General features: G+C 46.6%; 1 protein-coding gene and 2 pseudogenes across 1 annotated transcript; 1 reads left to right on the top strand and 2 right to left on the bottom strand.

Annotated features, from left to right (window-relative positions):
* Nucleotides 1–59,743: 59,743 nt before the first annotated feature.
* On the bottom strand, nucleotides 59,744–114,562 carry TMEM260 (transmembrane protein 260). Its single transcript, XM_040968492.1, has 16 exons — nucleotides 114,328–114,562; nucleotides 110,009–110,040; nucleotides 109,147–109,298; nucleotides 88,839–89,016; nucleotides 87,167–87,280; nucleotides 83,483–83,662; nucleotides 82,631–82,671; nucleotides 79,784–79,867; nucleotides 77,479–77,593; nucleotides 76,374–76,543; nucleotides 74,323–74,494; nucleotides 72,086–72,234; nucleotides 67,938–68,114; nucleotides 65,712–65,765; nucleotides 63,814–63,904; nucleotides 59,744–60,724 (listed from the first exon to the last, which is right to left on the bottom strand). Exons 1-16 carry the CDS (start codon nucleotides 114,485–114,487, stop codon nucleotides 60,455–60,457), a joined length of 2,139 nt encoding a protein of 712 aa, XP_040824426.1. The 5' UTR covers nucleotides 114,488–114,562; the 3' UTR covers nucleotides 59,744–60,454.
* Nucleotides 62,285–62,385, top strand: LOC121149556 (annotated as a pseudogene).
* On the bottom strand, nucleotides 93,969–94,956 carry LOC121148454 (annotated as a pseudogene).
* Nucleotides 114,563–144,179: the final 29,617 nt, after the last annotated feature.

A 144,179-nucleotide genomic window follows, 5' to 3' on the forward strand; every position in this document is an offset into this window, starting at 1 on the left:
GGGGCCCAAGGACTTGGGTCATCCTTTGCTAATTTCCAAGGTCATTTGCAGAGAGCTGGACAGGCAGTGGAGCAACTGAGACATGAACCCCTTGCCCATATGAGATGCAACACCACAGGAGGAAGATTCACTTGCTATGCCTCTGTACTGGCATCATCAAATACTCTCTTGACCACTAGACCAAATGCCTACCCCAAATGCTCCCCTTTTAAACGCCAAGCTGACCATGAATTTTGCACAGCTCAGAAAAATATCGTCATCTCATCATCAGGAAGGTAGCCTCTCTTCTTATGCCTGGATCTGTTCGGCTAAGTCCTCTGCACCCTAAGGAACCCAGGGCTGAGGACAAGACCCTCCAGTGTTCCTGGAGAAGCATTTGTTTTCAACTTTAGCTGCAGACTTGCTTCAGGAACCTTGTCTGCCTGCAGGGGAGCCTGGCTCGCAGCAGCCACGCCAGAGCTGCAAGGGCCCCCCCAGCCTCGATTTCCCCGGGATGTTAAGCTTGCTGTGTTCCTCTACTCCGCCAAAGGCTCAGGCTTAGATCAGGAAGGTTCCTGACTTGGACCTACGTACAACAGGCTTCAGAGGCCTGGGTCCAAAGGTTAACACTTGCATAGGCTGGCACAGGTGTCTGTAAGCGACGGGCTCAGGGGTCCTCACGGTTCTAACCCCCCATGGTGAACACTGGGTGTCTCAGGGTAGGGGGCACCCATCCCATCTTGCAAAGGAGCCCTTTGAGGAGCCAGCTATGGCCTCCCGGAAGTTAGGCCTGACTTTATCTCACTTCCAAGTTCTTATCACTGAGTCCTAGATGCTGGTATTTGCCTGTAAGTAAACTCTTTGTCTCCACTATCGCACCCCTACCCTGAGTACCCGGGTTTTTTGTTTTGTTTTGTTTTGTTTTTAATTGAGATAATACCTTAACAGTTCCTGTCCAGGGCCGTGTCTGATGTTTGGTGCTGATAATAGTCAAGGCCTCATGAATTCCTTCAGTCATACATCCTGGAGACTCAGGCTGTCTGGGTTCACCCTGAGAGCTGCCAGGTACTAGCAGTGCCCTTGGGGGAGTAAATGTCCCCACATTGCACCTGAAAAGCAAAGCTGATCCCATGATGTTGCCTACTTCTCACTTTATGAAGCCAACAAGATGAACCGCTTAGTTCAGTGCTGGGCACACTGGATGCAAGGATCAATGAATGGCCAGAGACATTCATGCCACAAAGGCTTATCAAGGATGCCCTGGTGAGAGACCTGGTGCTCCTGGTTGAGAGGAAGGCTGACCCAGTAGCAGACCGGCTTGCTTTGTTCTTGCGCCCAGAATCTTCCCAGTGAAAACCTGTTATCTTCAGCAGGACAAGATCAAGTGTACCAGCAGCATTTATTTAACGCCTCTTGTGCTTTTCTTCGGTTCTTCTACCAGGACTCAGAGGAGAGCACTCTGCACGAGGCAGACAGAGCAATGGAGAGGCTAGCTGCCAGTTCTGGGCAGGATCTATCCAGCAGATACACATGTGTGGAAAGAGGGCAACGGAGCATCCGGCCGTGGGCATTTAAAGAGAAAACCAACACAGGAGTCTGTTTTCCATTCCGCTCCATCTGTTTGTCTTTCTTTTCTTTTCTTTTTTTTTTTTTTTAAGATTTATTTTTTATTGGAAAGGCGGATATAGAGAGAGGAGAGACAGAGAGGAAGATCTTCCGTCCGATGATTCACTCCCCAAGTGAGCGCTGCGGCCGATGCTATGCCAGTCCGAAGCCAGGAGCCTCTTCCGGGTCTCCCACGGGGGTGCAGGGTCCCAAAGCTTTGGGCCGTCCTCAACTGCTTTCCCGGGCCACAGGCAGGGAGCTGGATGGGAAGAGGGGCCGCCGGGATTAGAACCGGTGCCCATATGGGATCCCGGGCGTGCAAGGCGAGGACCTTAACCACTGCGCCATTACGCTGGGCCCGTCTGTTTGTCTTTCAAATAAATAAATATTTTAAAGTAAGAATAATTATAATAAAATACTTTTTAAAAGACTACAGAGCTGGCATGACAGCTTACAGCTTTTCCTCCATCTGTGACACCAGCATCTTCTATGGGTGCTGGCTCAAATCCTGCCCACTCCACTTTCCATCCAGCTCCCTACTTATGGCCTGAGAAAGCAGCAGAGGATGCCTCAAGTCCCTGGGCCTCTCACCCACACGGGAGACCATGAGACAGCTTCTGGTTCCCAGCTCTGGATCGGCCCAACCCTAGCTATTGCAGCCACTTGGGGAGTGAAGCAGCGCATGCTTTTTCCCTTTTCCCCTGCCCCCCCGATTCTGAGTCTCAAGTTAGAAGGATAAATCTTTAGATAAGTAGATGAAGGAGAGCTGCAGGCACAGGCAGGCAGGATTCCCAGATGCCAGTTGTTGTGTTCAGGATGCCACACTTGTAGGCTGGCTTAGTCCTCACAATATCTCCTTAAGGTAGGAACTATGATTCCATTTTACAGATGAATAAATTGAAACACAAGAAGGGAGAATAACTTGTCCAAGATCATACAGAAGTTTTACACACACACACACACACACACACACACAGAACTGTCTGCTGGTTCACTCCCCAAATTCCTGCTACAGCCACAGCCAGGAACAAAGCCAGGAACCAGGAGTTCCATTCCTTCCCAGCTTGTGGGTAAAAATCATGCACAGAGCTCAAAAAGCTGACAACCCGGGCGGCAAAAGATACCAGAACCTAGCTTCCGGGTCAGCTACCCAGCAGCGTGCAGAGCATGAGGATGACCCAGACTGTGCAGGACTTGCTTCAGCCGGAGAAGTCAGGGAGGACTTCCTGCAGGAAGGGGTACTTTAGGGAGACCGAAAGACAAGCGGCACCTCCTGAAGAGGCTCTGCACAAGGCGGGAGATGCTTGGGAGAGGCGCAGGAGGCACAGGCGGAGCAGGAGCATGTTGTTGCCCAGTTACAGGGTCACAGGTTCATGCAAGGCCTGCCGGGGCAGGTTTGTGCTGAGCCCATTGCAGTGTGCGTATATCCAAAGAACAAGTAAGCTGTGGATGGCGCTTCACAGGGGAGACAGAGGCAGCTGGCCAGGGAGGGTGGTGCTGAAGAGAAACTGCAGGTGGATCAGGTGGATATCAGGAGGTAACCCGCATAGGATTCAGTGATTGGGGAAGAGCTGACAAGAGCCATTGCCCAGGAGCCCTTTTATGTTCCTGGTGCCCCTCTAAGTGTTTCTCAGGGAGCAGCACCCAATAGCTCGATGCGGCAGGAAATTCTGTTGCAGAGTGCCGGGAACTTCCCGAGTAATTTCCACGCTGTCAGTTGTTCTGAATGGTGCTGAAGGAGGAGCGGGGTGCACATTTCCCGCCTTCTCTTAAGTTGAATGGCAGGAGGGGATGTAGGAAGGGCGGGTGCGCAAACTCCGTTTCTGTGCCCTGTCCACTGACAATGAACATGCCAAGCAGGTGCATGCCATCAATGGCATTACAATCCACTATCCTCAGTGTGTTAACAGGAAGATCAGGGTGCAGGCCAGGCAGTGAGAGCACAGCTGAGCTGGGAGTGACGCCCAAGCAGGGAGCTCACAGCCCACCCGTCGCTCACGCACATGCCCCCACGGGGCTCACCTGTCCGTCCCCTCGTGCTTCATGCCGCCATGGTCCCAATGAGTGGAAGCAGGAACAGAGAGAGGTGGGCGAAGGAAGAGAGTGACCTGAGGAAGGCTTGGGTCGCGTTGGGTTAGAGTTCACATCCATGAGAAAGCCACGTGAGCCTAGCACCTGCCTCATTTCTATGAGGCTTTTGGCCAGGTGTTGCCTCCTCAATGTCCACCCCACCGCTCTGTCCACACCTGTCCCCTGAACCCCTCACTTTCCTCCAGCCCCACCACCACCCTGTCATTCAACATCTGCCACCATTTCAAGTTCCACTGGCCACCCCTGTCAGACTGCCACCCTTCACTGCTTCTTCCCAAAGGCCTTGAACGGTGCCCGGCCCACGACAGACCCTAATCATAATCATTCAAATATTTGTTGAATGGATGAACGGAAATTATGTTTTAGCAAGATCGTATGTAGACTCCTGGGTTTGTCCAGAAGATTAGGATCCGTGCTTACTTTTCACTATTATTACGGTGATTAACCAGAATAGCTCCATGAATCACTTTTCCTGGTTTATGGACCGAGGGGTTGCTGTAGCATGGGGGTGATTAGACCTATCTGCCCTTTGTTTTCAGTGTTGCAGGGAACGGCAATGATTGGTAAGATTTGTGGAGCTGGTCCAAATGAAAACTTGTGATCAAGTTTTCTGTCTTGTTTCCTATTTTATCCCGTTTGTTTATCCTCATGGTATCAGTGTACTAAGTCCTTAAGAAATTCTACTACAGACACTAGTGCCCTGGCAGAGTAGGCTAAGCCTCCACCCGCTGCGCCAGCATTCCACATGGGCTCCGGCTCCAGTCCTGGCTGCTCCACTTCCGATGCAGCTCCCAGTTGATTCATCTGGAAAAGCAGCGAAGGGTGGCCCATGTGTTTGGGTCTCTGCACCCATGAGGGAGACCTGGAAGAAACTTCAGGCTCCCAGCTTCGAAATGGCCCAGTTCCAGCCACTATGGCCATTTGGGGAGTGAACCAGCAGATGGAAAATGTGTGTGTGTGTCCTTTTCTATTACCCTGGTGAGCTGTGCAGGGTGGGCAGCTTTCTTCTGTCCTGCTCTGACATTGAGTGAAGCCAGTGGCTCCCTGTGTAAGGACAAACTTCAGGCCTTGTCACCCCCGAACGGTCCTGACAGCGACTGGCAGCCTGGGAAGCCCAGAGGGTATGTTCACCAGCCACGCTCTTGCATCCCTCACATCCCCTCAGGCTGTGAAGTAAAACCAAACTGCTTCCTACATGATCTCCTCCGAGGCTGCTCCCTGCATCCCCTCTGCCAGCCCCGAAAACCTGTCACTTAGCCAGGAGCCCAGTGAAAGGTGGGGGTGGGGAATGGGGGAAAGAATCCCCCTGAACATTGGAGCCATTACTCTGGGACCTTAAGTCCTGTGCTTGACAAATCGCACCGTTGCAATCCTTTTGGTCAAGTGTGCGCACGCGTGTCTCCACGTGGCCCTGGACGGCCGGGCGGAAGCCAGCCTTTTCCCCCCTCGCCTTAGTTACCTAGAGGTGCAAAGCCGAAATCAATCCCCCGCAGCACCAATTAACTCCTCTTAGCGAGTTCCTGGAAGACCGGCTTCCTCTGCCTCCCACCCGTTCTCTGCCCTCCTTCTGATGCTGCTTTTCACCCGGAGTCCTTTCTCTTCTAGGTCTGTGTGGTCTGAATAGCAGGATACGATCAGTTCTTCCTATCCTGGTTCACATTTCTGGGGTGGGAATTTGAGACCCTGGAGGTGACAACCGCAGGAAAAGTGAATGTTTGCTTCCTGGTGTTTCCAAGTCAAGAGCCCTCCATGACTGCTTCATTTTCTCCACGCAAATTTCTGTTCACAGCACACAAAGTATCGGGTCGGGATGCCAAGCCTGTGTAGCTGGGAACGTGGCGTGGACGGCACATCTGGTGGTCTGGGCCACGTTGTCTCAGGCTCTGCAGCACGCGTAGCGCCTTCCGTTGTCTTGCTGAGAAGGCAGGGCGCGGGCTTGGGGCCAAGCGCTTGCCGTGGCAGCGAAGGTGAAAACGAAGGTGAAAAGCACCCTGCTTCAGGGCGAAGGCCGCCCTGGGGTGCTGCGGCTTCGTCCTCCAGCCTTGCCAGGCCCTGGGGGACTTGCCGGGCTCCAGGACTGACGGCAGCAACTACAGTCATAGCCCTTGGCGGGCAGGGCTGGGTTTCCCTTTGCAATTCTGTCTTGCATTTTTGCTTGAACATTCAGTAGAGCAGACCCTGGGACCAGCGGCCTCCAAATGCCTGCCTCTCTCCCCACTCAGCCCACCACCTTGGTTTAAATTTTCCCTTGGCTGTGTGTGTGTGTGTGTGTATGTCTAAATCAGTTTATTTCAAAGACAGAGGGGAGGCAGGGACAGATTGACAGAAAGATCTTACATCTTCTGGTTCTCACCCCGATGCCTGGGGTAGCCAGAGCTGAGCCAGGCTGAGGCCAGGAGTCCAGAACTTGAGCCAGGCGTCCTATGCCTGCTTCCCGTGGTGTATACTAGCAGGAGGCTGGGACTGGCTGCCAGGGCCTCTCAATGAACTATGGGCACTCCAAGTACCATGTTAATGGCTGTGGCACATGCCAAATGCCTACCTTTCTTGGCTGGGTTTTTAACTCACATTGTCCTCGGGAGTGCTGTAGGCGGGCCTTGAACGGGAGTGGTGTAGGCGGGCCTTGAACCGTTGTTCAGCTAGGGGATGCCAGTGTCGCAAGGCACAGCTCAACATGCTAATCCACGAGGTGGACCCCTCTGTTGTTCTTCCCATTCCTCTGGATGATGCCATGTTTTGCCAAGCCTCCCATCTCATCCTTCTGGTATTAAGTTGTTGGCACTATTACACAGTGGGCTTTGATTCGTGTCAGTTAGAACTAATAGCGATTTTCAGGAAAAATGAACCAAACTCACACAGAAGGCGCTCGCCTGGCTCCAGCCTCTCCAGCACCAGAATTCATATTTGCACTTTGCCTCACTCTAACGTTTCCCATGCTTCACTCCCAAGGAAAAAAAAGAACACTAAATTCCTTTTTTAAGAAAGATTTTATTTATTTTTATGGGAAAGTCAGATCCACAGAGAGGAGAGACTGAAAGATCTTCCATTCGCTGATTCACTCCTCATGGGGCCACAATGGGCCAGAGCTGAGCCAATCCAAAGCCAGAGGCCAGCAGAGTCCTCCGGGTCTCCCACATGGGTACAAGACCCCCAGGCTTTGGGCCATCCTCTACTGCTTTCCCAGGCCAGATGCAAGGAGCAGGAAGGGAAGCGGATTAGCTGGGATACAAACCAGCACCCACACGGGATCCCAGCACATGTGAGGGCCTGGGTGGAGTGCGATGGGTGGAGGGGGTCGGTGGGCATTTGAGGAGTTCTGCCCCATCTCAATCGGGCATCCCCAATCCGGGGAGTTTTCAAGAGGAGCCAGAAATCTGCCCAAAGACCTTGATCTGATTGTTTATAAAGGATTCACTTTTCTGATGAAATACCATGTAACTCAAAGCAAACACCAGGCCCGGCCGGATCCAGCCAGCGAGTGTTCGGTCAGTTCATTGTATTTACAACACATCACGGAGAGGAATCGGAGGACTCGGCTTTCGGTTTTATAAAGCAACTGCTGCTGAACAATAAGCATTCGAGAACGGCATGGTTGGGTTCCATTTGTGTGTCTGTTTTATTAACTTGTCTACTTGGGTTTTTTTTTTTTTTAACTCTACTATCTAGCTGAGAAAATAAATAAAAAGCAAGCGAAGTTATTAACCAATGACCAATCCTGTTTTATTCTGAAGCAAATGTTAAATATCATTTTTTTCATACAGATTTAAACGTAATACAATTAAACACCCAAATTAATAAATGTGTTATACTGTTAGATATTCAGTGTTAAAATTCCAATCATCTCAAACATTCCTAATTAAAAAAAAAAAACAAAATTAGTTCATCGGAATCAACACTGCAATAGATGGACGTGATTGTATTTGCTTGTGATACGGTTTTTACAGACATTGATTTTGGCCAAAATGGCTATTACTAATCTGTTTATACGTAACCTTCCACTGAAAGATTTGTTAAAATTGTAATGAAGGCTTGCAATGGCAAACTCTGTGATTGTATTAGAAGTTCGTTTGATACAGTAAGTCTTACAACCAGCTGAATTCTGTCAAAGAAAAAAAAATCCACTTTTAATGCATGATTGAATATTGATAATTAATGGGAACTATGAGGAAGTCGTATGCAAAGATTAATTACCAACTGAGCTCCAAGAACGTTTTCCTTTGGTTTCTAATCTTACCTCCTGAGAGAAATAGTCTGGATTGGTCCTAGAGTGAATTGACAGATACGTCCAGAAAGAAAAGCCATAGACATTAATCTTTATTGGTCATGCTTAATTGGATGTACTATTATTTTTTGATTTGCAGAGACACGATTTCGCAGCTAATTCCTTCTGTACTGCTGGGGAGGAGGGCGGGGAGGCCGGGACCTTCCCTCCAGTCCTGGACGGGGTGAGATGGAGGACTGGCGTTCTCAGTATGAGTGACAAAACAGGAATCCGGCCTCACGTGTGGTTTGATTTTTGGTGATTTCAGCTAACCTTGGTCAAGGGTGGTCTCAAGATGAGTGCATGGAAAATTCCAGAAATAAACAGAAGTTGGAATTTCTGCATGGATCCCAACAGTAAGATGAACTCTGACTCAGTCTCCCTGCAGGATGTGACTCGTCCTTTTGTCCTGTGTGTCCCGTGTGTCCTTGCTGCAAACACCCACCAGCTGTTAGCCACTTGGTAGCTCTCTAGGTTATCTGAAGGACTATTGCAGTACTGAAGTGCTTGCGTTCAGGTACCCCTGCATGGCACCTAAGAGTGGTGATGCTGGCATTTCAGCTATGCCAACAGAGAAGCAGCCGAGTCCTTTGTGCATGGTTACAAGGAGGATGAATACAGCACGGCAGGATTTTTTGAGAGAAAGAGAGAGAAATCAAGAGATCACGTTCACATTGCTTTTATAGTTTATTACACTTGCTCTATTTGATTTATTGTTGTGTTGTTGTTACTGACTGTGCCTGACCGATAAGTCAAGCTTTGTTACAGGTGTGTGTGTGGAGGATAACCCATAGTGTAGATGGGACACACTGTATCCTCTTCACCTGGGGGTCCCTCGCAGATAAGGAGGGGCTCCTGTACTTCAAATCATCTCTTTACTGCCTCTTGCTTCAGAATCTAACTTGGGTGGCACTTGTCCCTGAAATCAGAGTTCTTTCAATGGTAGGATGCATGCCCCTAGCATCGCTGAGAGATGCCTGCACATCCACTTGACGTCCTGTGTAGAATAGTTTCTGGCTAAGAGTCCACTGGTCGAGCCATGAATGACAGCAGCCCAGCCGCAGTTTGCAAAGGTGACTGGTGGCTGGTGGCTAATTACATGTTTGATGAACTTGTTGTTAAGACAATACCCCACGTGTCCTCCCCCTGGCTGCAAATCGCCAGCTCACTGGTGACTTTCCTGTATGCATGCTAATTACACCTAATTTGGCCTGTAATTTCTGCATTCGTTTTTCTGTCACAAAGTTTGTGATACTGGAGGGCCCCGTGGATGGGGAGCAGCCGGCGACATGTGATGGCTCACGTGTGAGAAGGCCCATTGGGAGCCTGGCAGTGATCAGCCGTTTTCCCAAAATACCACCATTTTAACATTCCTAAGTAAGCTTGCTCTCTTCCCATGTATGTTTTCATTAAGAACCAATTCATTGCAAAACACTGATAGAGCTTCCGAAGGGGCTGAGGTGAGAAAGAAACTGCCCCGTGATACCCTGTAAAGGGCAGAGGTGGGGGACAATCCCGCTCGGTGGAGGAGAGGCCAAAGGGGCCCAGTTACCCCTGCAGAAGAGGTCTTAGCAGGGCTGAAGGCAGTGGCTCGGCAGGCTCATTCTCTGCCTGTACTGCTGCTATTCCATAGTTTGAGTCCCAACTGCTCCACTTCCAATCCAGCCCTCTGCTTTTGGACTGGAATAGCAGTGGAGGATGGCCCAAGTCCTTGGACCCCTGCATCCACATGGGAGACTAGGGAAGGAATTCCTGGTTCCTGGCTTCAGATCAGATCAGCTCCAGCTGTTAAACCATTCGGGGAGTGACCCAGAGGATGCAGGGTCTGTCTCTCCTCTCTGTAAGTCTGCCTTTCAAATAAAAATAAATCCTGGACCTGGCGCAGCGTGGCCTAGCAGCTAAAGTCCTGACCTTGAACGTGCCAGGATCCCATATGGGAGCTGGTTCTAATCCCAGCAGCTTCACTTCCCATTCAGCTCCCTGCTTGTGGCCTTGGAAAGCAGTCAAGGACGGCCCAAAGCTTTGGGACCCTGCACCCGTGTGGGAGACCTGGAGGAGGTTTCTGGTTCCTGGCTTTGGATCGGCATAGCCCCGGCTGTGGTGGTCACTTGAGGAGTGAACCAACGGATGGAAGATCTTCCTCTCTGTCTCTCTTCCTCTCTGTATATCTGACTTTGCAATAAAAATAAATAACTCTTAAAAAAAAATCCTGAAAGAAGAAGAGGCCCTGGTCTGAACTCCATTGACCAGCACCCTCACTGCCATGGCATCCAGGGCTCTTTTGTGGACCAGGGTCTGGCTGTGGCGTTCTCCTGACTTTTTGAGCTCACTTTTGCAGGTAGTTAAGACACCAGTTCTCAAGCAGGCTGGTGTGGTGCAGCCATGGGCACAGGGTCGGTCCAGGAAGGTGAGGCTTGGAACGGAGGTGACCAGACTTGATTTGGGTGCTGGGAGTGTGCAGGTCTCTAGTGGGAACCACGGGACGTAGTTGCACTGGGGCAGGAATTGGGGAGTGGAGGACGACGGCAGCCAGCCTGTGTCCTGTGTTCGAGCTGAGCCTTCCCTTTGCAGGCTGCAACCACACTTGAGTGAGCTACAGGTATCTGAAGTCTGCAGCTCCGCTGTGCAGATGTGCCAGGCTTGTTTGCTGTCAGCAGGTATTTGGGGAGACGGAGTGAAAAAACTCACTGTTAAATTGCCCTGAAGTGGTTTGATTTGGATGCACAGGATGGTCTGATCACACAGACACCGAAGCTGGCTACCTTTTACTTTGCATCCCAAACTCTTCTGCATGACTGCGAGACTCCCACTGACATGATGAGAGTGTTGCAAATGCAATGCAGGCTGATTTGAGCAAGTGGCATTTAGTGGCACCATTTAGCAAAGCCTTCACTCTTTGACGACATGGTCGCTGGTCGTGCTGTGTCTTCACTAGTCTCTTCTTGCAGAAAGGCTATCATGTGCAATGCTGTCCTTTAGGAAATGTGCTTCCCGGTTCCATCCTGGGATTCTCCATTCATTCTCTGCTACTTATGACTCCTTTCTTTGGAGGACTCCAGAGGAGCTAGAGAGAACCAACCAGGCTTGAAATGAATCTGTGTTACTAAACCCGTACCTGAAACTCCCTGTCCTGCCAGCACCTTCCTGCCCTGTGCTGCTCCAGATCAAAGTCAGAGAAAGGGTCAGGAGAAAGCCTTGCTGGTAAGCCTGGGCCATGGTGCAGCAAAACTAAGCTGCTATTTGTGGTGCCAGCACCTTGTGTCTAAGCACTGGTTTGTGTCTCAGCTGCTTTGCATTTGATCCAGCTCCCTGGCAGTGGAAGGTGGTGCAAGTACTTGGACCCCTGACATCTGGGTGCGAGACCGGATGGAGTGCTGGTTCCTGGCTTCAGCCTGGAGCGGGTCTGGTTGCAGTCATTTGAGGAGTGGAAGGAAGATCTCTCTCCACCACCTCCCTCTTCCTCTCTCTCTCTCTCTCCCCCAACTCTACCCCTCATTTCTGCCTTTCAAACAAACCAATCAATCTTTTTAAAAATTTCATTGAGAAGTGTGCTCTGCCAGCACTAGGAAAGGAAGAACATTTTTTGGAAACCAAACAAAAACGAAGACATTCCTGGGATGCCCGATGCTTTTCAGAAATCACTTTGCAATTCTCACCCGTCACTGAGGCTGAAGTTGATGTGGGTGAGGCAGGGACACAGTGAAAAACAAACAAAAGGCAGGAGCTGAGGATGGATGGCCAGCACCCAGGCCATGTGCACTGCCCAGACCCCGTCACACTCCACGCCCATTCAACACGGCGGGAAGATTTGGCACACCTGCTCCTCACCATGCAGCTCAGCCTATTTTCCAACACATTCTAGAACACATTCCAACACATCCCTGGCAGCCCCCTGGGGACCACTCCATGCACAGCAGCCTCACTCCCACTCTGGTCTCTGCACCACCCCACCCTATAACAGGGTTCCCCCTTCCCACAACCCCTGACCTGGGCGGGGGCAAGTATGGAGAAGTCATCCACACTTATGAGTGAGTGTGTTCCATCCCTTGGCCTTCCAGTCAATCCTATTTTTTGGCTCACCCTTTTCACGTCTCCTGGTTGTATTTTTAAAATTATTATTATTTATTTAATATGGCAGAACTATACAGAGAAAGAGATGGCAAAAAGACAGAGAAAAGTCTTCCATCCACTGAACTGCATTTGGGTCTCCCATGCGAGTGACAGAGATCCAAGCACTTAGGTTTTCTTCCAATGCTTTTCCCATTAGCAGGCAGTTGGATCTGCAGTGGAGTAGCTGGGACATGAACTGGTGCACTTATGGGATGCCAGGGTAGGCAGGTGATGGCTTAACCCATTCTGCCACAACACCCTCCGCCTTCCACTGGTGTTGTCACTCATGGGGAAGACGAGGATCTGAATCCAGTCTAGTTGTGGATTTCTGAAGTCCAGCCAGGGTAATTTCTATTTTGTGGTATAAAAAAAATGGAGACTGAGGCAAATGATGAAAACTTGTAGACAGTCACTAGATAGTGGGTGTTAATATCACAAACCCTTCCTGCATTTCAGCACATCATCTGTTCCACGCCAGGGCCTAAGGACACAATAGCAAACAAAGCCATTGAGATGCGTTCTCCTCCTGTTGCTAAGGAAGGCAATGAGCAGACACAGGATGGGCAGTGGTGAGAGATGGGTTCAAAGGAAGCAAGATGAGCAGAGGAGAATGAAAGCGTGGCTGGCTGCTCCCCTGGGTGGGAAAAGTGGTGGTGTGGTGGTGGAGTGGTGGTGGTGGTGGTTGTAGTGGTGGTGGTGGTGGTTGTAGTGGTGGTGGTGTGTGTGTGTGTGTAACTGCATTGCATGGGGGGCAGTAACCTAGACAGGGAGTAGAGAAAAGAATGGAGGAAGAGTCAACATGGTGAAGCAGATGTTTCTAGGCCAGTGGGCTAGCCTGTCTTTTTGTTCTCTTCCGGCACTCTCTGACCACCCAGCATGCTGACCTGACACCCTGTCTCTTCCTGTCCACCCCCCCTCCACACCACCATTTGCCCGGGACCTTGTCTGGGCTCCTTCCGAAGCCATACAGTGGGTGTTGCAGTTTTCCAGAGCCTATTCAAGGCACAGGATGGCGGGAGATAGGTTTTATCCTGTACAAAATGATCTGATTCCACACTATATTGACATTTTGATAGGCTACAAATGTATCTTAATGTCCCAGGGCTCGACAAAGGCTTATCTCTACTTTCTCTTTGTTGATGAGCTCATCCAGCCTTGGGGCTTCACCACACCTGTAACTGGCTAACACCACCTTGCTATTCTATTGTAAAGAGATAACTTGGAATGAATTGCTGTTTTCCTCCTTTGAGTAAATGGTGACTTTTTTCCCCAGCCATTCAGTTCAACAAATTTGGGGACCTTACTCATTCATTAAAAAAAAAAAAATGTATTTATTTTCATTTGAAAGATTTACAGAGAGGAGGAGAGACAGAAAGAAAGATCTTCCATCTGCTGGTTCACTCCACAAGTGGCTTCAACAGCCAGAGCTGATCCGATCTAAAGCCCAGAGCCAGGTGCTTCTTCTGGGTCTCCCCTTCAGGCACAGGGTCCCAAGCATTTGGGCCATCCTCCACTGCTTTTCTGGGCCATAAGTAGGGAGCTGGATGAAAAGTGTAGCAGCTGGCACACAAGGTGCCTATATGGGATGCTGGCACTTGGAGGTGAAGAATCAAACAGTTGGACATTGTGCTGGTCTCTACTCCTCATTCTCCCACTCAGAAAAGGTTGGCTTGCCTCCAAACAAAAACAAAAAGTAGAATTATGATCTTTTATCACCTTTTTACAAAAGAATAAATTGAACTTTTAATCTCCTTTTCCCCATGAGCTGTTTAATGTTTATCCTTTCAACCACTGGAAAAGCAGAGCAAGAGTGAGAGCAAGAAAGATGGAGAGAAAGAGAGAAAAAGAGAGAGGGAGATAGAGAGGGAGGCTTCCACGTTGCTTCACTCCTTAGATGGCCATAACAGCCATGAGCTGGGCAGGTTGAAAGCAAGGACTCCATCCAGGTCTCCCTCGTGAATGGAAGGGACCCACATACTTTCTTCTGCTACTGCTCTGGTTCAAGCCTCCGTCATCTCTTGCATTGATTATTCCAACCTTTTTAAAAGGATTTTATTTGAAAGAGTTACAGAAGCAAAGAGCAAGACATCTTCGCTGTGCTGGTTCATTCCCCAGCTGGCTGCAATGCTTGGAGCTGAACTGGTTTGGAAGCCAGGAGCTTCTTCTGGTTCCCTCGTGTGGGTGCTGGGGCCCAAACTATCAGTCCATCTTGCGCTATTTTCCCAGGCGCACTAGCAGGGAGCTGGATTGGAAGTGGAGCAGCTGGGACTGTCCAGGGAAAATTTTGAAATCCATCATGAAATGGGGCCTTTAAAAATTAGTGGAAGGTGTGGATTATGGAAACACTATGTGTAGATTTCCAAATTGAGGGCACCAAAATATTAACCTTTTATCTCCATTTTTCTGAAAAAAAGATTCTTTCAAAAGAGGTTTTCTTAAAATTTTTTTTTTTGTTTCATTCAGTTGGAAGGCAGCGTAATAGACATGGAAAGATAGAGGAAGATGTGCCAATTCTTGGTTCTTTCCCCACATGGCCAGGAGCCTGGAGCTGCATCCTGGTCTCCCATGTGGGCAGGGGATGGGGCGAGCACTTGGGGGCATCTTCTGCTGTTCTGCCAGGTGCTTAGCAGGGAGCAGCGTCAGGAGCAGAGCCGCCAGGACTCCAGCCGGTACTCTAATCCAACAGGTCAGTGGCACTGTGTCACACAGAGTCACTTTACTGCAGAGGCAGAGAGAATGCTTCATCCACTAGTCGGCTTTCCCAGGATCCCTGAAGTGTGGTGGCAGTGCTGAAGGTGAGAGCCAGAAGCTGCGCTCAGGTGCAGGTGGCAGGAAGCCACGGACCTGAAGCACTACAGTCACCTCACGAGTTGGCCTGCAGTTGACAAGAAGTTGGAGTCAGTAGGCACTTCCATCCAAAGCAACTTGAAAGTGTCCCAATGTGCATTCATCTATTTTAAAAAAGACTTGTTGATTCGTTTATTTTAAAGAACAAATGAGACAGAGGAGAGAGAGAGGATCTTTCATCTGCTGCCGGTTCACTCTCCAAGCAGAGCTGGACCGGGCCAAAGCCAGGAGTGAGACACCACACATGCATCTGAAGTCATTGAGCCGCCCCCAGGGACGGCTGCGTCCACTCCGCCCACTCCAAGCAGCACTCTGCCATGGGATGCTGACACTGCTGGTGACAACGCCTTAGAAAGAAGGAAATCACATCATGTCACTCCTTGGGGTCTAGTCCCAAGGGACTGCCACCTCGCTCTTAGGAATCAAGCTTGAAACTCAACCCTGCTCTCTGCTGCTCTAAATTAAATAAATAAACAAACAAATAAACCGGAGAAACTAACCCCAAACCTTGTCTTCCCTAGATGGCTCCTTAGAGTAGCCCTCTAAACCTGGGTCCCCTGACCCCCTGTTGCGGTTCAGGCCACACCCCTGACTGCCTCTAGAGCTGATTTCCAGTGCAAGCCCCAGGAACAATTTTGAAGTGGTTGGGGCAGATTTTCTAAGAAGTGCATCCCCTCCACATCTTTCCCCTCAGATCCCAGAACTCTCTGTCAGCCCTGTTCCCACCCACAAGGGAGACACAGATCTGTCTATAGCCCCCACCCGCAGCCCCTGGCCCCCAGCCCCCTAACCCACACCGATAGGCAAAGCCTGTTTCAAGTCACGTTGCACCCAGCAGCTTTCCCCCACTTGGCTCTCTCATCACTTATGCACTTCTTTTCTCCCCTTTAAGAAGACCAAGTCCGTTTTCATTTTATGGGCTTGACAGAATTAGGACAACAGGACAAATGTTTGCTTGGATCTTTTTCTTTTTTGGGGGGGGAAGTGAATTTTTTGGGCAGAATCGGTGTTTGCAAGAAGCAGATAAAACTTGACTGCTGGAGAACCCTGCTGTAGCCAGCAGCTGCCTGCCAGCAAATCTCCAGTGAACAGAGCGGAGGAGTCATTGTTAGCCAGGTAGTGGAGATGGAGGGGGAAGTCAGGGCTGGAGCGCTTCCTAGTTAGACTCTAAATGCACCGGTTGTTTAACAATTACCGCAAAGACAGCGGATCTGGGTACATGAGCTCTCTAAGATAGCATCTCATCCCTGGTACCCTCCATCCTCAACGCGGGCGGACGTGGACGCCGTGGGGAGGCCCCACTGGCCCCCGTGATAATTTTATTCGCCTCACACTCCCAGGAGTTCACTGACTAGAATTCAATAGGAACTGTTCTCTGTGTGAAAGTAATTTCAGAAAGTAATCTAGTTTATGGAAATGAAAGGCATCAAAACACAAAAAAACACTGTTTCTCTACAAGTGCTTTGCCTCAAATATTTGACATGGAAATTTGTATAATCCCTCTGGGGGCACGTGGGTTTCACCAGTGTTAACATCTTTGGAAATGAATTTCACAAATGTTTATTTGCCGTGCCGGGCTGACAAATAATTTCAAATATCAAGGCATCTTTCTGGAATCAGATTTAATGATACGGATCTCCGGTGGCAGTAGGAAGTTAAGAGGTGAGAATTTTAATTGGGCATCAGGTGGTGATGTTATTTACAAATACTACAGCTCCACAGCTCCCCTTCCCCTCCCCCACCCCCGGGGGGAGATGCAGAGGTATCCCTTAGCTGTCTGGGCCCCCAGATTTGCTTCTGCATAGGTAATGCACTTGAAGCAATGACAATGGCTTGTCCACTGCCAGGGCTCAGCTTTGTCCCCCAAGCAAGCAACAGGTCTCCCTGTAGCACCTGCAGGGAGGGAGGGGGAAGGGATTGAGGCAACAGATGTCTGATGGGGGTGACGATGCTGCAGCTACCTGCTTCCTACAGCAAAGAAGGCGCACGAGGAGCCCTCCATAGAATGGGCCTAAGGGGAGACTCAACAAAGATGGAAAGAGGAAAGCAGGCATTTCCATCACCTGGGGAGTCAGACAGCCCAAGCAACCCCCTTTTTTTTCTGGGGGACATGCTGACTTGCCACCTTATTATTATTATTCTTATTTTTAAAAAATATATTTATGTGTTTGAAAGGTAGAGTTATAAGGGGCAGAGGGAGGGTGAGAAAGAGAGAGAGATACCTTGCATCCATTTGTTTACTCCACAAACGGCCGCAATGGCTGCAGCAGGGCCTGTACAGGCCAAAGGGTGGAGTCTAGGACTCCATCTCGGTCTCCCACCGTGGTGGCAGGATCCCACCATACACGGACTGTCTTCTGCTGCTTTCCCAAGCATGTTAGCAGGGAGCCGGATTAGAGTGGAGCAGCTGGGACTCAAATCAATGCTTACATGGGCTGCTGGCTCACTCTACTGCACCACAAGGACAGTCCCTCACTTGTTGATTTAGAAAACTCCACATGGTCCTACAAGGTCCCTTTCCATCATGTGCACTTGTCACTCAGCCCCAGTGACAAGGGCCCTCCCTTGGAGCCAGGGCTCCGATCAGAGATGTAACATGCAAACCATCCTGAGAGCTCAGCCACTGATTCCATGGGGGTAGTTGTAACAGGTAATTGATAATAAAATAATTGAGTGGGTTTTTTTTTATTTTGTTATCTTTCCATTTTAAAATGATGCTTTATTTCTTGAACATTTTTAAAAATTTTTATTAAGATCTACTTATTGATTTGTTTGAAAGGCAGAGTGACAGAAGGAGGGAGTGACAGAGAGAGAGGGACGAAAGAGGGACTCTTCCTCTGCTGGATCACTCCCCGGATGTCCTCTAGGGCATGGCCAGGCTGCAGCCAGGAGCTTGCCACTGCATCCAGGTCTCCAATGTGGGTGCCAGGGACCCAAGCACTTGAGCCATCAACCATTGCTTTTTCCAGTGTGTTAGCAGGGAACTGGATCCAAAGTGGGGTAACCAGGCAACAGCCAGGGCTGGGACAGAACAAAACCATATCTTAGTGCAGAGTAATAGGAACCCAAATACTTAAGCCTTCCCCTGCTGCCTCCTGGGGCGAGCATCACTGGGAAGCTGCGTCAGAATTGGAGTTAGAGAATCAAACCTGATGTGATGTCTCAAGTGGCACCTTAGCTGCGGTGTCAGGTGGCCGCCCCTACACTCCTTTTTGAAGGAAGCTTTCAAAATCCCAAACCAGGGTGGACATTTGCCCTAGGCAAACGAAGGAACTGGTTAAGACATCTGTTCCCAATTCGGAATGCCTCGGTTTGATCCCTGGCTCCCGCTCCTGAATTTAGCTTCCTGCTGATGCACCTGCCCTGAGAGACAGTGGTGGTGTCAGGTTGCTGGCAGCCGCAGGAGAGATTTGAGTTCCCAGCTCCTGACTGTGGGCAGTTGGAGAGCGAACCTACGGGTGCGATTGGGCTCCGTCTGCCTCTTAGCTTCTCCAATCTAGAGCAAAAGCATAATTTGAAGCATATTGTTTGTATATGGAGCTTCTCGGGTGAGCACAGGAGCGGCAGGTGCCCCACCTCCAAGATCCCCTTACGTGATCAGCATGAAGGCATCGTCGAAGGGGAGGCGCCTGGGTGAGGTATCCCACAGAATGAAAAGCCCTTGCTTGCAGCTTGGCGGATGGAGAAGGGGGATGGAGATCCATGTGACAGGCCCTGGCGCCTTCCTCGGTGTTGAGGTGGACTCAGTCCATCTCCCTAAAGCAACATATGCTGCCAAAGCCCCTGTTGGTGAAGGCGCATGGGGGGGCCATTCAATTTAAATAAGAGCCTGCTTTCCGGAAGAATCAGCTTCAGGATTGCTTAACCCGGAGCATTCCTCCTGCGTGTGTCTAAAAATAAATCCATTTATTTTCGAAAGATTTAATCACCTTGCATCGACATCTCTGGAAGGTAATACAGCATCCCTGCCATGCAAAATGCTTCCTGGAAGTTGGGATGGGGGAGGGACGGGAGCTTACAGTGGAAATCCTTGCAGACCAGGGCAGGGAGAGAGTTGTGAGTTCAGACTGCAGTGTGGGCATGGTAAACACCAACACGTGAGCCTCCTGGGGGTGGTGCCCACCCCTTCAAAAATCCCCCCGGTCTAGTGAGGCCCTAGGCATCAGCTCCATGGCACCTGGAGGCAGATGCTCCCAGAAGGCTTGCCTACCAGCCTGGCTCTGGTCGCTTTTCACCACTGACCTGCAACTCATCATGGGGTCCTACCTTCTGCAGTTGATTGGTTGAGACTGGGAACTCAACAAGCTTGGCAGGGAGACCTCCCTTCCACCCCTACTCTGGGTTTTGTTGGATTTTGTTTGTTTTTGTATGAAGGAAACCAAGTCAATGAGTGACAGTGGAGGCTGGAAGTTGCCTGGGCTGTTCCATCATCAGAGCAGGGCTGGAGCTAGAGGAGGGAGAAGTGGAGGGGCAGGGAGGGCTTCCCCAGGTGTGGAGTCCCTTGTTCCAAATGAGCATTCTGTATACCAGAGCACCCTTGCAGAAAATACCTACCTGCTAAAGGTGGTGACTTGGCTTCCCTTGCTTGTCAAGCCTGTGGGTGCAAGGGAATAGAGACCCACCCCCTTGGGCCTGGAAGCCATTGAGTTCAGCGAGACCCTCATGCTCAGTGGGGCATGGTGCTAGGTTTATTAGCTCAGCTGTTGTCCTGGATGACCAGACATGTATGGAATCTGTGGTCCTGTTCTTCTGTCTTGCCCTGAGCCCTACCCAGGATGGAGTCCATTCTATGCATTTGCCTTTATTCTCTGAGGCCATCAGTGGAACCAGCACTGTGGCATATCATGTTAAGCTTCCACCTGTGGTGTCTACATCCTATATGGGAGCCGGTTCAAGTCCCAGCTACTCCACTTCCAATTTAGCTCTCTGCTAATGTGCCTGGGAAAGCAGAAAATGGCTTAGGTGCTTGGGCCCATGCCTTCATATGGGAAACCAAGAAAAAGATCCAGGCTCCGGGCTCCTGACTTCATATCAACCCAGCTTTGGCCATGGCAACCATTTGGGGAGCGAATTAGTGGATGGAAGATCTCTGTGTCTCTCTTTCTCTCTGTGTAACTCTTTCAAGTAAAAATAGATAACATTTTAAAGAGAGCGGGACCATTGGGACGGAGAGGAGGTTGGTAACTCAATCAAAGCCGCAGAGCAGCTGAGCTCCAGTCTGAGAATCCATCTCCAGCCAGACTGCCCCAAGCAGGGGTCGACAGACTGAGCACGCGAGGGCTCTGCCAGGAGAGGGTCATCCTATTTGTGCGTCTCACGTGACCGGAAGCTCCCTAACACGGCACCTTTACCAGCCGCTGTTCCACTTCACCCTTTTCCCATCAGGGAACAGAAGTAGGGGTAGGTGGGAACAGAGCGACTGGTGTCACAGAGCAACTGTTCTGAGGGAAGGAAATGTTGATCTCCTTGCCAAAGCTGACCTCATCCCCCAATTTCCCCAGCTGCTTTGTTGACATAGCAACAGCGATTTCTGCAAAGGGCTGTTATGATATTAATATGTATTTCATAGTGGGTTTACCCTGTGTTCTTCTCTAACCTCACCATCCGTGTCTGAAAAAAAGGGGGGGTTTTGGGCTGCTGGCCACAGCGAGTCCGGTGCGGAGTCAGTGAGGAGCAGGTGCCGCGGTCAGCACATTCCCGCAACGCGGTGGAGCCCAACCCCAGCGTTCCCTGGTTGCGCCACCTTCCCTGGAGAGGAGGAGCTGGCGAGCTAGATATTTTAAGTAATAGCTGCACCTTAGGATACATTTCCATCCTCCTACTACTCAGAGCGCACCGCAGCACCTGGGAGCCATTGTGTAGGAAATCAATTATACCTTGGGCCCAGTGATAAGAATTTCTCCCCCTGAGCTCAATTCTCAAAAGGCTTCAAAAGGCCTCCCACCTCTTTCCCTTTTTCCAATGCAAATGAGCAACACTTGGGAAATTTGCATGCCAAATTTCAGCATGGGTTTCAAGCGAGTAAATGGTCATATTTATTAGTAATAGCAGTAGTAGATGAGTAAGAGGTATTTAATAAATGTATGTGGAATGTGTTAGCATTTCTCTAGCACTTAACATTTTCCAAAGCCTTTCCCTCCCCCCCGCCCCTCCCCCCCCCCGCCCGCCGCCTGAACAACATTTATTTGATCCTTAAACAAGCAAACAAACCCCCAAAACCAGGAGGATAAAGAGGAATTACTGTCATCTTTTTTTTTTTTTCTTATGGGGAAGGGGGAGGGTACTCGGAGAGGGAAAACCCCAGAAAGACTTCATTTTGCCCAGGGTCGCAACCGACAGCTAAGGGTCAGAATTAGCATGCAGAGTTTGAGTTCATTTCTTGGTGCCGTGTTGCCTTGTGGTATTCTAGAAGGGATGGTGTGGTGAGGGCGGCACTTGGTACAGGGATGAGGACGCTGCGAAGGACACTTACATCCCAGAGCTGAATGCCTGCTTTTGAACCCAGCCTCCGGAGAAAGCACACTCGGAGTGGCAACAGGTACGGACTCAAGGATGTGGGGAGGCCTGGATTGAGTAGCAAGCCCCTAACCTGGGCCTGGCCCAGCCCTGGCTGTTGTGGTATTTGGGGAGTGAGTGAAGCAGTGGAAAGTAGAAGAAAATTCTCTGGCTCTCTGCTCTATCTCCACCTTTCTACATTTCAAGCAAATGAAACCAAGTAAACTTAAAAAAGAAAAAAAAGCAATCATAAAAAGAGGGTCAGAGAGACAAAACAGTTTACTCTGATTGCCAGAAAGTGGAATCAATAGCTAACTTTGCTAAAGGTTTTCTGTATGCCTATCATAGATAATATCTCATTCACTCTTTACATTTGTTAAAGACTTTTTTTAAGATTTATTTTTTTAATCTTTATGGCAAAGTCAGATATAGAGAGGAGGAAAAACAGAGAGGAAGATATTCCATCTGTTGACTCACTCCCCAAGTGGCTGCAATGGCCAGAGCTGCGCCAATCCGAAGCCAGGAGCCAGGAGCCTCTTTTGGATCTCCCACGTGGGTGCAGGATCCTAAGGCTTTGGGCCGTCCTTGACTGCCTTCTCAGGCCACAAGCAGGGAGCTGGAAGGGAAGTAGAGCAGCTGGGACACAAACTGACACCCCTATGGGATGCCAGCATGTGCGAGGTGAGGACTTTACCTCCTAGGCTACTGCTCCATGCCTAGCCCCTCGTCTCTTTTTAAATATAAGATTTATTTATTTGCAAAGCAGAATGGCAGAGGAGACACATACAGAGAGAGATCTCCTGTCTGCTGGGTCACTCCTCAGATTTCTACAACAGCCAGGGCTGGGGCAGATCAGAGACAGGAGCCGGAAATCCCATCCTGGTCCTCCAGGTGATTGGCAGAAACCCACGCCTGGGCCGTCAGCTGCTGCATTCCAGGCACATTAGCAGGAAGTTGCTTCAGAACAGTAGAGTCACCTGGATGCAAAGCAGGCTCTGATAAGGGTTTCAGGTGTGCCAAGCAGAGGTGTATCTGCTATGCCACCTGCTCCTGCAGGCTTGGTTTCTTTGATTTTTTTTAAATTTTATTTTTGATGATGTTTACATAATTGATTAGGGTGGGAAAGGTGGAAGATTAGGGGAAAGTGGGTAAGACATTGTTTCCAAATTTTCTTTTTCTTCCTGTGTAGCTGGGTGGGAGGGAGGAGCGGGGAGATAAGGGAAGAAGGCACACCCAGTCTCCCAAGCGACTGAATACCTGGGGATGGGGAGCATCCACCCAGTGTCTTCCCAGGGCCCCCCATGTGGAGCCTGCTCTGAGGGTTCTGCTCAAGTGGTTTCAATAGTTCTAAAATGCTGTCAATCTCACCAGTCCAAGGACGAGCAAATCCTTCCAAGGCCCATTGGCAGACACAGTCCACCTTAGAGTCTCCCTTCACCCACATATTTGCCGTCAACCCTTGACTGGGGCAGTTGACCGATTTGTACTGTGCTCCTTCCTCTGCTTTGGCACCAGATGTCCTCTGCAGGTTCTAACGGACTGCCATGTCCTCCACGCACATCTGGGTATGCCGTCCGCTGCTCCATGCACATCTGGGTATGCCGTCTGCTGCTCCGTCTAAGCCTGCAAGCGCAGCTCCCTGAGCCTCTGCCTAATTGTCCTAGTTTCCCCAGCCACCGTGAGCACCCCGTTTCTCTACTTCCTCATCAGCATTCAGCACCGTCACTAGCTTAGTCCTTCGGATAGGTTTGTGCTGCTCTTCACTTAGACGTTATCTTTCCCTAGTGGCTCGTGACGTTGAGCATCTCTTCATGAGTCCCGTTATTTATAACCTCATCAATGAAATGCTTCTTTCTGTGCTCATTTTCCATCGGATTGTTGGGTGGTTCCCTTTTTGGAATGTGTGTTACTGTGGAGTTCTAAGAGGTGTTTTTTTTGGGGGGGGTATTCTAAATACTATTCCTTGATAGGAGATATGTGATATATTTTCTCTCCCTCCATTACCTTTTTCTTGTAGCTTTTTTTCCCTAATCTTAGCAAGCTTTTGTTGAAAATCAAAATCAATCATCTTTACTTTTAGGAACCATGCTGGGGTTGTCAGATGCAAGAACCTCACACGTAGCCCTAGTTCCTAAACTTTCCTCTCCGCTTGCTTCTAAAAGTTTTATAGTTGTGCTTCTTGCACGTAGGACTCTGATCCTTTCTGTGTTCATGTGCCTGTCAGGAGCAAGCTCAAGGTCAAGGCTTGCCCTGTTTTGTTTGGCATCTTTGCCACGGGTGTCATTTGCCATTTGTTGAAGTCTGTCCTTTCTTATGTTGGTTTCCTCTTTTGCAACTTTGTCCAAATTCAGTCGGGCTTATTTGGGTGGGTTTAGTTCCAGGTGCTTTTTTTTTTTTTTTTGGAAAGGCGGATATACAGAGAGGAGAGACAGAGAGGAAGATCTTCCATCCGATGATTCACTCCCCAAGTGAGCGCAATGGCTGATGCTGTGCCGATCCGAAGCCTGGAGCCTCCTCCGGGTCTCCCACGCGGGTGCAGGTTCCCAAAGCTTTGGGCCATCCTCGACTGCTTTCCCAGGCCACAGGCAGGGAGCTGGAAGGGAAGCGGGGCTGCAGGGATAGAACCGGTGTCCATATGGGATCCCGGGTGTGGACCTTAACCACTGCGCCACTGCGCCGGGCCCCCAGGTACTTTCTTGAAGCGTTAGTTTTCACAGTCCTTAGAGATAAGCGCCTTTGCCGTCTGTGCTCTACTCCACTCAGGCGTAAAGAGCCCATGTTTTATCACCCAGTGTTTGCAGTGGAGGAAGACACGTTAGTCAACCCTCCGGCTGATCAGGAGAAAACGTTACTTTAAGGACAGCCCCGGCCACATTAGAATCCAACCCGAGAAGGGTTCAATCAGGAGGATTTTACAGACAGCGTCATACCTCTCATCAGAAAAACGTAAAAGCACAAAATAACTAGAGTTGGCTCTGGTAAGTGACTAGACTTATCACCCTGTCAGGTGCCATAAAGATCACTTGGTTGTCTAATCACCTGATGACAACCATCACCTGTTAAATAAACCATCAAGTGAAGAGACAAGCTGTCAGTGGGAGGTCCTTTACCTGTTGACAGAGCCCAGAGGTGGGGAAGCTGCAAGGCAGTGGGATGACACTGAGAGGAATTCTTTTAGACCCAGCTTCCTAAGCCTTATGCATTAGCTAGAGCTTCTTTTATTTCTATTTATTAATGAGAGCATCTTCCAAAAACGCAGATTATGAAAAAACTGTAGGCCGATTCCAGAAAATATTTTTTTGTTGTTTGTTTTTTCTTTGTTTTCATGTGCCAAAGTGAACTTCTCATTCCATTTTCCCAGGAGCTGTTGGAATCCCTGCCTGCCTCCCCTTTCTGTAGGGAGTGCAGGGGTGACCATCTCCAGGGAATTTTCATGCAGCTGGGCACTGCATGAAAATGCATTAATTTATTTGAAAGGCAGAGTTGGAGAGAGAGAGAGAGAAAACATCTTCTAGTTTACTTCCCAAATGGCTGTAATATCCAGGACTAGGTAGATACAAAGTCAGGAGCCAGGAGCTTCTTCTAGATCTCCCCTGCGGGTACAGGGGACCTAGCCCTTGAGCCATTCTCCATTGCTTTCCCAGGCTCATCAGCAGGGAGCTGGATCAAGAGGGGAACATCCAGGATTTGAACAGGCACCCATATGGGACACCCATATTGCAGGCAGTGGCTGTGCCCACCATGTCCTAGTGCAGGCCCCAGGGCAGGGCTTTTAAAACTGTGGTGTGTTTAGGAAAGATTCAAGTACAGGTACCCACATTGGCTTTAAACCATTTCCTGATGAGCAAATTCCGGAGGCTGAGTAATATGGCCTTTCAAATAAATAAGTAAAAAAAAAAAAAATTAATTTTTATTTACTCATTTTTATTTGACCAGAAGTTTTATACAGAGAAAGAAACACAGAGAGAAAGACAGAGAGAGAGTCTTCCATCCACTGGGCCACTCCTCAAATGGCCAGAATAGCTAAAGATGAGCGGATTCGAAGCCAGGAACCAGCAGCTTCTTCCAGGTCTCCCACACAAGTGCTGTCCACCAGTGCTTTCGCGGGCCATAAACAGGGGGTCAGATCAAAAGTAGAGCAACCAGGAATGTAAACTGGTGACCATATGGAATGCTAACACTGCACACAGAGGCTTAGCCTACATATCCACAGCACCAGCCCCATAAACAATTAAAAGAAAATGCCTCTTTAGGGACAGGCATGGTGGTGCAACAGGCTGAACCCTCATTTGGGGATGTCTGCATCTCTAAGATTGTAGTGCCTGTTTCTGTGCTGGCTACTCCCCGTTCTCACGTGCCCTGGCAGGTGGCAGGTGGTGACTCAAGTGCCACTCACATAGGAGAGCCAGATGGGGTTCCAAGCTCCTGGCTTCGCCCTGGCCCAACCTTGGTCGCAGTGAGCACATGGGGAGCGATCCAACAGGTCTGAGTGCGATCTCTTTATCCCTTTGCCTTCCCAGAAGATAAAAACAAGATTAAAAAAATGTTAAAATGTATTCTTTTCATCCACACATGCAGTAGGTCTCTCCTTTGTAGCTGGGATAATGCAGTAACCCATAAATTTGGTGTGGTGAGGCAGACAAGTAAACCACTGGGCCAGGCGAGGCGAAGAGGAGACAAGCCACAGCGTGGAGGAAGGCTACTGCTGCGTGCCTGTCCCCCAGCGTGGGCATCCCACCCACGGGCCCGCAGCATCTTGTAGCAACAGTCTTCTTTACATTTTTTTTAAAAAGGTTTCTTTATTTTTATTGGAAAGGCAAATTTACAGAGAGAAAGATCATCTGCTGGTTTACTCCCCAGTAGCCACAATGGCCAGAGCTGAGCTAATCTGAAACCAGGAGCCAGGAGCCTCCTACAAGTTACTCACATGGTACAGGGTCCCAAGGCTTTGGGCCATCTTATACTGCTTTCCCAGGTCATAAGGAGGAAACTGGATAGGAAGTGGAGCTGCTGGGACATGAACCTGTGCCCGTATGGGATCCCAGTGTTTGAAGGGGGAGGATTAGCCAGTTGAGCCAACATGCCAGACCCAAAGGGAGTCTCCTTACAAGTTCTCTGTATATAAGGATGACCTACTTTGGTTTCTTCCCAAAGGGATAAGGGCCTAGGAGCAGGTGGTTTAATTTTTAATCTTTATTTTTGTTGGAAAAACAAATATACATAATGAAGGAGAGAGAAAGATCTTCCATCTGCTGGTTCTCTCCCCAAATGGCCATAACATCCAGGCTGAGCTAATTCAAAGTTAGGAGCCAAGGGCCTCTTCCAGGTCTCCCATGTGAGTGCAGCGTCCCAAGGCTTTGGGCCATCCTTGACTACTTTCCCAGGCCACAAACAGGGAGCTGGATGGCAAGTGGAACAGCCAGGACATGAACTGACACTCTTCTGGGACGCCACGCTTGGAGGTGAAGGGTTAGCTAATTCAGCCGTTGAACAGTTCCCAGGTGGTTTATTTTGAGAAGTGACCCAGGGATCTGGAATGGTGGATCCAGGGACAGGCAGATGAAGTGGGAGGGAGAGTATAACGTGCAGGAGGGAGTCATCCATCCCTGTGGGCAAGCAACTTTCAGAGGGGCCACAGAGAAAGGCGTGGGAGAGGGGAGATGTTCCTCAGTGATTCTTGGGTCCATGGCATTGGATGTCCTCAGCTTTCCCAGTGTGGGTGAGCCTGTACCAGGGGTGGGGAGGGGGCGGAGGGGAGGGCAAGCTGCTCCTTCAGCTGAGAAGCTCCAGGGCAGGAGGCAGGAGGAAGCAGGCAGAGTTGAGTAGCAGGGCAGTGAGGCCCCCATGCAGGAACAGCTTAGGCAAGGGGATGAGCAGGGCCAGGAGATGAGTGACATCAAGGATGTGAGAGAGGAGGCTGGTTCCCGCCACAGAGTGGCGCTTCATATTCTACCTGGCCTACATGAAGTTCTCCACTAGGGCACCAAATTGTTCCGGGGTGATGGGTGCAAGGGCAGGCAAATTCTGACAAGTGGATTGCAGAACAGCCTTGGACAGATGGTGGTGGTGGAGCAGGAAGGCCTGCAGGGAATATTTACTGCCTTGGAAACCCTGGGAGAAGGCCAGAGTGGGCACCTCTGCAGGCAGAAAAAGAGTGAGATGGAGCTGAATGGAGACACCATGCAGGGTTTGTAGGGGCTTCGAGGAACTGCAAGCAGAGGAGGCTTGGAGCAGCGTAGGGAGTCTCCCTTCGCCTCCCACTGGTCCCACTGCAAACCCAGGCCCTTCCACATGCCTGAAACCCAAGACACGGTTCCCCAGAAGGCGAGGCCCCTTTCTGGACAGGTTTGTCCCAATGAATAGGCCTCTCATAGCTCCACCTAACTTGGGTTTCGTTGGCATTGAGTTACATGGTGCGCTTTTGAACACACAATACTCCGCAGCTGGGAGCTGGGATACCCTCTCGGAGGCCGGAACTCTGCTCTCCAACAGAGAAACTGTCAGAACCACTAGGCATCAAGGCTGACTCCTCCTTCCTTACTGGTGTTGGAAAACAGCTCGAATGGCTTTCAAAACTAATTGCCCAAGTGGTTTCTTTTCCCCCTAAAGACCAAAATTAGCCAGGAATTCCTCAAGAAACCCTGGCCTTGTAGGCATTCTACCTGTTTTATTTATTTATTTATTTTTGCACATAACCTATAGTTTACAAAGACCCTCATGCACGGGCTACAATTCCCAAACCAGGAGAGAAATATAGAAACTTATCTGTAAGCAGAAAGAGCAGAGTTTAAAATCTTCAATGTCATCCATTTAGTATTAGAGCTATAGCTTCTTGTATGGTCCCTGCATGCCAGGTCCCACACAAGATATGGTTATCTCACTTAATCCTCACAATTCCACTAGTGAAGTGCCAATTCCCCTACTTTTTAAAAATAAATGATTTATCTATTTTTAATTTGAAATATAGATTTGCAAAAGGAGAAACTGAGAGAGATTTTCCATCTGCTGGTTTACTCCCCAAATGGCTGCGACAGCCAGAGGTGAGCTGATCTGAAGCCAGAAGCTTCTTCTGGATTTCCCACACAGGTGCAGGGGCCTAAGGACCTGAGCCACCTTCTGTCAGTTTCCCAGGCCTCATGCAGGGAACTGGGTTAAAAAGTGGAGCAGCTGGGACTAGAACCAGCAACCATATGAGATGCTAGTGCTGCAAGGAGGAGGATTAGCCTGCTGATTCACCGTGCTGGCCTCAGTTTGCTAGTTTATAATCAAGGAAATGTGACCAAGCAGCTCGCCCAAGAGCAAAGAGTAGAGCCAGGACTCAGAATCAGATCTGACTCCAAAGCCCATGCTGAATTAGGGGGAAATTATGTTTCTAGTCAAGCATAAAAACACTCGGGTAGCCGTTTGGCCTAGTGAATGCTTGGATCCCCCTCACCCATCCTGGACTACAGTGCCTGGGTTCGAATCCCAGGCTTCCTTGCTAACAGGGAGGTGGCAGTGGTTGCTGCAGGAACTGATTCCTTGCCACACCCACAGGAGATTGAGTTCCAATCCCTAGGATTCGGACCATCCTAGTCCTGGCCCTTGCATTTAGGGAGTGAACCAGCAGGTGAAACATAATTTGTTGTCTGCCTTTTAAATAAAGTATGTAAACAAAAATGCTATTTTTTTCCTCAAAGAATAATAATATTTTCCATGAGAACGAACGCTCGGGTTGGCTCTGTGGTACAGCAGGCCAGCAACCCACAGCAAAGGGCCAGCGCCTGCCTGCTCTCCCCTGCTGCTGATCTGGTTTCTGCTCATGCGCCTGGGAGGACAGCAGAGGTGGCCCACGGCCTTGGGAGAGCTGGGTGGAGTTCCTGGCTCCAGGCTTCAGGCAGGCCCAGCCATCGCCATGGAGGCAAGTGAGTCAGCAGGTGGAAGATCTCTGTCCTACACACTCTGTGATTTTTTTTTTTAAGATTTATTTTTATTATTTATTTATTGGAAAGGTGGATATACAGAGAGGAGAGACAGAGAGGAAGATCTTCCATCCGATGATTCACTCCCCAATTGAGCGCAACGGCCGATACTATGCCGATCCGAAGCCAGGAGCCTCTTCCGTGTCCCCCACGCGGGTGCAGGGTCCCAAAGCCTTGGGCCATCCTCGACTGCTTTCCCGGGCCACAGGCAGGGAGCTGGATGGGAAGCGGGGCTGCCGGGATAGAACCGGCGCCCATATGGGATCCCGGGCGTGCAAGGTGAGGACCTTAACCACTTGCGCCACCGCACCGGGCCCACACTCTGTGATGTTTTTCAAATTTTTTTTTTCCCCTTGAGAAAACAGACATCTTTTCTACAAAAGGATGAGTGCTGAGATGTGTTGGAGAACATGTCATCCCTGCCCCAGGCACCTGCTGTGTCTCTCTTTGCACTGGCTCCTCCTCCTTGGGAAGGGTCCAGTGCAGCCACACCTCCCCTCCAGAGGACGTTCAGTTAGTCCCTCACTTCCCCTGCACTGGCATTTTGGGAGGCAGAGGGTGTAGTTTTGAAACACCTTCCCTTCTAGAACATTCCCTTTGGGATTGAAGATGAGTCTTGGCCAGCCAGAGCTGGGCACACAGGTCCCTGAGCCAGGGGCTGGCTTCCTCTGGTCTTTGGCGGCAGTTAAAGCAGAAGAGACTTGAGGGAGGGCAGGGGCGCTGGTCACCAGGGTGACTCTCCTCCCCGGATGTGGGGGGCATGGCTGACTCCCCTTTTTGCTCAGGGGGCCACCCCTCTCCCTCTCACACACCTATGACCCCTGAACCTTTCTAGGCCACTTGTTAGACAAAGTGATGCACTTAAGATAACAGAATATACAAACTCTCTCTCTTTCTCTCTCTCTCTCTTTTTAAAGATTTATGTATTCACTTGAAAGGCAGGATGACAGGAGATTGAGACAAAAAGAATCTTCCATCATTGGTTCATTCCTTGAATGGTCACAGCAGCCTGGGCCGGTCCAGACCAAAGGCCAGTGGCCCACAGCTGCATCTTTATCTGCCACGTAGGTATTAGGGACCCAAGTGTATTCCCAAAGCTCTTGGAGGGCACCCGACATTTGCCGTGCCCACCTTCTTCAAGCTTGCTCTCTATTCTGTATGTTGGGTAGGGTGTGGGGGGCTCCGCTCCTCCTTGTGGAGCGAGACCAATTAGAATGCCACCATTCTCTGTCGTCTAAACGCCACCATGCTTGCAGACTGCAGTGTCCGAAAAAAAAGCCCACCAGGAACTCTGCTGGCCGCGCAGATCCACAGCGGGGAACAGGCAGTGGGTTGCTACCGGAATCCTTTTTTTTTTTTTTGTTCTAAATTGTAATCAACTATATTGGATGCACGGTTTGTCCATTTTAAAAATTTAATAATGGGTTTTGGTCCTCTTGGTTCTATCAAAAGGGCATTTATAAATATTAATATGGAATGCCAGGGAAAGAACAATACATAACAATAATGAGAATCACAAAATCCCATCACATTCGACACTGTCATGTCCTCAGCTTAAGGATTAGCAGGTTAACCTGAGAGTTAAAAATATTGCTTTATGATTAAAAAAAAAATCTCAAAATAAAAAAAAAAAAGCTCCTTGTTGCATTTATATGCCTTTTGGCTTCCTCATTTCCTCTCCAGGTGCTGGGATCACTGCTTCGATTAACATTTTGGGGGTGAGCCGGCTTCGTGGAAGGTGAGGCTCCCACTCGCAGTCCTGCTTGCCCCAGTCACACAGAACCTGGTTTTTGTCTGTCTAGCCCCTCGACACTGCTGGACTCAGAGGTCAAGCCACTAACACCCACACCTTGCACCCCAAGCTCCCTTTTAAATGGGAGGCTTTTTTTTTTTTTAATTTTCTCCACCTCAAGCTCCATTTTAAATGATAAAGGTACCCAAGGTGTCAGTTTTTCACCCGTGTTTCTGAATACATCTAGTAAAAATGCAGCAATTTCATCGAAAATCCAAGCTATTGAGATCTAATCACCGCTTAAGCTGTGGCTTTATTCAAATCAGGATCACCAATATGGCTTAAGATGTAAATGAAGTGCAGAGAGAAATAAAGCAAGAAAATCTCCGATGGCCTTTCTCTCTGCTATTTGATGCTCCAGGTCCTTATCAGTCAATTAATGCAGCTAAACTTCAGTAGCAGCCTGGGCACCAACAGTGGCGGTCCTCCACCAGTCGCGGCCAAACCAAACGCAATTTTCAGGAGCCTTAGTATAAAAGAGGAGGGAGGGGAGAAAAAGGTCAAAATAACCAGACTTTGCCAAATAAATCCCAAAGATCCATTCTAATTTCCACCCTAGGATCTTTCAAGTCATCCTGGATGTTCTTCACGATATGTTGATCCACACTTTACTTTCATTAAAACTTTGTGGCTTGCTATTTTTCAACCGGATAGCTTCCCTAAACTAGTTCTCAAAGTGTTCACTAAGCCGCTCTGCATAAAACTACTTTGCTGTCATGGTAGCTTCTAATATCACCTAAATGCAGGCGGCGGCCGTGCTCGAAATAAACCTGACCTACATGCATCGCGTCTGAGCTTGGGAAGGACTTGGCTTTTGTAAAGGGTGCCGGCCACATCAACCCCCTCCCCAAGCTCCCTGCAACCAAATGCAGAATTATCTACCCGACCCTGGTTTCCTTCTGGAAGGATTCTGCACTGAGCCGCAACTTGATCAGCTAGGGTTGCCTATCAACGGATGCGGAAACATTTGGGGAAGGGAGAAGAACCCGCCCAGAAAAAAAGGAAAGCAAAGATCTCTTCCAATAATGGTGTGGTCAAGATAGAGATTGGAACTAAACTAAAAAGGATGAGGTCTCCCTAAGGGCCACACAGGGGACAGATGGAAGTGAATTTCAAAACTGTAGGAGAAGAAAGGGTAGGGGTTGGAGAGGTACCCTTGGCTCTGGGCAATCTTAAAAAGTACTTTTCTGCTGGCAGGGTCTCCTGGGGATTAGGTGCGCCCCCTCCCTCCGGGCTGGCCTCCATCCTGGGATCTGCGTTTCTTCTTTTATCAACTGCTGTGGTCAGGATCCGTGACTGCAGTTAACACCGCTCCTGGCAAAGCACTGCAAACAAGCCAGAGATCACTTTTCTACGGTAAAAGGGGATTAGAGGAAAAATAAAGAAATGAGCAAGGCTGAAGAACAGATCCTAAAGTAACTTACGTCGCTGCTTCCTGAAGCTCCACCCCATATAACAGGTGCACAGCCTTGTTTAGTGTCCACTGGCTGGGGCACCGGTTGGGTACAGGGTAGCCAGTCCTCATGTCAACTGATCTGCCTTCCCCATAATCTTTGTCTCCAGGTGTAGGAAATACAGCATCAGATCTGGCTCCAGGCCTGCACTGATGCTTATAAACTTGAGCTTTGCAAAGTTGAATCAGCTTAGATTGGGAGTTTGACCCTACCTACAAACTACTGAGAGACCTTGCATGATTATTTCTAGGACTTGATTTCCTTTTAAAAAAGATTTGGTTTTTATTTGTTATTTTAAAAATTTTTATTTGAAAGGCAAAAAGACACAGAAAAAGGAGAGAGATGGACAGAGAGAGGTCTTCCATCTGCTGGTTCACTCCCCGAGTGGTCACAGTTGCTGGGGCTGGGATGTGGCAAAGCCAGCATCCAGGAGCTAGTTCCAGGTCTCCCACTTGGGCCATCCTCGGCTGCATTCCCAGGTGCATTAGCAGCGAGCTGGCTCCGGAGTAGAGCAGCCTCTAAGAGGCAGCGCTGAGCCAGGTCAAAGGCAGGAGCCTGCAACTCTGCTGGAGTCTACCACGTGAGTGGCAGGGATCTGGGCAATTGTTACTGCCTCCCACGTGTGCGTTAGCAGGAAGCTGGATCAGAAGCAGAGCTGGGCCACGCTACTGCAGGAGGTACTCAGATGTGGTTTGCAGGCATCTCAACGTGTAACTTAGCTTCTGCACGAGCCTGTCTCCTCACCTATACAAGGGAGATGAAAATCCTATAGCGATTTACGTCATTCATGCCAGTCATTCACCCTCGTGGCTTGGCACCTGCTTGATGCTTCCTGTGTAATATACCAATTGTGATCCTGTGACTCTGCAGGTGCCAAGAACTGGGCTGAAGGGCAGAAACAGAAAAGCCTTTTGGAAGAAGACTGGGAGCCACACCGTGGGCCTCACATGGGGCTGGCACTCAGCGTACCACCCCCTCTTGGCTCTTCTTAAGCACCAGTCAAGACAGAAGCCATGGCTCTGTTCTCTAGTCCAGCTGCCCAGTGGCTTGGTGCATGCTCAGGTCTGTCTTTGCACGAGGAGAATCTATCCTTAGGACCCTGGTTCAGAAAAGCTAAGAGGTGGCAGTGGAGGAGGAGGGAATAGCCATGAGGCACTGTCGTGTATCACCCTGACGGATGCACTAGGACGAAACTGGGCAGCTGTCTGATGGCATCAGACTGTTCCTAACAACCCAGCCTGCTGCGCAGGGTCTTATGCATGGAAGAGTAGGGAGAAAAAGTCCTTGGCAGTGCATCAGGAACCCTCCTCTTGTCCTGCCACAGGACAGTTGTTGCACTTGATCTCTCCAAATCCTAAGAGCCACATTTTTTTCCAATGAGATGGATGACACTTGGACAGGCACTTGGTGTAGCATTTACGGCACCACTGGGGACATCTGCCCCTCCTATCAGAGAGCCAGGGCTTGTGTTCGGGCTTCACTCCCGTTATCCTGCTTCCTGCTAAAGTGCACCTTGGGAGGCTCAAGTGACTGAGTCCTTGCCACTCACATGGGGGATCCAGATTGAGCTCTTGGCCCTGAGTTTGGCCTGAGCAGCCATGGCTATTGGGAGCATTTGTGGAGTCAGGCAGTTGGATAGGAGCTCATCCTCTCCTAAAAAAATCCTTTTAAAAATGTAAGCTGACAATTATAAACAGTGAGTTTAGTAGGAAGGACTTTCACTCCCTATTTTAAACACATCTATCTGTTGGACATTATTTTTACAACATAAAGTGAAGAACTAGGACTAGCATCTCTCATATGAGGTCCAGAGGAGATAGATGGTGGCCGAGGGCAGCAGAGTGGCCAGGCAGAGAAACACTGAGCAAGGGACCCGTGTGCTTTCATCACAACCAAGAGAAGGTCAGGTCTGGAAAAGTGGCATTGAGATCATTGGGTGGGAGGAGCCGGCTTAACCCGAACCCAACCAAGACCTGCTTCCCATGAACTGGGACAGTCAGACCACCTTCTCTGTGTCTCTAAATCTACTGGTTATTTGGAACATCTCCTAGACCACAGAGTGGGATCCTTGGAAAAGGAACAACCACGAGGCTGGCAGCTGCCCCTCCAGAGGACAGTCCCTAGGCTCAATCCAGGAAAGTCCTTATGGTGGAAGCTAGCCTGACTTTGCTGGAGGACCCTGACTCCCTGCAGTGTGTCTGTGATCAGAGGCTCCGGGGTCTCCTGCACAGGAATCCACCTTGTCTGCTCCGCTGCCCCCACCACCCACTCCACAGTAACTTCCTTGGGGACCTCCATGCCTGCTCATTCCTCCCACCAGAAGGTCACCGAGTGGTGAAGGTCAGTAGCCCCCTAGCCTGGCTGTCTATCAGAAGTGCCCAGGGAGTGAGTGAGTTAGCGACACAGATTCTTGAGCCCATTGTGCCAGGACGTCTAGTCTGGATGGAACTTGAACATCTGCATTTCTTTGGAAGCCACGGGCCAGTACAATGACATCCCTGTTGCATTCGAGACCAACTGTGACAAGCTTTACCAGATGATTTTCTTAGGGCTGCCCAGGTGCAGTGGTCCAGGCTCAAAAGCACAGTCACCCGTGAACAAACCATCCAGACAGGTGAACCTAAATGTTAATCCCAGCCTGCCAGTAGACCAGCCCAGGTGGGTGATCAGCCATGGGAACTGTGAGTGGGGCTCAAGGTGTTTTGACAATATTGAGTGTGCCTACACTGTTTAGTGTACCTCTCCCCACCTCTACTTGCCTTTCGCCTCCACTCAATGGCAAGTTAACACTCAAAGGGAACAAACCTAGGAAAACAAGAGCAATTCTTAGCAGGGAGTATTCTGGGCCTCTGGGAAGATTCCAGTCCTATTTGCCACCAACATCAACGCTTGCTTTCGCTGGTGCTGATGTCCCCAAACTGTCAACAAAACAGCCTTTCTCTGCTCATTAAGATCTTTAATGACACAGTTTGAAAAGCAGCAGGTCACCTGATCGGGCGGATGGGACTACACGCCCTCCCGCCCGCTGCCCACCTGAACGAAACATGTCCTTGTCTGCCCAGCTCCCGCACACCTCAGATGGGCTTGCAGTAAATCCTGCCGACAGAACGCCTGGCAAAAGTGCTCTGATGTCAGATACAAAGAATGCCACCTACAGCTTAATGTCGGACAGAAAAAATTCTGAGGGCTGCAAACAATGAAGGGTTTTGTCTTCTTAATGCCCAGGATGCAATCGAGTGGAAATGCTACTTCCATCCGTAATCTACAAATGAAATTAAAGTTGTTGAAAGACACGAGGTAAACCAGAAGCCTTTGTTTCAAGGCAGAACAGGAAAAATTTAAACCACTAAATGTTTTAGCAGATTTACTAAATTTCCAATTAAATCATGAAATCTATTATGGCAGGGCTCTGAGGAGGCAGTCTCTCTCCGCCCTCTGCCTGCCTCTCCCCTGCAGACACAGCTGTACCAGCTGGCATATGCTGACCCGACTCCTGGCATCCCTCGTGTGCATGTGGAAACACCTCCGGAAGTTCATGAGAAATCAACTAAAAAGATGTTTATTCGTTTGCAAAATTTAAAAAAGAAATCCACGCATAGGTTTTTTTATGGGACACATTTTCCATGAACTTTTTGAAGACCCTTTGTATGGCCTGAAGCTGGGGAAATCTGGGGTGGCACATAAGCTGGAAAGTGAATGAGGCAGAAGAAGCGGAGAGGGTCTCGACCTGCTTCTGGGAAGAAAAACACAGCAATTTGTCCCCCTCCACATGGACCGTCTTCCAAGGCCCCCAGTGGGTCTGGGCCGGCAGGCTGGCGACAGCATCGGCTGCGTGGTGGGGAGGGAGTCACATCTGCTATACAAGAGCACCCTCTGCCAGTTGGCACAGAGGGCTGGCTGGAGAGGCCTGTGGGCCCGAGGCCGGGAAAGGGCACCGGACCCTGTGCACAATGCCTGGTGGGGCTGGGGGCCGGGCAGGAGACAGATTCTATCTGCCGAACTAGACAGAACGCTCACCTCGACAACAATAGCGGTTGCAGGCAGGGGCGATGCTGATTTTTCCAAGGGCTCTCCATGTTAATCCTCCCCCACCAAATCCAGCCACGAGGAGCCTGAATGGTCCTCCAGACACCCATTCAGGAGAAAATGACGGGTGATTTTTGCCCTTGTCTCCCGAGATCTCCGGTGAGCACCGCTGCTCTGGCTGACATATGTTTGTAAAGATAAAGCACTGGGCTACTTTGGGGGCCCTCCCAGGCTATTACAAAGAACAAGTGGTGCCAACTCGGGCTCTGCATGGCTTTTTAGAATTGAGCTGTTAATTTTTTTTTTATATGCACCTCTCTGAAAAGGATTTGAAGCAACTAACAATAAAGGCAAACACAATAAGGTCATTCAACTAAAATTAGAAAAGCAAAGCTATGGCGAGGAGAAAGCAGCAAGCATTAACTACCAAGTCTAATAGAGTTCCTGGGATTCAGCATCAGATTAGAATCTGAGCTTCCTGGCAGCCAGGGCAAAAAAAGACACCCAATGAGACCATTGAACCCACTGGAAGGAAGCGGGAATTCTCCAAGAAGGGATTTTGTTTTGTTTTCTATGTAAGTTTGTTTGAGGGAAGTTCGTACAGGGAACTCTGAAAGCTTCATACTGTGTGTTTTCTGACACAGCTCCTTTTCGCTCTGGCCTTTGGCATTGTCAAGGACATGTACCAATCATAACCTGACAACGATAGATGGTTTTCTAAAAGTGATTTTTAAAATTGATTTGAGAGACAGAGAGACGAAGAACTCCCCATCCAAATATTCACTCCCAAGATGTCCACGGTAGCCAAGACTGGTCCAAGCTGCATGCAGCCGAGAGCTGCGGTTCAATCCTGACTTCCACCTGGGTGGCAGGGACCCCCCCTGCCTTGGAGCCATCGCTGCTGTCTCCCAGGGCGGGCAACACCCGGAAGCTGGGATCGGAAGCCGAGCCAGAGCTCAAACCCAGGCTCATGGGATGCAGTGATCACTGTGTCTTAAGCACAAGCCCAAACTGTCACCCAGCAATGGTTAATTTACTGGGAGGGAGAAGAGGCAAAGAGTAGCTAGTCAAATTGCGTAGAATCCTGGTTCTTGGATTATTATTTCTTTTTCTTTTTTTTTTTTTTTGAGTAATTCATTGACTTTGTTATGTACCTGCTAAAAGTCAAAGTTACAGAAAGGAGAGACAGAAAAATCTTTCATCTGCTAGTTCACTCCCCAAATAACCACAACCGCCTAACTATAAGACCAGCTAAATCCAGGAGTCAGGAGCGTCTTCCAGGTCCCCTAACCGTGCAGATGCAGGGACCCATCTTTGGCTGTTCTCCTAAGTTCACTAGCAGGGAGCGGGATAGGAAGCAGAGCAGTTGGGATAAGAACCAGCTTCATATGGCATGCTGGCATCATAGGGGGTAGCCCTACCTGCTATGCCACAATGCCAGCCCCAGGAAACTGAACTTTAGAATTAAAAACTTCTGCTCAATGTGTACAGCCTCCCAGTAAAAATAACAACAGAAGACTAAATTAATGAACAACCCATTGCTAAAATGACAGGTCCAAATTACCACCCACTCAAATTAACCCTGAATGTAAATGGCTTAAACTATTCAATCAAACATCATAGATTAGTAGACTGGATCAAAAAACAAAACCCATCTATTTGTTGCCCACAAGAGACATATCTCACCAACAAAGATCAGTGGAAACTATATCTCATGGATTTTGATTTTTTAAAATTTAGTTTCATTTCTTCAAAATAATTTCTGATTAAATTCATTACTGACTCATAGATCATACAGTAGCATCATTTTCTTTAAGAAGGTTCTTGATTTTCATTTTTCAGTGACACATTAGTCATTCATTATTTAATTTCATGGTGTTTTTATTTCTTGTTTAATTCCTGTTGTTGAATTTGTATTGTGGCTTTTCATTTTAAAAGGATGTACAATCATTGTTTAATGGAGACTATCATATCCAGTAGCATGTTATTTAAGTTCATGGCATTGTAAATTTCTATTTTTCTTTCTGTTGTTTATTTTGTATTGTGGCTTTCCATTTAGGGGCAATGTACAGTAACTGTGTCATGGAGACTATCATATCCAGATATGGGATTACAATGCAGCATACATTTCCACTTCCAGATCAAAGATGGACTCCCAATGAAACTGTTAGCTTGACAATAGGATGCTGGACTCTCTGCCATTGTCCATGCCTACAATGATGGACATATGACTGTTTATGAAGAACTATACTATAGTAATGATATAGGAGAACTCAATGGGAGGGGGACTTAAAGAGGGGGTAAGGCAAATTCCAGGGCTTATGGAACTGTATCATAAAATAATAATAATAATAACAATAAAAAGTTTAAAAAGGTTTTAAAAAGAACAAAAAGAAAGGCAAAGAGCACATGTCCTTATTGAATGTGAACCCTAAAGTTTATATAAAAAATTAAGACAGGAATAGTACTATCAGGGTCTGGAGAAAGCATAAGGAATGGAGAGATGGTGAGAGGATTGTTAATGGATATAGTATATTATAGTAGAATAATGATGATCGAATATTTAAAAATAGTTAATACAGACAGGATTTTGAATGTTCCCAACACAACAAGCTACCAATGTGTTCAGCATAATCTCATTATGGTTCATCGTGTACATGCATGGAAACACCACACTACATCCCAAAAATATGTCTATCCAGGATGTGTTCAGTGGCATATAATGATAAAACATACACATCAGAAAAAGAAAAACTTGTGCTCTGCTGAAGATACAATCAAGAGAATCAAAAGACAAACTGAAGACTGATAGAATATATTGGCAAAGCACTCAGAATATACAAAGGACTCTTAAAACTCAACAAGAAGACAAGAATCCCAGTTTAAACATGGGAGCAAGACCTCCATATCCACCTCACCAGAGGAGATATACAGATGACAGGGAAGCCTATGAAAGATTCTCAACTCCAAGAGTTCTCAAGAGAATGCAAGTCACAACAAGCAGATACCATCACACACCTATCAGAGTGACCCAAAACCCCAAACACCGATGACATCAAATGATGGTGAGGACGTGAAAGTGCAGCAACTCTCAATCATGCTGGTAGAAATGCAAAGACAGTTCAGCCCCTTGGAAAGGCAGTTGGGCAGCTTCTTCCACAGCTCAACAAAGTCTTACCTTCTGGTCACCCCTCACCCTCACAGGTATTTTATACTGCAATGAATTGAGAATTCTTGTTTACATGAACACCTGACTTGTTGGGGCTGGCATTGTAACACAACAGGTTAAGCTGCGACACTGGCAAACTCTACTGGAATGCAAGTTCAAGTTCTGGTTGCTCCATTTCTGCTTTTGGAGCTGGGAAGGTAGTAGATGAGGACCCAAGTGTTTGGATTCCTGCCGTCCATGAGGGAGACCAGGATGGAGATCCTGGCTCTTGGTTTCAGTCTGCCCTAGACTTAGCCATTGCAAGCATGTCAGGAGTGAACCAACCAACCAATGACAGGTCTCTTTCTTTGCCTATCCCTCTCTGTCACTCTGCCTTTCAACAAATAGGTAAATACATAACTCTCTTTTTAAACAACTGGTTTGTTCACAATTGCCAAAAACTTGGCAGCGGTGGGGGGTAGGAGGGAATGAAGATAACCTCCAACAGATGAGTGCATTGAATGGAGAAGCAAACTGCAGTACATTCATGCAACAGGATGTTATTCTGCAACAAAAGAAACGAGCCGTCCAGTGAGGAACCTTAAATGTGCGTCACCAAGTGAACAAAGCTGGGCTTCATACCATACAGTGCCAACAACACGACCCCAAGGAAAAAGCAAAGCCATGAGCTAGAAAAAAGATGGGTAGTTGCCAGGGCCTCCTGTGTGGTGGGGATGAATAAATAAAAGGAGCATAGGGGATTTTTAGGGCAGTGAAAGTACTTTATATAGTCACTGGGGACACAGGGCGCATGGTGTATTTGTGGACACGCATACACAAAGCGTGAACCCTAATGTCAATGATGAACAGTAGCTAATATCAGCTGATCAGGCCCATCCGCTGTAACATGTGTTCTCCACTAATGTGTGGTGTTAATAGAAGAAACTATGGGGAAAGTGAGTAATATAGAAACTTTATTATATTTATTTCTATATTACCCTCTGTGTAATATATTTATTATATATTATATAATTATATTATTATGTATTATATTTATCTCTATATTACACAAAAGGTAATATAGAAACTTTCTGTGCTTTCTGCCCATTTTTCTGTAAACCTAAAATTGCTTTTTTTTTTTAAAAAAAAAAAAATTAAGTCTACAAATCAAAAATAAATCCCTCATGATGTGAAAGGTCCCTTGCTCCCAGGGTGATACCACCCCACCAGCCTTAGCCCCACAAATCCTCAACCAGGTATCTGTCGCATTTTTTGACCTTGTCCTTGTACCTAGACATGCTATGCTATTTCAGGGGATCCATACTGTTACACTTGGCTTAGAATAGTGCTTGTTGATTTATTGGCTCGCCAGCTCTATTCATCAAGGTGATCATTGCTTCACATTCAGACTCTAGTGCCAGACTTGTCACAATCCCCACCTTAGCCCCCGGCCTATTGGAGAATCAACTTGGACAACTTATCAATACTTCACTGGAGGATTCAGGCTCAGTCAGCCCACAGTGCCAGAGTTCTCCTCACTGTCTTCAAATGGCTCCTGGCATCTTCCCTTCTCCAAATGGTAACATCACCCAGTGGTGAAGCTGAAATACCTGCCACCAGGGAAGCACTCATGTCAGTTCCCAGGTGGGTCCTGTTCCCACCCTACAGGGGAGCCAGTGAGGGCATTCATAAGCACCCTAGAAAGCTAGAGCTAGATGAAAGTTGCTCATGCCCTCGATCCAAGTTGAAGATCAGGCCAAGTTAGCATGGCCTAAAAGGATACTCCTGCCTTGGCCTACCTCAGAGAGCAGTGAAGAGGCCTTGAAGGTGTCAATACGACCTACCCCGGTATGGCAGTGGGGGTGGATGACACACACTGACCTCCATTCCTCACCTACTCCCCAACAGCTAAGACAGAATCGCACATTCACAGCCTTGCCATGGCTGCCCATGAGCACAATGTGTTTTTCCAACCTCTTGACAATGACCTTGGCCATGTGACCTGTGTTTACCTGTGGGATGTTAGCATGGGTAGTCAGGCCCTCTCTGTTGGCTTGTGTTGGCCGGGTCAAGTCTTCTCTGTTGGATTCTGTCATTGCATAAAAAACATCTTCTGCTGATCCCAGAAAAGCAAGAAACACTGAATGATGGAAGCCAAGGCCAGACAGGTCAGCCCAGCTCCAGTCTAACCACCCAAATTCCAATGCCATCATGCACAGGCAAGCAAGCAAGCAAGCTTGTAAGCCTCTTCCCCATCTTTCTTAGCTTCTCCCTCCACAGAAGGGCTCGTCCTTCCCTCACCTGTTTTATAGCCCATTCTCTTCACTGTGTTATGGTCTGCAAACCATTTTCCTGCTCCATCTTGTCAGCATTTAAGTGGACTTTCCTCCCTCCTGTCGTTACATGGGAACCTTCATGATGGTTGCCGGGCAGTGGTCATCCTCTTGCTCCTTTGCAGCCCTGATTTCCTGGAGGGTTGTCCAGAACCAAGGCTAAGCTACTTGCCTGTGCATCCTCAACCTTACTCCTGCATCAGAGTGGTCTGCCATTTCCGTTACCCTGAACCTGCCCCTACAGCTGTGCTCTGGGACTGTGCCCTCCCTGTTGTACTTGACCATGGGTCATTCCCTGAGAAGTTCTTCCCCGTGGGTCTTTGGGTACCACAGAGGCTGCTTCCTAGTTTCTCTCTAAAGGATACCACTTTCTCTGCCCTTTCTTGACTCAACTCCCACTGTCTCCTCTTCCCATGGGATCTTCCAGCGGTTCTAATCTTCAGCCCAGAGCAATCTCCTGAACATGGGATTCAGCCATCTGAGGAATTTCTAATGTGATCTCACTCATCTGCCTAAAGAACATTGGGTTGAACACTTCCTACCCTGCAGACACTGTTGTAGGTGCTGGGTATACGCAGCGAACAAAACAGAGAGGAGTTCCCACTCTCATGAAGCACACGTCTTATGAAGGAGTGAGGGGGTCCCAAGACGAGGAACAAACAAGGTGATCAAGAAAAAAGTCCATAACACATTGAAATCACCACAGCAAGAGCTCCGAGGAGGAACAAGAGGTCAAGACTAACTCTGGCTGCTGTATTGCAAACAGGCTAGACCTGGAGCTGGGAGGTAGGTGGGAAGGGGGAACAAGGCAGGGAAAGGCAGAGCCAGGATGACCAGATGGCTGATGTCTACTGTCCAACACTCCATGCCTCCTGCCCTCTCATAGGATGGGTTTTTTGTGTGTGAGATAAGAAGCGCAAACACAAACCACCAAGTAGATGATGACCTATGGACCATGAAGTGGTTTCTACAGAGAAGAACATGTGAGAAGCTCTGAGCTGAGGTGGTCGGAGAAGGATCTCCTGCACATGTAATCCCCACAGTGCCTGCTTTGACACTCCTGCCTGTCCCTTCCGCAGCCTGCACATTCTGTTGTTCAGTTCTTGGGTCATGGGAATTCTTTTTTTTTCATATATGTAGTCAACCATTTATTTGGAAGAATTAATAAAATACTGAGTAAATCATGTAAGATTTAAAAATTTAATGATTATAGTATTTAGAAAGAAATAGAATATATTATTCTATACTCGTAGTCAAATGCATCCTAATTTCAAATCACAGCAGCTGAGGTTTTTAAAATTTATTTATTATTTTATGATGCAGTTCCATGGGCTCTTGGATTTCCTTTCTCCCCTCCCCAAATTCCCACTCTCCCATTGATCAGCTCTATATCATTACAATAGTATAGTTCTTCATAAACAGTCATAAGTTCATCATTCCTCTATTTAAGCGTATCCTGACTTTGTAGGTACAGACAATGGCAGGGAGTCCAGCATCCTACCGTCAAGACATATTTAGCAGTTTCATTGGGAGCCCTTCTTTGCTTTAGAAGCAGAGATGCATACTGCATTGTATCTTCACATCTGGATATAACAGTCTCTATTACACAGTTATTACACATCCCCTTGAATGAAACACCATGAAATAAAACCAACAAAAGGGGAAAAAAATAGAAAATGAACAACATGAAGTTAAATAACATGCTCCTGAATAACCAATGAGCCACTGAAGGAATAAAAAAGAAAATCAAAGACCTTCCTAAAGCAAATGATGCTATTGTGTGACCTGTGAGTCAGTGAGGAAATAAGAAAAACCAAAACATTTTGAATGAATGAAAATAAAAATATCAAAACCCCTGGAATGTAACCAAACAGTACTGAAAAAGCTGCTGATCTTGTATTGTGCACAAAGGTTGCCTTATATCAGAGAGAACACATGATATTTGTCCTTTTGGGATTGACTTATTTCACTGAGCATAATGATCTCTAGATGGGACCATTTGGTTGCAAATGGTAGAGTTCCATTATTTTTTTAATTGCTGAGTAATATTCCATGGAGTAGATGTACCACAGCTTCTTTAACCACTCTTCTTTGGACGGGCATCTGGGTTGTTTCCACGTCTTCGCTATTGTAGATTGTGCTGCTATAAATAAAGGATTACAGACCCCTTTCTCGTATGTAGACTTTATTTCTTTTGGATATATTCCCAGGAGTGGGATACCTGGGTCATATGCCAGGTCAATTTTCAGTTCTCTTAGCACTCTGCACACTGACTTCCACAGTGGTTGTACTGTCTACACTCCCACCAACAGTGAAGGAGGGAGGGTACCAGTCTCCTTACATCCACGATAGATACAGAGAACACCACTTAACGTCAAACAACTTTAAGCAAGGGAGGCATAGAAGGAACATTCAATAACACAGTCAAAGCAAGGTATGAACAATTCAATGCCAGCATCGTACTAACTGGGGAAAGAATGGAAGCCTTTCCACTAGCAACGGGAACTAGACAGGGATGCCCTCTCACTGCCGCTATTCAATGCAGTATTGGAAGTCCTTGCCAGAGCTATCAGACAAGAAAAACAAATTAAAGGTATTCAAATTGGAACTGAGGAATTAAAAAATTACAGATTTAATTTAATTTAATTGTAATTTAATTACAATTAAAAATTGCAGATGACATGATTCTTTACATAGAAGAGTCAAAAGATTAAATGAAGAGACTATTGGAACTCAGAAGAGAATTTGGCAGGGTAGCAGCATACAAAATTAATGAACATAAATTGATGATACTAGTATGCACAAGGTATGCAATCCTCTTCACAGTAGAGAGCAATCTTAAAATCCTTGGAATGAACCTAACCAAACACGTGGCAGACCTCTACAATGAAAATGATGAGACATTAAAGAGAAATAAAAGAAGACATTAAAAGATGGAGAAGCTTACCTTGTTCCTGGACTGGCGGAGTCAACATCATCGAAATGTCCTTATTACCAAAAGTGGTATACAGATTCAGTGCGATCCCAATCAAAATCCCAGCAATATTCTCAGAAATAGACAAGATGATACAAAAGCTCTTCCGGAAACACAAGAGACCACGAATAGCCAAAGCTATCTTGCAGAATAAAAATCAAGCAGGAGGAATCACAATTCCAGACCTCAAGACATACTACAGAGCAGTGGTCATCAAAATAGTCTGATACTGATACAAAAACAGAGAAGATCAATGGAGTAGAATAGAAACCCCAGGGGGCCAGTGCAGTGGCCTAGTGGCTAAAATTAGCCTTGCATGTGCCAGGAACCCATATGGGTGCCTGTTTGTATCCTGGCTGCTCTGCTTCCCTTCCAGTTCCCTGCTTGTGGCCTGGAAAAGCAGTCGAGGTCTGCCCAAAGACTGCACCTATGTGGGATACCTGGAGGAGGCTCCTGGCTCCTGGCTTTGGATCGGCTCAGCTCTCACCATTGCGGCTGACGGGGAATGACCCAGCAGATGGAAGGTGTTTCCCTCTGTCTCTCTTTCTCTCCGCAAATCTGCCTTTCCAATAAAAATAAATAAATCTTTAAAAAGAAAAAAAAAAAAAGAGAAACCGCAGAAGGGAGTCCACACATCACACATGTACTGCCAACTAATCTTCAACAAAAGGACTGAAAAAAATGCTCGGGCTCCCTTGCTGTCAGCGAAACACAAATATGAATTGTTTTACCCATGTTCATGTGGCAAGCTGCTCTGATTCCTGTCCCATCAACAACTCAGCCGCCATCCCCAGGCGTCCTGCTCGCCTTCCAGCAGTGTCCTGCGCATGTGTGAAGGCTCAGCTCGGTTGTGCCCGGGCAGGAAGGTGGGAGCCACCTTCTTTCTGCTTAGTGTTTTCGTCTCACATGGCGTTCTGGGTCTTCCTGGACGCAGGGTGACTCCATCTGCACGTGCAAGCAGCCCAGTCCCTGCGCCTCCTCGCGCAGGTTCGATCACACGCAACAGGCTTTTCTTTTTCAAGCCTGCGGAGCAGAGCGGTCGTCCCCAGCTCTCACGTCATGGACAGGCCCCGGCTGCTGCTGCTCCGTTCTGTGTTCTTATCAACCTACTGTTGCAGGTGCTCCGCCGTCACCTTAGTCGACACACCACGCACGTCGGCCCTTGTGAGCTTCTCCGCTGCTGAGGACAGTGTTTAAAAAAATTATTTATTTTATTTTTATTGGAAAGGCAGACGTACAGAGAGGAGGAGAGACAGAGAAAAAGATCTTCCATCTGCTGATTGACTCCCCAAGCGGCCGCAATGGTTGACATAAAAAGCAAAAAAGGGGGTCTCCCAAGGGTTATCTCCACAGCTTAGCTTGTTTCTCAAGGTGTAACAGGATGGGCAATCTTGGCCTGATACATTTAGCCCCTGAGTTGACCGCAAGTTCCCTCTTCCCTGCTTCTTCCCCCACTTTTTAAGATGCCCCCAGGGGAGCTTAGGAGTTGCTTGAGCATTGGGAAAGTACTGGGAAGAGCTAAGCAGACTATAAATGAGGCAGGCCAACTTTGAATAAATGGCATTCGCTTTACAAGAATGACCCACTGCGTGTTGTCTTTTTTGTAAACCTAGTCCCTCCGCTCGGCTGGGGGACGAGGCAACGAGGGCATTGCCCACACCTAGACACGTAATCCTGCTGGTCTACTGGCTTTTTACAAACTTAAGTTTTATTTTTAAATTTATTTGCAAGAGTTACAGAGAGTGTGTGTATGTGTGGGGAAGGAGAGGAGAGGAGAGAGAAAGAGAGAAGGAGAGAGCAACGTCTTCTACCTATGGGTTCATTTTCCAAATGGCAGAAGCCAGGAACTTGGCATTGACAGGATCCATGCACTTGGGCCAGCCTCCCAGAATGGCCGGCGGTTTCCAGGCACACCAGGGAGTTGCATTAGAAGCAGAGAAGCCAGGGCTTGAGCCAGTGCTGAACCCCCAGTTTCACCAGCTGTGCCTCTGCCACAACCTTTTAATGACCTCTCTGCTGTTCTTTCTCCTCCCACCTCCTCTGCACAGGAACCCTTCCCTAACGCCATCTACTCCCCAGCAGCCCTCCAACACTCCCCCCTGCGATCAGAAGAGAAGACCATTTATAAAGAAACAGTGTTGCAGAAACTCACAGTTGCAATGAGAACAGACCCACAGTCCACCTGAGCCCTGGGAGAGGGGAGCCTCATTCCTGAGTAAGAGGGCCAAGCAACTCAAATGGCAGAGATTGACAGTAACAGATTCAGGAGTATGCAAGTCACCGACAGAGGCGTGGCCCAACTCTTTTGCTTTTCTTTTTAAAACCCATCTGCCTATGCAGATATCCTTTATCGGTCTTCCAACCATCCATAGATCATCAACCAATCCATTATCTATCTTGTCGACCCATCATCTATGCATCACCTATCAATCCATCCATCTTATTCTAAGATTGGGTAATATTTGCTCACGGTCATAAAGGACGAGGAGTAAAAGGCAGTCTCCTGTCACCCTTGGGTGGCCACGCATGCTCTCCCACCCACTTTCTCTGCTCACTTTCCCCCTGGAGCTCCTCTGAGAGACTTCGCAGAGGTACCTGAAACTGGGGGGCGGGGGGGGGAGAACCCCAGAAGAGGAGGAGTGGGGGCGGGGGTGGCAACTCCAGGGCCAAGCTGAACCAGGCAGCCTGTGGCTGCGATTCCCAGCCATTTGAGAATCAGGAAATAGCGACTCCCTGCACTGGACGGGCCTCACTGTTAGGTTTTACTCTGTGGGGGCCTCCTTGGCCTCGCCCCACTTGCCCCACCCTCCTTCTTCCCTCCCTCTCTGTTTTCTCTTCAGCTGCAAATTAAAGTGCTCCTGGGTGTGTGTTTGTTTGTAAATGTCATGTTGCTGTCCCCTGGGAACAAGTATGTGCAACCGGGGAGGGAGATACTGTTTGTTTTTTAAACTGAGTGGAACTGCCAACCCCCTCCCCGCCCCCCACGGCCCAGATCACGGAAAGTTGCCCCAATTGGAGTTGACACAAGAAAAACCTGTGCCAATTGTAACAGAGAGAGAGAGAGAGAGAGAAACCTGAATAATCTTTTGGCAATGCTGAGTGACAGAAGATTCACTCCCTTCTTAGCAATTCTCTGCCACGTTCTTGATAATTTTAGGGTCTGCTATGTCTTTTGCTATGAGAATTAGCATCAGCAGCTTTCAAAATGACTTGCCCGTTAGCCCCTCCAGAAATCTTAAGACATTATTCTTTTCTTCTCCGAATTTCCCATCTCTAAGCCTTCTAATTCTCCTTCAAATTTCCATCTGTAAAGTTAATGCAATCCAATAAGAAAATAATGTGCTCTTGAGACGTTGACATGCTCGGAGCCATTTTATCCTGCCCGAAAGCCTGGAAAGTTTGAATTTTCCTTGGGATAAAAAAAAAAAGTAAGAAATAATGGAATAATTCACTGTACTGTAACAATTAAATCCACCAATTTAACATTGCACATCGGTGAATGTAGTGCCCCCGACAAGCAGCAGTCTCCCATGTATTGACAGACACAAAGTTATAAATCTAAACCTCCTATTCCGAACCACATTTCTAAATGTAAATACGCACCCATGCATGCGGCCACATATCTTTACAGAAGCAATTGCAAACACTCCTGCCGGGGGCCACCCAGGCACCGGTGAGCACAAGGCTTCGCTGCTGCGCCCCCTACTGGATGGAGAGCACAAGGCAAGGCGCCTGAGTAACCGCTCCTTCTTGGCATCGTCACTGTGCATCTGTTTTAGGAATGCAAGGCGTGAAATCTAGAGTAGCAGGTTTAATATTCCATCCAGCCAAAATCATTTAGCTACAAGGACTTTACCTTTGGTGGGATATTTGGAGTTGGCACTTTTTTTTTTAATGCATAGATTGCTTCTCGCCTTCTTGCAACCCAGCGTCCGAACTCTCAAGCTGTCACCCAACTCCGTGCGTGGCAGGAATAATTTCATGCTGAGTAAAATGTGTTTAATTTCACCTCATGAAAGAATAACTGCTTAGCGTAATGCCACTTAATATGTATTTTTTTTATCTGCAAATGCTAATGAGGCTACAGAAACTTGAATCATCCTTCAAAAGAATTAGGGGTCCAGGGTGCGTTGCTCTCCACTCCCACTTCTCCCATGGTGGCTGCCTGGAGAGAGAAATCAGAACTAGAGGAATACTCCGAATGCGAGGCTGGGATCCTGCTGTCTTGGCGGCTTTGAGAGGAGCAGAATTTCTCCTCTCCTGAACTTTCCAAGGAGCCAGAAGCAGGGCTGCCAGTTCCCCAGAGAGTCGCACCAGAGCCAGCAGAAAAGGGTTCCGAGCCGGGCCCTAAGGTCAGCCGCATGTGGCCTTCGGCCTTAAGGAATCTTGTGTCTTTGATCATTGGTGCACCCAAGTAGCGAAGACCACTTTCTCATCTATTGTTTGCATGGGAAAGCAGTGGACAGAAATTGACAAGAAGTGGTTGGTGGTGGTGGTGGTGGGGGGTGAATGGAGCTCTTTGCTTTAAAAAGATTTTTTAATCAGTTTATTTTGAAATAATTTCAGGATCAATAGGAAGATTGTAAAAACAGTTCAGAAAGGTTCTATGTACTTCTTTTTTGCCCAACTCTGCCTATAATGTGATGTTTGATGTTAACACGATGATTGAAGCTAACATTTAGTGCAATTCCTCCAGCTGCCCTGTGGAGTTTCATGCAGAAGACATGCGAGTTGAGCTGTTTTGTATCCCTTGATCCCACCCGGGAGCCTACACTGCCCTTGCAGGTCTTGTCCCCTCACATCTATGCCTCCTCTCACTCCCTCCTTGACTTCCACAGCCTATTGCTTTTCAGAGAGCAGTGGTCGGGGACCGGGCACGTGGTTCTCAGAGTTTGGATGTGTGAGATGTTTTCTAGGGTCACACCGAGATTGTGCAGTGTTTAGCAAGAACACTAACAAAGCTCTGATTCCTTCTCTCTGCCGCTTTCCTGCACCCAAGGAAGCAGGGACAAGCCACGAGGGCCTGCCTCAAAGCAGCCTGCCTGGTGGCTCTGGGGAGAAGCAGCCCCAATCCAAGGCAGCTTTCTCTCCCCTACTTCCTTCCTCTGTTCCTCGGGGGTGCAATGGCAGAATGGAATATTTCTTTGTTCTAAGTAGACAGCGCTAGCATCTCTTTAATCAGGTGATACCGGGTGGGAGGATAAGGGGTAACCAAGGGAGGCAGGTGCTATGGACACTTGCATGAGGAGAGACGGGGTGAAAATTGGTCCAGTGTGGCCCTTTGTGGATTCAGCAGGAGCTCCAGATAAACCTCAGGAGAGGATGCAGGCTTCTCAGTGGGTGGGCCACCTGCAGCAGCCAGGGGGCCGGGTGGACTTCCCCCTCACTGGGTGAGACCTAGTGGTGGTGAACAAGGAGCCTGGGGCAGATTTTCAGATGTACAAGTGGGCTTTCTCCTCTCCCTTCCACAGTGGGATCTGAGCAGGGGACACGCTCCTGGTCTGTCTGGTTCCCCTCGGCCTGGTACAGTGTAAGAGCTCAAGACATGCAAACCTGAGACTTAAGTTATTTGCAGGACATAGCCCAGGGCACCGCACGCTCTCCACTTGAAAATCTATGACCTTGTCTCCCAGAGTACCTTGCAAACAGATCAAATGTAAAGATGTACAGTTTGAGAAGAAAAGGAAGACGGTGATGACAGGGCGGTGTCCCTCCAGAGGCAGTTTAGTTGTGGGAAACCAGGAGAACGAGGGCAGGGGGGTCACGGCAACGGTGCCGCATGGAATGAGTTGCAAATACGCAGCTTTAGTTCACACGGATATGTACAAACGTGTGCACAGTGAGATGTGTCTTCCTTAGAGACAAGGCTGATTTCATTTCTTTACTTGTTCCCTACTGATCACCTGCAAAGCATGAGGAAGCCACGAAGATGTATTCTATTAACTGGTTCTGGTGACAGATGGATGCCAACAGCCAACATGAAGGGGAATTGGTGTGCAGCTGGCAGTGCTCGATGCCCTTTCTAATCCCTACTCCCAATTCAGACCGATGCTCCTGTATGAGGTAAGCGTACTATGTCCCCATTCTACAGAAAATGCAATTAAGTAGGCTGGCATGGTGTAGTGGGCTAAGCTGCTGGCCTGCCATGCTGGCATCCAGTTCCTGTCCCAGCTGCTCCACGTCTGACCCAGCTCCCAGCTATTGGCCTGCCGAAGCAGCAGAAGATGGCCTCGTGGTCTAGCCTCCGCCCTCCATGTAGGAGACCTGAACGAAGCGCCCAGCCATGGTCAGAGCGGCCACTGAGGAATGAGCCAGGGCTGGAAGCTCTCTCTTTCCATCTTCCCCCTTCTCTCTCTGTAAGTCAGACTTTCAAATAAATAAATACAAATGTTAGGGGGAAAAAAAGAGAAAGAAAGAAAAGGAAAGGAAAATGGAATTAAGACATATATACATTCCAAAATTTACTCCAAGTCATACAACTAGGAGGTGGCAGTGTGTGTGTCTACTCTAACACATACTGCTGCAGGGCCACCAGTGGCACCTCCAGGGGCCTGGGCTTTCTGAAGGTGAGCGGGAAAGAGCTGGGAAGGACGGGGTTTGCTCTTTTAGGGTGAAATGAACACCCTGGGCCCACATCTGCACCTGTGCTTCTTCATGCTAAACTGAAGTTCAACCATTTCTCTGTTCCCTGGGAAGTCATAATGACTTCCTGCAGGAGACAGCACATGGCCACGGGAGCTTCAAGGGATGAATTAGAAAATGGAGATGTTTGTTAAGGTGCTTTTCAAATACAGGTGTTCCACAATGGAAAAGGAAAGTAGACACCCCATTTTATCAAAATTTCAAGCAGATCATGCACACTCTGTGTGACAAGGTCAAAGGCATAAGGGGCTCAGGAGATTCACTTTACAACAAAATTCTGGTTCTGTTTCGCTCTTGTGTAATTTCACACATTTATTTGGTACAGATATAGTTCATGATATTCAACAGGTTTAGGTGCTAAACCATTTTGCTCATGAGGGGATGAATAAAACAGAAGTAACATCTTTTTAATGGTTAACTTGTGAAATAGGCTATCTATGCTTTTCTCAAATGCACAAAGTGTTCAGGGTGGTTGTGTGGTTATGTCAGAAGGCATCTTTGTTTAATGAATGAGGAGCATCAGGTTGGTTTATTTAATAATTTACTTTCACTTCATCTGAAAGTCAGAGAGACAGAAATTCAGAAAGACAGAAGAAGATCTGATATCTGTCCAAAGGACAATAGCAGGCAAGGTCAGGCCAGACCGAGCCATGACCTGGAGCTCCATCCTGACCTCCCACATGGAGGGGGACCCAACATGCTTGAGCCATTATATGCACTGGCAGAAAGCTGGATTGGAAGTGGAGCTGGGGCTGGAACCCTGGCACTCCGAGATGGGCTGCCAACACCCCAGGCAGCACCTTAACTGCTACCCCAAATGTCCAGCCTTAGGCTCCAGGGTCATTTGCCTCCTCTAGTCTGAAGGGAAGGAAATAGGTGATTTCGAATCACTGAAGTGATTCCATGGATGACAAATGTCACCAAGATTAGCTGTTAGAATAATAGTTGATAATATTATTACACGTATTTGCACAGAGGCTGTATATAACACAGGAGTCAACGCTATTGTCATCTGCACAGAGAATTGGCAAGGGAGCCTAACTAGTTTAGAAATGACACTGAGGACCTTATTAAGAGTTCAGTATTTAGATGCTTCACATTTTAAATGGCTGAACCCAAGACAATGGTCATGAAAGTGGTTTCTGGGGGGTCTTGGCTTCTAGGAAGTCAAGCCCACCTTCCAGAGCCACGAACCTCTGTGAAACACACAAGTGTGGGACTGTGCGTTGAACTCTACCTGGGAGGGTGAAGAAATATGTAAACGAATGCAATATTTTTTCAAATGAAGCTTCCAGCAGCTGATTCAGCTGGAATGTAATTTATGCTAATAAGATCCTGAATTTCAAACTGACTTTTTTCTTATCATACTAAAATCCTTTAATTTGGGTAAATATTCTTAAATCCAGAATTGGTAGGGAAAAAAATTCTCAGCCAAAAACCAGGGATAGAACTGGCCCTGTTTATAAAGAAAATAGGGGGTAAAAATAACCGCAGGCTGGAGGAGTGGGGAGGAAGAATTTCAGTGTGGGGGCTTTTCAGCAGTTTCCCCAGACACAGTCCTTGTCCTCACAGCACCCTCCATTTCCGGAAGAGCTTATCATGATTCCAATATGGCTGCAGCCCTTAAGTGCTTGTGTCATTGGTAGGATGGTGGTCTCACCCACTGTGATGGACAGTCGGGAGAGTGTACCGGACTGAGCCATGCTCAAGTTTCAGTTCTGCTGCTAGCTAGCCATGGGATGCTAATCAAGTCACTTCCTCCAGCCAGGCCTGTTTCTTCATGTACTGAGCTAAATTACATGTGGCGGTTATAGCAGAGGATCTCCTAGGAAGCCATTTGGCATTAGGTTATCCTAGCTACTGAGCGGCTGTCAAATTTACCAAACCACAGTGGGAAGCAGCACATTTTATATTATGATTCCCCTAGAACACACAGATTTACAAATAGATGTACACACACACACGGTATCACCAATGCAAGCATACATGTACAGGACACGAAACTGAAGATCTCATGAAATAGCACTCTCGTAACCTCAGATGAGTTCCAGTATCGTAAAATTCTCTTTTGTTAGGAAACACCTGATGAGTTTTCAGCAAATGGACCCCATGGCCTGTAGAGTGATAATCATTCTATCACAGTCCTGCCAGCCTCAAGGTCAACACCGGGAACATATAGGTCAACAGGTAATGTTCTCAGAACTATGAAGGTCCTGACCTCAGTTATTCTGGGAAAAAATCAAGACATGCTAAGCAAAAATCACCATCAAGTATACGCGACGCACCGCAGTGAGTTCACTCAACCTGCTTTCAGCCCTGCGTAAATTAACCCTGGTTCTTCTTTTACTAGCTAGATTGTTTTTCACCTTTTCAATCAAAGAAACCCCAGTTTGTTTGTTTGTTTAAGAAATAAATCATTGAAGTCAGTGTGACAGTTCAACTAGCTATCTTTTACTTTCAAGGGCAGCATCCTCCATGGGTTTTGGTTTCTATGCTGGCAGCTCCACTTCCCATCCAGCTCCCTGCTTGTGGCCTGGGAAAGCAGTCGAGGACGGCCCAAAGCCTTGGGACCCTGCACCCATGTAGGAGACCTGGAGAAAGTTCCTGGTTCCTGGCTTCAGATCAGCTCAGCTCAGACCATTGTGACCACTTGGGGAGTGAACCAGCTGATGGAAGATCTTTCTCTCTGCCTCTCCCTTTCTCTGCAAATCTGCCTTTCTGATAAAAATAAATAAATCTTTAAAAAATCCTTAATTTTCATATTAAAAGCACTGTTATTAATAAAACAATTATGTAATATTTTCCATTTTCAAAAATGATTGAGGGAAGACACTATAGTAAGATTCTAGGCCTTGAATCTTGTATCCGCTCCTCAAAAACGAACAAACAAAAACAAAAAAACACTACCGTAGTTTCTTAACCCAAGCCTCGCGTGCTGGTGCAATCGAAGGGACATCCATCTCGGAGGACACTTGAGGGTTCTGGACACCTGGCCCCCGGCCGGGGAACAGAAGGCTGGTGCAAACTTTGTTTTCTTCTTCCGATGAGCCACAACCACAGATATTAAAGCTGTTCCCAAGGATTTAAACACTGAAGGAAATATTTCATTTACTGAGAGGAATCTTTTCAGTGGATGACTATGATTTTTTTTTTTAAGATGGAGGGGATGCCACCTGCTTTTCAGATGCGCACATCCTAGACTGGCGTGCCCAGGACTGAGGCCTGCCTCTGCTTCCAACTCAGCTCCCTGCCAGTGTGTGCCCTGGGAGGCAGCAAAGACTGGCTGTGACATTTGGTTTCCTGTCACCCACATGGGAGACCTAGCCAGAGGCACCAGCTCGCTCCTGGCCTGGGTCCTGGTCTGGGCCAGCCCCAGATGTTTACACATGTGGGCATTTGGGGAATGAACCAGGGAATGGAAGATCTCTTTCTCTGTTTCTCACACTCTACCTTTGAAGTAAATAAACAAATTGTGGGGGAAAAAATTGTCCATTTACTATACACAAATGTATATATATCAAATATATTTGATAATATATACTGTATGATGAATTTACCAAGAAAAAGACTGTATTCTATTGCCATGTATTCTACTCCATGTATGATATGTTTAATCCTGTATATCAGAATTATAACAATTGTTAACATTTAAGCTTATGAAAAGGTTAAGTCCGAGCTGTGGCTTATTTCTAGTTATCTGTTATTCCACTTTATTTTAACTCCATTCTCCTCCTCTCGGAAATTCTGTAGTAAAAGATAAAAGACTCCGAACAACTTGACTGCTCTGTGAACTTGGGTCACTGGGAAGGGGGAAGGACTCAATTATTTGCCTTTGTGACCTTGACCTTGACCTCAAAACTTTCTCAACTTGATCAACTCAACATTTCTACTATCACCACAATCTACATTTTTAATAGTATTAAAAACAACTGTCCCCCGTAATACTTTGGGTTTGCAGAAGAGAGAAAGCCAGTTCCACTCAGGGATCAATAGTTTTTGATTTCCCATTTACAGCTGTGGAACCTCCCCGTACCATTCCTCCATTACTATCACTTCCTTCTCCCGGGACGAGCTGGGCTAGCCTCTCCAAGTACAAGTTCCTCCAAATACATGGCACAAAGTTGCAGTGCAATCAGAATTTCTTTCCTGATAAAAACCATTTTCCCAGGTATGTTGATATTACTTTACTTTCCCCCTATCCAGGCAGAAAGCACAGGGTACTCTTCCTCGGGTTTCAAAAAAGGAAAATATGACACGTGCTGATTGAAACCAAACAGACCTTGCAAGGGTCCTGACAATGACGTCTTCATTGGCTATGACAGCTGGGACAGCGTCCGCCGCTGTCTGCTCTCTAACGCTGCGCCAAGGCCTTGGCCTTCAGACGCTGCTGAAGCCCCGGGAGCATCGCTGCCTCGTTTCTGAGTACAAGCAGTAGAATGGTTTTGCATCCACAACAAAATCTAAGAATCAACGAAATCCCGCCCATCACCTCCTCGGCTACTCTGTGCTTGACCACAGGACTTGGAGCCCGTGAATCCCAAGCAACATCCTAAGTTGGGGGACCTGTATAAAATACAGCAGGAGTGAAAACGGAGTAAAGGATTTGCTGTAGCAAGATTTTCTTCCCCCAACCTTTGGTATTAAAATTCTCTTCTATTAGGCATTAACATTTCGAATTCTGAAGGATGCTGATGGCGACTGTGATTAAGGACTCCCAATGTTTTAACTTTTAAAATATAAATTTAAAAAGCCACTCTACATAACTTAGCCTTCAAGGATATTAGCAGGGGATCAAGAAAGAACCCTAGCACTCAAAAATGGGCTTTAAATACCACAAAGGCTAAACTTCAGAGTTATATTATCAGAAAATACTAAGAATATGGGCAGAAAAAAATCTTTCACAATTTCTCCTTCTGTTTTTAATTATTTATTTATTTTAAGATGTATTTTTATTCGAAAGTCAGATATACAGAGAGGAGGAGAGACAGAAAGGAAGATTGTTCATCTGTTGATTCACTCCCCAAGTGGCCACAGTGGCCAGAACTGAGCCCATCTGAAGCCAAGAGCCAGGAGCCTCCTTCGGGTCTCTCACACGGGTGCAGGGTTCCCAGGGTTTGGACTGTCCTTGACTGCCCTTCCAGGCCACAGGCAGGGAGCGGGATGGGAAGCAGAGCTGCTGGGATTAGAACCAGCACCCATTTGGGATCCCTGGCACGTTTAAAGGTGAGGACTTTACCTGCTAGGCTACCAACTTAGCTGCTAAACCAAGCCCAATTTCAATGAAGGTTCACAGTAGTTACAGTAGAAATTGTTTTACTATTTTGGCTCCATCTGAGCAACAAAACAAAACTTTTAAAAAAAGAAAAAAACAGGATCCATGCACAATCCCATCAGAGGGAATGCACAGGCAAGCGGGGTGGAGCACACCAGGGGCTGGTCACGCGAGCCCAAGCCCACCACCCTGCCTCTGCTCGCCACCCCTCACCAGAAAGGCGGGGGCCCCGGAGCGCGTGGGGAGGCAGACAGTTTTGCTGGCTCCCACTGGCTTCTCAGGCTCACAGCCCGCCAGAAGTTGGCGTCGTGGGGGTCCTGTCCTCGTGCCAACCCAAATGGCTCCAGGGACTCACCGAGGAGGACGCTGGCCAAATAGTGTGTGAGAAGACACCTCTTCCACATTCTCTCCCATGTCGGGAGGTGAGACTAAGGGAAGCCCCTTGCAGGAGACCTCACGGTGCTGGTGCCAAGGCGTGGGCAGGGACAGGCCACGCCAGCAGCTGGCTCCCTGCTCGCACCAGGCAGGATTCCTCCCATGGCCGGCCTAGCAGCGGAGTGGCGCTCGCCTCAACCTCAGCCAGGGCACTCCTTTCCGTTGATTTTTTTTTTTTCAAATTTAAGTAATGATGATCCTATCTCCTTGGGGACCTGTATTGCTTTGCCAAACGGAGAGTCATCCGGTCACTGGCTGCACACACGCGCACACACACACACACACACACACACACACACACACACACACCACACAGCCTACCTATCACTGGAAAATAACACAAAGAGTGAATTTAGGTGAACACGGAGCTCCATGGTACAGAAATGAAGTGGAAGAACAGATATTCTGGACAAGCAGTCCTCATCTGCTGTCATTCCCAAGGCCAACAGGAAATTAGGAAACAAGCGAGGTCCCTGAAGCCCCACGCATGTGAATATGCGACACGCGACAGCCTCCCGCAGCCACACCAGCTCTTCTCTGAACCAAGAAAGATGATGCACTTTTCAGGAAAGTTCACATTTTACTGCACTTTTTTTTTTTTTTAAGAAAAATGAAAATCAGCACTCTCACACCATTTCTGGCAAATGGATAAACTCAGACAATTTATCAACACTTCCTTAAATTTTTACACCAGGCTGCACTCCAACAGGTTTTTGTTTTAAGGTAAACCCGGTTTTTGGCTCTTCCCTGTGGAGAAGTGACTTTCAAGTCAGTGAAAGTTCTTGGCCCATGATTAAAAGTCTTTGCCAATTAGTCCTCAACAACTTCAATTCATTTTCTTCTGGTTCAAGATGAGTAGAAGCCTAATAAGGCTGTGATAAAAGGGCAAAAGGCACCCCAGAGCCAAAAGCGGATTAATGAGCTCCTCCATTTATTTGTCTTTCTAACAGCTGAACTGTTACAACTATTGACACTCTTCAAAAGGTTCCGCTCTGAACCCTGTCCAGGCACTGCAGGCTCCAATGGACATCTTCAAATCCAGAGAATGGGGGGGTAAGAGCTTCCCCTGTGTGATGCCAAAACCAACAAAGCCCCACGGATCAGGTAATGAAACTTCAGCTTTTCCCCCTTTGAGATTTATTTACTGGCAGCTGACAAGGGGCAAATTCAGCTCGAATTGTGCAGTCAAGGCCCTGTCAAGCTTTGCGAGGCACCCTTGTCTTGAAGCACCTTCATGACTGGCATTTCGCTCAAAAGCCCTCGGCACTGGTCCTTAACAGCTTATGACATCACAAAGGACACTCCAGACAGATGCCTACATGGCATCCTGCAGCATTTTAAAAGAGAATTAGTGGTTTTAATTATGGTCGTGGTATGAAAGGGAACCAGGCAAGCTCCACGGGAGACCTTTGATCAGGCCCTTTTGCTAGTACAATGCCACGGAACTGTGACTATTCCTGGTAAGGGGCCTTTTCTTGCTGAATGACTCACCAGTGATCTTTGAATGCAGACAAGCTCCTTGCCCTCCCTCTTCATTAGGGAGCATTTCTATACAGGGGCCTATATAGTGCTTGGAGTCTAGGAGCTAGACAATTGGGTGGAAAAGAATCCCCACGGATTCTGGCCTCTCCTTAGGAAGTGCTGAAGGACTCCGAGTGACTTTATTCATTAAAACAGGTTGCTATTAATTAACTGTCATAATAAAATAAAGAACTATTATTTGCATGTCTTACTATGTTCTCTTTAGTCATATGTATAAAAGATGCTTGTAACAGAAATGAAGTTATTGAACCACGTCTCCCCTCCCCCGCAGCCCCTTGCCCATCCCGGCCTCCCCTCCCCCGCAGCCCCTTGCCCATCCCGGCCTCCCCTTCCCTGCAGCCCCTTGCCCATCCCGGCCTCCCTTCCCCCGCAGCCCCTTGCCCATCCCGGCCTCCCCTCCCCCGCAGCCCCTTGCCCATCCCGGCCTCCCCTCCCCCGCAGCCCCTTGCCCATCCCGGCCTCCCCTCCCCCGCAGCCCCTTGCCCATCCCGGCCTCCCCTCCCCCGCAGCCCCTTGCCCATCCCGGCCTCCCCTCCCCCGCAGCCCCTTGCCCCATCCCGGCCTCCCTTCCCCCGCAGCCCCTTGCCCATCCCGGCCTCCCTTCCCCCGCAGCCCCTTGCCCATCCCGGCCTCCCTTCCCCCGCAGCCCCTTGCCCCATCCCGGCCTCCCTTCCCCTGTTGTCTCGCATTTTGCTAGCAGGAACTTACTAATTATTAGGCTTACATCTATGGGTCCAAATTCAAGTGAAAACATAAATATAAAAAAATGAATCAAGTACATACGAAAATCCTTTTTACTTGTCAATCGGTTTCTACAAGTAAACTTGGCAAAGAGCAAATGAGCTTTTCCTTTCAGTGAGTTCAGAGAACGGGGTAAGATAATAAAACCCAAACCTGTTTTTCAAAACATCACTCACTTGGTATTTAGCTTCAGGTGTGAGATTATGTGACAACCACAATTATTTAAAAATAAAAAGTAACTTGAAGCATAACAACATTCATTCTCTTTAAAAAAAAAATAAACAAACACCATTTCACTTCCAGAAATCAGAAAATGTCTTTGGTCTTGCATTGATATCTTTTAAAAAAAAGTCCTCTTTTAAAATTGCCATCCATGAACAAGGCTCTTCAAGGAGTCATAAGATGATATTGCAGGTGCACGAAGAGGACGCGCTCTTTTTTCTATAGAATCTCATCAAGCAAGTCACTTGGTGAAGATTGTGGAAGTGGCAAGATTGTTCCAGAAGCTTCTCACTGTTATGTTCACTGGGTAATGTGGGATAAAAAGCTTTGCATAAATAGTACATCTCAGCCATGAAATACCTTTTAAAGAGTATGGCCCGTACCAAGTGACTTCCATCTGGGAGGCAACATGGCTGCTGATCTTTTGTTTGGTTGGTTGGTTTTGTTTTTTAACACACTTTCTTTGTGTGGAGGGTAAACTTCCGGACTCCAGAGCTTTGGGTGTTGGCTGACGAGCAGGTTCTTCACGTGTTGCTGTCTCGGACCGGTTTCCTGTCTCTCAGATTCTGCAGTTCTTTGCGCAGATGCTTGACTGCGGCTAAGATGTCGGCTCGCTGAGGGTCCTCCCGTGCTTTCCCGGCGTAGAGGTGGAAGTGTTTGATGGTTTCGGACAACAAGACTTCAGGGTCCGCGTCCCGCGCCCCCAGCCGCAACATGCGCTCACAGGCGATGGCATAGTTCTTGTGCCAGTTCACGGGGTGCTTCTTTTGTGAAGACACAATCTCCCTATAAAGCTGGAAAACACACAGTGCTGGTGTTTCACTGTCAGTCTCTGACTTTACTGTTTTTACCCTTTTTAAGAAAAAAAGTGAATATAGAGGAACAAATAACACAAGGGAGGAAAAAAAAACCCACCAAGCAGCTATAGTAAAAATCTGATCATTGCTAGGCCATGCAGAGAACACGAGACAGTGGCAGGAGGCGAGTAAGTTTCTGGGGCTTTCGGCTGGTGCAGGGCGCTCCGAAGGCACACTGCGTCGGAACAAAATACTGCTCCTCCAGGAAGATGTTCTGGTCTAATTCATGGAAAACTATTTGCTCAACGGACAGAAAGGTTGAAACTCTAAATTTAGCTGTTGGACGGGGGAAGAAAATATAGCTTTCTTCGGACAACCGATTAGAAGAAGAACTTGAAGAAATTTACATGTGGGCCTACGTTATTTACCTCAACTTCCCTGTGTGTTAAAGCAATGCCAATGACAATAGCGACAACAGAACAATTCAAACAAACCCTCCGTAGGCTGGGAGCAATGGGATCTCAGAGACATGCTTGGAGAGTTAAACTCTTCCTGGTTCTCCGTAATGTACAATCTTGACAGTTGAAATGGTGCCTACAGTAGGTACTGGGTATTTGTTCCTCAACCTCCAGGGACAGCAGGGCCCCGGAGCAGAGTGGGGGGCTGCTCTGGGAGCCGCCCCTGTGCAGTCAGAGCTGAAGATGTCATGTTGTGACCCAGCACCCAGTCCTGTTTCTTCAGCTCCTACTGCGGAGCAGACAAATGCCACAACTACAGCAGTATGCCTGTGACCAGCTCCCCAGCCCCTGGGAGGTCACTTCCATGTGTCAGAACCCTCAGGCTTCCAGGGCCTTCTCGTTCAATCCCTTCCTTTTACAGACCAGGACATGTAGCGACACAGAGACACCAACGCACGCAGCCAGCCCTCTACCCTCACATCCAGTTGGGAAAGCAGACCTTTCCCAGTCCCTGCTGTCTCACTGTTTTTCTCTGTCAGCTGCATGGTCCTGCGTGCCATGACTTCCACATGCATTCGTACTTCCTTCTCTCCCTGTGTAAGTTCCTGAGACCTCAGCCATAGTGCATCAAATTCTATTGATGACAGAGTCTCCAACCTACCCAATCGGTTCTGTGGGTGTGGCTACTCCACAGGCATGAGCTGTTCCCCCATGACCTTTGAACTTAACTAACTTCTGGGTGAAGCACTGAGCAGGGTAATATGGAGAGCAACAAGAGCGCCTTGTGCCCCCAACAAAGCTATTCTTACAAAGCCAGTGCTGGAGGCGGACCTGTGTGGACTCCCTTATAAATGCTGTCCCGTGTCTGAAGTTAGATGTGAAGGAGACAGGGATGGTCTGTGCCCCCTGAAGAAGCACAACTTGCCGACCCGATGGACTTCCTGGGGCTCTAACAGCTGACCACGGAGGAGGCCGCGCAGCAGAGGATGAACTATTAGGACATCCTGTTGCTTTTCTGTAGAATTACAGGGTGTTAGGAGAGACAGACAGGATCGGACAGGAGCAGCATGTGAGAGGCGAGTCCAAAGTTTACAGTGCAGTGCTCGCTTCGGCAGCACATATACTAAAACTGGAACGATACAGAGAAGATTAGCATGGCCTCTGCACAAGCTTGGAATGACTGAGTTGAGTCAGAGCTTACAATGAATGGCAGAGGGGATTCAGAACCGGTACCTCCTGGCTGGCACACAGAATCATCTCATGCTACCTACTGGGATGGCATCCTCTGCCGTCCCTGAGTGGGGTGGCCTGGTTGGTTTCTGCCCTGGGCCCTCGGTTTTCTCTTTCTGGATTCCCCAGGCCCCTGCTGCCTTGCCTACCATCTGGCCATTTCCTGATCCTTCCAGTGGAGCCCCTACTGGCATCCCCTCTGGAAGCTTTCCCACTCTCCCCATGGCCCCCCGCTTGGCCCAGCTCTCTGTTCCCATAACACTTCTTCAGGCTCCTCGGGACACTTCCACGATGGACCGAGGACTTGACCTTCAGCCTCCCTCTCTAGCCTGATCCCCTTATGAGAGTGGTGATGAGGCTTGCTGGCCTCCAGGGCAGTATCTGGAACAGACTGGGTGACGAGGAATGCTGTGTGAGTGACTAAACAAACCATGGACCAACAGACTCCTGGATGGGCAGCTGTTCCTTCTGAGCCCCCTGCAAAGGCCCTGGCTGTGCAGATCCATGCAGATGCCCTAGGGCTCCGGCCAGGACAGAGCTGACAGCCAGACCATCTCTGCAGGTGGGTGAGGGTCCAGTGCTGCTAATGGCCGCAAAGCAGACGAGCCACACATGCACTCATGCAGGCCTCTCATCTGTGCAAGAGCCTCGCCCAGTGCGCCTGTCTCCTGTGGGTCTGCTCAGCTGCTAAGGCTCGCTGGGACCCTCTGTACTCACTGACTCTGCCCCAGCTCAGGCCCTGCCACTTCCTGTGAGGCCAGGTTCATGGCTTCCACACAGCAGGTGAGCAGTTGGTGCCAGCACTGCTGCTGCTGCAGGAACCCCTGGAAGACTCAGTGCCCAGGGGCACAAGGACAGAGTCCTGCAGGCCTGGCACCCTCACCTTACCACGCCTGCTCACCTTCTGGAGGTTTTCGGGAACAATGGCTCTCCTTTCCTATCCTTCTCCAATATCCAGAGACTACCTATATTTCTTGGCTTCTGGCCCCTTTTTCCCTCTGGAGGGCCAGCCATGTGGCATCTTCCGGAAGCTTCTCTGCCTGCTGTCTGCTGCTGCCTCCCTCTTATGGGGACTTCTGTGATTACACTGCATCCCATCTGGATAACCCAGCATCTCTGCCACCCCAAGACATTGACCTAACCTTGTGAGCAAAGCCCCCTGTCTAGGAAAGGCAGCATGTTCCTGGGTTCTGGGGTCTGGACAGAGACACCCTGGGGACATTCTCCTGTCCACCACAGTCTTTCACTCAGACACTGTGCTATGACTCAGTGCTCTCCACTCAGGCTGCTGTATGACATGCCAGAAAAGCCAGAACCAGAGGAGAGCTCTAATACAGCCAGCGCACTCTCTCCACGGCCCTTCCCCAAACCTCGCTCCACACATCTGAGTCCACGTACGCTGTAGGCGTGGGTGTAGAGTCGCGCCTTCACGGTTGCGGGGACATTAGCAGTCTCTGCCAGGTCGAAGATGAAGAAGGGCGTTTTCATCCTGGGGGTGCAGATGGACACTGTCACACTCGGGCTCAGTCTCCCCACTTCTCCCACACAGCTGCACTGCTCGAAGCCTTCCCTGTGCTATTTGGAAATCTCTCAGATCCACCAGACTCTGGACCCACAGCAGGTGCACCTGCAGCCTTCACTACAGCATCTCCCAGTGTCCTCTGGGAGAGAAGAGTGCATTCCTCAGCACTTTGCAGGGCCCAGCTCATCCGCCTCCCCGCGCCCAGCCCTCTAGGTAAATGCTGATGCCAGAGCAGCCAGGAAAAGAGAGAGATTTGTGGGGTTTCTCAGCACAGCTGCGAAAGCACCCACCACGGTGGCTTGCTTCATGTGCGACCTGTTCTTGGGAGGTGGCCAGCCTCTCAGATGATGGGAGCCCGACCAAGTTGTACTTGGCACATCAATTCAAGCAAGACCTGCCCCAACAGTGAGCTGTTCCTCCTCCGGCGTGACTTCCTCCCAGCATTCAGGAATGTACAGACACAGGGAACCCGGTAATTCCAAAAGCAAGGCAGAGGTGTTGTGTATTCTGGTGTGTAAGATTATGAAATCTATGAATATGTGGGAGGGGCGGACTCTGAGAAGAGTCAACAGAAATCATACCCATTTTGACAAAACTTTGCCTGGGTTTCCAAAATTTTCTATGCCAAGCAAAGTGCCATTTTATTCCGTTTTCCATGCACTTTTGGGATTGTTCTCATACACATCTAATAAGTTCTTTAAAACAAGTGTTTGGCCCCAGGACTAGACCTGTAACAAAATACTAATTTTTCTATGTTGAAAATGCCACTTCACAAGAATATCTTTGCAACTTTTAGTTTGCAGTTGCATTTTTTGACAATTTCTTAGAAATCTCTTCACACAGGTTTTTGTATCACATCCTAAATCTCACTGCACAAGTGCAGAGCGGGAATCAATTTTCAAAGCTCTTTCTGGCTTTTCTTTTTTTTAAACTTGACATTATTAAAATATAGTCTCAGATTTGTGAGTGCTGGCAGTTCTAATGATTTTAAAATCATGGCTGGAACCCTTGGGCCTGGCGCGATGGCCTAGTGGCTAGGGTCCTTGCCTTGAACACACTGGGATTCCGTATAGGCGCTGGTTCTGATCCCAGCAGCTTCACTTCCCATCCAGCTCCCTGCTTGTGGCCTGGGAAAGCAGTCAAGGATGGCCTGAGGCCTTGGGACCCTGCACCCTTGTGGGAGACCTGGAAGAAGTTCCTGGCTCCTGGCTCCGGATTGGCAAAGCACCGGCTGTAGCACTCACTTGGGGAGTGAATCATCGGACAGCGGATCTTCCTCTCTGTCTCTCTTCCTCTCTGTATATCTGCCTTTGTACAAAAAATAAATCTTTTTTAAAAAAATCATGGCTGGAACCCGAAGTGCAAAAGCATCTTGTACGTGGCGGTGGGGCCTCTCTGCTAACAGGGGAAGGTACGGACCGGCCACAAGAAGGCTCAACTTTCCTTTCGCAGAAGCCGTCCCTGACAAAGTTGAGTGGCCAGCATCAGATGGCCGTGAACCCTGCAGCCCAGTCCTGAGCCAAGGCACCTCACACCCCCACCCTGTATTTTTGTTTTGTTTTGTTTTTATAAAGCAGAGATAATTTAACCTCTTCACTTTCTTTTTTGAGCTGGGAAGAAGATGATTGTGTGTGTTCATGAGGATGAGGGTTCAGAATGATCGCTCCCACGTGCTACAGTGACGACCACGCTTCCCCGCGCCCTCTAGGAGCCGCACCACAGCCTCGCTCTGCCACAAACAGCAAACTGCAAGCACAGACAAGCAGGGACTCACCTGGCTTGCCACATCTCTTCGTTGGCCACAGACTCCCAGGAGGATGGAGAAAACCTGCAGTTACAAGAAAACAGGCACACTTCCCATGAGCTGTGCTCGGTCGCTACAGACAGGCAAATAACTGGCTTTGTGATCTGACGAAGTCCACAAAACAGGCTGGTCTTGAAATGCTAACAGCCACCAACTAATGTGTTTCTTTTCCTTGCAAAGCTTCCAGGGTCAGGACTTTGGGTTTAAGTGTACATGCATCCCTTGGTCTGCATACTGAGCACCAAATGCCTTGAGGGAGCAAGGACAGAGCCAAGGGGCAGAGGCTGGAGGCATGTGGCGTGCCGAGCGATGGCACAGTGGGGAGGGTCGGGCAGAGGGGCACGGCTCCGGGTCAAAGAGCTGCAGGCAGGGAGGGCAGCGTGGGTCTGTTTCAACACTGGCCAAACCGCTGGCTCATGCTTCCTCCTCTTCCGCATCTGCTTGCACAGAATGGAGATAAGGATGCACGTAGTATCTGCCAGCTGTGTGAGGGGAATGTTGCTTGCTTCCGTGCCTTTTCTTAAAACTTATTTATTTTTATTAGAAAAGCACATTTACAGAGAGGACAGAAAAATCATCCAACAGCTGCTTCATTCCTCATATGGCCACAACAGCTAGAGCTGAGCTGAGCTGAGCTGTAGCCAAGAGCCAGGAGCTTCTGGGTCTCCCATATGGGTGCAGGGTCCCAGGGCTTTGGGCCATCCTCCACTGCCTTCCTAGACTGTAAACAGGGAGAAGGATTGGAAGGGGAGCAGCCAGGACATGAACTGGTGCCTGTATGGGATGTTGGCGTCTGCAGGCAGAGGATAAGCCAGTTAAGCCATCGTGCCAGGCTCGAAATACTGCTTTTTAAGTGCTTCTTCTGAGGGCCGAGGGTCAGAGTGCTGTCTTTAGACCTGACAGCCCATCTTTGCCACACAGCATCATGGACTCAAAAACCCACAAGGCCTTTTTCTATGCAAGCTCACCTGCACAAGCAGTAAGTCAAAGAATCCTTAATTGATTCATAGTTTAAAACAGGCAACGGAGTAAAGAGTGTATAATGTCTAGCTGGTGATTTGTTTTCTGTACAGAAGGGAGTGAATTCTTTGAAGAAATGCTTAAAGGAAGACTAGTAATGCCCCAAACATGACCAGCTGTTGTCAAGCATCTTCGGAGAAAAGTCACCGGGGCAAGTGGCACAGCACAGCAAGTTGAGCCGCTGCCTGCAGTGCCAACTTCCTGTATGAGTGCTAATTCAAGTCCTGGCTCTGCTTCTGATGCAGCTGCCTGCTAATGCACCTGAGAAGGCAGAAGATAGCCTGGTACTCGAGCCTCTGCCACCCACGCGGTAGACCCAGATGTAGTGCCAGGGTCCTGGCTTTGCCCTGGCCCTGTCCTGTCTGTTCTGGCCATCTGGGTAGTAGGCCAGAAGATGGAAAATTCCTCCCATGCTGCCACTTGCTTTTCAAAGAAATAAATATTGTTTTTAAAAGCTGCTAAAATCTCATTCTCCCCTGCAGTGAAGTTATCTGTCATTCCTGAAGAAAAGAGGACAAGTTGATGTACAAGGAAGAGGGTGATTTTTCAAGGTCAAGTACAGGTGATGAATCTTGTCCATCTACTTTTTAGGTCATGAGATACAGGCCAGTGAACAACAGAGCATTAAAAGGCCAGAAAGTGGGAGATGCCCCCATCAACCAAGCACTGTGGTACCCACCTAGCCACAGCCCCCACCCCATGCCCCACTCTCATCCCTCTGCTTTGTAAACAGGACAAGAAAGACATGCCCAATTTCTGTACCTGCTTTATGGACAATAAAAAATGTTAATAAAAAAACCCTAAAATTAAAAAAAAAATCTCCAAAAGGAGTGCCTTCTTTAGGCAACCAACAGTCACTGTGACTGCTTCAAAGCACAACTGGGGCTGGCACTTTGATGTAACAAGTTAAACTGCCACTGGTATGCCACATCGAGTCCCAACTGCTTCACTTCCCACCCAGCTCCTGCTAAGGTACCTAGAAAAGCAGCAGAGGATGGCCTGTGTATCTGAGCCCCTGTACCCACGTGAGTGACCCGGATAAAGTTCCTGGCTTCCCAGTCATCATGGCCATTTGGGAAGTGAACCAAGGAAAGACCCCTCTCTCTGTAACTCTTTTTTTCACATGAATACATCTTAAAAATCACAAAACAAAAAAATGACAACTTCTGTTCATACCACCCGTATTCTTCCGTCCAGTTGTAGAGATTCTGTGTAAGCTTAATCCATTCCTCGGGGTTGAACACCCACTCGGAGGAAACTAATTTGTCACAGGATCCCCAGGGCCACAGGGAATAGCTCTTCTTCCATGTGGGGTCACCTTCATGAATTCCTATGCAAACGAATGTTTCTTTTCTATTGAAAACAGGAAAACATAGGATGTATTTTTTAACTCAAATCTTGGTAACCGATAAGCCAATTTCAAATATTTGGTTTATTGAAATGTTTCCATAATAGGCTATATGAAATGTATCTTACAGTAAAAAGGTTTTTCAAGAGGCTGAAGAGAAGCAAACACACTTAAAAACAAAAACAAAACTACCCATTCCCATGTTATAAGAAATCACTTAGTGACAAGAACTGTGATCAAAATTACTGTGGTCTAGCTGGATATATGGAAAAGTTTGTGGAAAATGTAATTAAAACAAGTTTATTGTGGTGCAGAAATTCTGAAGTTTATTTACATAAGAGGTCTTCAAAAAGTCCGTAGAAAATGTGTGCTCTGAACAAATCTCAGGGCATTCAGACACATTCTGCAACAAAATACTGATCTTTTAAATTCCATTTTTCCCACAAAGTTTCTTGAAGCCTTCTTGTAGTTTATGAATAAAACTGATTAGACTGGAATAGTTCTTAGGACCTTCAAGGTGTGCAAAAATCAGTAATAGAGATGGTTTAAGCAAGCTTAGTTCATAAAAAATGGTACCGGGTATTGTGGCCCAGCGGCTTCAGATCTCTTGGGATGCTGGTACTTCTGCACCTGACTGCCAGTTTGAGTTCTGGCTGCTCTACTTCCTATCCTGGTTCCTGTTCATGAATGCATCCTGGGATGCAGCAGGTGGCGGCTGAAGGCTTTGGGACCCTGTCACACCACCTGGGGGACCTGGCAGGAGTTTCAAGACTTCGGCTTTGGTCTGGCCCAGCCATCCAGGGAGAGGACCAGCAGACAGATGGGAGATCTGGCCCTCTGCCTTTTAAGGGAATAAAAGAAATAAACATTTTAAAAATGAGAGAAAAAGAAAAATGAATATTAGTTCTATTCCAATGCGTGGTTTATGCTTTGTCTGTGAGTGTGGGGGTAGGAGGCAGCAAGTAAGGAAAAACTATTTCAAAGTACAACACTGTTTGAACTTTGAAACAACATGTTTCTAGATTAGACTTTAGATTGTTCCCACCTTTCATATAATGATTTTGGAAAAATTACTTAACTACCTGCATCTATTCTCAGCTGTGAAATGACTCTGATAACCACCTTTCAGATCTAAAGAAAAATAACAGGACTTTGGTTTACACTATGTTTTCAACAACAACAACAATAAAAACATGAGAATTGCTTGTTTATTTTTATTGGAAAGGAAGATTTACAGAGAAGGGGAGAAACAAAGATCTTCCATCTGCTGGCTCACTCCCCAATGGTCACAACAACCAGAGCTGAACCAATCCGAAGCTGGGAGCTTCTTCCAAGTCTCCACGCAGGTGCAGAGTCCCAAGGCTTTGGGCCATCCTCGATTGCTTTCCCAGGCCACAGGCAGGGAGCTGGATGGGAAGTGGAGCAGTCGGGACACAAATTGATGTCCATATGGGATCCTGACGTTTGAAGGGGGTAGTTTAGCCAATAGAACCATTGTGCAGGGTCCCTGTGGGATGCCTGCACTTGAAGGTGGGGGATTATCTAGTTTAACCATGGCACCAAATTTGTCAATTTAAAAAATGTACTTGTCAATTTTGAATGCTAGGACCATATTTTTTTTTAAATTATGAGAAACTATTTCTGGGGCCAGCACTGTGATACAGTGGGTTAAGATGCCACTGTGGGGGCCCGGCGCGGTGGCGCAAGTGGTTAAGGTCCTCGCCTTGCACGCCCGGGATCCCATATGGGCGCTGGTTCTAATCCCTGCAGCCCCGCTTCCCTTCCAGCTCCCTGCCTGTGGCCTGGGAAAGCAGTCGAGGACGGCCCAAGGCTTTGGGAACCTGCACCCGCGTGGGAGACCCGGAAGAGGCTCCTGGCTTCGGATTGGCATAGTATCGGCCCGTTGCGCTCACTTGGGGAGTGAATCATCGGACGGAAGATCTTCCTCTCTGTCTCTCCTCTCTGTATATCTGCCTTTCCAATCAAAAAATAATAAAAATAAATCTTTAAAAAAAAAAAAAGATGCCACTGTGGGATGCTGGTATCCTGTAAGAGTCCTGGTTGGAGTCCTGGCTGCTTGCTTCTCATCCAGCTCCTGCTAACATGCAGGAACAGCAGCAGAAGGTGGCCCATGTGGCTGGGGACCCTGCACCCACGTGGGGGACCAAGATGCCAGATGGGGTGCCCACTCTTGACTTCAGCTTGGGACTATCTAGGCCATTGCAACCATTTGGGGAATGAACCACAAAATGGGGACATCTTTCTCTCTTAGCTCTGCCCTTCAAATAAATAACAAATATCACCTTTCTTTAAAAAATTCCTTGTTCTGCAATGGATGCATACCACTTTTTAAGTAAAAAAAAATATTTTCAAAACTGACACCAAAAATTCTGAGATGTTTAGTGGCCAACAATATTTTATAGGCCAGGGTACTCCTCACTCTGCAAAAGCCTAGGAACAACAAGTTCAAAATGAATAGAATATTTATTCGATAATTATGCATTCCATGAGAATACTGTAACAGTCACAAAATAATAGTGATTAATGGGGAAAAAAATGGACCAAAAAGCAGGATATTCTCCCAGCTACCTAAAATATAGCATGTGTGTAAATATCTAACTGTGTATGTGAATAACAGTAATAGTTCATGGAACAAATCAATGGCCTCTGAGAAAGTGTGCTGAGATGTTAGTGGCAGTCATCCCTGAAGGAGAGATGATACTTTTGGTCTTTGTACTTTTCTGTGTTGTCTGAGGACGTTCCCTAAGGAACACACTAATTTTCCCTGAAGCTGTTCTTGGAGCGTGGCAGACATCCAACTTCTGAAACACAAGTTATATAAATGTTGTCAGGCAATATGAATGGATTCCTCATCCATGCACCCAGAACACTGAGCATATATATCGATGACACACTCCACAGAAAGATGCATGGAGTCTTTACAGACCACTAGCATCAGACTGACCCCATCTCACTGTGCTCAGCTGCGTGCTCAGAGCTGTGCACGTCTACACTGGACTGGGGTCTATCCAAATTTGGAGTTGTCTCATTCATTTTTACATCACTGAGGCCTAATAAAATCCGTAACATGGCATCTGCTACCCTCTCTATGGATTCAAGTAAGTAAAGCTCATAGAAACACCAATGTGTGAATTTTAAGGTTCTTAATCTTCTCCAGAACAGCGTAAGCCAATATTATTCTTACAGGACCTGTATATCGTTTGTCACCTGTTGTATCATTCCATGAGCCACTGTAAACACAGCTCAGGCACCACAAACACTGTGTTGGTAAGTCCTTAGCAAGAGATTGACAAAGATCTTGTGGAGTCTTCTTGGCAAGAATAAAGAAATCATGAAGTGAAACTTTCTTTTGCAATCTGTGAACCATCCCAAGCATTTCACGAACAGAGAAATATTTAGCATCACACCACTGAGGGCATTTACTCTTGACCTTAACTTGGAATACTCTCAGGATCTCAAGTACAGAATTCACAATTCTCATATTTTATCTCAGCTAGCATAAACTGTGGGTGTTTTTCTTATTTATAAAACTGTCTTATCCTTTCTAAAAAAAAATCTAATGCTATTTTTATAGAGTGATTATTCCTACAACATTTGCTTTCCACTTAAAAGGAGGCCATGGTGCTGATCGGGGGGGAAACTATAATTGCTTGTGGTCCACCTGCCATGATTTCAAGTAGGCAGGCACATCTCCAATTTCTCTGAATTGTACTAAGATCTTATTTGCTGTTCTTGCTAATCTGTTTTTATTTTTCCTTTACCCAGAACAATAACATTTATTTCTGCCTGGCCTCATTTATGCACAGATATTCAATTTAATTACAAAGATAATCTCAGCGGTGACAGGGAAATAGGTATAGAAAATTGGTCTTTTCGATGAGGCACAGCTGCTATAGAAACAATTTTAGAAAGGCTTAAGAGTTTAGAAAAGCTATTATATGAAAATAATGCTTACTGTTTATTTATTTCAAGAAAATGATGAAGATTAAATGTGACCATTCCGCTGGGTAATACTCCTTCCACAGGACTCCATCGGCTCCCAGGAAAGCGGACACCTGGCAAGTGCTTGGCCATCTTGGGTAAATACCACTCGTAGGTCATCATCTGCCAGAGACCACACAGGGAGTCATGCTTTGTAACTGAGCTCTTAAAAAGAAGGACCAAGAGTATCAAGCACAACATGGCACACAATGGGAGGGCTCCATGTTGTCAATCCCCTGGTAACACAAACATGACTCAGGTGTGTGGCCTTGGCCGCTTTTTTAATGATCTCAACTTCAGATTTGTTTTTTAAAGATTTATTTATGTTTATTGGAAAGTCAATTTACAGAAAGAAGGAGATACAAAAAGATTTTCCATCTACTGGTTCACTCCCCAAGTGAACACAACAGCTAGAGCTGAGCTGATTTGAAGCCAGGAGCTTATGCCGGGTCTCCCATGTGGGTGTAGAGTCCCAAGGCTTTGGGTTGTCTTCCACTGCTTTCTAGGCCATAAGCAAGGGGCTGGATGAGAAGCAGAGCAGCTGGGACACGAACGTTGCCCATCTGGGATCCCGGTGTATGCAAGGCGAAGATTTAGTCACTGAGCCATCACACTAGGCCTATAACCCTGGATGTTCTTAAGAGATCTCTCTCACTGGTCACATTGTTACCTAGTTTTTTATCACCCCACATATCTGAGTTCCCAGAAAGATGGCCCTCCATTCCTTCCTCTGCACGAGTACATTGAACTGCTTATTTTATCAATCCTAAAATCTCCCACTTCCAGACTACTCATTGTGAGAGATAAAAATTCCACAGTCTGGGGCTGGTGCTGTGATGTAGTGGGTTAAACCCCAACTCACAGTTACCAGCATCCCAAATGGGCGTCACTTAAGAGTCCAGGCTGCTCCACCTCTGATCTATCTCCTTTCTAATGTGTCTGGGAAAGCAGTGGAAGATGGCTCAAGTTCTTGGGCCCTTGCACCCATACCTGGGACTTGGAGGAAGTTTTTGGCTCCTGGCTTCAGCTCAGCTCAGCTCTGGCCGTTGTGGCCATTTGAGAAGTCAACTGGTGGATGGAAGATCTCTCTCTTTGTCTCTTCTTTTCTCTGCAAAGTTGCTTTGCAAATAACAAATTTTTAAAAATTCATAGTCTAAGCTGCTCTTAGCATTTTGTTTCTATGTTGAGAAGCATGCTAACATATATTAATTACTTACATTTTATGTACAAGCAAACAGACGCTCAGACTGGGAAACTCTTCAGGATCATTTACATACCAGGAAGTGACAGAATGAGGACTTGCATCTAGGTCTAATTCACTTTGAAATTCATGCTTCTTAACTGTAGTCCTGCCATTCTAAATCGTATTTAAAATCACAGGGTGTCACCATGTTATCAACACATAACCTGGTGCTTTCAGAAGCTAGACTCTGCACATGATCTAAACGCAAACTGCTCACAAAGAAACACGTGCCAACTGCCCTATCGAGTATTTTTTGCAAATGTTTCGTTTCCTCCCAAAATTCAGCTTAATCTTTCATTCAATGCAATTTATTAATAAGCATTGTGCCTAATAATTTGCTCAACTGAACTAATCATATTACTCTCCAGATTAAGAATTTTCCTTTTCCTGATGACTGCTCTAAAAACTTTTGCCTTTTACATAAGATTGGAATAATAAATCCTTTGGTTTAAATCTGGTTCTTCAGTTCCAGAAAATTATTTTAATAGCTATTGAAAATTTCATAAGTCTTGTCCTAACATACTGTCACAGGACTAATCAAGCTAATATAAAAAAATCTATTGTGTAATTGTGATTTTTTTCTCTCTTGAGTGAAATGTTTTTTTATCTACAGTATCATTTATATTCAACTCACTTTTTAAAAAATCCTGGGCCACTGGGCAGTGTTAATTTGAATGGATGAGTTTGACTAAATGAAAAAAATATGTATCTACAATGCAGTAAGCATGTGCATGGGCTGTTACATAATCGAGAAACCTACAATGTTACTTGCATTTAGCATGAAACATGTTAATTCTTAAAAGCATCCAGTTTAAATGAAAAAGAAACAACCCACATGATTTATACTACTAAAAAAAAAGATATATATTGTACCTCATCGAGATTACAAAAATAGGATCCATTCACTGTTTTTTTTAAAAAAATCCATGTTTTAAAATGATTGTTCCAGCTTGTTTTGATCCACTTACTTCCTGATCCACTAAGCTCAGATCTGGCCTGAGCCCCTCGCAGTAATGCATGTAGCGAAGAGAATTTCCTGGCAAGTCCCCTCTCAGTAAGATGATCGCATCACGAGGCATGGAGGCCAGAAGGTTCTTGGCAAACTTATCGATCACATAGTTGGTCCTCTGGTCACAAATGCTAAAGAGGATCAAATAAATTAGAACAGCAACTTCCTGCTACGCTCTTAATTAAGACTAGAATTATTTTCCACAGCATTCCTTTCCCATCGCACAATCTACCTTCAGTGTTTCAAAGCATTCTAATCTATATTCCTCTAAGAGGAGGTGCATGTGTTTGAAAAGAACTCTATTATCTGATTTAAAAAAAAAAAGTGGGAGGGGTTGACTGTACAATAGTCAGTGGGCTGCCTCACTTCTGGAATCTATCATCATTCCACACACTACCCACCCCCAACCTAAACAATCTAATTCCATTTTTCATAGCGTTTTTGGTTGCATTTGTGATTTAAGGTAACTGCATGCTTGTTGCAGTCACTCCAAAGGAACTTTCAGGAACACGAGGGGGAGACTGCCAGCATCTGACCCCCTTTGCAGGACATCGTGCAGAGGGTGGCACTGCCCTGGCTCCCGGCTCGTGGGCACTGCAGACTTCAGGCATGCCCCCCTGCCTTCCAGGCTGGGCAATGGCACGCGAAGGCAGGGACTGGTTTTGCAACCGGCTTACTTATCTGCAAGACGTTATCTGCTATTGGCAAGAACAACAGTACAGCTCTTTTCCAGAGTGAGGGGACTTTCTTATTTCAAAAGAACAAGCGGCACGGATTATGAGAGCTTCCCGGAGCAAACAGGAAAAAGACTCCGAGGGAAGTAACGGTCTCCAGCCTCGGGGACAAGCAGCGCCTCTCCTGTTGGCTCTCAGGCCCACTGCTGAGATGGAGCTGGGAGAGCGCCTCCAGTTGCTGGGTTAGCACCACAGAAGAAGCAGACCACAAAACAGAGTACCGCCCTGCCTCTGTCAGCCACAACAGAGGCAGATGTCGCCTGGGATTCCCTACAAGCCAGGATGTTGACTCACACCGTGCCACCCAGGAAAGCTGCGGCCTATTCTCTTCCCCTGGGACAAAGCAAAACAACACAGCAAGATACAAACATCCCATCTGTGCAAGCCTCCTTGGTGTTGAACCAGGACTGTCCCAACAAAGCAAATCGGAAGAGTGGCATTGAAAAAAAAGTGGGGGAAGGGGAGAAGAAACATGTGGGGGACTTGGAGCTTGGTGACTGAGTTGTGACACTCAGTCGCTTTGAGAATTCCTGGTGACATGGCCTTCTGACATGGGCTCCTGCCCCGCATTCTGAAGGACACGGTACAGCATGTTAAGAGTAGTTGAAGGAAGAAAACGTTATCTTCTAGGATGCCAGTCAAATCACATGGTAACCACACTCCAAATGACTCAAACTTCCACTAGAACGAGCTGACATAGAAAACTCACACGTACCCTATGTTAGACTGGGATTTTCCACCTGAATAGCTATTAGTCAGAGTTTGAAAAACACACAGATGACTAATAACTGTGAGAGTTAAGACACTAAGAGCTTAATTTAAAAATAATTGGTATTAACCCCAGCTGGATAAGTGGGACAAGGAGCAGGCATCACTCGAAGGGCGAGGTCCCTGAGCATCCAGTGTGTATGTCAGGCACACACGAAGCCCCAGTCCCTTTGGCCTCCACCTGAGTGGTATTCTGGATCCTGGAAGTTTCCATATACTCCAGGTTCGCCAAGGTTTCTCAAGGGTTCCTAACAAGGAAATACACAGGTTATGTGCCCCGCCCAACTCCCTGCTTGCTGCCACCGGTGACCCACGCATCAGCCACTCAGAACTGTGGGTCAGGAGGTTCAACACACGCAAAGTGCAGGGCTTCTGCCTTTACTCAAGCTGCTGCCCCCTGAGTTTTGCACACCAGCGGAAACTAAAGATGAGAAAGTCCTGGGTCCTAAATATCCAAGTGTCTCTGGCTTGTGTGCTAAGTCCCACGTTAAGAATAACAATGCATCACCTGTAATTGCAGTATATTTGGTAAGCCACGAAAAGGGTGGCGGAAAGCCACTCCAGACGCTGAGGCCCGCTGCCGCTGAGCAAGCGGCCACTCTCCGATGCAAGCGCAGCCAACCCTACGCCAGCGAGGACAGCCACCACGGCATTGCTCTGCATCCAGAACCGCTCCACCTGCGGGAGAGTCACGTCAGCGCCACATCCTGCTCCAGCTGCCTTCCGTCCTATTCTGGGATGGCCCTGCTTCCCAGAAGGGCATGGTCATGCTCACTTCACACTCAGCTGCCACCGTCAACTCCAGCCGAACGCCAGGTGCAGGAGGCAAATATGCCTTCCTAAACTCCTGCGGGTGCCTTCTGCGGACTGACTGTCTTTTGGAACACGGACCCTTCTGGGATGCAGTGTAAGGAAGTCCCCTGGCCCACGTACAAAGCACGTTCTCTAGTGGCGGCACTGTGAGCAATACAGCTAATGCTCTCACCCAGCATAATGGCTTATCTTGTTTCTCAAGAGGTCTGGAATTCAGGCGCTCATCATCAAGTGGGGTATTCTTTGCACCCCATCCATTCCCTGCCCTGCACTTAATTTAGCTGGCAAAAAGAGCTGCCCACATTCGGTTCACTTCTTTCTTTGGGAGGGAGGTGGAGAGCGCACTCCTCTGCTGACTCCTCCAGGGCCTGTAATGGAACTCCGCCTGGCTTTCCCGCTGGGTGGAGGGACTCTGCCACTTGAGCCACTGTCTGCCGCCTCCTAGGACAGCATTAGCAGGATGCTGGAACTGCAGTGCAATGGCAACAACAATACAGCTATTCAAAAAAAATCTAGGAAAAATACACTTGTACCAATATTCACAAACATACACATGCATACACACACACGCAACTTCTAACTTTTTATCTTAGAATCATTTTTTTTAATTTGTGTTAACAATGTAGTTTTTTGTTCCCTGAAGAGGCTTCAGCCTTGATCGTTCAATAATTTTAACTGTTTAAAATTTACTCATTCATTGATTTAATTTGAGAGAGGGCGGAGGAAGGGGTAGGAGGAGAGGGGAGAAGAAATGAAGGTGGTCAACTTTTGGTCGAAGGATAGAGTTAAGCCAAACTTACCACACCCATGAAAAGCGGTTTTGAAATATCTAAATTTGCCCTCCAAGCAAAGAACAATGAATAAATGCAAAACATTCCAGTAAAAAGCCATATTAATGATTGATTCTGTTTGTCCCTACAAAAAATAGAAATATATTCAAAATTATGTATCTGTAAGAATAGCAGTAATAATAATGCATTGCCTTAAACTATTAAGGAAAAAACAGTCAAATCCTAAAACATCGCATTTCCAACTAAGAACAAAGAAGGATCTGAAGTTGAAAAATTGAAACTGAAACAGATCCCTGATGAACCTGAATTATATGTTGTAAACAGCTTGCAACTATGCGGCAAGAAGATATAAAGTTAACATTCATAGCAGACCAAGTACAACTACCAATTTTGTTACATTTAACAAGCAATCAAAACAATATTTCTGTGCTCAAAATGTTTTGAAATGACAAAGCTTGACGTTAGGTAGGAACGCAGAAATGAAAATGCACATCAGTGTAATCTTTTGAAAAAAGTTAATTTGATAGTATCTCTCCACGGTGTTCGTAGTCATTGATGCGGTTATTGACAGGAATAAATCTCCAAGCAATAACCAGAAATGTACATAAAAATTAATCCACAAACGTGCTGTTATTATAGCAGTGGAAACAATGCAGGCAACGTAAAGAACCTGAAACTGAATAACATTTTAAATTGGCTCTATTCTGCTCATAGGGTGGGATCTTACACAGATATTTAAATTACTTTAAACAATTTTTAGGATATGGGAAATGTTTGTAAGATGTTACGCAAACAAAACTATAGGGATTTGTACATATACACATTTACTTACAAACATGAGAATATTTTAAGTTGATGCAAAAAAAAAAAAAAGGTGTTAAAACACAGGTTCACAGGTTGAGGGCATGGGTATTAATCCGGTGGTTTGGCTGTGGGCTGCGGTGACCATGTACCTGGGTCCATCGCCGGCCCTAGAGTCCCACCCCAGTTTCCCGTTATGCTGAGCCCAGGGGACAGCAGTGAGGCCCCAGGTCCCAGGATGCCTGTCACCTCCCCGGAGCCCTGGCCGAAGCTCCTGCCTCCTGGCCTTGCCTCTTCCTGCCATCACTGCGGGCATCTGAGGAACCAACAAGCAATGAGTTCCTGCTCTCTGTCACGTTATAACTTGTTCTCTTTCTCCGCATCTCACATGAATAAAACTTAAAAAACAGGTAAGTTTATTTTGGGGCCCAAAACTTGGATATTGATTCACACTTATGTCACAATACACATTTTCTCTTTGCAGATATCTTATACATATCCTGGAAAGTAAATGACTGAAAAATTAATGCATGTTCAGAGGCCTGAGGTCTTCACTGTGGTACTGTGGTACTGTGGGTTAAGCGGCCACTCACGATGCTGACATCCATGTTGGAGTGACATTTCAAGTTTGGCTCCTCCACTTCCAGGCCTGCTCCCTGCCAATATGCCTGGAAAAGCAGTGAGTAATGGCCCAGTGCTGGGACCCCAGCCAGCGCATGGCAGACTCAGCCAGGGCTCCTGGCTCACAGTTTGGGCCTGGCCCAGCCCTGCCAGCTGTGGTCATTTTGGATTGTGAAACAGTAGGTGGCAGAGCTGACTCTCTGTCTCTCTCCCTTTTACACTGTTGCTCTGCCTTCCAAATCAATCAATCAATTTTTTTTTTAAGTTGATGGAAGCTAGTAGTGCGAAATTTTAAGCTTCCTTCTGTCATCAGAGGAATTCACATAGTAGTTTTTTCTGCAAAGCAAGCAAAATAACTGCTTGTGGGCACAGCAAGCAATGATAAAACCACAATGTAAACATAATAAATGCATGGACTTTTAAAAAAGATGTATTTGTTTGGAAGAGTGACAGAGAGACAGGGCGAGACACGGAATGTCATCTGCTTGGTTCACTCCCCACATGGCGGCCGTGACCAGGGTTAGGCCAAGCGGAGGGCAGGAGCCTGGAACTCCATGCAGAACTGCAACACTTGGGACAGAGTCAGCTGCCTTCCCAGGTACGGTAACAGCCAGGACTCAGTAAACCGCTGCTCATATGGGATGCCAGCATCTCAAATGGCACCTTAACGCGCTGTGCCACAACATTCAAGTTGCCTATTGAGACCATAATATATTATCAAAAAAAGATACTGACTTTTTATAGGAAGGAAAAGGAAGTTAGCAAGAATTAAATATACATTTACCTTAATAGAAGTGGTCAGGACTATAAAATATGCTCTACTACAATAACATAGAAAACATTCATTCATGAACATGGGAAAAAATGTAGGAAAAGGAATTATAATACTCACTTTCTTACAAGACTTATATTTGCCCAAACTGCAAGGGCTTGGATATTGAATGAGAGTTCAGTCTTCATATTTGTTATTTGAGAACTGTAAAATAAACAAAAAAACAGCTTAGTGATAGCAGAAAACATGTTTAATTCCAAATAAAATCTTTGTAAAATCTATTCAAGTATACACTGAACAATTTTAGGGTTTGGAACCACATTTTAAAATACTGTCTGCTCTGAAACTGAAGTTACACTGTTCTAAGATGTTTTCCAATGACTGAACACACGTCACGTGGGACAGGATCAGGCCAAACAGTGTGATGCTGGTACACTGGGTAACGTTCCCGACGGGCTTGCTAACAAGCTGTCTAAACTGAGTTTTGAATTTTCTTCTCATGACAGGACAGACCCAGTGTCCAGGGGTTTAGCAACCAAGAACAAAACTCAGTTTGAGTAATTTTTCTGGAGATCGAGGTATGAAGAAAACGGCAGCAATTCCAGTGATTTGTGGTGTTACTTTCTGGGTCATCTTCCTCCTGAAAAGGCTTCCTTGCTTTCTATATTGTTTGGTTCGGAAAATACTTGCGCTGTCTCAGGGGAACACATTCTTTTTCCCCCTATGAGTAAGCCAGTTTCCCCATTAACTAACGCACACTTTGCAGGTGCTGTGTGGGTGCTGAGACACCGACTGCTCCAGGAACCTTCCAGTTTCGTATTATCCTTCATCTCAGAGAACTTTTTCCTCCTTTCTGGCCGTTTTACAGGAAAACATGGGATGCCATCATTATGGAAACCACACAATGTGCATTTGACTAATGGAGCCTCATCTACCACCAAGCAGTATCCTTCCTCCTTTTCAGACACACTCGAAAAATTGATTCCAGCATGAGGCCCATTTCTGACCATTCTTCAAAAGAAATGAAGTCCGTCTCAAAATTAATTCTTGGAGATCCGTTGCTTCAATGTAAGCTCTAAATGGTGGTCACTGCCTAAGGTTAGATTCAACAATTTCCCTGCACAGGGTTTGGAATTGAGAGATATGCAGGGGGAAGAATTTAATTTGCTTGTCTGGGAAGGGTAGATGACTAGGGTTCATAATTTTGAAGGATTTCTCTCTGAAGTTCATTGTCGGTGGCCTTTCTGCATAGCCCTGTCCACCTGAAACAGATTCCCATGCAGAGGGCGCAGGGAGCAAGCCTTCTGTCTGCATGATGGCCGGATGCCCACACACTGTGGGTATAAGACAGCATCACTTTATTCTGGGACAGAATCTAACTGCTGCTATTTTAGGGTAAAAAAAAAAAAAAGTTAAGTCGGCCCAATAGATGATTTCACTGTGTAACGAAGGAGAGCTAGGCATAAGGTCTAGGATTACCGGGGAGGGGCCTTTCAAGCTCACACACGATGTGTTAAGGCCAAATATCCCAGTCATTCTGACAGCTGCAACCAGCGCCCCAGGAAGGTGAGGAGCGAGGGGCAGCCCACGAGGCTGTCGCGGAGCGTGAGGCGTGAATGAGTGAAGCTCGCAGGTGGTGCTAAAGCTGGCTTTAACTCTGAAAGGAGACCAAGCTTCATATCTCCTTTCCCCAACAAGAAAGAAGAAGGCAATACAGGTAATCCTAGTTTCCTTATTTTTAGCTACCAGTATTTCCTGTATTTTGATAACAACTGTGTACCTTTTTTGCATTAGGAAAAAAAAATTGTTCGAAGAGAAATGACGGAAACTAAGGGGCCCAGCGTGATAGCCTAGTGGCTAAAGTCCTTGCCTTGCATGCGCCGGGATCCCATATGGGCGCCGGTTCTAATCCCGGCAGCTCCACTTCCCATCCAGCTCCCTGCTTGTGGCCTGGGAAAGCAGTTGAGGACTGCCCAAAGCCTTGGGACCCTACACCTGCATGGGAGACCCGGAAGAGGCTCCTGGCTCCTGGTTTCATTGCAGACTGACTTCTAGCCATTGTAGCCATTTGGGGAGTGAACCAGTGGATGGAAGAGCTTTCTCTCTGTCTCTCCTTCTCTCTGTAAATCTTTGTAATAAAAATAAAGAAATCTTTAAGAAAAATAACATAAGAATTTTAAGAAAAGAATTTATATCTGCTTTAGATATAATGTTAAAAGATTTTTCTCGATAATTTGTTCAAGTAGCCTCAGGGATACCAAGTCAGAAATTAGTTAGAAGTTTACATTACTGTTATAGAAACCTCTTTTCCTCCAAAATTTTATAATGTAAATATTTTAAGTAGTAAGGGTATTTTCCAAGTTGTCTTAATCTGTGTAGGTTTCAAAGCAAATAAATATTAACTCGCTTCTCCAAAGAACACTACTGGACAATACAGATTAAAAATACTTGCTCACGCTGGGCCTAATAAAATTGGATGTTAAAAATATGTACGTCAGAAACAGAGCTCATACAAACAGCCTTAAGGAAGTGACAAGAAATAAATATGGTGAAAGATTTAAGAGAATTAAAATACTTTAAATGGAAATGACAAGAAAATAACTGTTCAACTGGTGTGGAATACAATGTTTCAGAATGTCGCAGAAGGCGAGGTGATACAAAAGCGAGGGCAAAGAATAAATTATCTATATGGCAACACAACGCTGCCTAACTCTGCATCCGACTGGAAGGTGAAACATTTAATTCTCTAGACTCAATGAGGTCTCCTAACATCCTTCTTCATGTTGTATTTACTGTTCACTTTGAGTCTTTTCTCAGTGAAGACAGGGATGGGATGCCTGACAACTGTTAACTGGCCACATGCAAACGGCATGTCCGATACCTCCTCTTAAAGAGACAGAGCAGAGCCCACACCCAGGGACTCCTAGAGAATTCAGCGAAAAACAATTTCAAATACTTCGTACTCACAGTAACATTTCAGACATACTGGATCCTACTTCAGATTTGGCCTAAACACAAAAAAGAACATTTTATCTGCATAAGTATTAGATGCAAGCTTTGTGAGGCCATTGCATTCTAATGATTTTGGTTTAAAAGACAGATGTTTTAAATGGACACTGCAGTATCTTTCTTCAAAGTCTTTACCTCAAAGCATCACTGAATTTTTTAAGAGGCAACAGTGAAAACTAAACATGGACATCTCTAGTTAACAATTTACAAAACAACAATTGGCCGGGGAAGGGCTGTGGCATAACAGGCTAATCCTTTCCCTGCAGTGCTGGTATCCCAGACAGATACTGCCGGTTTGTGTCCCAAATGATCCACTTGTAATCCAGCTCCCCGCTAATGCTGCTGGGAAGGCAACATAAGATGGTCCAAATACCTGGGCCCCTGCTACCCAGACGGGAGACCCACATGGCATCCTGGCTCCTGGTTACAGCCCGGCCCAACCCTAGCTATGGTGGCGATTTGGGGAGTGAGCCAGTGGATGGAAAATCTCTGATTCTCTCTCTTTCAAATGAATATACTTAGTCACAGCCCAAGAGTCCTGAGTGGGACGCAACACCAGAAGGCTGAAACACCCTGGTGAAGGGTCAGGCTCCTCTGCGTGCTTGTCACCCCAGAAAGCAGGTGCAGGACACAACCCCGCAGTGTTGGCATGACCAAATCTGATGGCTTTATAACCCAGGCTGAAGGCCACACTCCAAGGACAAGCTTGTCACAGACAAAATGGAAATAAAAGATCTTGCTGCCGCCACAGGCAGAGAACTGGGAGTTCTGACATTTATTTCCTTTGAAGGGTTTTAAACGCAAATGTACCAGGCTGAATGTCCCATATTCCTCCCTGAGAAAATGTGTCAGAAAGCCCAGCAGCGTCGTCTGGTCTCCCCAGGTCCACCGGGCTTGGCCGAGGTAGGATGAGACTGGCAGGTAGACGTAGGGCAGCAGACCAGCAGAGAAGCAGGCGCCAAGCTTCAGCACCACGCCCACGGACAGTTCCTGCAGTGGAGCACATGAGGTTGGCAGGACCACGTTAATTTTAGTTGATGCATCTTGGAACGTCAGGGGAAACATCAAATATGTTTACACAGGGCTGATCTCTCCATTTATATTAAGTCACCATAGAGTACAATGCTAAGCCTTCTGATTACTGTGGATTACTAGAAAATTGCATCAGCTTTGCAGGAACTCCTTTGCATGGAAGGTGGAATCTGAGGGAAGCAAATATTAGCCGAGACTCTCGAATGTCGTGTTTACTGCACCTGTCATGTTTCAAACCACTGCACAGCTGACATAACCCACTTGCCTGGTTGAGTTGGAGTATGTCACAAAGATGGCTGCACTATCAGTTCACTGCCCCACTGTTCTCAAGAGCAGACCACAGCTGCAAACAAACCCTATCACAATTACACATTCCCAACATCATTCTTTCCACAACCATTTGGACATATCATGGAAATGTCTGGTACGAATAAATGAGTTTTTCTGTAACCTCCAGGCTCATCCAGATGCTTTCCCTCCTTCGTTTATTAAAGCAAACCTGTGTAGCAATGTTGTCCCATTTACCCTGCTTGAGGGAATACAGTTCCATTATGTACATTTATTTTTATTTATTTATGCATTTACTTGAAGGATCAAGGGATCTCCCATGCACTGGTCACTCCCTAAATGTCCACCGTAACTGGGCCCGGGCCAGGCCAACACCAGGAAGCAGAACAGAACTCAATACAGGCATCTCATCTGGAAGGTACGTACAGGATGAACCCGAGAACTTGATGTGCATTAGGAGGAAACTGGATCAGAACAGAGCCAGGATTTGAACCCAGAAACGCCAACTTGGAATACAGCTTATCACAAGCACTGTCTTCGCCTCTGTGTCAGACCTGCATATTTCTAAGACAAGGGGCAGTACCGCTGTGGACTCTGCGACACCAGAAAGGTTCAGACACCGGTGACTTAGTGACTGGGAAGAGGGGTCTCCCGCACACACTGTGCCTGGAAACTGTCAGCTTCCACTTTACAAAACGGAGAAACTCCTATGAGGATTAATACAAGAACCAAAGTTTGCATTCACCAGAACTCGCAGCTGATTGATATTAGCATTTTCAAATAAACATTCTTAATTGAAAATGAAGTGTTTTTATTTTAGTAGTGATTTCATTTGAGATTTCTACAGAAAGTAATGAGATACATAAAATCTGAATGCATGAAAAGAGGGTAGAAATATCTAATCTCACCACGTGCCTTTGCTGTTCTGAAAGGGGTTTGAAGGAAAGTTAATCTATATTGTTGCAGCTTCTGAGTATTACAAACATGAATTTAGAAGGCAAGATGCAGCTGCTCTAGAAGTTTGCTTTAGTGTGAGAAACAAGCAGGAGACATCACAGGCGAAGCTGTTCAGGGTCCTGGCAGCGTTGCTCAGTCCTACTGCCCCAAGGCGATCACCGGGGTTTCATGAAACTACCCATGTCTGTCTCACCACACATCAGTCCTACTGGCATTCTTTGAGAGAGCGAGATCAGGCATCTGCGTAAACATACCATGGACCTATGGAACACATGTATACATATATACCTATCTCTCTGTGCACGTATGTGCACACACACAGTTTTCAAGCTTCCCAGACAGATCCAGCACTGTTGTTCAGAGGGCTAAGCCACTACTGGGGATGCCCGAGTGCAAGAACTCACTCCACTTCCAAGCCGTCTTCCTGCTAACACACCCTGGGAGGCGGCAGAGGATGGCTCAAGTCCTCGGTTCCCTGCACCCATGTGGGAGGCCCAGATGGCGTGCCCGGCTCCGGACGGTGGCCTGGCCTGCATCTGGCTGCTGGTGACATTTGGAAAGTGAACCAGTGCTAGGAAGAGCACTGCCTTTCTGGCTTTCAAATCAATAAATAATACCTTCTTTAAAAAAAAAAAAGCTTCCCACATAATTTAAGTGATTGAAATGAATGACTAGGGACTTCTTGCTTTACCTCAAATCACCTATTTAAACAATGGAAATGAAATGCATGCTTAAGAGTCTTGGTTTCCCAAATTTCTCCTATATTCATCAGTAGCTCATCTAGCGCAGGTATGTGAATTTACGCTAAAACCTCATCTCACCCCCAAACCATTGATGCCCTTAGTTCATCCTGAGCACTGCATGTCTCCTACAAAGGGTACGGCTCTCCTTTTGACTAACAAGCACCAAACACCTGCCTTCTGCATCCTTCGCAGAGAATGCTGCGCTGTCTGCTCCTGTCGGATGCCTGGGTGTGAAGGCTGACTGGGACGGATGGACCTGTTGTTGACCCCACTCTGCCCTGTGCATCCACCAGTTACAAGAAAAAAAAAAACCTAATGGGGCTTCCTCATTTTGAATTTGATATAAAAGCCATCACTGAGTTTGCCTTCTTATGCTAGGTAGTCATTTTCAGCCAAGTGCTTATATATCAGCAGTTCATATCAAGAACTTTCTGGATACTCCAAGAAAAGTGCCATTCTGGACACTGCCCACTCCTTCCAGTATGACTTACACGGCTTGACATCACAGCAGCCTGTGCCAGCAAGAAGCTGCTCTTCCCCGTCAGCTGTCCCGTTTGCCTTTTATTTACTTTGAGTCACAGTAGGAATTTTATAACCTCTATGCTATGCTTTTCATTTTTTTGCCAAGAAGCTGAGAAGCAAACACGTGTCCGAGCATAGCCAATATGTTTCCCTAAGGTTTTGGCATAATTATTTCTCTATTTCTATGTAATAATTTTGTTTTCTAATTCTTGATGATAGCTCTGGGTAATTAACTAATAAAATGACAAGTGAATGTAACTGAGTTTTTTTCCCCCATATAATAAATACGGCAAGTGAAAGGATTTCAGCGTGGCGTTGTCTGTGAGCTCCTTCGCCTCTGGGCGGACATCAGTCAGACGAAGGGCTTTCATCCTTCCACGGCCCCAGATGCAAACCACCCTCTCCCAGGGCCTCATCAGACAGTTTTCCGTACGGCTTTCCATTGCTGCTTTCATTAATGTTTCTTCAGATGAAGAAACAACAGTCCTTTTTTCACTTTAGGGAAGTAGGTTCTGAGAAAACAAAATGAAACTTAATCTGAGAAGTCCTGATCGTTCATGGCAGTGGGGATGTTGTGCCTGTCGAGGGCTTGGGTCCCCAGCCCCGAGAGCAACGCTGAGGTGCCAAGGAGGCACGGAGGAGCAGGGTGCCCCGGAATGCTTGTCAAACACAGAAGGAAACGGAACATTGCCGTGTTAAGTCCGTTAGCCTGTCTTCACTGAGGTGCTGGTCAGAATCATGGAGGAAAGAGGCCACTTGCCACCATAAGCAATACTGCATCATTTCCCTACGGGCCATTTTCTTAAGCCAATATTGTTAAGGCCTGAGATTATTTATGCTTTACATAAACCTCAAGATAAAAAGTTTATGCCTCAACCTTTCTGATGGTGTTCCCTTACACTGGACTGAAATAAAAGAACATAAATTAGGTTTACAATGTGAAAGGACCTACCTTCTTTTTTAAAAGTCGAAAGAGAATCCAAGGTGCTATACATACAACATACAGCACTATTGTGTGTTGATTACACAAGCTGAGGCCACAGCAGAAAGCACCAATTTTGGCTATCTAGAAAAATAAAGAAAAAAATATGTAAGTTAAAAATTCACCAAAAATGCTATTCTGTTCTATTAAAGGCAGGCACCTTTACCAAAGGCCAGGCCCATGTCTACCTCCCAGACACGGCAGTTCTCCGTCAACAGCCGCTAACATTTATCAGTGTCATTTCTGTTCATAATGTTCATTATCGCTGAACAATTGTAGTTTGATCTTAAGTGTCTGCCTTCAAACTCACTTTTGGAAGTTCCTGGCAGTAGTAGGGTGTTGTGTCATTTTTCTTCCAGTAAAACCTGCCACGGAAGCTCAGCAATTCTGCTTTGCTTTTTCTTCCCACCCCGAGAAGCGTGGTTCTCTCTCGGTAGTGTTTTTGTCTGTTTTGAACAGATGGTAGCTTCACCGCTGACCAACACTCTCCCTTGACCAGCTCCTCTGCCCAAGCTTAGCCAGGCCCCGAGGTCAGGGCTCTCAGGTGACCTCTGTCCTAGACAGGTCACAGACCTTTATAAGAATGCTGCCTCAGTCAATGCGGCCAGAGCTTGCAGCGCTTCCAATCTGATCACATCTGACACCACGTTGAACCCTGCACCTTCCACCCCGCTGGGGCCATGCCTCACCACCCCGGCCTGCCCTCTGCATGGATCTTGTTAAGTCAGCCAAGCCAGAGGCCTTCTGAGCCCTGAGGATTCCTCCCGGTGAACTTCTCCTTTGCCAACCTCCACCCCAATTCCTTGGCCAGCCATTCGTTATTGTACTTGGAATTGAGCCTGCTCTCCCTCCTCTACTACCAACTCCACATAGCAGCAGGGCCCCACACCTGAACCTGAGTAAAGTATGTCTTACTGGTTTTTAACAAATGGCAATGGATATTCTTTTCTTGAACATAATCAGAAAAAAAAAATTTAATAATAAAAACCTCTAATAGCATCACAGATCTTTTGTGGAAACCACAAACAAAACACAACGCTCTCTTTTCTGTACTCCTTGGTGACACAGGGCTACCCTAAGATGATCTGGCATTCTCTAATGAAGGAGACCTTAAGTTCCTACAGAACAAGATTCTTTCACATTTCCATTGGTTTTGAAGACAGCTGTCTTGGAATTCACCACAGGTCTTCAGAAATGCTTTGATTTTACATGTGATTCTCTCTCTCTTTTTTTTTAATGAAAAAAAAAAATCATCATTCAACCTTCTTACAATGAGGAATTGAGACAGTAATCCACAATGGTGTAATATTTGGGGCAGAGTCAATCTAGGATAGCGCGCGCGCACACACACACGGTAGGCAGTGCCTATCTTTCCCACAGAATGCAGGGGGTGTCTCATATAATTCCCTCATTCTCCACTCGAGGCAGGAGAGGGGGCTCCGTTTCCTCTGGGCTTACTGTGGTCCCTCTTGGGCCGTCAGAGGCCTGACAGCCTCTCTCCTCTGCCAACCCGCCCAGGCTGCCTTGTCAGTCATCAGCCGAGATAAACAGTATCTAAACCCAAAGTTAAAAAAGAAATCCAGCGTCTGGCTGAAAATTAAAACAAAACAAAAATGATTTCACTTTGATCAAAATAAGTTACCTTTGATCTCTCCTTTGCAGTGGATGCCTCCTCAAAGTGTACAGTGAGAGCCATCAGCAGCCCCACAAACAGATTGTTGAAGCTAAAAACCTCAGCTGCGATGGACCACTGCCATGTTAGACGAGAAAATGAAAACACCCCCGCAGCAAGGATTCCTCCAGCGCGTGAGCCAGAAAGCCTGCAAACACAGATAACATGAAATCTCCTTTCCCAACAAAAAGAACTGACTTTCTTCTCCTTTTTCTAAACTGTACCAGCAGAATTGTGACAGTCGCCCAGCACTCTCCTCCACACATTTTCTGGTTAATACGTTATTTCAAGTAATTACTTTCTTCCAGCAGATTTTAATTAGGAAGGCTGGGTGTGAGACGATCAGCAAACGAACAGGACAAACCCACAGAAGGGATGGAGTTCACTTCTCAGATGTGACTCCTGAGGCTCAAGTTGATTCAGAAAGCCTGCCCAGATAGTAGGTAGAGATAACAAACCCGTGTTGTTTTCTCAGCTGTAGTCATGAAGAAAGAAGGACTAGGTGAGAATAAAATATGCTTGATAGCAAAAATGAATGAAACAGCAAAAACACTCATTCTCACTTCTGGAGGGGAATGGTTGGACTTGGTATCTTCTATCTTGGTCTCTCAGCAGTTGGCAGATAAGCTCAGTGTTTGTGGCACAGTGGGGAAGGCTGCTTCCTGCAATGCCTGCAATCCCACATGTGTGCCAGCTTGTGTCTTGGCTGCTCCACTTCCAATCCAACTCCTTGCTACCAGCCTGGAAAAGGCAGTGGAATATAGTCCAGGCACTTGGTCCATGACACCCAGGTGGGAGACCTGGAAGACTCTTCTGGCACTGGCCCGGCCAGGCCCAGAGGACCACTGGGGAGGGAACCAATGAATGAAAGTTTTTGTTTTCTTTTGCTCTGTCTCTCTCTCTCCTCTCTCTCTCTCTCTTTCTCTTCCAAATAAATAAAAGAACCTTTAAAAATAACAAAAAATGTAGCAATGACAGCCACATTTGGAGGTTTTAACATTTTATACAGCTAGGTTCTTACTATTTTTTTTAAGATTAATTAATTTATTTTTATCAGAAAGGCAGATTTACAAACAGAAGGAGAGACAGAGAGAAAGCTCTTCCATCCACTGGTTCACTCCTCCAAGTGCTGCAACAGGCCGAGTTGAGCCGATCTAAAGCCAAGAATTAAGAGTTTCTTCCAGGTCTCCCACGCAGGTGCAAGGTGCCAAGGTTTTGGGTCATTCTCAACTGCTTTCCCAGACCACAGGCAGGAAGCTGGATGGGAAGTGGAGCAGCTGGGACATTAACTGGTGCTCATGTAGGATACTGGCACTAGTAAAGTGAGCCGTTGCTGGGCCTGCTAGGTTCTTATTTTTTAATGCTCTTGTCTTTAGGCAAAGTTGAGGTTAGAAAAAATTAAACAAAAGGAATAAGAACGTAAATATTCAGTCACACTGAAAGACTCAAAATGATATATTTGGAAACAAATTTCTCACTCCTAAATGCCAACAAGAGCCATGAACTTGAAATCCATCAAGAATCTGAACCACAGGCGAAGGTTTGATTTGAGACTGGTAATGTGGTTAAACACACTGGAATGATGTCCCATTTTACCATAGAGCTAAAACCACAAAGACTAAAGCCATCACTGAATCTATCTCTAACAGTGCTAGAAAATTCAGCAAACATCACTATATTGAGTAATAATGACACGATATGGTCCCAAGTTACTAGTTTCCAACTATACTATTTTCTACAAAAATTAGGAAGCTACCGTATGAATCTCGCACAAACTTGTTTTTTTCTTTGAGTTTCTGTTTACACTGGATTTCTATTTCCTTTCCCATTAAAAAAAAAAATCAGCAATTTCTTACATCTTTCAGGGTTCTTCATTCTCAAGGGATCCTGACCCAACTCCCCTAGGGTATCTCTTCTTTTCAATTTATGTTCACACTTGACAACTCCTTTCTGTTTCTATTTTCATGACCTTAGACCCAATGATGTTTTGAAGGAAGATTTCTTTATCTGAAAGGCAGAGTAACAGAGGGAAATGGGAGCTCTCAGAGAGAGAGAGTGATACACCAATCTTCTATTTGCTGATGCACTTGTTAAAGGGCCATAATAGCCAGGGCTGGTCCAGGTTCAAGTTAGGAGCCAGGAGCCTCATCGAGGTCTCCAATAAGGATATCAGGGGCCCAAGGGTCCCCCTGCTATCTGCGGTGTGTTAGCAGGGACCTGGATTGGAAGCAATGCAGCTGAGGCTCCAACCGGTACTTCAATATGGGATGCTGTGCCACAGTCACGTGACTCGTTCCCCACAGTGTCTTCTGTCTTCCAATCTCTTCCACACTGCAACACCATACCAAGTTTCCCAAACCATTCTCCTGATGACTACTCAGTCCCAAACCAAAGGACCCTTCCTTGTCCAAAATCTAAGTTCTAAATGAGTCAACAGGGAGCCTAGGTTTCCTAATCACAGGACCCGATCCATCCACTGATTCCCAACCGTGCTCTCTGCGGCAACTGGCTGGTACCCCAAGTACCTTGCAGAAAGGGTCATGCCTTCACTCAAACTGTACCCCTAAACTGTATGTTCTTCTGGCTCCCCTCTGCTTATTCAAATGCGATTCTTATCTCCGATTCCTCTTCAATTACCAGGTTGCTAATCCATCTCCTAAAGCCTATAACATTTAACTGTCTTTATGTGTTTTCCCAACATTGATTTTGATATCTGAGTTGGAGTTAAAGAAAACTTAGTGAATGAGAGAATGAGTTAAAGTATTTTTAGCATGTTTAAAAGTAACTTTTAGGTTTCATCATCAATATTGTCTTTTAGAAAGTCAGCATAAAATATGAACATCTTTCCTACACTCCAAACTTAATTAATTAATTAGGATTCCTGGAGAGATGGCTGGCCACAGGGCTGGCACTGCTGGAGTACAAACTGAGCCTGGAACATCGGATACTGGAAAGGAAGAACTGGGGGTAGGGAGGGCCACATGGTAAACAGCACATGAGCCGCTTCATGGGGCTCTCGCAGCCAAACTGGAGCTAACCTGAGTCTCAAAATAATGACAGTAACGGGTTGTAACCCATTGAGTAACCAAGAATCCAAGACTCTATGATGACACAAGGAAGAAAAATGGGAGAAAGGAAAGCAGAAGGTCAATTAATAGTTGTAAAGGAAATGATGCAATTCAAATCCCCCGCGACAAGTCGCTCCTCAGCGGTAGGTGTTTGGCACCGCAGTTAAGGTGCAGTTTGGGACAGCCGCATCTGATGCCACGACACTTGGTTCCAGTCCCCACCTCCACTCGGACCCCACTTCCTGCTGAAGTGTACCCACCAAGGCAGCCACTGATGGTTTAAGTTGTCTGGTGCCTGCCACTCATGTGGGAGAGGACCAGCCTCAGCTATTGCAGGCACCTGGGAAGTAAACCAACAGACAGAAGCTATTTTCTCGGTCACTCTGCCTTTCAAATAACAGTAACACAACTTTATATGAAAAAGAGTAATTAGCCAAATTGGTGGGTAAAAAGTTTTGAAACAGTACAATTTGTCCATAGCCTTAAAGTATCGCCTCATCATTAATCACAAAGGGGGAAGTGGTGACTTTACAGCAGGAGACCTGGCAGTCGCAATCTTAGCTATGTGACTCAAGTGACCAGCCCCAGGAATGGCACAAGCAAACACGTGCCTCCTAAATGATCTTCCCAATTTTACCCAGTCAAAAGAATGTCACATCATGTCTAAGGGGCCTAGACCTAACTGAAGCTGTAGGACACGCCACACAATAACCAGCCCACCTGTGTCAGAAGTGCCAAAGCCCCACACACGTGAGCAGCAACAACGACCCTGGGGGAGGGCGAAAGACTAAGGATGCTAAAGGAATTTGAAAGGCGTGGCCTGGGACTTTCTCTGCTGCCAAGGACAGGATTGGCACCGCTGATACAATCTGACTCAGTTAACTGTGTGCCATCCCAGATGGGTACCTGATTCCAAGATGTGTTCTGTGACTCCGTAAGGATGCCTTCCTGGGTTTAAGAAACATACCCTGGAGCACTGCGAGGTAACAAAGCACTCTGCCTGTGGCTTATTCTCTGGTAATCCAGAACAGAACAAAATGAGACACACCAGTCAAGGCTAGCGAGAATGAGGCAAAATACCGCCATCTGGGGAACCTGGGTGAAGAATACACAGATTGGCTATTCCTGCTGCTTCCTCTAAATCTGAATCTACAACAAACAATTTTTAAAAGTGTAATGAAAAGCAGTAATTGCTGGGTAGTAATTTGCTCAAATGTATGGGGTTTTCTGGCTTCTCTGCGTTAGGTACACTCCCTATTTTAACTCGCTTGACTCACAAGGAACCCTACGAGTAGATGCTATTTGTCTCCTTTGCACAAATGAGGAAGTTTAGGCCTGGAGAGGCCAAGGAAGCTGTAAAGGAGGCAGCAAGACCAGGACTTGCACAGGCCTCGTCCACTACAGAGTGTAGTAAGCGGTGGCTGTTTCAGTTTAAGTGGCATGTGATGCAATGCGTTCTGGATTAGCGGTAACTTGTACTTTTACTGGGTTAGCTCTGTACTTTATCAAGGCTGGTCCCACACACCAGCAAGGTCTACAATCTGGATTTTCCCTTTCTAATCTCCACTTCCACCCAGAATGGTTTTGCAATTGAAGAATCCATTATATTCTTTCACCTGGCTTTCACGTGAGGCTACTGAGTGAAGCTATAAAACATAAATCAAAACTACAACCGAAAGCACCTCTGCATGGAATGACTGCTCAGAAATTGAGCCAAGCTTCAAGGAAAATTTCATGTCAATTGATGACAAGAGGGGAGTGGATTTTAAGTTTTTGTTTGTTTCTCAGCAGCGGCGTAGGAGGCTCTAGCTGGCGTTTTAATTATAGACAACCCAGTGAAGGAACTGCTATCTGGTTGAGGTTTTTCACACTTTTTTTTTTCTGAAAGACAGAAAGACAAAGATTTACCATCTGCTGGTTCACTCCCCACCTGGCCACAACAGCCAGGCTGAAGTCAGGAGCTAGGGGAACTCCACCTGAGTCTCCAATGTGGGTGGCAAGGGGCCCAGGTACTTAAGCCACCACCTGTCGCCTCTCAGGGTGCACATTATTAGCAGGATGCACAGGCAGAAGTTAAGGAGACATCACCGGATCCAGGTATTCCAGTCAGGTTATGGGCATCTTTTTTTTTTTGTCAGCTTCACTCCACCTCTGCCTCAAAGCCTGGAGATCACTTAAGAGCACTCCGGGGCTGTTCCTACCCATTCAGTGGCCTGAGCTGTGGGGGCTGCAGTCCAGTGTTCGGTGGCAGGCTGGGCGCTCCAGTCTTTAGTTGGGAACTGCTTGATGGGCACAGAAGGCACCTGCACACCCTCAGACCAGTGTGCAACCTCGGGCTGGGTAGCCTTGCTCAGGAGTGGGGGCGGTCCATTCACCCTGGAAGTCCTCCTTGGTCACGGCCTTTTCAGCCGCAGCCTGCTCTTCTTTTTCAATCTCTTCAGGATCACGGTAGAAGCAGGGATCAGGCATGACCTCCCACGGTGTTCAGGGGAGATGGTGCCACGCATGCGCAGAACTCCCCAGGCCAGCATCCACCACATCAAGCCCACAGACGTGATGGTAATGTCATAGTGCAGAGGAGAGTCCCTGTTGCACATGGCAATAGTGGGCAGGTCACATGTAACGCCTCCGTGAAGGGCTGGTGCTCGGCCCTGGGATCTGTCACCGCCAGGAGCCACTGCTTCCGGAAGGCGGCCTGGATCTGGTTAGTGAAGGTGCCAGGAGTGAAGCGGCCAGTGATGGGAGTAGCTCCAGGGGCAGCAGCCAACTTCAGCACAGCCCTCTGGCCAGTGTTCCGGGAGGAGATCACTCTGACGTCCGCAGGGTTCTCCCTGCCAGCAGGAGCTTCTCCCAGGTCCTCTTGAGGTGGATGACATAGACGCCATTGCTTTTCCTTTTGTATCTACAAAAGGATGCTCGGTCTGGAAGTCGAGGTCGGTGCCTCCCAGGTGGGTTCCTGCAGCCAGGAACCTGAGGACATCCTCCTCCTTCGTCTGCAGGACGTCAAGGGCTCCAGACATTGCGACAACTTCCCTGACGCCGGGAATCAAAGACAACATCGCCATGTGGAGCCCTTGCCGGGAGCGCAGAAAGGAGGTTATGGGCATCTTAACATGCCAAAAGCATATTCCTTGCTATGTTTTGACTTGAATTTCCCTAATGGCTAGTTATGCTAAGTGCCCTTTTTCGGGTTTACTGGTCATTGCTTTATCTTTCTTGGTGAAATGGTTATTTAGATCCTATGCTCAATTCTTAAGTAGGGCCGTGTTTTTAGTATTGAACTGTATTCTTTCCAACTTCATTTAATGCATTTCTTTTTGGCTAGACATAATCTGACTCAATTGCCTGCCACCAAGAACACATCATCTCCTCTCTTTATTGTAATTTATAACATGTTCTCAAGGGAAACCATGAGGAAATTGTGAAGACTGGTGCTGAAGCTTTCTTAGACTTTTAAAAAGTAGACGAGAGGGAGTTTGTCTCCCAGAGCAGGACGTCATGGGAGCATCTTCACAGATCGGAATATGACCTATCTCGAACCCACACTGCTTTGCCATTTAGATGGATGTGTATGATTCCAACAGCATCTTGTAAGTGTAACTTCACATCCCCCCTAGACTGTCTTGAACACTGCCTTTAAATGTTTGCTTTATGTTTAGAATCAACCATCATTTTTCCAAGTACGTAAACACGTGGAAATCAGTGAGTGAATAAAAGTGGAGATATATGAACCCTCTGTTGTGGGGGAAAAAATGCAAGCTTGGTGGTGACACAGCCAGAGCTTCTTGGGCAGCAGTCCACGCTCAGACCTGGAGGGGCTGGAGGGGCTGGAGGGAGTCCACTGGAGGCGGTTTCCTAAGTAGGAGGACAGCAGGACAAGAGGGAAAGAATGCTGAATGCCCAGCCATGGGATCTGGGATGGATAGGGAAGGAAGTAAAGCCACTGGAGGCTGATAAGGAGAAGATAACAAAGAGCCAAGATGTGAAATGAAAGCTAAAGTCACACCAGGGAGTGTAAAGTGGGTTAGGGAAGGAGATGCACCAGTTAAGTGAAACCAGGTCCTATTGTTGCAAGAGGACCATAGAAAGAGTTGAAGAAAGCTGCTCTCCAAAATCCCAGGATTTTCATTAATGCCAAATAATTATGATGAAAGCATACTGGTCGCTGGGTGCCATGCATTAATATGGCTGCAGGCTGAGCACACGGTGGGAACCAAGGTGTGTGGCCTGGCGTCCCAGTGTCACACACAGGCCAACAAAGAGATGGGATCCCCCACACCAGGGTGCAGCAGGCTGAGCCTGTGCCTTAGGCTGACAAACCCAAGGGTGACATGAGCTAGTCTTCAACTCCTCTATTGACCCTTGAGGAAGGCAGTCTCAATACACTGTTTCATTGCTATTTCCTGAGCATTAACTCAGAATGTTTGCTTCACCTTAATGAGTCAGAGATAAATGGCTCAAGAGCAAACCAAGGATGGGAGAGAACTCTCGGTCCTGGCTAGGCTCCTTATCTATCAGTCTCACACTGTGCACACAACAGCAGTTTCCACCCTCTTCACTCTAGCACCCTCTGCCATTATTCCCTGTGGTGTTGATTGCTGCTGAGGAGCCCTCCTCCAGCCAAGCTCTACTGAGCTCACACCAGGGGACCCACAACCCCATGCTGGTCTTTTTAAAGATCTGTGTTTTCCTTAGTCTTCTCTGAGTGTCTCCTCTTTTGCCATTAACTCCTTTAAAGCTGATATTGCCCAAGATTCCATTCTCTTTGCTCATGCAGTTGCTCTTGCCATGCTGCATGATGTGTCTGTCCAGCCTGCTTTATCTACTGTCCTGATTTCAACTGGCAGCAGGAAACTGGAAGCACCCACTGCGTCCCCAGCACTGCCCTCTCAGTGTCAGATGTTCATACCTCCGACTGCTGTCCGCCCCTGTGCCGCACCAACTATAAATGACCCACAGAAGTCCAATGTCAGCATGGGCATGATTCATGTTATCGAAAAACGATTCCTGCTCCAGGAGACTTCCACTCTCTTTGCATCCCATCAAAGCTTTCTCTCACTGATCAACAGTTCACAGCCTGCCAATTTTGCTCCTAATTATTTTGGAAACAGACCCCAGTCCACACAACTCTGTCCCCTTTCAGCTCTCTGCCTCCAGGCGTGCGCCTGCCATTGCCACCAGGACGGGACATCTATAATACATCTGCCCTGCGGCGTTTATGACTTCCCTTTTAACCACAGACCACAATTCTAAGCTCCTCATCGGGATAGAGATCTTTCAAGAAGCTGGTCTCGGGCCACCTGTGGCTTCCTTTCTTAATAGAATCTATCTCCAACTTCCTGTCGCAGTGGCACTGACCAGCTTCTGAGTCCCTGGACCCGCACAGGGCTTCTCTACCTGTGGGTTTCTGTGCCAAGTGGGGCTGTTTCTGGATCCCAATTTTGATTTCATGCAGCTCATTGCCAAATATGGTTTAAAACTCTGTAGCCAGCACCTTCCCCAAGTCTTCCCAGAAGTGCTTCTGTGAAGACTGGCACAGTTGCCCCATTACCAGGTTCTTAGTGGTTTAAATAAATTAAATGGACCCCACATTTAGGTAGAGTTTTTCTGTATTTCTAAAATAATCTGAATCTGAGGCATACACATTTTTAACTGTCTGTAACCCAATCAAAACATAAGGAAATCAAATTTGAAGAACTTTAAATCCTCTGTGTAACATATTACAAAACTAAAATAACTTTATTTTGTACTTTGGCACTATTGGCTAGCCACATCAGCATATTACCATACTTTGTAGATTAACAGCATGTCACACCTTATAAATGTGTGTGTATGTCCCTAGAAAAGTGATTTGACCTTGTAAATGGAAGGTTTTATCATATATTCAATTTCAGACAAGTTCTCTTCAGGTTCAGCGCTCTTCAAACAACAATGGGTCCAAATGATCTCAACTTAAAGCGATTTTAAAATATCACTTAAAAGTAGTTGCCATTATAAAGATTTTTTTTTAACTTCAAGAGATTAACGCAGAAGGCCTTCTGGTGTTGGAGTAAATTTCCTTTAAGAACCACATCCCTTAGTATTGCTGACCTTTGCTATCAGAAAAATGGTGTCTTGGCAACAAATGAAATTGACAGAGTAAGGATTCATTTTGAATTTGCTACATCAATTTTTTAGAAACCGTAAAGTAAGGTACATATGGATATGTTTTCCCAGAACTAAAAAATATTCACCTAATCCTTCTGTCCTTTAATTCAAATGTTTAGATATTCTTTTGGCAATAGTATAGAAATAAATTTTACTTAAAAACAGTTTAATAAGCCTGATAAGATGACTCAATTGGCTACTCCTCCCCTTACAAGTACCAGGATACCAAATGGGCCTGGGTTTATGTCCTGACTTCCCCAGTTCCAATCCAGCTTCCTGCTTGTAGCCTTGGAAAGCAACGGAGAATGGCGCAAAGCCTTGGGACCCTGCACCCGAATGGAAGATCTGGAAGAAGCTCCTGGCTCCTGGCTTCGGATTGGCTCAGTTCTGGCCATTTGGGGAGTGAACCAGTAAGTGGAAGATCCTTCTTTCTGCCTCTCCTTTTCTGTGAGTCTGCATTTAAAATAAAAATAAATAAATCTAAAAAACCCACAGTTTATTTTCATATAACTTGATTTATTCCTTGTCTATAAATATTTCCAAGGCAATCACAGAATCTAGAAGGTTTATAGTTATTTATATGGTCTTTCACAAAGAAAATTCCTTATGTTACCCAAAATTTTTGTAGAATTTCAAACAAAATCCCTCAAACCCAAAATTTCTGTAGAATTTCAAACAAAATCCCTCAAGGTCCTCATCTTATGGTTTTTGTTTGCTTAAGAGACAAGAGGGTGAGTGCCCATGCATATTTACTTCTCAAATGTCCACATTAGCCAGGACTGAGCCAGCCCAAATTCAAGAGCCAGGAGATCAAGCCAGGTCTCCCATCACTGCCGTCTCCCCGGATGCACACAGGCAGGAAGCCGGAGCTAGCAGCTGAGGCTGCTATCGAACCCAAGGATTCCAACAGGGATGTGGCCATTTTAAGGATGCCTGTCCCCCAATCTAGCTTCTACTGAAGCAAGCATTAATGAATCCTTCCTATCAATGAGCTACTGAATATCAGACAGAAAACACTAAATGTGCAAATGGTTTATAGAGCTGATGCTGTAAAAATCACGATGAATATGTCTGAAGGTAAATCTTAAGACTTGCTCAGAGGAAACTGGGAAGTATTTCTAGCTCTTGTTTATTGAGCCTAAAAAGGGGGTATTTTCCCAAGAACTTGCAGACTTCCCGGTATTCAATAGACTCGGTCTGTTTTTGATCGCTGGGGCCTTCGTCATCTTTTATATCCAGTCAAATGTCATTCCGGTTAATATAGGGGTGCTCTACAATAAATGATTAGTTAAGTTAGCTGCAACCTTTAGGAAATAATTCTATTAATCAAGGCACACATTCTCTCCAAGTATCTTCCCACTCCACTATGCCTCCCAGAAAGGCTGCAAGCCCCATTAAGAAAACGTTTAAAGAGTGTTCCCCCCTAACCTCTATCTGAAATAAATAAAAAGATCTTCCAACTGCTGCTTTCCTCCCCGAATGTCTCCAAGTGCCAAGTCTGGGCCAGGCTGGAGCCAAGAGACTGGAACCCAATCGAGGTCTCCCCAGCTCCTGAGCTCTCCCTGCTGCCTCCCTGGGTGCCCATAGCAGAAAGCTGCTGGATGGGAAGCAGCAGAGCCAGGACTTGAGTCAAGTACTGTGACACAGGATACAGGCATCCCAAGAGTTGGTTTAATGGTGGCACTAAACTCCTGCCCCTATTAGCAATTTTCTGGCAAAGCAAAATAGACTGAAATATTACTTATAAATTTGACTGCATGGAATACTGTTAAATAAACTGGCTAAGTAATCTTTCTTTAAAAAATGAAGAGAAGCCATGTACAGTCTGATATTATAATTTGTGTGAGAATTTTAAGTGAAATTGTTGATCTGAGCCTTTAAAACAAGCTGCCTTCTATCCTATGCAAAAGAACTGTAAATATAAGTACCCCAAGAGACAAAACAATTGTCACATGACCGGTGTTTGCTGCAGGGGTTAGATTGCTACCAGGGATGCTGGCAATGTACAACAAGTGCCTGGTCACACCCTGGCAGCTCTGCCTCTGATCCAGCTTCCCGCTAATGCTCAGCTCCAGGACCAGGTCCCTGCCACCCACATGGGAAGCCTGGACTGAGTTCTGGCCTCCTGGCTTCAGTCTGATCTTGCCCTATCATGGCATTTGGGGAGTGAAATGGCAGATGGAACATACGTTTCTTTCTGTTTCTCAAATAAAATGAAAAGAAATAAAAGTTTTTAACTGCCCTCCCACATGTTAATTCTCATCATTTTTTCTCCAAAGAAAAATGACATAACCAAAAATAGTGTAATGTCAGACCCGGCATGGTGGCTTAGCAGCTAAAGTCCTTGCCTTGAACAGCCCGGGATCCTATATGTGCACCTGTTCTAATCCCAGCAGCCCTGCTTCCCATCCAGCTTCCTGCCTGTGGCCTAGGAAAGCAGCCGAGGATGGCCTAAAGCCTTGGGACTCTGCACCCACGTGGGAGACCCAGATAAAGCTCTTGGTTCCTTGCTTCAGATCAATGCGGCTCCAGCCATTGCAGTCACTTGGCGTGTGAGTCAATAGATGGAAGATCTTCCTCCCTGTCTCTCCTCCTCTCTGTATATCTGACTTTGCAATAAAAAAATAGAATAAATAGTAAAAAAAAAAAAATCAGTATAATGTCTGCATTTGGTAATCCATGAGCCCTACCTTCAATTTTCATTTTATCCTCTTGAACAAATATACTTAGGTAATTACTATTTTTAAAACTGCATCTAATGAGTTGTTAATATGCTAAAGTAGAATCTTAAAATTGGCTCATTAACCATTTTCCTACAGAAACAAATTACTCTACCTAAACTAATAAAAGATTCAAAAAAGGAAGAGAAATTCAAATGAGATTCTCAATAAAATGGGAACTCTCCACCAGATCTCCCTAATATATTCTAAATAGTCTAAATTATTTTTCATTTTAACCTATGAACATTTTACAGTGAATTAGATACAAGAGCTAATCATATCTAACACTGAGCAAAATCAAAAAAGATAGGGCTTCAAGTGACATATGTGCTTTTAGCATCCAACCTGACTTCTAGAAAGGTAAATTTGACGAGGCCACATGAGGAAAAATCATACACATCAAACATCATTGTGCGGATAATCTTAATAACATGACTATAATGTAAAAGATATTCACTTGACAGGACCAAGAGTCAAAATCAAGTTTTAATACTGTTAAAGAGGCATACGTAATTTCAAGGTACTAAACTAATGGGCAAAATATAGCTAATTTAAAACATCAGATCCAAAGTCACTGGAGGTATGGTTTATATAAGTAAGTATATTTAATATTCTCTATGTAAAATATATTTTATGTTTTCAGTCAGTGAGTTTTCCTAATTGCTTTTTACTTGAGTTAGCACAAAAAGCATGCTCCCACTCCAGGAGAGAACAGTACTTGGTTAGTGGGGAAAGACACACCAACGGTGTGACCAAAAGTGCAGGAAAGGGGCTAAAGTTACATCCAGATAATGCGCATGACAGGAAGTTCTCCCTCGGGGGTAAGGAAGATGTGATGAATATCCTAACTCTTTGGTCAAAACACAGCTGCCTTCCTTGTGGTCGGCAGAGATCCACGTGACAGGGTGGGATTCCTGAGAGAGGGGCTGACTGTGTGAGGGTTTCTCACTTACGGAGCAGTAGCCATCTGTTGACACAACGGATAAACCAGGAGGTTACAATTTACACCACTGACACAGGTTTGCTATTGATGATAAGGTATATTTTTCTTTCCATCACACAGTATTTGATTTTCATGTGTAGTCAGATGTTTGTCTAACCCTCAATCAAAAAGCAAATAACGGAAACCTGAAATTCTTTCAGAACACACATTTGATGTGCTTCATAAAATTCATGAATGTATTTGTCTTCAGTGTTACTTGCATGCAAAGAACCCAGCTTGGAGGGGACACTCCTCTCTGTCCGGACTGAGAATGACTGCCTGCAGTAGGTGGGATTCGAGTAGGCAGGCCACCAGGCAGCAGGGGAACATCAGTGTTTAATAAATGTCTATTGGTGTCAACTCAGACTGACAACTGAAACCTGGCAGTGAACTACTGGGAAGGAATACGGGAAGGCAGGACACGGCCAAGAGAAAACCTCCCATCCTTCCCCCATCATGTTCTTATCTTCCTGGGTCCTGTGGGTGCACGTGATACAGATGTTCCCTTCTGGCTCATGTATAAAATTCACACCACACAGTTACCTCTCTAGCCTACCTGGAGAGCAGTCAAACTGGGCAGCTAAGCTTCTGAAAAACCTAAGTACAGCTGACCGCTTTCTTTGGGTTACCATTCGCTCTTCCAACAGACGCATCCTTGACTCTGAATATATGCCAGTTGCTTCAAAGGAAAATTCCAGTTTGTGGCCACGGACACAGCAGCAGCATCCACATCTTTTCCACTATTGAGTTGAGACATAAAGAACACAATACAGAGTATACCGCAGTGAGACCCAACTCCGAAGCCACTGCCACTGGACCTGAGACCACTGCCACTGGACCTGAGACCACTGCCACTGGACCTGAGGCCACTGCCACTGGACCTGAGACCGTATGTCTGTGTCTTTCAGAAACTCACTAGTCAGTCCTTTTCCTCCACTTTCTCAGTACAAATTTTCTGTCACAACAGACAAAACTCCTACCAAAGTTAGTGCTCTTCCATGGAGTTCAACCACAAGCACAGCTGCCTGGCCCGGGATTTTCAGTTCCATAAGCATGATCTATGAGTATGCTAAAAGGACAGGCACAAAGTTATTCCTGTTGATTTAAAAACCACTAAGGAAAATTGGGACAAAAATCCAAAAGCCTTCGGCAAGGAAAAAAGCACAACTGGAACGGAGGGCTTAAGATGACCAAGACGCTCCCGAAACGAAATGCAATTCCAGATTTTCCATTAGCATTAAAATTAATGCATTAGGGCCTGGCATGATAGCCTGGTGGCTTAAGTCCTCGCCTTGCATACACTGGGATCCCATATGGGTGCCAGTTCTAATTATGGTGGCCCCACTTTCCATCCAGCTCCCTGTTTTGTGGCCTGGGAAAGCAGTCCAGGACAGCCCAAAGCCCAGCACACACATGGGAGACCCGGATGAAGCTCCTGGCTCCTGGCTTCAGACTGGTGCAGCTCTGGCCGTTGGCTCTTGGCCACTTGGGGAATGAATCAGGAGACAGAAGATCTACTGTCTTTCCTCCTCTCTGTATATCTGCCTTTCCAAAAAAAAAAAAAAAAAGAGATTTATGCGTTAACTAACAACTGATGGAACTAGGAAAGTCTAAAACGGTAACATTTTATTACACCCTCATCAGCTTATATGATGATGGGCATGAAAACGAAACGTTGAGTGGGGCTGACTTTCTCTAGTGTTCCCTGAAGGCCAAACAGCACACCCGATGGAAGGGAACAACCTTGGGGAGGTACGGCCTGGTGGAAAGCGGCTCCCAAATCACAGGTTTTAGTCAATGTGTAAAAAAAAGAACCATGTGATTTGAAGATCAGCCGTTATTCAATGTCAACAGTGCCTTCTGCACTCAACGGCACAACTCGAGCTGGATGGTAGTCTAGCCAGCATGGTAACCTCAGAGGCACGGGCAAAGCATGTCATCACACCGAGTTCTTCGTGCCCGAAGACTCTGAAAATGCTGCAGGGTTTTGTAAAACGTTTCAACACAAAAAGTCTACGAGGTGAACTTAAAATATCCAAGCAACTGGGACCAACAAAACGAAGGTAGGTAAATGCTTTCATTACACCATTAGTCAAGTTGGTAAATTGCTTTGACATTACGTAGTTCTATTGTGCAAAGTTAAGAAGTATACGTTAATGTTCTGATTCAATTTCATTGATTTCCTGTTCTTTTTTTTTTTTGCAACTAGGGAAAACAGCCCATCTAGCCAAGTTGCGATCTCTAATTTTATTTGTAAGTTTAAGAAATCTATGCATTTGTGATCACAGCCGTAATAACTGATGACTGGTTCCGGTGGTAAAATCTCGGCAGGAAACAGATTTAGCAATTTAAATGTTTTATAAGTTTTTGTAATTGAGGAAACTTTTCATAATCTGACATTTGTTAAAAACCACTTATTAGAAATTATGCAGCACAGTAGCTGTGGAAGTATGAGCTAGCTTCACAATTATAAAGTCAGCCTATGTAGCCCTCTGCTATTGTATATAGTGGCATAAACCCCACGGCGGCCTATCAGCTAACTGGCAGGCAGGGGGCTGCTCTATTCAAAGTGAGAGATACAAGCTGCAGGGCAAAAACCTGGCAGCTCCCATCTGACCCCACAATCCCCTACTGGTGACAGCTCCAAGCTCCATGGCAAATTAGGCCTTCTCATATTACAATTGGAGAAGACAGATTCCATTAGCAGTATCTGAAATTGAGTGGAGAGCTGCACTGTTATCAGACTTGACTCATAAGCACTGCTATTAATCAGAGCTATGATAGCATTTATATATTTCAAGCTATCTGCTGCCGCTGTGATATTCTGCTACAAAGGGTTGATGGGACTTAGGAAAGTGAACAATAGAGCTTTCTGGGAAAAGCAGAGTAAATCAAGAAAGTCTATGACTTCCGCACATTCTGAAGGGATTGCGGTTTACATAAATTTTCTCCCAATTGGAGATTGAGCTCTTCCTCATCTTACACATGGGATTTAGTTGTCACTCAATGGTAACAGCTGTGAAAAGGTGAAGCGGCCCACCGCTCGGAATATTGCCTTCGCTTTTAAAGCAATTAACCCATGAACAGGAGGATACCTGGTGATATCAAAGGGATTAGGCCAGGCACTGCATTATTAACATTTCCTTGAACTAATTCTAACTCTGACTAGCTGTCAGAGAAGGCTCCACAGTCTTAAGAAAGGGTTCCTGCCCTGCTTTTCTCCCTTCCCAAGGCAGCGCTGCTATCTGAGCCTAATATGTCCCTTTACTTAGAAGGAAATGCAAATGAACCAAGCTCTTAATATGCTTAACCAGTCTGAGTCAATGCAATTTTCATGCGAATATGAGAGAAATATATGATCAATTAACCAGGGATCAAGACAGATATTCTCCTGAATGGAAATGAACGCTCCAGTATTTCCCATTCTTCTCCAACTACAGAAACTTGGTGACTATTTGTTACTTATGCATAGTTACTTCGGAAATTAGGAAGAGCTTCACATTATTCTCTATGGCAATAATCTAAAATACTCTCTGAGCTGGAAAATCCAGATGTCCTGTAGGCAGGAGATTCTGCATCCTCTAAGGCATGGCATCTTAACTTCTCTTCTTTATTGAATGCAGTCTTAACCGAAGCTCGAAGAAAGGCAGACAGGGTTCGGAATCGAGCATTTGCTTTAAAGAAATTTAACCAAATTAATTTTCAGCAGCAGCATAATGTTTAGAAATGCACAATAATAAAAGCTGTAAAATGCCATGCAGAAAATACTGGCAGAACATCATCCGCCAGGAGACTTTTAAGTCTTACTGACATTGATCCTAACTTCCCTGTAGTACACTGGCATAGTTTAAATATGTCTTATTAATATTCTCATATCCTAGGTGATCTGGCCGACATTAAAAAAGATCTGATTTCTTACTGTATGATGTTAGTGGCAATAGAAAATGTTCTACGGGAAATCTTCCCGGAAGAGGGCCTCCTAGAAGAAGATGTCTGTGAAACTGCATTTGGAATGGTGAGTCACTGTCTTCCTTCGCTTTAAATAAGCACCAAGTTTGGGCCAGAGACCCTGGGAGAGTTTTCTTTCTTGTTCAGCTGCGCACTCAACAGCTCTGAGAATGCATTTCCCGAGGGTTCCAATTGGTCCCCAACAGCTGGAAAGGGAAAGGCTGACCCCCAAGAACCTCACCCAGGCTCACAAGCCAGGCAGGCCATTCTGAGCTGGGCTTTTCCTGCACTGCCAGCCATGCACTTCCTTCTCTTCCAGTACATATCCGAAGGGAAGCCGGAGACACTGGGTGATGGTAACCCCACCACTCCTGCCTAACTCTCTATGCGCTGCACTCACTAGGCGATTGAGCAAATTTAAGTGGTATTCACATCCATGATACAGGAAACGCATAATTTTTAAATTTCATTTGAGTGAGGTTTGTGAATTTCAAATAGAATAGGGCACTTTAACATGCTGCCAAGTTTTTTTTTAAGTCATTTTCTTCCATGCCTAGAAAGAGAAAATCCTAATTGTCATAAACTACATCATCTTAAACACACCGATGCACACATCAGTAAAACGAATATCACTTCATTATCAATGCCAAGTATCAGAACAGGTTCCCCTTACATAATACGCGCTTAAAATGCTCTCCTGAAGAGGACAGCACATAAAACACACACCCGGAAAACAACTGCTTTCAAAGTGCTGTTACCCTCACATGCTTTCTGCATTAGAGCAAGGCAAGTACGAGTGCTTACCAACCATTAGGGAAGACTGACAAAAAATGCAGCGTTAATGATATCTTACAGCTTTTAAAAGCAAGGGAGAGATGCAAGAAAAGCAAAAATTACATAGCAGTTGGAAATAACGAATAAATTGTTCTTTCAATCTAAGTCATGTTTACTGAAAAAAAAAAATAGGCTTTTTACATCAACACATTTAAACAGAAATTTGTTTTTGAAATATAATCTTTGTTTAGAAAGTACAGAAGGTCTTTATGTCTGCCCCGAGAGCTAAGTGTAGAGGATGCTACATGAACAATCACCCGAAAAAGAAAAATAACTGAACCTGTTAAAAGAATTCATTTACTGTACACCAGTCAGCACTGACTCTGCATGTGCAGTGCTATTCTCTTAAGTGAGGGAGGAAAGAAAAAACAGAACCGTTTTCTTGGATCAAAATCTTCAGTATGTGACATCAAAATGGAATGATGATTTGGCCCATAAACGAATGAAGTAGTGAAATGTCTCTTCAATAAATTCTGACCCAGGAATCAAAGTGTAAAGGCACATGTTTCACTGTAACAGGGACTGGAAAAAAGCCGTCACTGTAATGGCTACACAGACACCGTGTCCTGCTGTTGGGTTTATATTCACAGGAGAAAGGTTTTAGAGGTTAAGTTCAGGTCATACAACAAATGAAATTGTAACAAGCCAGCTGACATTGTATAATGTCTTCTTCCACTCAATCAATAGGCTACTGTTAGTCCTATTACCATAGAGATGGCTTCTCCTTTCTGGAGGCCGCCTATTGTTTGACAAAACAGATTTGCCACTTGAACCAGGTTGCTCCCAAAGGACGTGTACCTTGTCAATTATTTGTATTCAGAATAATGAAGTATTTTCATTTTAAAATGTAGAGAAGAGATAATAGTGTTACATCCTGTTTTTGAAAGAGAGCGACTTTTCCAAAACTACTGTAGCACTAAATCACTCCAACACAGATTAGTTACAGCAGTTTTGATTTAAAACATGTGCCAACCACTACATTTTTCATTAACACTCTCTATTAAAAGAAAAGAGGCCCTGGCTAGAGTGCTCATCTCAAACCCAAGCACTCAAGCCTAACGACCAATGAGAACTATTTCTTCATGTGGACAAATCAGAAGAAAAATATTGCCCAAATTATTTGCATTGTGAAAAGACTATAAAGTGGAATGGCATCAATGACGTATTGGAAAAAATGCAGAGAGTTTTAGGAACAAGTCACTTTTATTTTTGTTGCCTAACAGCTATCTGCACCACATAATATTTAATGTATAATCAAGTTCCGTACATGACCTTCTAAGCTATGAAAGAACTACCAAAATAACTGTAAGTGCTAGCTTGCTTTAAATGTCTATCCGAAAATGCCTTATGAAAATGAGTTAACGTGCAAGTTCAACAAAGGACAGTACATTGCAAATTTCAAAACAGATGTTCAAAAATAAAAGATTATTTTTCTCTCTGTGGAAATACTGGCAGGCTCTTCTTTATGAAAGGCTCAGAAGTCATCCTAAGAAGGACTGTCCTGGTAATTTAGAAAAAGGACTCAAAACACAAATTAGCGCAGAAGATATGCTGTTTAAATATCTCAGCTTTGAAGATTTGGTTATCACTGCAGAGTGTAAGACTCGATGGAAACAGACAAAAACAGAACAAATGATCAAAATGTATTTAGAAGCTGAAAGCTTTGTGTACAAAATTTACACTTGAGAGTTAATGTGAACCTTTCCATAAACAACGAAAAGAATTTAGCTAAAGGTCAACATTATTATGACTTTATTACACAAGTCACTGAAATAATGTTTGAAATTATATCTACTCAACTTATACTACATTTTCATATAAAATGCTTTGTTTACATCATAAAACTTGAGAAGTGTTTTAATCTGGTGTTTCCTCTTTGGAGAAATGATTGCATTTCTGCTATCTTTTTCTTAGGAAAAGGTTAGGCATTAAGAAGGAAGGAGACAGAAATATCAAAGATGAATGAATTTTAGCAATATCCTAAACTAATGACTAATTTTTAAAAAGCGAGGTAGCCTTGCTAAAGCAAGAAAAGCTTTCCTCAGGGAAGCAAGTGGGGTCTAATCTGCTGGCCTCCCCTACAGCTCCAACGGAACAAAGTGAAACCTGATTAAAAGCACATCACAAATGTGGTTTCCTGAGTTAATACCCTCGTGTTTTTTTTTTAAAGTATGCAACATGTTTGTATTTAGAATACAATAGAATTAGATCTTAGCAGCTGCCCATCAGTGACCCTGTGAGGAATTAAATGATATTTGCCATTTACCAAAAGGTGAACTTGACATCGTTGAGTTAAACTGGCCCATCTGCATCCTCATAAAATGACAAACCTCATTAGTTCTGCCTGCCCAACGAGTTGGGATAATGAACCAGTGACACCTTCACTCCACTGAGGGAAGCAGAACAAATTGTGTAATCATTTGAGGAGTCGAATGCAGATGAAATTACTGTAAATGAAGGGGGCGACATCACAGCAAAGACGGAGGGAACAAAAGGCTCCTGTCACGGGCGTCTCTGACCAGAACACATCGACATCTCCACTGGGTTGAGGGGGCATTTTAACTAATCAACTACTTTACCTGAAAACGGTGAAAAAAAGCAACGATGCAGCCGCGGCTCCAAACAAACCACAGAGAAGGTTGACCCTGTAGGCGACAGAGCCAAAGGGGCACAGCGTGATAGCCAGCTTCGCCAGCAGCGTGAACAGTGGGTAGCCGGGCGGGTGGGCAACCTGGGGGGGGCACATGAGCCGCAGTGAGCAGGACAGGAAGTGTCACACTGGCTGTACCACAAAGCAGCCCCTTCCTCAGGCCCGGGTGCAGGGTAGGCACCCAGGCCTTGCCGTCTGAAGGCTGGGTGTTCTACTGTAATCCCCTGTGCCAATACAAATAAATATCTTCTAAGGTGGAGTTGGCACTGTCTATCACATGAGGCATCACAGAGGAGAAAAGGGTGACATATTGCATTGTCAGCTCCTCGGCAGCGCGTTCCAGTATACTAGGGTCACGGACGAGGCTACAAAGAGAGCAAGTTGGGGAACCACACCTTGGTCGGAAAGTTGGAAGACCACACTGCTGCCGGATTACCACCACACTGACAGTCGGAAGGTCTTGCCTAAAGGGATCATTCACCATAATCAAGTTTATTAAATAATAAACTTATTAAAAATTGTTAACCCGATTTATTTTATTCTCCACAGCTTATACAAAATTTGGGGTGGTAATAAGCCAGCCACTGTATATATAGGAAAGGCTTTGCTTTATAATTTCGTTTAATTGGATTTAAAACTTTAAGTAAATTGTCACGTACTGTACTTATAAGTTACTAAAAACTGGGGTTTGGAAATAAATTAATCTACTTTACTCCATGCTTAATTAAACTTTCTTAATTCCTAAAAACTGTTAATGAGAGCATTGATTAAACAATAAAACTAATACTTACTCCAAGCTCATGCGCTGCTGTGATCAGTTCCCCTGTGAAAAAATAATGTAAAACCAATAATTACTATTAGAGAATGACACTCCTCCAAAGTTTTCAAAATCCAAATGCTTGCATTGGGGTTTTGCATTAATTTGACTGGCTAAGACTATAAATCTGCAGAGATTAAACAGCATGAAGCGGCCCAAGAATATCTGCTCCCGTAGGTCTTACAGGACCGACTATCTCCGATGGCTTTTAATAACTGGTCAGTGGCAACGCAGGTGAATTCTGGCTTTTACAGAGTGCTTGTTTCCCTTCCTGAAAAGCTGCACTCACTTGCATACAAAAATGAGCAGAGTTCAAAAGAATCTGGGGGGAGGGTGGGAAATGGAAATCAACAAGTTTCTTTTGATACCAAAAATATTTTTTTTTTTGGAAAGCCACACACCATTTTTTTTCACGCTGTACATTTCCTGGTAACATTCTGAACCACCCCAGTTCCGTCACAGGGCATTCATGTAATGTGCTGTGTCATCCCTCAAGAATCTAGTACCATCTATGATTATGTAGAATGTGCAGGTGTCTGAGGTCTGGGCACTCCCTGAAAGGTGCCACTTCATTCTAGCACTACTATCTGTGTGCTTTCTCTGCAGTAATTAGGTCAAGTGCCTTCTAACCATAACTGTTGTCCAGGTTCTTTTGGTAAGCTTGATCCCATTTCTCACCCTGAATCATTAAATCATTGGTGTCTTTGATGGTTTCCCATGATCTCCTTCTAAAACCACGATGCAAGTAACTCAGCGAGTGCTTGTTAACACAGCACATATCTACAGCACAGCGACTGTTCCCAACTTCCTGTCCGAGTACAGTGAAGTACAAGCATGTACCGATGCTGACGATTTTGTAGAAAACGGCCGAGCACCTCTAATCAGAAAGTCTGAGATGTAGACCTCAGGCTCCGAAGAGCTCTCAACTGTGGAGCGTTTCAGGTCTCAGACTTCCAGAATCAGGATGTTCAGCTGGTGAGGTCTAGGCACACGCCCCCCAAATCTGAACACCTGCAATCCCAAGCAGGTCACGCTCAACTAGGATGAGCCACTAGGAAATGCATCCTTCCACACATTTCAATGTGGGCCGGCACTGTGGCTCAGCACGGAAAGCTACCGCCTGTCATGCCAGCTTCCCATGTCGGTGCCCTCCAGCTGCTCCACTTCTGAGCCAGCTCCCTGCTGATGTGCTAGGAACACTGGAAAATGGCCCAGATGTTTGGACCCCTGTCACCCACGTGGCAGACGTGGACTAAGCTCCGGGCTTTGGTAGTCTGTGGCAATTTGTGCAGTGAGTCAGTGGGTGGAGGATCTCTGTTTTTTTCCTCTGTGACTCCTCCAAATAAGAAAATCAATCAATCAAAAGTATATCTCAATACTCTTTCATTTTCACCCAGCCTCAGCTCAGGCCTTCATCTTCTCTGGCCTGCACTGGAGCGATAGATTGACTGATTGTTCATCTTGACATTGAAATCATTTACCTACCCCGGCCCACCCTCCCGCCCCAGAGTGTCTTAACATTTCTGTGTCCACCTTCTGCTTCCTGCATGAAACCGGACAGTGTGATGTACAGGTCCCGCTGTGAGGCCTAGACCCTTGGAACCTACGCCTATGGGGTCAGGTCTGATTGCGCTGAGCCCTGCCACCACTCCTTGGATGCCCCTTTAACACTCATTCTGTCCCCACTGCAGGATCTTCCCCATTATTCTCTGCTAAACCCTTCAGGGCCTGGCTCAATCCCCCCACCTTCTCAGACACACTGCTCCCTCCTTCACTGACGCTGTTTGGGCCATTTAGCACTTACTTAGGTGGCCTTGTATTTCTAAGTTTAAAAATATTCTCCTACCTATTTCAGGATCCTGCCAAGTTTATGGCCACCTCTCCCTCCTCCAGCCCATGCCGACTGTAATGAGCTTGCCCACGGGCTGACAGAAAGGACCCATTACACTGAGGTACTTGCTACTCAAATACCCCTTTCAAGTGAATGAGCAGCAGCCCTAGAAGGCGTGCCCAAGACAGCTGCTCGATTTAAGTCAGTTCCTTCAGGATGCCTTTGAAGTTTTCTGAAAATAATTCAGTGGCATCCTAAACCCTAGCCACCCTGTTCATATCCGAGCTGCTTCTTTTTATGATCTAGAAAAGCTTAGAACCACTCCCTTCCCAACCACTGTCAAAGATATTTTATGATGTAATTTTGCAACAGATTAGCTCTTGGGTCTTCAGTCTCAAACCACTTTAGTTGAGTTTTGCTGTTCTTATCCCTTTAAAAAGCGTGTGAAGGGTTGGCCAAGTCCAGTTTCAAGGTCACTGGCCGCTCTCCTCCCCTTAGATCTAGCACTAGGAGCAACAGAAACAGAAACCGCCTATTGTCTCGAGCTTCTTTTACCATCACAAAGCCAACAGGCTGTACCTGTTGGCTGCTTTCCAGATAAATCTGGAATGTGACAAACTTCCATCAACTCTTATCAAGTGTTAAACCAAAATATAATTAGAAAAGAGGCCACTCTTCAAAGCCTACAAATGCATCCCCAATAAAGAAGGGAAACAGGACTTGAATGTGACAAGCAGTGAAGGATAGCAATGAAAGCCTTAGCTCCCCCCCACCCCCGCCGAGCCCTCCCAATCCTGCACACGGGGGAGTCCTTAAAGCTGAGCCCTACACCACCCACAGGAGTGCTTTCCAATGATGGAGATTCCTTGACTGTACCTTAAACTTCCTAATGCAATAAAGACCCTCTGGAGTCAGGGCCCAAGCTCCCCGGGTGATTCTGAGGTCCATGCAGGTGCGAGGCCCAAGGCCTTGCTGTGTGGTTGGCAAACTGCAGGTGAATTCGTAGCCCGCGGTATAGGTGCTCAACCTTTATAACCAGCGCTCTCGCCCATCAAACCTGTCTTTAACAAGTACAAGCGTTTATCTGCCATCTATAATCACACAGAGAAGCGAATCCAGCCATTTCCGCCTCCTTCCTCTCTGAGCTTGGGCACTCTGGCCTCTAAACAGTGTGTGTGTGTGTGTGTGTGTGTGTGTGTGTGTAGTGGCGCAACCCACACTGTCTGATGGATTTACGGCACGTAACTTGGCCCCTTCAGCAAGAATACATACTTGTCATCGGTTTTGCAATGTAGTCCGTTTATTGAATCAACAAGCACATTTCATAAACAGGATGGGCAGCACATTTAACAAAGAACTGCCATAGATACGGTTCAACAAAATTTCCATACTGGCATACACTTGGAAAGCAATTTATTAATCATCCCCCCAAATCAACGTAAAAATGCTAGAAACAGTCAGCACCCTGCATCTGGCAGCAAACTGGAACACCTTAAAGGTGAATATGTAACTTTATTTCTTTTGGGAAAATAAATGCTGAATGAATAAAGCAAACATCACATATTTGGAGTAAGACTTTAAGCATCATTGTATATATCTATGTGGTGGCAGCTAAAGAATGTCATTTCCATTCGATGACAGAGGGGGAGGTGTGAAGACCTGCTGCGGGCTAGCTGCGGGACACTGGGTGTGGCTTACCTTTGCTCATCCACAAAAGGGACCCCCCAGACGACAGCTGGGCAGTGACCAGAGCACCCGAACGGCCCTGCATACAGCAGGCGCCCAATGAACGCAAGAGTTGTTGTGTACCCCACCCTCAGCCCTTGGGCTCCAAACACGCGCCGAGTACCTTGGCAGAATTCTTTTTTTTTTAAAGCAGAACTACCCAACCTCTGAATAATGCTCTCTGATGTCAAAACTTTGGCAAGGCTCAAGTTATTCCTGTTATTCCATGTATATCTCAGTAATAAGGAGACCCTAACCCTACGGTGCTCTGTAAGTACACCAGGAAGGACTCCCCAAGTGGCCGGCCGCCTTGGAGCTGGCTGCAGCAACCTGCAGCCCCGGGGGTTCTCACTGGCCTGACCCCAGCCCCCCGGCACTGCGGCCTGGATTAGCGAACCTCCTGGCGCCAAACAGGCCAGGGGTCTGTCACGGAAAACGAGACCCTTTACCAGGGCCTTGCCAGGAGCTGCCACGCGGGTTCTCCTGCTGACTGACCCAGCAAGCCACTGCCTTTCATCCCTTCCACTCCAACGATCCCCAGGTCTTGGGGTTCTGGGGGAGCCCCAACCCGCCCACTCCAAACCGCATTTCCCTGTGACTGCCCACATCGGAGGACGCCCGTGCCACATCCGGTGACCCACGTCGAGACTACGGAGGGATGCAAAGGACCGACTCGGGACCAGAAAACTGCACTCAACCCTGCGGGGGCCCCCGGGACCACCCTGCGAGTACTTTACCCGAGTCTCCCCCCGGCACCGAGGGCGGCAGCGTGCGGGCGAACACGGCGGCCACAGCGGCGAACACGGCCACGCCGCCGCCGAGCCCGCCGGAGTGCCGCGGCCCGGCTCGGCCGGCCTGCCCCCGGGCCTGGGCGCTGCCGTGGCCGCGGGGAGCCATGTGCGCGCGGGCGCCGAGCCGGGACGAGGCGGCCACCGGGTGCGGCGACCCCAGAAGGACGGCGCACGCCGCCTGCCCGCCGCGGCTTCCGGGTCGGGCCGCCGCAGGCCGGACCGCACCTCCTCCCGCCGGACCAGGGGAGGACAGAATGCCGGGTCTCGAGGCAGCCGGGCCGCGGGAGCCCCGAGACAGCATTCCGCGCGTGGGTGCTGTCGTACGTGCAAGGAACTCATCGGCGGGACAGCATTCTTTAAGTGAGCTTGGTAAAGGGCCATCGTCTCTCTGGCTCCTTCCTCCCCCCCCCCATGTTCACGGCGACTTGGTCGATTCCGACAGAGACGCGCGAAGCGCCCTAAACCGCTCGAGGGAGGGCTGCTTCTGCCACCTGTGGTGTGGGGTGGAACTGCAACCGAGGACGGGGTGGCTGGCTGTGTTTAAGGCGCAGGTGGCGCGTGTACCGGGGGTGCGGAGCAAGCCAGTAGAAGCATCATCAGTTTCTTACCATTGACCGCACTGACACGAGAGATTCTAAACCTGCGTGTTAATTATCAAGTCGTTGAGTACCTTTCAGAGATTTTAAAATATCCCCCACCCCCCAGATTAAGGAAAAGGTTGGAGACATAGTTTCTATATTAATACAAAACAGTTCACTGTAACAAAGACGCTTTCTACCTTTGCAAAGAGGGCTTTGACTGCAAAGCGGGCAATGATGCAGAGACGAAATACAGTTAGCTGAAATGAAAACAGAATGGGAGAACCAGCCCTAAACAGGGACTCTTAGCAAAGCCCCCCGTTTTTCCTGTTACTGGTGGGAGGGAGAGAGGGCAGCCTCTACGGACTGTTTCTCAAAGCACATTCAAAGTCGTGACAAGCTCAAAGGCGCCCTGAGCAGTCTGACACCAGGAACTCTGCGTCTGCAGTGTAGAGCGGCCTGCCCCCGACGGGGACCGGCAGCGTGGCATACCCCTACAGCGACCCACAGTCCTACCTTAGTCTTTTCCAGGGGCAGTTGGCTTTCCGTGTCTGCAGCTTTTGCATCTGCACATGCAACCAGTTGCAGCCTTCAAACATGCATCTGTTTACAGCAAGTAGAGCTTTCTTCTGTGCTTATCCCCCCAAGCAAGCTAGTATGGGGTGCTGTTGATGAAGTCATTGCATTGCAGTAGGTTAAACCTTACAACGAATTGAAGGACCCCACAGGATACGCACAGGCCACACGCAAACACTGTACTGTTTTGTATTGATGGGGTAAACTTGAGTGTTGGCAGGTCTGAGTACCCGCATGGGGTCCTGGAGCAATCACCCACAGATACAAGGGGGTGACTACGTTTATGTAAGACCTCCACGCTTTGACCATGTTCCTGCCAGACAGGTGCTTCTGCTTGGACCACAGCTCGCAGCTCCTTTCCATCTATTAAACAAGGCAGCCATGATGGCTGTCAGCCTCGGGATGGGGCTATAGGAGACTGACTCTGTTTTCGACCTCTCACCTTTTCTCTGTGAGGAAGCCGACCCCAGGCTATGTGCTGTGTCCAAGTCTACATGGCCAGGAACTCAGGGCCAGCCTGCAGCCTCCGGCTGGGGAGCAATGCCAGCCCATGACCTCTGTGAAAACAGCAGGTGCCCCAGCTCAGCCTGCAGATGGTGGCAGTTCCAAAGGAAGGCCGTCTACACTGCTATCTTAGGGCTTCTACACTGCTGTCTTACAGGAACAGAGATAGTAAGTCTTCTTTTATACTGATAGGTTCAGGGTAATATGAAACTTGACAATAGACAAGACAGGTTGTCCTCCATGCTTTTCTAACAGATCAGGCTAATGAGCAATAGCAGCTGAGCCAGGGTTTGCTTCCTTCCCTGTGGGTCCATTGCATTATTTAGGAGCTTGATGAAATGTCTGGTGCCTTGGCTGAATTGGCTAATTCCCCCCACACCCCTTACAAATGCCAGGGTCCCATTTGGGTGCTGGTTTGACTCCCAGCTGTTCCACTTCTGATCCAGGTGTTTGGGGGTGAATGTGGTCGGGTGTCACAGGAGAATGCAGAGGGGTACAGCTGGGCCTTGAATGCCCACAACTTGGACAGTTGGCTCTCAGCAAAGCAATGCGAACCTGCGAATTCCAAGTTCAGGGCAGGCCTGGGAAGGAGCCTATACTTGGCAATACTCCCAGACCGTCTGACTCCATCTCTCAAGGGGCCTCAGGCTGTTCCCTGCCCCTAGAAGCCCTAGCAATAGCCCCTGCCTTAGGTTTCCCATTGGCCACCTGCCTCTCCACTCTGGCTCTGCTTCTGCCCAAGCTTCAAATGTGGGCACGCACCAGGGCAGTTCAGACTGTTCCGTGTGTTTATCTTTCTGAGATGAAGGGTTTAAACAGCAGCCACAGAATGGCATATCTCAGAAGTCAGCATACCCACCTCACCATTAAACTATAGATGAGTTGGGACCAGTGCATGGCTCAACAGGCTAATCCTTTACCCTGTGGCACCAGCATCTCATTTGGGCACCAGTTCATGTCCCAGCTGCTCCACTTCTGATCCAGCTCCCTGTTTATGGCCTGGGAAAGCAGTGGAGGGTGGCCCAGGTGTGTGGGCCCCGGCACCCATATGGGAAACCTGGAAGAAGTTCCTGGCTCCTGGCTTTGTATTGGTTCAGCTCTGGCTGCTGCAGCCATTTGGAGAGTAAAACACTGGATGGAAGATTTCTCTAACGATCCTTCTCTATGTAAGTCTACCTTTCAAATTTATACATATAAAAACAACAACAACAAAAACTATAGAGGACTTTATATCCCAATTTCTCCCTGACTCCTCCATATCCACATCCTAACAGACTTCTAAACCTTAGGGGACTTTGTCTTATTTGCACTGTATCCAAGTGATGATTAACAAAATATCTGTGTAATCCATGAATGTATGAATAAGGAGAGTCCATTAGCTTGTATCCCCTAGGGATTGGGTTAGGCTGCTAAAAACAGGTACTGCCTCCATGATAAAAACACTTAAGCTTGAATTCTCTCCCCATAAAGGAAGTCAGGAATATGGTGGAAGTCAGTGTCGCGCCGGCTCAGCAACTCTCCAATGTCACTGAGGACAAAACTGTGCCATCCCGGTCAGCTCACACTGTCAAGTTCATCTGCTGACACAAGAAGCTGGCCCATGCTTCCTTGGTACCTGAGGAAGACGGGAAATGAGCTCTCTGGAAATGTCACTGTGCAGTTCTGTCATTTCTTACGGGTTGCTGAGCAACTGGCAGACCTTAGGGGAAAATGAAGCTGGGAAATGTATCTTTGTTGCAGTTCAGCTTGTCTGGGGTTTTATTACAAAGGAAGAAGGGATAATGGGCAAGTAGCATGCCCAGAGTACATTGGATTTGATGACAATTCCAGAGGCCAGTTTCAGTAGAGAAATAACTATGGAACCAGGGGCTGAGGAAGTGGAAATAGAAATCTGGGGGTGGGCATTTGGCACAGCAGTCACGTCACTGCTTGTGACACCCACAGCTTAGTTCAGCGTACCTGGGTTCGAGTCCCACTCCGCTTCCAACTCCAGCTTTATGATAATGTAAGCGCAGGGAGAGAGCAGGTGAGGGCTCAAGGACAGGGGCCCTGCGAGCCGCTCGGGAGACCCGGATTAATTGTAAGCTCCTGCCTTTGGTTTATCCCAGCCATGGCTATTATGGACACATTCAGAATAAATCAATAGAGGGAAAATCTCTCTCACTCTTTCAAAAAACAAAAATAAGCAAGTAAGTGAAAAAAAAAATAGAATGTATTTGCAAGAAGTTTGTCAGTGAAGGAAAGGAGAAGAGTGGCAGGGAATCCCAGGGACCAAAGTGTCAAATGAGCTGGTGGTTTTCTCCTTTGGAGTTCAGGAAGGTGGGCCTGGCATGGGAGCTTACTGGCTAAATCCTTTCCTTGCAACCACTGGGATCCCATATTGGCAACGTTTCGTATCCTGGCTGCTCCATTTCCCATCCAGCTCCCTGTTGGTGGCCTGTAAAAGCAGCACAGGATGGTGCAAAGCCTTGGGACCCTGCACTTGTGTGGGAGACCGGGACAAAGCTCCTTGCTCCTGGCTCCTGGTTTCAGATCAGCTCAGCTCTGGCCATTGTGGCTCCTTTGGGAGTAAACCAGTGGGTGGAAAATCTTTCTCTCTGTCTCTCCTTCTCTCTAGTAATCTGCCTTTCCAATAAAAAAAAAAAATTGTATTTAAAAAAAAAAAAAAGACTCCAGGTGGGTCTCAGGACGGGGCGTCTCATGCCTGGATCCCCGACAGCCGCCATGTGCACATGGTGAACTGTTCCTGGGCGGCCAGTGCGCCATTTGGTGCTAGGCTCTGGGGATTTGGTTCTTTGAGTTGCTGCTTAATTAGCTCCAGGTTGAACCCGTTGTGCTTCTTGGACCTGAAACATGCAGTAACTCTTCCTTTGCAAAACTTGTAATCACTAATAATGCTGAGCACCAAATACCAGTCCATGCAGAAGCTATGGCTTGGGGCTTGTCCTGCAGAAGTAGCTCCAGCAGCTGGCTAATGTGTCAACTGCTAATGGAACAGAGTAGATCAGGCACAACTGAGCAAACCTTAGCCCACAAGTAAAACTAGAAACCAGGAGGAAGCAGAGGTCATGCTGAGCTAGGCTCTTGTATCTGCTGGTCTGCGGAAGCCAGGGACACTAAGCCACAGAGTCTAACGCAGCATTCAGGACAGGGGAGGGGCTGTGCCAAGCTGAGTCAGAGCATCCATTGGCAGGCAAGTGACCTATGGCTGGGAACAGACCCGGTTGGGGAGCAAAGGGGACAACCCTAGCTGGGCTGAGGTTCCCACCAAGAGGCGCGTGGCCTGGAACGGAGGCTGCGTTCTGATCTGGAAACAGTTGTAGTCTCCCTTGGCACAAGTGCGGACTGGGATTGGATGCACCGAACCGGGCTGGAGCCCAACACTCCCTGGTGTCCTGGAGGACCAGGGCAGATGTGCGATGGACTAGGCAAGGTCTCAAACCCCTACTGAGCCATGTGTGAGCCATACGTGGGTATGGACAAACCATGGCTGGGCTGGAACATCCAACAGCAAGAACCAGATTGGATGGAAGGCCAGTCAGGAAAAGCCACAGTTCCTGCTATGACAGGAGGTGGACTGAGTAGGGTTGGCTCATGGACCCACTGGTAAGCGTGAAACCTGGCATTGGGAGAGGTTCTGATGGAGGAGCCTGGGCAACTCCTCTGGCAGGACACAGACCTGGCAGGTAAGCGCAAGAAACATGATAGGAAACAGCCCAGACAAGGCCATGGAAAGCTACACACTGGCATACAATTGGCAAACATGGGGGCAAGACCAGGCTGAATCTGTCCACGTCATCCACTGGCAAATCCAGGCACCAGTGTGGGTCGATCCAGGTTTGGTGGCAACAAAGACTAGTGCACAATATGGAATGCCGAGGTGAGGTTGCCTGTACCGGAAGGGACCACAGCGCCCAACCAGCCTGAGAACAATAAAGGAAGTGGGCAGAGCCAGCAGGGGAATAAGGGAGGGTTCCTTTGCTGGACAGCTACTTCCGCAGGAGTGCATAGGCTGGGATGGGGGCAGACCAGACTAGGCAGAGCTACCACACCTGTGCGCCTCATGTGGACTAGATCAGGGAAAAGCTGGGCTGGGCAGATTATTCCTACTGGTGCAAACAAAATTAAAGTGGGCGAGGGTTGTTTGGGCTTAGACGCAGCATCAGCTGGAATCTGGGAGTGGGAGAGGCCTGGGAGGGAAATAGTGGGCTCATCCCTCTTGGGTTACCACTTCTACAGGAGGACATAAAACTAAGATAGCGGCTGGGGTGGAATGGGGTGTGGGACAGACTGGACTAGTCTGCTACACATACTGGCAAACCAGGGTAGGGGGTGGGCCTGGTGGGGGTTATTGTGGGCCGCTCCAACCAGGCTGCAGCTCCCACTGGTTTATGTGAGGGCCAAGTATGTGCAGGGCAGAACCAGGCTGGACTGCAACACCCATTGGTTCCAGTGGAAGTCGGGAGTGAAAACAGAACCAACCCAGCAATTGCAACCACCAGCTGATTGGAGCGATGGACGGTGCCAGGCCCTGTACTTGTTAGCACATACAAGAAGTTTCTTTGGAGATCTTCCTAATCTAAATGCTGGACTCAGAACCCTAACGAAGAAAAGAGAGAAGACAGAACAGGTCAACCAACCATCTCAGCTATGATGGACTATGTCAATCAGTGGATTTTTCAAAGACCTCATAGTGCTAGAAGTGGCAAGATTGACAGCGATTCATAACTGTTGCAATATCAAAACCACTTGAGCAAGAATCTCAGAGCATGCCCTACATCCGGGACCTGGGGAGGGTGGGAAATTGGGTGGGCCTTCTCCCTTAATACCCCCCTTAAACATGAAGGTAACAATATGGAAAACATACTAGTATTACCCACTTTCCTGTAGCCTTTGAAACTTCTTACCCTAATTAACTATGTAAAGAATGTCAAAATAAAATTTTATTATTTAAAAAAAAAAAGACTCCAAGAAGAGACAGAGCGGTGAAGTAACAACGGACGTGGGACTGGAGGAACTGAGACCGAGGAGGATACGAGAGGACAGAAAACAGTGTTGGATGCGGAGGGAGAGGAGCATCGGCCTTTATGGAATGAATAATGGCTGAACCTGATCGTGGGTTGGACCAACAAGATACACAAGGAGTGCTTGCTCACTCACTGTTTGCTGTACGTCACTGCTTGGCAGTCTAGAGGCAGTTACTATAACATGTCTAAAAGCAGAGACATAGCTAAATCACTTGGGATTCAAACGTGTCACAGAATTCTAGGGCACTGTGTGATTTTACTGCCAGAAATCGCCTTTGTGATTGTAGACAGGGATACAAATATCCGTAGCCCCCCAATAACAACCCCAGGCATTCATCAGTGGCAGGTTACAGAAATAAATCCTCACCTAGCTGTACAGTAAACTAATGAACAGTGAAGAGAAGGAGCAAGGTCCAGCTCCCCACACTAGACCAAATGGATGGATGTCACAAATAAGATACTGTCCCTAAGTAGCAAGTTATGAAAGAACACATCTAGAATGATGCCAGTTACTTAGAGCTGAAAGATGGTGAAACTCTATTGCTTAGTGACAGACCCATGAGACATAAAATGAGAAAGAACTCATGTTCACAAATATGGGGATAATGGAAGGTCTGTGGGGGTAGGTGGAGGCTGTGATGGGAGATGTAGGATTTGACATACTGTCGAACTTTCTGGTCTCCGGGCCAGCATTGCGATGTCGTGGCTGCTCCTCTTCTGATGTGATTCTCTACTAGCATCCTGGGAAAAGTGGCAGAAGACGAACTGTGCCTGGTCCCCTCCCATCCTCGTGGCTGACCTAGAAGAGGCTCCTTGCTCCTGGCTTTGGTCTGACCCAGGACCGGCCACTGCAGTCATCTGGGGAGTGAGCCAGTACATGAAGAAAGATCCACTCCTCCCCCAACCTCTCTCTCTGCCTCTTCCCCTTGCTCTGTAATTCTTTCTAAATGAGTAAATAAATAAGTCTTTTTGAAAATGTCACTTCTCTTGACCCAGCGAGTGGCTAAATAGGGGATATGCTTTATAATCAATATTTACACTATTTATAAATGCCCCGTTCACTCTTCAAGCTCTATGACATAGCTCAACATTTTAAAACTGAGTAGGCAGGAAGATTAGGGAACAGCTATTTAATAGACAGTTTTATAATGAATATTAAATTACCTTGAGTTTACATTACATCAGTTTTACAGTTTCTGCGTATTTTCATTGCCATGTTTAATAGAGATGAGTATACGGAAATATCTTATACGCAAGGGAAGATCTTAGAAAACTTTCCTTCAATATCTCTTGTGATGCTAATGTAACAGAGCGACAAACTCTTTCCTAAAGCCAATTTTCTTTTTGAACATAAACTGCATGCTAGAGTAAGACTCTCAATACAAAAAAGAAGAAAATAAATGGGACGAAGATTTGCTGCCTGGGAACGCAATCACATTTGAGTCAAGATAATTGGAAAATTCAAACCATTAACTCCATACACAAATTGGAAAAGATAAATTGTCTGGCCTCACCACTGATGGATCTTTGTAACAAATATTACAATGTTGCTTTTGCAAAATCAGATAAGTTCCTATCAACTGGTTTAACAAGAGTCTTGAAATGTTTGTTAATTTCAAATTCTTTCTATTGCAATTCCGGTTCAGAGAACTAAGTTCTTTCACACTAAGAAGATGATAGTAAAAAAAAATGACCCATCAGGTGGAAAAGCATACCGTGTATTGATTCAGTGCCTGGTCTAGCCCATGGAATACAAGAAGTGCACAAAAACTGTTCAGTGATTGGCAGGCGAGCAGATGTGGAGGGACCCCCATCTTTGCTGACTTTTCTGAAAAGCTTATGCCTAGGCCACTCACACTGAGGCAGGTCTCCGACTAGGCTTGAGCTATAACCCAGCAACCAAGGCAATTGTCAAGGCGTATGATAAACAATCACTGAGAAGGCAATTATGCGTGTGATAACCTAGTGGCTGAATCCTTGCCTTGTGTCCTCCAGGATCCCACTTGGGTGCCAGTTTGTATCCTTTCCAGCTTCCTGCTTGTGGCCTAGGAAAGCAGTAGAGGACAGTCCAAACAAAGCCTTGGGGCCCTGCACCTGCGTCGGAGACCTGGAGGGGGCTCTTGACTCCTGGCTTTGGATTGGCTCAGCTCCAGCTGTTGTGGCTACTTGGGGAGTGAACCAGTGGATGGAAGACCTTTCTCTGTATTTCCTTCTCTCTGTATATCTGCCTTTCCAATAAAATGAAGAAGAAGGCAGTTATGGAACATTCGTGATTCTAAGCATTTTTATAGTAGCCCAAGAAACAGCCTCTCTTTGTTTTCCGTCTTTCCCAAGTCTTTCTATGATTTTCAACATTTCCTAAATTCTCTGGCCAGCATATTGCTCATTTGAAGAGTGAGAACCCCAGCAGTGCTATCCTCAGAAGTTTGATCTGAAAACTCAGGAAAATAATAAAAGGAAGAGAATCTGACCCATCGTGAGCAACAATAAACACTGGATGATGTGATCCTTAGCTAGCATTCAGGAGAAAATCTACAAAAGACGTTTTCAAAATAAGGCAAATAAAACTCAGGTGAAGTTGTTTTCCAAAAAAAAAGATGATAGAAAACGTGTGTTATGAAAAAAAACTATATGTGCATGTTGAGAATTTTTCATGCCAAAATAAACCCATGCTTGAAATCCATCATCCACAAACTTTGTAAACTGCGCACACACTTCTCTGCTGCTTCCATCTCAGTACTAAATTGTAAAAATTGTGAAAACTGAACATCTGGAAAGGGAGCCAAACATCCATCTGTAACTTAGCTTTGATCTGGGAGACTCCTAGCTCCCTAGAGATTTAGTCAGACTTAATCATCAAGTTCAGTTATCTGCTCTGTGGAAGCCCAAACTCTGTCCTAATATTTCCAGATTGAAAAAAAAAATCTCTCTGCCAATTTTCCTTTAGCCTCTACCCTTCAGTCATGGCACATGAGCCCAAATGCAGTCCTTTCTTCAGTTTCCATAGAGATCCTCCTTAGACAAGCCAGCTGTCACAAAAGAATGGCAAGAAGAATGGTCAGTCCCCACCTGCTGATTAGCCCCTTCTCTCCTGGCCTCACCTCTGCAAACCTGAGCTCCCCCCCCTTCCAGTGCACAACACATAAGCCCAGCTCGTGACCCACCCCTGTACGAGCATCCCCAAAGTCATCAAGGTATTTAGTTAGTGGAGAACATTGATGTATCAGGATTTACAGGATAGTTAGTGCTGTAGTAGTTGGACCCCAGTTTAGTATATTTTCTTTTATCCTAGGTTTGTTGCCTTGAAGTTACCAAAATCTGAAGAAAAATTGCCAAGAGGTGGTATGCATCATCTTGATGAATCTGACATAATTGGTAACATGAATGAGCATATTTTCCTATATGCAAACAAGCAGAAGTTCTTTGTGTGATTAAAGTCTACCTACCATGGACTAGGCTGTGGACACAGGAGTCTCTGCATGGGACTCTTTGAAGATCAATAGCCCAAGATCTCCATGGCAGTCAGGTTTGCTCTCTGTCTCACCGAGTTGAAATTCTTATGAAATTCTTAAATTCGACCACAATGACCGCCAAAGCTGAGAGTGTGTGCCATCAATAGAAATTTGCTTGTGCTGAGCTAACCTTAGGAGTTGGGAAGCAGAGGTGTCAGACTGTACTGTAAGGCTGAGACTGACACGTTCCTTCTCTAGAACAAAGCCACATAACAGGAAGAGTTTAGAAGAAGGCAAGTGTCAGCTCAAAAAATATTCCAAGGATCAAAAGACAATGGTTCACAGTCCGTCAGACATGCGCCTTGGTTGGGTTTGTCTTCCTATGATAAGATAGGTCGTCTTTCTTCTGCTTGGGTGTTAATGAATAGCATGTGAGAGAGGGAAGCCCTGAAGATCTCGCATGACAGAGCCCAGCGGGCAACTGGCCGTTCCCAGTCAATGAGAGCACTAAGTAGGAGGGGAGTTGGTGGAGATCAGGGAGCGGGGAGCGCCAGCAGGTGTGAGCCCCACGAAAGCCACGGCTTCTGGAACTGGTTGATTCTGCTAGATGACGCCTTCCTTAAGTCTGCACCCCAGTTCACATCTCCCCCAAATGAAAACGGGAGGATGTTGACAGCTGAGCCCTCATCTTGGAAGGTTCTTTAAGAGCAAGTCCACACTAAGCCAAGGTTACGCCAAGACGAGGCATGTCTAAGTTCACAGAATTTCTACTGGACACGAGACAGACGTGAGAAGCTGGGCAGGCGGTGGTAATCCTCACGTCTTACTGTCCCTCAGACTGAATGAAAGAGCTCCATCTCCCTGTGAAAAACGCCCTTCAGTGAGTGTGTGTTATTTAGCTGAACCACGAGGTGGGTTTCAAGACATTTGGAATAGCCTCACTGTACATCAGCAGACTTAGTCCAGGGGCTATATTCTGCAAGTATTCTTAAGACTCCCATCCACTACCTGGGGTACAAATGGGATTTCCTCCCCCGTGGGTTCAGTAGGTTTTATAGTCTTCAACGTAGAAGGCAACATCTCAGCTATAAGAATACTGCATAAATCATGATTATAGACATGGAGGAAGGTTGCAAGAGTAGCAGGAGTGGCAACAGGGAGTGAGACAGTAGTGAGGAGACCATGGGCAGCAGCCATGGGCCACTGGAATTTCTCCCAGTATAATGGTTGCCTTGCTGTAGAGCTAAAACAGTGGCTTCTTCGGGACTCTGGCACAACAGCTAAACTTACAGGCTTTGGAATTAGACTCCCTGAGTGTAAATCCCAGATCCGTTAGTTACTAGTTGAATAAAATCCTTTCCTCTCTTACCTCATTTTTCTCATCCACTAAGTGGGAATATTGTGAGAAATAAGTAAACAGATCTAGGTTAAGCACAGTCAGACTTGCACAGAGCAAGCACTCAACAAATTTCATTATCCGTTGGGTATTTATTGCATGTCAAGCTCTAAGTCTCAGAGTTTAGGCCTGCCAGCAGGCCCCAAGGTCACCGAGGGTGAGGCAGACAGTGGCCATCGGCCACAGGAACCACCAGAGACAAGCTGGTGAGGGAAAGGAAGGGGAGGGCAGGAGGGAGCCTTCCAGCAGACCCCACGCCCACCAAAGTACACATCTATTTCCCTAGTTCTTCCGGTCATGTCAGAGGAGCACTCCCCTTGACCTTGTAGCCATGTTGGGGGTCACGTTCCACATGTAGGCCTGAGAGCTGTGCATCAGGCCATGGGGAAGGGCAGGCTTAGGCCACGCCCTCAGGCAGCAGGGCGGGGCCTGGAGCGATTGCTTACATCTGGGCACTAGTGAATACGTTTCAGCAGAGGAGTGAGCATATGGCAAGGCAGCCAAGATGCCGCTGGGGACTCCAGCATGCCGAACAAGAATGCTTGGGTTCCAGGTCTGGCTCGGCTCCCATTCCAGCTTCCTGCTGATATGCGCCATGGGAGACCCCAGTGATAGCTCAAGCAATGGGTCCTGTCATCATTGCGTGAAACCTGCACTGAATTTATGGCTCCTGGCTTTGGTCTGGCACAGCCCTGCCTGGATGTTGGAGAATGCATTAATGGATGGAAGCTCGCTCTCTTTCTCTCTGCGTGTGTCTCTCTTCCTGTTGCTTCCCCCCATCCCTGCCCCGCTTCTCAAATAAAATAAATAAAAATGTAAGAAAACAGTGAACAGCGTGGCAGGCATCACTTTAGTTTCTGTAGGACTTACAAACCAGTGGGAGATGAGACGAATAGCCTGAGAATACGTTAATAAGGGCTGTGACTACGGAAGTGCAGAGTGTTACGGTCACATAGATGCCTTCAAAGAAGCAGAGCTCAAAGTGAGGCGGAGTTTGCCACCTGAGGAATGCTGGGAGAAGAGTGAGTAAGCAGTGTGTGTTAGAGCTGAAGAGGACGTGGTCCACTCCTGGAAAGGGATGTGTAGGCACTGGGTGCTAAGTGCAGCATGGGCCGCCAAGTGCGAGGCTGGGTGCAGAGTGCAATCCAAGCAGTGTCACCTTTTCTCTCTTTCTTCCACTGCTTCATCTTCTATCAGTCTTTTTTTTTTAATTTATTTAAAGATTTGTTTATTTTTATTGCAAAGGTAGATATATAGAGATGAGGAGAGACAGAAATATCTTCCATCCAGATTCACTCCCCCATGTGATCACAATGGCCGGAGCTAAGCCAATCCAAAACCAGGAGCCAAGAGTCTCCTCCAGGTCTCCCACACAGTTGCAGAGTCCCAAGGCTTTGGGCCATCCCCTATTGCTTTCCTAGACCATAAGCATGGAGTTGGATGGAAAGCAGAGCTGCTGGGACACCAGCTGGTTCCCATGTGGAATCCCAGCACATGCAGGATGAGGATCCAGCCACTAGGCCATCATGCCAGGCCCATCTTTCAGTTGTCTTAGGTTTTGCGCATTAGAGGCTCAGAGTCTCCATCGGCTTCAGAACCTTCCAGAACCTAATCTCTTCACTTCTGGCATCACTCCCACCCCTGCAGTTTCTTTAAACCTCCTGCTTTTGTGACATTCTTCTCCCCCTGGGATGAGCCAATCCCCACGAGCCCAGCAGGTGTACTAAAGGCCGCAGCAGAACTGCCTTCCTCCTGGCTAGCTCTCCTCTCATTTCTCTAAGATGGACACAAAAAAGACTTAGTGATTGCACTGGCTTCTTTGGATTGGAAAGGAAAAATATTTGGAGTTACAAAACCCCAAATCCAAATTGGGTTTTACTGTGTCTTGTCCTGTCCTGAGTATTCCACATTCGTTACGCTAAGATGTTAGGGAATTCAGTGGAGTCATGTGTTTGTGCTGTGGCATGCTTCCCACTGCAGTGGAGACGAAGAGAACAAGACAGAAGCAGGGAAACTGGTTAGGAGGAAGCCAAACACCAAGCTAGGTGACAACCGAGCTTGGCCCCGTCTAGAGTGGTTGTCACAGAGAACCTGAATTTAGTGTATTATGATATTCTTAGATACAGGTTTTTTTTTCCAGAAGACAGATTTTTTTCTATTTTTCCCACCTTTGCTTTTATCATCCTTCCACATCCTTCCGATGTTTTGTCTGAAACATGTTCTTAAGTAATTTTTGAATCTCCAAATGTCTGAATATAAATTTTGTTGATTCTGAGTGATAATTTGGCTGGGTATAGAATTTTAGATTCTTTATCCTCATCCATCTACAACACATTTATTGCTTTATTTCTTCCACTATCATTCACTTATGGAAAATCTGTTCTCAATCTGTGGTCATTCCTTTAAGTATTTTTTCTTTTTTCTCTGGCAGCATTTATGAGCTTTCATTGCTTTACAATTTTTGGTGATATCTCTGGGCATAGATATTTTCCAATTTATTGGCTTGATACTTGCTATTTTATTTATTTGTTTCTCTGGACCATTTTATGGTTGAGATGTTTTCAATTTGAAAAAAGTCTATGGTACATACTGGCATGCATGGGAACCAGGGTAGGGGCAGGCCTGGTGGGGGTTATGGGGAGTCTCCCCAACTAGGCTACAGCTCTCTCTGGTTTGTGTGAGGACCGAGTATGAAGTGGGCAGGATCAGGCTGAACTGCAACACCCCTGGGTTCGCATAGAAGTCAGGGCTGGAAACAGAACTGACCCAACAATTGCAACAACCAGCATGTGAATAAGCTGATTGGGACGACAGACAGTGCCAACCCTGTACTGGCAAGCACACACACAAGAATCAGGTCTGGGATCAGCTCAGATGAAGTTTCTTTGGAGATCCCTCCAACTGAACTGCTGATCTCAGAACCCCAACCAGGAAGAGATGTCAGTCAGTGGATTCTGAATAGATTTCATCGCAATCGGAACAGCGAGACTGACAGCAATTCAGAACTGCTGTACTATCAAAACTGCTTGAGCAGGACCCTCGGAGCCTTGGGGTTCTCATCATGTGATGATGCTTGACAAGTCCCAAGTCCTGATTTCATTTTGTGATTTATCCTTTGTCCCTGGAGGCTTGTCTGCTTCCTCCCTTCTATCCGGTGCCTTCCCCTTTCCTGCCTTCCTTCCTTTTTTCCATTCTTACTTTTTATTATGAAAATTTTAAACATGCACACAAGCGGAGAGACTAATGCCAACCACCCAGCACCTGTCACCCAGCTTCAACCCTTTCAAACATACGGCTAAGCTTGTTTTATGTGCATCCCTCACCCTCTTCTGTCCTGCTGGGTCATTTTTTTATAAATCTGACATTATGTCATTTTATCCATAAATGTTTGGCTTGTGTTGTTCAGTGAAATGGCCTCTTAAAAAAAAAAAAACAGAGCTACGTTGATAAGATCTAAAGTTAATTTCTGAGTACAACTACCTGTTAATGTTAAATGTCCCTGATAACGTCACAAATATATTTATAGCAGATTCGTTTGAATGAAGGCACACGGAAGATGAAGATATTGCCTTTGGCTCATGCGTTTCTTAAATCTGCTTTCATCTGTGACTTGTCTTCCTCTCTGAATTTAGGGAATTCTACAGTCCAAGAAGCTGGATCCTGTAGGATTTTCACATTCTGGGTTTTGTTGATTGCCTCCATGTGATACTGCCGAGTGCCTGTCTGACGGATACTCATTGCTTCACTAGCGCTGCATAACAAAACACTGCAAAGCCTCAGTGACGTACAAGAGGGGCTCAGTATTGCTCCTGCACTCAGGGACTTGGCTGATCTTCCAGAAGTTTGCTTACCTGGCTGGAGGTCAGCTGATCAGCCGCTAGTCTAGCATGGCCCTAGTTGGAGGTGTGGGGTGGTTTGATTCTCCACCTGTCTCTCACTGTCCGTCAGATTACACCTGCTCCCTTCCTCATCTGTAATCGAAAGTCATGAAGGAAGTGCACATTGCTGCCTTTTAAGAAGTGGCACTGAGTAACACGATTGAGTAAATCATCCTTTGATGAACAGGTGATGTGCTCGTCTTGGCTGTCGGGACTCACAGCAGGGGCTTTCACTTTTGGGGGTGGCAGCGTGCCATGGAAGCCTGGATTCTCACATCACTTTTACTTGATGAAAAAGAGAACCCAGGCACATTGCCTCGATGTCACGGCGAACTCAGTGGGGAACCTGGTGTCTGTGCCCTTCCCAGCTGCAGGTCTGTTCTGCTGCCTAAGTGAGAAATAGAACCGCTGCGTTTGCTTCAGCCTCTCTAACTTACACACAGACTGAAGGAAGATCGAAAGAATCAGCACCGAGACAAGGGCAGCTTGGGGTTCTGTTATTCACACAAACCACCCGCCTGGGCATTCTCAGAAGCCTCATCAGAGGCCCACAGGCCTGGCACTTTGCGTGCTCATGGTCTTCATGGAACCTCAGCGTTAGGAATCAAGATGGATTGGATGCCAGGAGGAGCCAGTCCTGCAGGAGTCAGTGCCCCTACGTCTCTGGAAGGGAAACCTGCAGGTTTGTTTGAGATCTTTAGGTGGAGTCTCCATCATGCCAGAAAAATGATGACTGAGAGATGTCCAAGGGGTTGAGGCTCTGGCTGGCAGCTGGACGCGCTAGCTACTACCTGCCCGGGCTGGGAGCTCCGTGGCCACAGCAGGTGCACTTCCTTTATTTAAATCCTACTGTGAGTTGGCAGTAGCTGCGAAAGGTGCCGGTGGAACTGGCTGAAGAGGCGGATCTGAATCTCGCAAATGACCACTTTCATTTTCAGTTTGGCTCTAGTTACAGGGTCTTGGCTGGAGCAAACACACCGACACATTGAGGGAAGAAGTCGTCTGGGGTCTGATGCTGTTTGAAAGCGCAGGAGCAAGGTCACTGGGAACGGAAGGACCACAGTGAGTAGAGGGATTCTGCAGATCTTCCTTCTACCAGGGAGGAGTGAAGATGCGAGAGACTGCTCTGTTCTCGTAGGGGGCTGGAGGAGGAGGTGGCGGAGCTGCCGGGGGTGTTGGCATTACACTGATGACCACAGCGAGGTTCCGCAGCGCCATCACCAGAGAAGATGCTGGGATGGCGCTCTTACCGCTCCCGAGGGTGTGGAGGACAGCAGCATGGGAAGTTAGGGCACTGCCATCAAGAGAAACCTTCTGTACCAGGAGAACGTGCTGACAATGACAAAGGCCAGCCACTCATGCTTGGGGATAAAATTGAAGGAACAAATGACAGGATAAAAATGGAGACACATCCTATGTGCAGTCTCTGTTCTTGCTTCAAAGGGATAAATGCTATCCAAATGAAGCCCCTGGAGCTATTGCCTGAAAATAGAGCTTACACATGGAGGGGAAATAGTCTAAGACAACTTCAAAAAGTTAGTGGAGGGCCCAACACTGTAGCCTAGCAGCCAAAGTCCTTGCATTGCATGCACTGGGATCCCATTAGAGTGCCAGTTCTATTCCTGGTGGCTCCGCTTCCAATCCAGCCCCCTGCCTGTGGCCTGGGAAAGCAGTTAAGGTCAGCCCAAAGACTTGAGACCCTGCACCTGCTTGGGAGACTTGGAAGAGCCTCCTGGCTCCTGGTTTCGGACTGGCTCAGCTCTGCCTGTTGCGGCCACTTGAGGAGTGAATCAGTGGATGGAAGATCTTCCTCTCAGTCTCTCCTCCTCTCTGTATATCTGACTTTCCTATAAAAATAAATAAAAATTTTAAAAAGTCAATGGAAAAGTGAAATAAAAAGATGATGCAGAGGTGGGCATTTAGGCTAGCTGTCAAGACACCTGTTAAGCTGCCTGCATCCCACGTTGGAGTACCCGGATGTGATCCTTGGCTCTGTCTCCTGACTCCAGCTTCCTGGGAAACAGCAGGCGATGACTCACGTGATGGGGTAAGCACCACCCGTGTCAGAGACCTAGACTGGGTTCCCGGCTCCTGGCTTGGCCCAGTCCTGCCCACTACAGGTACTCAGGGGCGTGAACCGGGACACATGAATTCTGTCTACCTATCTCTGTCTGCTTCTCAAACAAAACAAAAAAATGCTCATGGAAACTTTCCAGGTGCTTTTTGAAGCCCTGCGGCATTTCTCGCCACTCCATCGGAGCCAAGTGGAGCACATTCAAAAACAAAAAGCCAAATTTCTAGACTTACTACAAACGGTACTTCTGGCATCAGATGGAAAAATTTCCTAGCTATTTCCTTCCTGTCCTTTGCCAGTTACAAGGACGGTGTTCCGGATCATACGGCACTACAGCACACTCTAGCGGCTGTGAAGAAAAGTGAACACTGCGGAACTGCCAAGTTCGCCTGCGGCTGAGAGCACTAGATACTCCAGCCTTGGGCGCGAGGTTAGGCAGGCTGCTCTTACAGAACAGCAAGGAAAAGAGCAGAACGTCAGATGAACCCTACTTTTCTCCCCGAGGAATAAAAGCCAAGTTTTTTTTTAACCCAATGCTCAATGCCAAGGGCAAACAAACAAGAATTACTAAAAATCTTAATCTGAAAGCACATCAAAGATTTTGGGAAATCTTTTGTTTTTTCTTCTTCAACCTGAGCCAGAGCCACATTTTCTCCTTGGAGATCCTGTTTAAAGAAGGGAAGGGGGGCTGACAACGGATATAATCCCGAAGGCAATGCCTGTGGAACAGCCATGACAGTGCTATTCCAACCCTCGGAGAGTACCATGATTTCAGATACATAAAAACAATGGACCAGAACCAATTTTACATGAGAAAATAGTGTGCAATTTGTTGCAAACCTTGTTGGAGACTTGTCTGGCCTTTCAGGTGAGGGTTATATAAATAAGAGAATGTCCTTGCTTGAAGATCATACTCTAAGAAAACAGATATTTTTCACCAGGTGGCCATATTGTGTGTGTGTTGTGTGGCTAAGCCCAAGGGAATATACCCGTCCAGTTTGAAATATAAATTATATTCTTAAAATCACACTCACACCAACTGGAAGGAGAGAGAAAAAAAATCTAACATCATACATATAAAAAAATTATAATAAAGTAAGAAACTTTTTTGAAGCCAGAAAGCTTTGTATTCTATTGTGTTTGGACTTAAAATATGGAACTATTCAGAAAGAATTAAAGAGATTATGTTTATTTGATTTCAAGTTATCTCAGCAAGAAACACATTTTTCATACCTCTTTGGAAAAACAGCAGGTCAAATGACACATTTGTGAGTGCCTGTTTGAAATATTTCAGCCACACCACAGGGTTCACCTGACCCAAGCACCATGGACTGAGAGAACAAAGCCTTGTGTTTTAAATGTTCCTTTAAGAGCCTTTTTGGAGGTACAATCTGTGTGTGTGTGTGTGTGTGTGTGTGTGTGTGTGTGTGTGTGTGTGTGTATGTTGGGGGTGGCTGGGGAGGGAGGCTGCCCAAGGCTTTGCTTTTTATTTTTGTCCTATGACACTAATCAGTTTAATTATATTTCTAACCTGTGCCTCGCACATAATGAACTTCCCCAAATGCAAACATAATGCAACATAATTTGGCAACTCTGAAGGAATAAACACTTTGCTGCAAAGTCACCCACGCCCTTTACGCTCCAACGAGTTCTCCCATGCGTGCCCATTCATTCCTCCCTTTGAGTAGGATTTGTTTTCCACTGCATTCGAGAGGGAACAGGTGTCTCTATTCTCGAGGCTGAAATAAGGCGCAGAGCGGGTTTGCGAAAGAGGACAGGTGGACTCTGACAAGGCAACTCGTTTTCTCACCTGAACATCAGACAGGGACACAGGGATCCTGGTGCCATGTGCCTCTTGTGCAAGGCAATCCATCAACACAATGAGTGTCTGAAGATCACGGCTGAGGGGCTTTCTGCCAACATCTCCAGGAGTAACCATGCCAAATAGATGGCCCACAACCCCAGCTGCAAGAGGAACTCAGTAGAAGGACTTGGGAGTCAAACGTTGAGTTCTCTAGAACTATAATTCTTTGTGATCTCCTTCGAGAACTCTTCTTCCCCCCCACCCAGAGGGCAAGGATGTCAAGGCCCAAACCGAATGCCACTCAGAACCTGCAACAACCAACAAAACGGTTCTCACCACCCTGCTGTGCCGGAGACCTACTCCAACACTGACTGCTTCCTTCAGCGGCTTTCCTCACCCAGCTGCTTCCGTCGCCCCAGGCTTTTGAATCCAGAGAGAGAAAAGTGAATTTCACTCCCCAAATGCTAGAATGGCTGCTACATAATGTAGGTGAATACCAACAGCTGTGCCGGGGCAACAGGGGGCTGTACCAGGAAACCTTACAGACTTCACGATGACCACAGCCCCTGTACTCGGCTCATCTCGCTTTCCTGTACTTTAAGAAGGTCAAAGAGAATTTTTTTCAAGATCCGCACTGTGAGTGGGTGAAGTTCACAGCCATGACTTAACCTAAGAAGGAAACGCACTATTGCCCCTGGCTTTCCTGTCTATCTTACATGAAGAGTGCCAGGGCGAGTTCTCCTTGGTCTCTCTCATTGAATATCGCCAACAAGGGTGTTGTCCTTCTGGGAGAGGCAGGGGGACAGCAAGGAAGGGCTGGGCGTGGGAGCCACCTCGACTCAGTCTGAAGAAGGGGTCCCTCCGCCAAGTTCGTTCAAGGACTGGAAAGAATCCAGGTGAAAGTGTAGGAGAGGCAGGTCAACCAGCTGTGCTTTATCAGGGCTCAGTGTCAGCTCACTGCAATCACGTGGGGGGAAGCTTTAAAAAAAAAATTATTTAAAAAAAATCCAAATATCTCCCAGTGCATACCCTATAAAGCATAGACCTCTAAAGGAGGGGGTGCATTCTAAAAGACCCCGGGGATTCCAACGCCCAGCAGCTTGAGGTGCTAGAAGTGTAGGGAGGCCCTCACTGCCCTGGGATCTAATCAGCTGTGGGTGCTAATTAGTGTCTTGTCTTGGTGGGCAGAGGTGTGAGAGTGGCCCCAGGCTTGTCTGCCCTCTTCTGGTCCTGCCCGGGACAGCACTCTGCCACCATGCAGTGCTAACTGGCCTCTGCGTGGTCACAGAGCTGCTCTGGGGACAAGGACAGTGCAGTCCGTCCAGAGAGTGTAACAGGGATAATTCTGTTCTGTTTGTGATGTGTGTGTATCTACTTCCTGCTTAACCCAGGGTGAGTATGGCATGGCTCTCATCCATATCTTTCAGGATTCCACCAACCTGTGACATTAAAAGGTGTCACATTAAAATAATTAGAAAGGCATCAAAGTAATTCTCAAGATATTCCGTGGCAGGTCAGCACACCCCACAGGTGGCCTACTGTTTTCTGGGCTGTTCCCACGTGTTCCTGGCTCTCACCATGGCTGTGTCTCATTGTATCTGAGATCGAACTACATCATGAGAAGGTAATTCTAAAAAGTCCCTGGGAAATAGAATTTAAAAATAAAGCTATTTTGCTGCAGAAAAATGTTGAAAACTGAGAGCATCTTTTTATCCTATGCCTGTTCTGTGAACTTTTTAAAGATCCTCTCAACATGTTTTGGACACCAAAAGAAATTTATATTTTAAATCTATTTTCCATGGAACGTTTTGAAGTATCCTTACATGTAAAGTTCTTCGGCTCAGAGCGCGGAACAAAGTGTGTTTTCTAAAAATGTTAGGCTTTGCAATGAAGAGGCAGCGCCTGCCAGGCTCACCGCATCCACAGCTGGCGGATCCGACTGTCCCTCCCAGGTCCTCTTTCCCACCCAGTCACTTCCCCAAGGGGCTCTCCAAAGCAAAAGTGGGCAGAACTTCAACCCTCACAGAGGTCCCTGGAAGTACTATTGGGGCACAAAGACTCACTAAGCCTTTCTTTTTTTCCCTCCACGGACTCACCTCGCACTGTAAGTCATTCTGTTTTGTCCTGAAATGTTCTACTAAGTCATGCTCGCTGAATTGACTGCCCCCTAGCGGACTGGTTACATCGAGTCACTAGTTATGGCTGTACTCTTGGTTTCTCTGGCTGGCACGTAATTGGAGCCCAAATGGAGACATTGATGCATTATTAACCTACTGTGAGGGCCCTTGCATGGCATCACTCTTCTACTACCACCTGCTGAGCACTCGCTGCCATTTGGCAGGGGAGGGAAGCTGGATCCACTGGGGTGATCTTATCCCAACAAATGTAGAAACCATTTTTCAAAGGCAGGTGTTTTTTTTTTTTAATATAAGCTTGCAGTTTGCCTGTTAAGCAAAGTACATAGGTGGGAGGGTGGCAGACAGGAGAGAGAAAAGGAGAGAAAAACAAAAACAAAAAAAGGAGTTAAGGGTTGAAGCAAGAAAAACTGAGGTCTCTTTTAGTCCTTTTGTATTTGTTGAATAAATGGGCAATTTGTCTTCTCCTGTCGGCTATAGATCAGCATGGGGAAGGTTGCTAGGAATATTTAAGTCACACTATTTTCTGTTTGTTTTCACTCATGCATCCAAAACTGTCACTCACAACGTCCTCCGAAGAGCTCTGATCCCACACAGGAGATTTGCTTTCAATGCTTTTGTTGAGGGTAAGTTGAGGTGAGAACCGCCAAGGTCATTGTAACATGTCTTGAATAATGAGATCAGGACTTGGGGCACCGCTGCCTATACCAAACCAAGAAAAAGAATCAGCCAACTTCCACCCAGCTTTGAATCCACTCCAAGGCTGAGTTTGTGGGTGACGTTGCTCTGTCCTAGGGGCACAGCATCCTGCACTTTGAATTAGGATCTGTCAGCTTGGAAATGTTGTATTCTTGATAGGAGGAGGGACTTGATGAGGAGTGGAGGGTGGCATGTACCACACCCAAGCTGCAGGTACCACTCTAGCCCCATTGCCTCCAGGGCCCATGCAGACTCCTCACCTGCTCCTCAACACGCAGCTCAACCTCTTCCAGCCGCCATGCCACCTTCCTGGAGGTTGTTACTGCAAACACTGCCTCATTTGGGCATTTATTCAGGTCTTCCCTTAGCAACATCCCCTACCCGATGAGAAGGTGCTTCCAACGTGGGGCGGGGCAGTTCTCAACGGAGGTTGTGCAGGATCATGTATGAGCGTATACTATACCTTTGCCTTTCCATAAATCCTGCTTTCCACTGCTCCTCTCTGTTTCCCAGTTGCATTCTTACCTGTGGGAAGACCAAAACGTGGAGTAAGTCTAGCTGGCAGTCTCTCCAAGCCTAACAGGGGCTTTCATTTTCGCAGTATAATGTCTGGGTCCCCATGCCCACCACCTTGTGTTGCTAAGAGATGCTGACGTAGAAGGCACAAATAGCTCCTCCGGGCAGGGCCATGTCATCCAAAAACAGAAGGTATGTGAAGGTAGAGCTAGCACTGGCTCGGCGTTGCTGGATCCAGCAGGAAAGGCCCTTAGTGGAGTTCATGGTATTTGATTGGGACTGTACTTTAGTTGGGGATCTGAGAGAGGAAATGGATAAAAACAAAATGTTATTTTGTTTTTTAGAAAAATTTAAGACCATATCATCTTTTGTTTTTTCCAAAATGCTTAGCAAGTGAATAAAGCTTCAGTCCCTGCCTGTCTCCCATCCATGGCTTTAGAGGGGCTGACCTTGGCTCATGAGAGCTGGGTGTGAGCAATTTTTTCCCACTTTGATTTTTTTTTTAACCAGCTCACCACAATCTTTACACATCTGTAATGGATCAGCTACATAAAGCATATTTTTGAAAGATTTATTTATTTTTATTGGAAAGACAGATTTACAGACAGGAAAGACAGAGAAAGATCTTCTATCTGCTGGTCCACTCCCCAAGTGGGCGCAACAGCCAGAGCTGAGCAGACCCAAAGCCAGGAGCCACGAACTACTTACGGGTCTCCCACATAAGTGCAGGGTCCCAAGGTTTTGTTGGACTGTCCTCTACTACTTTTCCAAGCCTAAGGCAGGGAGATGGATGGAAAGTGGAGCAGCTAGGATTAGAACCAGCACCCACATCAGGTCCTACTGTGTGCAAGGCAAGGACTTTAGCCAGTAGGCTGCTGTGCTGGGCCCTAAAAAGCATATTTTTTAAATATATTTATTCAAAAGGCAGAAAGACACAGAGAGGGTGCACCTGTCTACTGGCTCACTCATCAAATGCCCCAGCACACACGGCTGTGCCAGGTAGCTTGAGCTGAGAACCAAGAACACAATTCAGGCCACCTATGTAAGCACAAAGAGCCCAATGACTTGGGCCGTCACAGCTGCTTCCCAGAGTCTGCACTGACAGGAAGCTGGAGCAGGGAGAGGGAGCCAGGACCCCAACCCATGCATTTCAACATGGGATCCGAACATTTTTTTAAAGATTAATTTATTTTTATTGTAAAGTCAGATATGTACAGAGAGGCGAGACAGATCTTCTGTCTGATGATTCACTCCTTAAGTGACTGCAACTCTAGATTGGTGCTGAGCCAATCTGGAGCCAGGAGCCAGGAACCTCCTCCAGGTCCCCCCACGCAAGGGTGCAGGGTCCCAAGGCTTTGGGTCATCCTTGACTGCTTTTCCAGACCACGAGCAGGGAGCTGGATGGAAAGTGGAGCTGCTGATATTAGAACCGGCGCCCATATGGGATCCCGGCACATTCAAGGTGAGGACTTTAGCCGATAGGCCACTGCGCCAAGCCTGGATCCAAACATCTTAACCTCTGGGTCCAACACCAGCTCCTAATGAACCACCTTAATATCCTTTTCTTTGTAAAACATCAACTCACTACTTGTATCTGACATTGATTCTGAACTGGTCACGAACTGAGAGCATATTATGCAGTTATCTCATTTATTTGCCACTGAAGCAAGACATTGTGGCTTAGACTGGTGACCTTGTGTGATTTTTCTTAACATGCCACCATTTAACTTTAAATGATTTACCATATAGATGGTAAGCTCCATGAGGGCAGGAGCCAAGTATGAGGCATTTACTCATCTCATGGGTTTTGTTAGAATGAAACGAATTCTTAGGTACCCAGGATGAGATGTAGTAAAGAAGTGAGTTACTGAGTAATCTATTAGCTATTGGAAAAACAGAGACAACGCCATAGAAAAAGAAAGAGCATTTTGAGATAAGGAAAATTGTATTTTCAAGAAGTAATTCACATGCAATGAGCCACAATCAGCCCCTTCTACCTGCTATTGATGGAGGCGGGGCAGATAGAAGGATTGTGTCTTCAGTGAGCGTAGACTGACTTCCGGCTGCCACCCCTAAGTGATACCGCCTAGCAAGCATTTCCAGTGTTGACCTTGGCTTTGTATTCTAGAGGTGATCTGAAGTGCCAGGGAGGGTGGCACAGCTGACATGCCCATAGGATGCCCTTTTACAAGGAGCTGGAGCATCCCAGGATTCTAGTGTCCTGGGAGGTCCTGAAACAATTCCCCCAGGGAGATGGAGACACCACATAACTGTGATGTCAACTTGATCATTGAACTGGCTCAGAGCTTTTGGAAAACTTGACATGCCTCTTCTTATTATTATTATATTTTGCAATATACTTTTGTGGATATATGGGTTCATCCCTCTCTTCCTCTCTTTTCCCTCTTGCGCCTTGGAAGTAGAGCCACAAACAGCCTGGTGCCTTTTGTCAGGAGGTAACTGTGAAATCTGAGTCCTAGGGCACTGCTCCCTCAGGACCTCAGACCCAGGCCCATCACAGGCAAAGACCACTCATGTACCCTTCTGCCATGCCACTGTCTCATGAATTGGCTCTTAACTGACCATCACTCGCATCCTCTGTCACTAATTGCAAAAATAATCTAAGTCATAATCTCTATTCCCTACCCCGCTTCACAAGCCTTTACTTCGAACATGTGTGGTGATGATTTCTGCTAAGTGGTTTTGGGGTCAAGTTATGTCTTAATACCAAAGAAATCAAGCTTTGTACCAAATGTACCAGTAATGGATACACATGTTTTTAAATATTTATTTTAATGCTAATGTCAGATTATTTAGGCCCTAATCCATTGTGTTGATTGGACCTGGTCTGAGTGAAAGGATAAAGATGTCTAACCCTACATTAACATATTTTTTCGGATGGCAAAGCCACTTTTTCTCCACTAAAATGCAAGGTCACCAACTAATAGCATCCTCACTTTCAGAGGTTTCATTAGGCTTAAAAAAAAAAACAGTTTTAGGAAAGATTAATTTGTAGAATAGGCTTGTAAAAGTGCTGGGTAAATAAGTCATCTGCATTATAGAAAATGTTGCTCTCAAGCCAGTATCTGTTCCTTCAAACATTTCTGTTCAATGTTGAGAAGCACTCTCTCCAGAGCTGGTTACATAATGATGCTGTCACAGATCAAAGTGACCTGAGGCGGCCCTCCTCCCTTCTCTTCCCCATAAAAGACTTTGACTCTCTTGATATCTCCTTTCCCCACAAATGACTAAAATTCCTGTCTCATGACCACTAGTAGTTGTCCTACTGCATGATTTAGCTGCTGATGACATGACTTCTCTAATCTTTTATCACATGACTTTCCCCTGTGCATCTGTCCCCACATCAGGGTCGGTGGCAACCTGCTGGATTAAAAGGCAAAGCAGAGAAAGTATAGCCAGTACTATTTCCAAAAAGTGTGATGGGTGGTCTTCTCTCCTTTATACTCAGCTTTTGCCCTCCTTCTCCGACTCGCAGGAAAGCTTTCTCCCTTCTCCCAACTTCCAGAGCTCTGTTACGTTTTAATAACTTCTTAATGTGTGCAGAGTGGCCCATCTTCTCTTCCTTTCCAGGCAGGATGAACCGAGGCCTGAGCAGGGTGACCTGACGCAATTTCAACAATTGTCCTTGATGTCCACCACCCTGACAGGGGCCAGCTCCCAACAGAACCTGGGTCATGTTGTCTCTTGCATTGCTTACATATGTGTTTGCCTTAACTGACCTGGGATGATCACATTGCAAACTGTTCATCACCAGTGAGAAAAGGATATTGTAGGGGACTTGCCAGAGGTCCAGCTGCCCAAGGTATTGCACAAAGGAACTTGAAAAGGTTTGTGCAGGGGCTGGCAGACAACTCAAGTTGCTAACCCTCCACCTGGTTCCTCTCCTAGCTGTTCTATTTCCCACCCTGCTCCCTCTTTCTAGGTTGAGAAAGAGGGAGAGATATAGAGATTTTCCATTCACTCATTTACTCCCTAAATGGTCATAACTGACAAGGCTGAGCCAGGACTTGGAAGCTTCTGGGTCGCCCACAAGGGTGCAGGGGCCCAAGCACTTGAGTCATCTTCTGCTGCTTTCTCAAGCGCATTAGTAAGGAGCTGGATTGGAAGTGGGGCAGCTGGGAGTCTAACCAGCACTCATGGGATGCCTGCACTACAGCGGTGGCTTAACTCACTCTCACATTATTGGTTCCTAAACTGCTTTTTAAATTATTTCAGTTTTCAAAGTAAAGTATGGGTTTGGTACACTTTTCAAATGTCCACATCTGCCAGGGCTGGACCAGACCAAAAAAACTAGGAGCATGGAATTCACTCAGTGTCCTGACACGTAAGCCGTCTTCTACTGTGGTCTAGGTGCACATTAGCAGGAAGCTGGGGTCCAAGGCACAGCTGGGACTCGAACTCAGGCATTTTGACAGGGGTTGCAGGTATCCCAAGCAGTCTTAATTGGGGTACCAGACACCAGCTCCTGCCACACCTTTTCCAAATGCCTTTGTATTTGTTTAAGGGAGAATTAGGCAAGCACCAGGTTTTGCTTTTCAAGGAAAAGGAAACTCTTCAAAATGTTAACAATGTTGCTCTGCAATTAAGCAACAGAGATAAAGAAGCATCTGCGATTTGTGACTTTGCATTGTAATTTCCCTTTGAATGGCCGCCGTAGCCCAGGTTTTATCTTTTCTGCGCTTAAAGCATCTCTTATCAGCCCCTTCCTCTCCATGCCCATGGGCCAGGAGGGATGGCTTTTCTCCGTACCACTTTCTCCTTACACAGTCTGTATCTGTCTTGGCCATGTTGGAAACCATCAAGTAAGCACCTCAGGGGATCTTTTCCAAAGCAGAAATTCCAGTTACTTCTCTCCTGAAAACTCTACCATTTTCATCTTAGCTTCTTAAAATGGCAGTCAAGGGCTTCGCACCCTGAGAATGTGAAAGGCATTTAACCTGAGATGTTTCTGACCTAAGGAGCACACTGCTCACACAAGGGTCGAGCATCAGGTGACTTTCCTGCATGATCACGTATGAAACGCGCAGAGAGATGCTGCCGCCACAAACAGGACGAACATGAAAGACATATGGTTGACGATGCTAACCTGACTTTAATCCCCCTGCCTCCTGGATATGACTAATACACACGTAGGTACAGAAGTGCCCCTAATCCACAATAGGCCTGCACTTCGCTCTAGGTATGTAAACCCTTCCTTTGAACCACCCAGCCATCACCTAGATAGTTTAAGGGGCCTCTACCAGTTCCCTGAGCTGCCGCACCTTGTGCTCTTCATTCTCTTGCTACAAAGAGATAGAGGAATTAACTTTCTATCTTAGGAGTGGGTTTTAGTGTATTTGTTCTTCCCACAATGCATATTCCAGTCGTTGTGAGCCCTTGTGCAGTTACTCAAACATGTGTCTTTAGTACTGGAGTACTTGTGACTTTCTGGGACACATCTCCCTCTTCTTCACATAAAAAGCTCTCATTTTTCTCAAATCTCCAACTCTAGACTCAACTACCTCAAGGGTCCTGAACGCTTCCAGGAGCTCACACATTGTCTTGGTTCAAGTTCCTACTGTTAATTCTGTGCCATAGCTGATAATGTGGAGGCTCATTGTGATTGATAAGCTTGAAAAAAAAAGTTAGAGAAGGTCAGGTTCAAGTTTTGGCTTTGGCAGCACACAATCTTATTAGAACTCACACCAGGCTGCAATGACAACTATCATTACCCAACAATTCTATTTAAACACCGCTATTCATGGGCATCTGTGAAACAGCTCTGAAACCAACTGCATGCATAGTAACAGTCTTGGGGCTTGGAAAATTATGCCTAAGATTGCCACTTTAGTCATGTTGATTTCCTTTGTCATTGTCTGTACTACCATGTTTACAGCAACTCAACTCGTGATAGCTATGGTACTGACCCAACTCCAATGTCCATCAAATGACAGGATTCATATACATGATGGAATACTACCCAGGCATAAAAACAAATGAAATCCTGTCTTTCGCAATAGAGTGACTGTAACTGGAGTCCATTATATTTGGTGAAACCAAGCCAGTCCCCAAAAGACAAATACCACATTTTTCCTGATTTGTGGTAACTAATATACAGAGTACAAAAAAAAAAAAAAAGTAATGCACATGAGTGAAATTGACATTTTGAGATTTGATTGCTGTTCATGGCCCTTGTCTATATTCTTGAGGAACAGTGGTTTTTCTATTCACTACTTGTTGATTTCTTTATTTAGTGGAGGAGTAAGCTTGTGATTACAAAGAAAAGTGAAATTATGTCATTGTACAAACGGAAAACAAACAACGAAGAAGAGTGGGAGTTGGGGAGGAAGGGAGGGTGGGAGATACAATGCTCTTAAAACTGTGTATATTAAATACAGGAAATTTGTTTCCTTTTTATAAATAAAAATATTGCTTAAGTCTGCTGCATTAATTATGTTTATTTCCTTTGTCTTTGCATCTCTAGTTTATAAACAGGAACTTAATTTATTCTAGAGTACAGTTGTGAAGTATTTATGAGGAATTGACTCTTGAGAAAGGGTTGGGGGAGACAATCGAGGGTATAAGAATCAGGCTGGGGGCTCAGTCCTCACATACCAGGGGGTCTGCATCTGCAAATTCGGATCAGACCATCTTCCTCGGAGGGTTCGTGGGATGAGAGGAGCAGGATTTTTGCATCCATGGTCCTCTCCTTGTGATGACACTGGAATACCCAAAGGGTTTTGAAGACATACATATACATATCTGGGTCCCTCACCTCTGAAATCTGGGACAGGGGCTGAGCACCCACAGCTCTTTGAATTTTTCAGGTGATTCTAGTGTCTAGTCAAGGGGTGAAGTTCGCTGGTAGAGAGCAAGGCAGGAGAGATATTCTAGAAGGATGAAGCATTGGCCAGCACTGAGGCACGGGCAACAATGGGAGCATGGCTATCTATTTCTAATAAATGATGATTGATGCAGAACTAAATCATTGGAAGAGTCCCAGGCATATTTTCACTGAGGCTGGATTCTCCCAAAAGAATTGGAATAAATGATGGATCAATTCAAGTAAAATTTGGGATGTAGAAATGTAGAACATTAACAAATTTGTAAATGTGTACTGTTGTACAGATCAGGGAATATTAAAATGAAATGGGGTCAG

Source organism: Ochotona curzoniae, unplaced genomic scaffold, assembly GCF_017591425.1.
Source record: "Ochotona curzoniae isolate NIBS_2020 unplaced genomic scaffold, NIBS_Ocur_1.0 scaffold_4701, whole genome shotgun sequence".
NCBI lineage: Eukaryota > Metazoa > Chordata > Mammalia > Lagomorpha > Ochotonidae > Ochotona > Ochotona curzoniae.

Excerpts from the sequence above, each read along its gene's own strand:
- TMEM260 (XM_040968492.1), bottom strand. The coding sequence starts at position 114,487 with ATGGCTCCCCGCGGCCACGGCAGCGCCCAGGCCCGGGGGCAGGCCGGC. Across the intron at positions 89,017-109,146 it reads CTTTTTTTCACCGTTTTCAG|GCTTTCTGGCTCACGCGCTG; the intron begins GTAAAGTAGTTG and ends CTGTGTTTGCAG. Across the intron at positions 68,115-72,085 it reads TTTCTTGAAATAAATAAACA|AAAAGAAACATTCGTTTGCA; the intron begins GTAAGCATTATT and ends TGTTTTCAATAG.